The sequence below is a fragment of the Platalea leucorodia genome, assembly GCF_965183815.1.
Source record: "Platalea leucorodia genome assembly, chromosome: 1".
Taxonomy (NCBI): Eukaryota; Metazoa; Chordata; class Aves; order Pelecaniformes; family Threskiornithidae; genus Platalea; species Platalea leucorodia.
The window spans coordinates 28,331,723-28,475,901 of record NC_138823.1 but is presented as its reverse complement, the minus strand read 5'-3'; the positions used below and the strand labels follow the sequence as shown (position 1 = coordinate 28,475,901).

The window sequence follows — 144,179 nt, the reverse complement described above, 5'->3', positions numbered from 1 at the left end:
CAGGTGAAACTAAGCAACTACTGTGCACCAGGAAGAACGAGCATGTACAAGCTGCAAAGGACAGAAGTGCCCAGTTATCACGGAGGGAACATTTCTTAGAAAATAATCACTGCATTTTGGACAGGCTGGATCATTGGGCCGGGGCCAACTGTATGAGGTTCAACAAGGCTCAGTGCCAGGTCCTGCACTTGGGTCACAACAACCCCATGCAACACTACAGGCTTGGGGAGGAGTGGCTGGAGAGCTGCCTGGCTGAAAAGGACCTGGGGGTGTTGGTTGACAGCCGCCTGAACATGAGCCAGCAGTGTGCTCAGGTGGCCAACAAGGCCAATGGCATCCTGGCTTGTATCAGGAATAGTGTGGCCAGCAGGACCAGGGAGGTGATCGTGCCCCTGTACTCAGCACTGGTGAGGCCGCACCTCGAATACTGTGTTCAGCTTTGGGCCCCTCACCACAAGAAGGACATCGAGGTGCTGGAGCGTGTCCAAAGAAGGGCAACGAAGCTGGCGAAGGGTCTAGAGCACAAGTCTTATGAGGAGCAGCTGAGGGAGCTGGGGTTGTTTAGCCCAGAGAAGAGGAGGCTGAGGGGAGACCTGATTGCTCTCTACAACTACCTGAAAGGAGGTTGTAGCGAGGTGGGGGTCGGTCTCTTCTCCCTAGTAACAAGCGATAGGATGAGAGGAAACGGCCTCAAGCTGTGCCAGGGGAAGTTGAGGTTGGATATTAGAAAAAACTTCTTCACGAAAAGGGCAGTCAGGCATTGGAACAGGGAAGTGGTTGAGTCTCCATCCCTGGAGGTATTTAAAAGAAGGGTAAACGTGGTGCTCGAGGACATGGTATAGTGATGGACTTGGCAGTGCTAGGTTAACGGTTGGACTTGATGATCTCAAGGGTCTTTTCCAACCTTAACGATTCTATGATTCTATGATTTTATGATTCTATGAATGTCTTAGTCCTGAGCCTCAAGGAATCCTACAGCATTTTCCAAAGAAAAGCCACGAACTCACAGACAGTGCTTTTGTGAGATTAAAATCTCCCAAAACCACCCTGATGTCTCTCTTCCTCAGACTCCTCTTCCTCCCTCTGCTCCTTCCCCCAACATCTTCTTTCCTTGAAAAACATCGGCTGCTTTCTCTTTGAGATTGTCTGAGACACAACTAATGTAATAACTATAAGACAACGCTCTCAACTTGTACTTAGCTTTGAAGTCTGCTGCTTCTATTTCAGACCTGAAGAAGGACTCACATGCCCAAAAACTTGTCTAATTTTGCCAGTGATACAAGCTGGTCTAATAAAAGATATTGCTTCCACCAACAAAATCTGTCTTGATTATGTCTTTAGGCTGTCATAACAACAGCACCACCACCATTATTCTTCATGTGACACAGTCAATCAGTAGATATTTTATTTTTTGTCTTTCCATAAGTGATGCATAAAGCTAAAATAAACCAGGCGCTGGTTTTTTTTTTAGACTGATGGCTCAGAGGGAGAAGGAGAGAGCACTCCAAATAGTACTCCAACCAGCAGAGCCATAATTCAGACAGAAAATGTGTGTGGGCAGTGAAGGGGCAGGGGTGAGGGAACTTGTGGTTTCAAAAGACATATACAAACACCTGAATTAAAAAATTAAATTCAGAACCAGAGTAAGGTGAGAACTGAGAGATGCGTTCAACCAATGACACTAAATGTCAAATAAACTCATGAATTGAATTGGAATTATTTGTGGGAAACTCCTTATAATGTTGAATTAAACTGAATATTATGCTTAACCAAACACAGAGGATATAAGGTTGAATACTTTTCCTTCCAGGTTTCTTTTTGCTTCTTTTAAAGGCTGACATTTGTCAGCAGTGTCTTTTTGAGGAGAAACAGAAGAGAAAACTCAGCTGTAACAAGAGGGAGAGATCATTTGCCAAACAAACACAGGGGAGAATACAAACATACAGTGAAAAAAGACAAAAGCAAAAAAAGGCTGCCAAGAGAGGGAGCCTGGCAGGAATGTTTGAATAAGTACACACTGGGGGAAGGGAAAAGGGAGGAAATAAAAGACATGGAAATTTTTTTACTAGATGTCCATAAAGACAAAAAACTAGTGACTCTTAGTCACTTAGTGACTACATGATGTAGATCAGAAGGACCCGGTGAAGGAGATTGAGGGGATTGACACATGGCTTGATCAGCAAGAGAGGAAGATGATTTCTGTGGCAGCACTGTAACCTCCACCCAAGACCATACAGCAAAAAGAAATAGAAAAAACTTTACTAATTATGCAGCAGAAACAGAAATTTAAGAAAGCTGATTTTTAACCACTGTTTTCACATAATTTCTCTTATAAAATGTTAAAATTTAATCTCAAGGTTCAGCAGATATTATAAACCACAGTTGTTTCTGGACCTGATAACTGTTTCATATATCCAGATCAGTTTACTTTATTAAATGCCTGATCTGCTAAAGGCAAAGCAAACACTATCACATCAAACTTCTTTCATTGACCTACTGTATTGCTTTTAAGGAGTAAGAGACCTGTTCCCCAAGTATCTATTTCCTTGAATAAGACGCCTATTTAAAGAGAGGTGTGGGATGATCTTCACACATATTTTCAAACATCCAGCTTGGATCCATCAGAGTTTTATTCATACATTCATTCTTCAGCCTTCTTTAAAGGACAGTCATAAGAACCAGACATCTGAATTTCAACATAAGCATGTATCTGTACTGAGCATCATCTTCTGCCCAGGTGCAGCTGTACTTGATAGGGAACAGAGAAGCAATTTCACAGCGTTGTCAGACCAAGAATTCCTGTTTCAGTGCTCCACTCCAAAAAGGCACAGAGCTCAAAACAAAAGCTTTGAGATGTGCATTACCTATTGTATTTGAAAGAGTATTTTGCGCTCTTCCTCGGGGTATTTGAGGCATTAGTCTTGAGCTCCCCAATACCATCTGAGCAGCAGGGAGGGAGCATGTCCTGAAAAAGGCACCGAACTGAGCAGTGAGAACACACTATCATCACAACATTTTCTGCATTAGTTTTCCTCCACAAAATAATTCCCTTCAACTGCCCTGTAGAGCTTTCTTTTCTCTGTTTCAGGTACAGTAACCCTTGTCTTTGATCTTGTTCCTTCTCAAATATTGCTTTGAACTACCAGGAGCTCATTTTAATTTCTCATTTATATTTCAAAGTTTTTATACTCTCTACCACACCCATGCTTGCTCACTCTCTAGCATCCCAAATACTTTATTAAAGTTTACAGTTCTTCTGTAAAAAAAAAAAAAACACATTAAAAACATACAGAATACCTCAGCCTTGATGTCACAAGTCTAATTCCTTTTCTTTCATCTCTCCATTTTTCACACCAGCTACAAGCAACCGCAATGTCTACCTCACTCTAAAACCATACACTGAAAGTCCCCCAAAACCTAAACTTTGTGGATTTGAAATTTTTAAGTATTGTTGTTAACATAAAATGATGAACTTTAATCAGAGTCTCGCCTTACGAAGCCTCAGCAGACTCTGTGACTAATGAGCCTGTGTTTTATTCCCTCAGGGCATGGATTAGCGTCAAGAGAGGGCCTGCTGAAACCCTACTGCATTTACAGTCATTCTTTCTCTGCTTATTAGTAAGTCTCACACATCCCACGGAGTACTGAGCTAACTACAACAGCGGGTTAATATAAACTGCTCAGCTTTTTCTCAAGAGGCTCAACAACTGCTAAAGATACTAGCATGTTACTGAAAAACATCTAATTTCCTAAAATAATGCTGCTATTTCTTGCTTTGTATCTTATTTCTCTACTGACATATCTTATGTGAATTTCAGATTGCAGTAATTTTAAAACTGCTTCAATAAGACTGTTTTGGAATGGTGTACTACGTGAATATACATATCCATAGGTCATTTACACACCACTCTCAAAACCACATGATGCCACAACAAAGCACATCATAAAAAACTATAGTCTACATGTGGTGTCCTCAGACATGTCTAAGCAAATAAAGGGCCCAGAGCAAAAGAGAAGTCCTTTAAGTGTCTCTGAAAACTCCATCCTAAGCCTTTTCCCTTTTTATATTGAACAACCTTTGTGCTGTACATTTCTGATACTTCCAAAGAAACCAAAGAAATCTCATCTCTTGAAACATCTTATGCTTCCCCAAACTCTAGGAAGTTAAAGCATTAAAAAAATCTATATTGCCATGGAAATGTATCAAAAAACCTTTGCTAAAGGCAAGCTCCTGCTTTAAACCTCTCTGGACTAGGTAGCCATAATTGGTGTCCCCAGACAGCCTGTGCTGGACAAGACTACCACAGGCTTCAGAAGGACCTCTGCTGGCCTAAGGAATCCAGCGTCAAATCAGACAGGTAGAAGTCATGATTTTATTGCACCACATTTAAGAATGCAAAACAGCCAGAGTCATTTTCTGGAGGTTTGGGAAAAAAAAAAAAAATTACATTTAGCCAATCCATTGGCCAGTCTGTGGGGAGCAAGTGTGGCCTCCGGAAAACTCAAAAGGGTTTTTCATAAGAATTCCTGTTGGATTTTCTGCTTATGTTTTTCATTCTCTGTTCATGCAATCATATTAATGAATTAGTCAGGTAGCAGCTTTCCTTCTCAAGAATGAAGTGTCAACTGAGTTCATTTGTAATCTGAAATATGTTCACTTAGCAACTGTCGCAAAATGAGTGGTTAGGTGGCTGAAAGAATCACTGTCAAAGATATTTGCAAATAGTGATTTTAATAGAAATTTATAAAAGGGTGATTTAACAAAGGTTGATGGCAAGGTTCACTCTATTACTTATTAAATGAATGGAAGAGAGAGAGAGAGAGAGAGAAACGGGAATATTGAGATAGAAGAAAATACGAGGGGGGTAAAGGAGGCTCTCCTGTTAAGTCACAAGCTTCGGAATGGACGCCCTTGCTTTCTAAACTCCTTCTCAGAGAGAAGCCTAGGTATGCCTGGACCCAGACCTAGTCTCAGACTTGGTCAATGGTTTATGTCTAAGGATTATATATGTTTAACAGCAGTTTAAGGTTTGTTCACAGTAAAGAGAGAATCACAGGAAATTAACAGTAATTAATCATTGCTTAATTTAGCATTTACAAAGTGATTAAATAAGGTTTGCTACAATATTTGTATCGATACACACACACAGAGAGTAGGCCTAATAAAGGTACCTAGTAATTTATCGCAATTTAGTGAAATACTCACAATATGCATAAATAAAGGTACCTGGTAAAAATTCCCCCAGGTTCAGTGAAATACAGTATGCATATATAAAGATACCTGGTAAAAACTCCCCTCGAGTTCAGTGAAATACTCACTTCAAATGATTGTCTCAACAGGTGAAGGTCGAGGCTCAAGGAGTGAAAAGCGCTGGAGATCAGCCCAGGTCCTGTTACCAGGCCTCTGTACGCAAACTTAAAGTTCGCAACTCTGAGAGGCGTCCCACTCAGAGGGAGACACCAGCGCAGCCCGCCACGGTCCAGGAGAGCTCAAAGGGTCTCCCTTGGTACTGCTGTTTATAGGGTTGTGAGATGATTGACTTTAGGCATCAGTGAATTTCCATTCTGGCCACAATTCTGGTCGGTAATTGCTGAGTTCGCATCAATCTCAGCAAGACAGGTATGATCCTCCCATACTGATCCGCGTGAGTTACGATCCGCTCATTGCTCAAAGGCCAAGCCTTGACCGGAGTCCCTGTGATCGTAAAACAGTCCAGAGGAGGAGCGGGGATGCACCACCACAGCAATCAAGCTTAAAAAATGCTGTAATAAAATTCCAAAATCTTGTATTCAGAATGACTTCTGGAATTCAGGAATCGTATCAGCTTATTACAGTAATAGAAAGTCTGATTGCAAATGTATGATGTCCATTTAAAACAAAACTATTTTGGCAAATTTTGTATTCAAATTCAGACAATTTTTAACAAAGATTTCACTATAGGTGCTCTCAAAAAGGAAAAAGAAGCAAACAAAATAGCAATATTTTCATTTGTTAGTATTTCAAAGATGTTCTTAATGCTGAACGTCCACAAGTTGAACAGTCTTATAATTTAATATTTATAGAAATAAAATTAAAATCTTAATAGTTCTGCAAATATAACAAACTTTTTACTGTGTAACATTTAGTTTTATGATCATTTATATTTTTAAACTGTGACATACAATGTAGTTGGTTCAGGTGAGACAACATGACAAAATTTAGCTCTCCTTTATTAGCTAAAATCTGTTTATGTATGAGCTCTATCTTGATTGACATGCATTAAAGCAATTCATGTACAAGAGAATTTCTCCTTGCTCATTGAAATGCATGTCTGTAGTAAGACAACTGTGCTGCTCTCTCTTAGGTAACCGAGCCACAATAATGAATTCCCTCTGGGTTTTACCAAAAAACAGATGAAGGTTTTTGCTTTTTTGCAAGTAGGGTCTGTTGAAACAGTCATGTCATAACGTGGCACCTGATGAAAGGAACATTAAACCAGTTCTGAGATTTCCAGTGGAAACTACTGCAAATAGAGTAAAAAAGTGGCCTGCACTGGAATATGGCCCCAACCTCAAAATCCATCATTTTCTGTTCTAAAATGAATTATTAGTAATACTTACAGAACAGACTTCTAAGTTACACCTTTTGCTACCTTCATTTTGATAAATCTGTTGGTATGAACAGGAGTCTTACATAAATAAAACTTGTGGACTAAAATCTGAAAACATTTGCACCACCAGCAGATTTAGGTACTGAAATTTGCACAGTTGTCATCTCATTCCTGTTTCTGACCCTGAGCAGACTATGCAACGATGCATCCACCAATTAGATTATATTTCCTATTTAAAATATAACTTATGATTAGGCTCTGTTGATGGGTACAGTCAGTTCATTGCTAGCTTCTTCCTACCTGGATGTGTGTAACTTTTTCATTAAAGGAGTGTTGTACTCCTGCTAATAATGTCTTCTGGAGAGCAGTGCTTAGACACAGCATTTCATTTATACAGCTGTCCTGCTTTCAGATCAGAGCAGAATTAAAATCTGGCCACCATGCACTATAAGCAGAGCAAACACACACCAGTTTCCACCTGCCTATCTGAATACACCATTTTATTTTTCTACAGTGACAGAAGATGTCTTATGTCACATGCATGCTCTCCCCCCCCCCCCCCCCCCAGGTATTTGGCAAAGCATTAAAACTGAGAATCAGTAAAGTAATACTGTAGTAACTTCAATAAGGACACCTTTTGCAAGCATAATAAAAAGTAAGACTCAGAGGCTGATAAGGCTGAGAAGAGTGAGAATCCTTGCAAGAACGTAGTTGCTTCGACCAGCAAATCTGACATTGACACAGTTTTTATAACATCCCTCAGTTTTACTCAAATAAATGAAGTTTTGGCAATATTGTTCACTTCATCTGTCTAGCCACGGTGACTTTTATCACCTTAAGCACATACTTTGTATCATGTACACTTGTCATCTGATTGAATTAAACAGATTAATTTATGTCCTAGTAGTAGTTAGTTTTGTTATGAAGCAATAATTTACCACTAAGCTGCACTTGCATGTCATATTTTTCCCGTTGCCCTCTGCTCCAGTTTGATAGCTCTTGTCAGCAGATGGCATTTCTAGAAAACAACCAGATTCCAACTGTTTCTACCAAAAGAAGGTCTGGATTCAAGGAAAAAAAGTGTTTGCTAAACATCAGTTACTACCAACTGCAGATTTGGTAATTTAAGCTCAAATCAGCTGACTTGTATGAAACAACAAATTGATTTACAGGCAAGAAAGACTTCTCACAACTCCCGGCTCCCCAGCTGCCTGGTTAGCAACCTAAGTAGGGTCAATGGTTTGGTTTGTTTCTTTTAAGGAGGGAGAGGGAAGGAATAGGAGAAGGAATGTTAGTAGTTTTTTAGCATAAGCCTCCAAAAAGAAAACAGAGATTTAACATACAGAGGAGTAGTAGTTGGAGCAAAGTATGCTACTATTTATTTCTAAATCACTACAGACAATACGTAATGTAAACCTAGGTTTAGTAACAATGACTACACACTGGAAACAAAGGTATGCCCACCAACATCAGGGAACTGAAGGACTTACTCATGTAATAAAGAGTACACAAAACACAGTCAAGGATGTATGTTCTGTAGTAGCACCTCCATAGCAAGTAAGATGCTTCAGTATGTCCCGAGAAACTTGGAAATGAAAGAAGTCTCCTCTGCTTAAAAATGATCTATTAGTTTTGCAATAAGTGTCTTTTTTCTTTTGCTAAAGAAACTAATTGAGCATTTAATCAAGTATGGGAAGTGTTAAAATGCTATATCGAGAATACCCCTTTTATTACCAACTTGAACAGTATGTTTTACTTTACTTTTTGTCTTTCTGGGCTAAACACCACCTTACTTGCGAGGTGAATGAGTGGTACTCGTGGACCTGTCAGTTGAAAAGCCCTGTGATCATAAGACTATGAGATTTTCCAGTTATTTGAGTCACATTAGTAACAGCTCAGCTAATTAGCAATTTTAAAAGGGTCAACCCACTAACAAATTAAAAGAAGTATCTCTATACAAAGAGAGATTGTTCGGTTTGGCTCCAGTCTTGATAGTAATAAATAAAAGCATCTATTGTGTGCAAGCGGGGAAATGTCTCATCTGTAGTGATAGGGATTCATTTTGGAATGACACAGTCGCAGTTTCTATTTTCTCAGTGTTTTGTGGGGTATGTTTTGGTTTCTGCTCATTGAGAGTGAAATTTAAGGTCAGAGGCTAAATGATGCCAAAATGCCTTCCAATCATTTGATGTGACAAGGCAGCTGAGCTGTTCAGGATGTGTCCCAAACACCACAAATAGGTGGTGTTTAAGGGAATACTGTTGGTTTGTCTGCAGTTCCTTTTTCAAAAATAAAGTGACCAATAAGGACGTTTTTGAAAATATTGCCATATGCTTCTAGAAGTGGAAATGCTGTTACTCTAACACAAAGAGACTGCCATAGAAAAAGTGATTCTAGAGGTCCTGGCTGGATGCCCCCCCACCGTCCCAAGCACTGTGATGTCTTTCATGGATGCTATGAAACATTTCAGTTTGCCTTGGATTAGCACACTGGCAGTACAGAGCATGTGATCCCAGCCTCAGCAAAGCATTCTTTCTCTTCGGGATACAGCTATGGAGTGATTTTTCCTAGGAGATTAGATGAATCTAGCCTGGGCATCTGCAATACTTTTTCCTCTCACATAATGGAAAGCTTTTCATCAGAAATAAAACACAAGCTAGTAACAGAAGCCCTCTCGGTTTTCTCAGAGCAAAAATAAAGAAATCAAACCAAATAAAAAACTCTAAAGACCCTAAACTAGTTCCCTAAACATGCAGCAGAGAATTCATATAACTCAGAGAAAAAAGAGCCACATGTTCCAAAGAGAGATTGTTACCACATGTTCAAAAATTATTCTAAAGGCAACCATGCAAACTACTTGCTGGCATAACATTACCCCAGTATCACAACTGAAAGCTTGTTAAAATAACTTCGGAATTGCTAGTCTGAAAATATCAGGAGTACTATGAGCAGAGCTCTCTGACTTCCAGGGGGCTGGTATCAGGCACTGTGGAAATAATAGATGGCCAGACCCACAGGGCCTTAGTCCGTAAGCGATGCCAAGAAATTATGAAGTCAGTAGATTTTGTAAGCGAGTGCCAGAACAAGATACATAGACTATAGCTCAGCAATTTCCGAGGGAAAGATTATGGAAACACATTGCTTTTCCTGTATTAAAAGCTATGGTGATCTTTCATTCAAAAAGCTCAGTCATTATGTGCCAACGTTTGTGATGAGACCTTTCTATCGTTGTTTCATACTGAGCATGATAACCCATTGCTGCTGCTGGTAACAGCACAGCAGAAGAGGCAAAATTTTGGCTGGTGGATCTCCAAGGATTGATTTTAAAGTTCCCAGGAAGAGTCTAAGAATGAATGAAAAGAGTCCTGTAGGTTTTGATTGTAGTTGAAATTATGTGCACAGTTATATTCTGCTAAGATAATGAGAGAATTTCCTAATGTGATGAAGTTTTGTTGTTCCCAGTTGAAGTATTTCTAAACTGTATGTTAGATAAATCACGATGAATGAAAGCAAATAAAGGAAAGGTATTAGCAAAAAGAAGAGGGAAAAAGAAGTCCTGTAGGAAAAGTAAGAGTTTAATAAAAGTGACCTGAACACAGATGTTAATATGCTTGTGGTCTGAGGGAAGAAGGGTCAGAGAAAGGGACTGGAGAGATAAAAACAGTTTTAAAGCAGAGAGGAGGAGGAGGGTATATCTGACATCTAAAATTAAAACAGCGTCATAAGTATCTTCAAGTATTTAAACCAAAGTCATGAATAGCTGAGGCTGAGTGGAAACTATTTTTTATAAAGAACATAGCTTAAGAGTGAAAATAAATTAGTCCATATCAGATAAAGCAACTTTTGGAAAATAAAAATACAAGTACCATATAATCATATAATAACCATACAACCAAGCAACTAAATGCAATAAAAAAATCTGCTTTTCACACTAAGAATTATCAAGATGAATAATTTTAATTGTAACTAGTGATTCAAACTCAGGAAAAAAAATCACAAAGATTAAATTCAAAACAGATAAAGCATTGCTTTTCTCCTTCTCCCGTCTCTGATTTATTTTACACCAGCTTTTAAAGGTAGAATTTACAAGCATGAGGAGGTCAGGGATCCAAAATGACTACAAATGCAAATAAAGAGCCTCCACATTATTTACATCACAACTTGCTAAAAATCCCTTGCTCATTTACCAATGTCTTTGCTCCACAGAAGAGCTTCATAAGGCAACACTTGATAGGAAAGATGAAGCTTTTCATTAAACCAGCTGATACAGCTGTGGCAAGCAAACCCAACTGGCCCCAGCTCCATTGATGCAGGCTGCACCTAACTGGGCTCTGCAGGCAGCAGCTGGAAAGCATTCCTCATTCCGGTCCCAGGTGGGTTATACGAGCTGCAGGGAGTCTCATACCTTCCTTACTCTGTCAGGTCAGTGCAAAACGAGCAAGTCTAAATTCTGTGTAAGAGTTCCTGGAGTTTCAGAAAATTTGAAACAATATCTCTTCAGTTTCATCTGAATGTGTGAAAGCAAAATTGAAATTAATGTAACATGTAGTTTTCCAAAGATGAAGTTACCAATATTGATTACAACAATGTGTATTTCTGCTGTTCCACAGTGTGTATGCATGAGGGGTATGTATTCACACCCTACATTCCCAAGGAGTTCTGTTTTATATGTACTGAAATGCTAAATGCTTGCAATTGTTTGCTGTAATACGCAAAGGCCAGTTGGCTGGCATGTAGAACAGTTAAGCCTTTATTGTTACTAGACTTAACATTTTCAACAAGGTTGAATAAAGCTATTATCAGTGAGTCTTTAATCTGTTGTTGCAGTAATATAACATGGGGCTTTTTAAGCAAATGCAGAGACCTATGTGTATTACTGAGGCTGAGCCCAAAACAAAGTTGTACCAGAAACACTAAGCCACTTAAGAACATGCAAAATTAAGAACCTTGTCTGCTTCTGTGCCAATTGTTCCCATTAACTTGTCCCAACAGATTTTCATGCAATCCCACTGAGTAGCTAGATGACTTTATTTCCATCATGAATTCATCCAAAAATATTCTTTGAAAATGCAAATCAGTACATCAGTACACCAGCAAACTATATTTGACTACTGAGATAAATACAGTCTGGGGGATATAACAGCATCTGCTTTTACCTGGTACTGAATGCTGCTTATTCATTTGAAATAAAATTATAAATAGGTCCTTGTATTCCCCAGCATTACAATCCAGACTGAGGTGTAATGGTACTAGATACTGTAGAAACAAAGAACAAAACACAACCCCTCCCTCAAGGTCTGTAGAATTCAGCACTTGAGTGACAAAATGAGGAAGGACACAGTGATGAAGATCATCCCATAAGCACTAGAAAAATACATAACATTTCTCCTAAGTATTTTTAAAGCATTATTATTAAATATCAATTAGATTTGAATTTCCTACTTTTTCCATCAAACTAATTCTTATTTTTTGCCTTCAAACATAGCTGCTAAGGTAAAGCAAATTTTACTGTTGGGTGCAGGTAATTTTTCATGATTCATTTTGCCAGTTTTGATTTTCTTACCTAATTTCACCATCACTGTGTTACTCATGCAGATTTTATGCAAAAATCAGATAGCCCATTCGGAGTGGGGCTTCTTATCTCTCTTCCATTTCTTCCAAAGTTGTTTGCACTTCCATAGTTGAAGACTCCCTAAAGCCATAAAAACTACACCATTGAAATCACAGGTTTCAGTCCCAAAACATGAGTAGGAGGTGGCCAAATGTTTAACTCTGCTCTACAGCCTGCTAAAAAAAAAAAAAAAAAAAAGATTGTCAGTGGTGAAACTGCTAATTTTGACATACTGAAATGCTCTTCAAGGAATGAATGTCCTTATATAATACTGACCTTGAAGTTTCTAACAAGCAGCTTTTTCCAGGCTTTCTTTTTCAAATTTATCAATCATCACAGCTATTGCAGGTGGTCTGTGTTGTGGTCAGTCTTCTGCTTCAAAAACATGTGAGCTTAGCAAATATTTCCTACTATTCTATTTTTCCTTTGTCTTACGGATTCTCTAGCGAGGCCGCATTTGCCACTCCTCACCTTTGATATTAAATGCCCTTTAGTAAAAGAACATATAATAACAATATGGGGTCAGGTAATTTGCTTGGTTTTAACAGGCTATATAATTCTGCTTTGAAATGTGAAGGCTTTAATGCAAATAAAAAAAAATAAATAAAAAACATGTCTATACGAAAACACATCAGATATACTCATGACTTTTAAAAAAATATGTAGGAGTCCTCTTTTAGAAATTGTGATGGAAAATTTTACTATATAAATCTAAGGAGGGAATCTGACAATATTTGGATCCAAATTTTGCTTTAAATTATAGCTCCTAAGGAGCAAAACTGCATTAAAGAAATTATGGCCCTTCGCATTTCACACTGAGGTTTGTGTTTACCCTCAAAATGGGTCCTTGAAGTTGTAATCCATTCTGCGTTTTCTCTAATGTGAGAAACAACTCAAGAGGAACAACTGCATTGGAATCCACTAAATACAACACATATTACACAAACTGCCATTGTGTTTACAGCAATGAAAGAGGAATAATCACGCATTCAGACAAATAATCCTTTAGCCCATGTACAAGGAAATCAAACAGAGAGAGAGAGACTTTAAAAAAAGAAAAAAAGATAAACTGTACCTCAGTGGATTGTGGAATAATCCATTTATTCTCGGATAGGAAAACATATAGTCAGTACTTATTTATTTATGTGCCTTTAGCTACATGTTTTCTCAAATTGGTCCTTAAAAATGCCCATCTAGAGCACTACATACTTTCTTTAGAAAAACAAACAAGCTATGAGTACAGTTATTACTGGCAAATGCTTCCAAAAATTTTTCCAAGTCACCACCCAAGTCATGTTCCATTCTATCCTCAAACACATGTAAAACCAAGTGCAAGCTGCAGACCATTCCTGTGGTCTGAAAAACAAGACAGGACACAAAACAAAAGACTGAGTTATAAAAGAGTGAGGAAAGTTATGATTAGGCAGGCTTACGACAGGCTTGATAATGTAGTTGGTACATAACAGAAAATCCTGTTGTTGTTTCTAAAGCTTTCTGGAATACTTGTTAATTGGCTGGTTTGCTTTTTGGACTGGATTTTGTCTTTTTTTTAGGATACCTATGTGTAATTAAAGCACACACACATGCACATAGACAATGTGAACTCCCTTTTGGTTCCCTCTCCTGTAACCTGCAGCCTCTGCTTTCCACCCACTTACCCCATTACGGACTGGTCACACCTCTTATTTCACTATTTAAATTCCAAGATCCTTGCAGTCTTATGCCTTTTACAGACATGAAGCAGTTAACAGATGTGACAATCAAAATAGCGTGACTTAAAATAACAAGGCACTTTCATATGCAACTGCAAAGTGTGGTCGAAGTGTTGTTGCTACGGAGGTGCAGCTATAACCAAACTGTCAGTGTGTACCGTGCTCTTAAAATTTAGAAATCTATCATTTAAAAGGATAAAACCTTTTGTACAGCTCTTCTTTTGGTCTCCTTTGGTGCCGAATGGAAGGAAAGGCAGAAGGTTTGAAATAAGATATGGTGGGTGTTGGGTACTGTGAAAAGTGACTTCCCTTAATTTTCAGCAATTGTGTCTCCCATTCTGTGACAAAGCTGCAAGTCACTGGCAACAGAGCAAAAAAAAAACCCTACATTTGTCACTTCTAATTATTATCGGTCAGCTTTAGGAAATAGAGTGTCAGAATAAAAACAGACTAACATTTTGATCAACTTGCAACAGAATCAAAAAAGCATTGATGATCTCAGCTACACTAAAAGTGAGACTGACTGCTACGTAAGTGGTTACAAGGATTAGTGAAATGCCAAATTGGCAGTAACTGTACTTTTCACCAAAATATTTTGATCATCAAGTCTTTTTTTTTTTTTTTTTCTCACTTACTGAATTTGGTTTACAGCACAAGCTGAAAGGCCTAATCAGAAGCAAGGCTCCAGGATGGCAGAGCCCACTCAAACACACAAGCACGCATCGCTCTCCTAAGAATGTAATCAGAAATAAAATGCTACGAATACTGTGGCAGATAATAGAAAAACAGGAAATAAAAACAACTGTGATTCTGAGACCCTACAAGTAATTACATTGCCCAGTTCAATGGCTGAAAGCTTTTATTTTCCTTTTTAATTAAATACCTTGAAGAGCTATTTCCGAATGCTCCATCTTTCACTACGTGACACCCTTGTTTTGATGTTTCTCTCCCACTCTCTCCTTCACTTCCCACTTGGGCAACACAACAAAAGTGTGATTCAAAGAAATGTGTGAAGCAGCAAAAGCAATAGGATGCTTATGACAGCTGGATTTTGAATAGATTAAAGGAGGGAGGAATGCAGAAGCCACAGCAAAAAAAGTAGGTTGGAGTACAATACGCTGCAACGTATTGTAACTGAAGAATTTCAGCTGTTTCAGCTCCTGGGGTTTTGTCCTTGTTTTGCAAACCATTGTTATCGTTCTTTATATTATTTGTCAAATCCCTTGTGCCTTCATCTACGTCAGCCTTGACCAGTTTGCTTCACACACAATCCTGTCCTTTCCCTTTTCAAACATCGGCGCAAGTACTCAAAGCTTCCCCATGGATTTGTCATTGTCCCTAAGAGACGCAACCTGACTTTCATAGAAGGCAGGTTCGGGATTAACTGGGAATAATCTCTGTTTCATAACAGAAGAATTGAGAGACATGAAGTTCATGATGAATTCAGTTGCAATTTTGACATCTTTAGAATCATGTTATTCGTATGTTATATGTAGTCCTCTACACAGCATGCACTGCTGACTCTGAGAAGGCAGCATGAAGAAGGCACTGGATACTGTCAGGCACAAGCAGTACATTCTTATATTTATATAAAAAACACTGTTTGCATCACAGCATTATATCTAAAAGCAATTAAAGCAACACAATAGAGCTAGCTACTACTACTTACTTTTTTACTACTTAAAAAGTATTTAAGAAATTATGAATCAGATTTACAAAATCTATGGAGTTGCAATTCATTTATATTTAAGGAGTTAGTTACTTTTGACAATGTTTTTGTGCAATCACAAGTATGGCTGAGTCACATCTTCCAGGGTTTGGGGGATAGAGGATTAGATGCAGTTTATATAGTAATTTGTCTCCAGGAGCTGGACTTCAGTAAAATAACAAGCATGGAGAAAGACCTGGAATTACTGGGGAGGGTGGGGGGAGTTCTACTCTTTTAAAAAAATACGTATTTATAAATAAAAACTCATGTCTTAAATGTCTTTATATAGGAAGAACTCTGAGGTAACAGGAAGCCTTTCCTAATTAAAAATTGCAGAATTTCTTCCCCAAAAATGAGTGTACATCTGGATAGTTATATATGATATAAAGTAGCATTGCTAGTTTTTAACATTAATATTATCATTATCATTAAGCTTAGATGGGATTATTTACAGACTAAGACTTTTTAGATAAACTAGATAAGAACTATGAGTTGTATGTGGAGGATATCTTTATGAGAATTTTGCCACAGGCTGGAAGTATGCTTCCATTTTGTTCAGGTCGGGTACTGAGCTCCATCCATCCCAGTGCCTCCACAGATCAGCATAAAGACATTACCCCAGCATGGCGCTTCAGTTGGTTCAGCGAGGGCAGTTTACAATGCTGAGGGTCAAGTCTAGTAAATATTTATCTAGTTCTAACAGAACAGCCATTCCAAAGTAAAACATACTGTGCAAAAATAAAAGAGATGAAGAGCAACTACCAAATGAAGAGCAAGTATATATTCTCTATAATACCTATTTGAAGAACACTGTTGCAAATTTATCAGTGGGATGATGCCCTAAGAGCCCTGCTTCACCACGCTTCAGTGGCCTAGAAACACGGTGGCATGGTTTGCAATTTTGGCAATGTTATAAACATGTTTTAAAGATTGTTTGATAGCATATTGATTAAAAGCAAATCACTGGCTCAAGTTTCAAATAACAGGAATCCACAACCACTTTCACTCTGCTCTGTTGTTTTTGAATCTGCTCCTGCACTGCAGCGTTTTGTATTTCGGATCAGATACAGAATGTTTTTGAATTATTCATGTCCCTGTGCAGAATGTTTTGTCATTGTTATTTTTCCTTAACATAATACTAAAATAACCTCGAATTGGAAGGGCAGATGTTCATCTGTGTGTGTAAGCACTGGCACGGCTCTAATTTTTTTCTTGCAAACAGTTAAGTATCTTGTGCTTATTACCAAGGGCGATTAAAGTTCCAGCTACATCCAAGAAAGATTCAGAGCTGTCTGACTGCCTACCAGAAATAGTGTGCTTGTATTAGTAGAATAATCCATATATCGAATATTTTCTACAAATTCTTTTTTAGACAACTATGCCTAGTTTTATGTTCGAACTATTAAAAACATAAAGTATATCTATGCACAATAACTCACATTAAAAATGCAGAGGACAAACAAGGGTGATGCTTATAAGAACAAAGGTAGATTTGCTGGAACTGACAATTTATTATAGATTTAGGCTTAGAACATACATTTGGTCCTGGTCAAATAAATAAGAGATGCAACATTATGCAACAAACAGACAGTGTCTTTTGATAGAGCAATTTAAAATAATTTTCACATATTTTCCAAGTATATTTTTCACAAATGCTTGTTATTTTTACAGAGGCAGATAGAGCTAACGGCTGCTTCAGCGGTCACACTAGAGAACTGTAGAACTGCAAAAGGAAACAGAACTTCCAGACTAATTATATTTCCAAAATACCATTTGCATATTTTATCTACAGTCTATTTATTATTATAATTAGAGAACAGGTAACAATTTTGCTCAGAAAGAAAATTCCCTAAATAAAACCTCATATTCATTAAAGGTTGTAGCTTGTTAAATGTATGCATCCATTAAAGACACAGCAGAACAGAGTCTTTACTTCCCTGGACACTTTCTCTTACTCGTATTACTTTACTGTGGGTATTTTGTGCACTAACGCCAGAGCAGTTCACAAATCCAAAGTTAAATACAAACCGTCCAAAAGATTCACTTGTTCTACTGCTGAAACAGTTGCCTCAGGGATTAAATTGATTACGTTTACAGAACAGGTCTAGTACATGTCATAGGATATATCCTCACCCAGATCTTCCTAAACAGGCATACTTATTCTTGCAAACAAATCTATGGCAATTTTGAATATATGCCTTTTGCCTCACTCAGGGATATGTCATAAAGGTTGTTTCATGCCTTGCGATATGCTTACTTCCACGCATTTGTTAGAGCTACCAAATTCTCCGGTTCCCAGCGTCTGTAACTTCTGGCCCTATCACTTCTCACAAGTCTTTTAAGCGCTGGAAGCTGCTTGCTCCTTTACATCCTCTTTGCTGGCACCTAGCCCCTTCCCAGTCTCTTAATGGTAACTAGATCCCAGTTAGCTATTCTCTCTCCCAGCAATATCATCTTTCAAACATACTGGGGGTATACTTCACATTGTAGAAAAACAATTAACAAAAACCTTCAAATGCTCAAAGATGATAAAGAATATCCATCTTTTCGCGATAATTAGTGCAAAGTCTGATTGCGGGTGATTTGACAGGCTGGAGTGGTCCCACTCCTCCCCACCCCACTCAGTGCAACTGCAGCCAGCTCCCCCAGCGCATTTCAGCAGTGGCCATGAGAAGGAAGCAATAGCTGCCATTTGGTTAAGCGCAAAAGCAGACTGACAAAGTTGTACTGCCTGTAATTGGAAAATCTGGAGTTTATCATCTCCACAATAAAGTGCTCTCTCTGCATTTTGGCACGTCCTTCTCTCTAGGTATTTGTAATCTGCATGTTTTTTACAATTTAACAGATTTTTACAAGAGTCTGTATTAGCAGGTTTTTATGCCAGTATTCATACCTTTAAATGCCTCAGGAAACCAATGTCTTGACACTCCCTGACAGTCAAGCAACTCAAAGAAGGTTCTCCATCACTTTTTCTATTTCTTCTAAAGTCAAGTAGCACAAAACCCCCAATTACCTTGCCACCATCTAATGCCTATTTCGAATTCTCTTCCTCTACCTTGCAGAAGACAATCATGATTGACTTGTTTCCACTAATACACAGAAGAACACATTAACTGCTCCCATGGAGGGTTGGATCTATAAACTCTTATCCTAAATGTCTGGAAGACTGACACCACCAGCAGACTCCAGGTGGTTAATCCCTTCCATGTGCACTGGTTTCCAGATACCGTTTATGCCTCTACCCATCTGTCACATCATGATCTTTCAGGCTTTCTCCAATCTGATTTTATCCATCTGTTGAAACAGTCCAGCACGGTGTTAAGAAACATCGGTTCCTTCGCTGTGCTAACGATGTTATCACAGCTATGCAGTTTACCACTGGCTGGGAGTTTTGACCTTGCATCGGCAGAATTCTTCTCGTATCCTATCATGACAGAATACTACATAGACCCCTTTTGAGGTATTCAGGCAAGTCTCTCTGAAGTGCAGAAAGCCAGTAAAGACCCTCCTGTCAATCCTCCTATACTATTAAGATAATTCTTTGACACAGAAATTGCCGCATCTTTATTCTCCAAGCAAGTATTTTTTCATTAGCATTTTGAAACTTCTGAAGCGAACCATTTAAAAGACACTTATTCAACAGGCAATGAAAAGATCCCAGGAACCTGACAGACCTGCTCCTTTAAGCTTGTTCCATAAGCATCTTTTTTTTGTCTCTCTTGGCAAGTATATTAACTTTTTGGCAGGATCTGTTATATCTGCAACAGAACTTCTTGACTGAGATTCCTCCATCTTTATCATTCATTTTCCTTGGCCAGGCAGAAAGTTGTTTTACAGCTAGATTTTCTAGTTGCCATCTTGCTTAACAGCATTAAGACTAAATAACCTCAAGCCTTCCTAATTTCTCCTGGTCTTTCTTCAGCACCTCATACTTCAGGCTGAGTGCCACGGGCTTGTGGCAAACTCTGTGTTTGCTCATCTCAGAAAAACTTCCACTACACTGTCACTTACTGGGCCTTGCGGTTCATACATCTTTCAGAGTTGTTTAATGTTACAGGGAACAAGTTTGTTATTGATGAGACATCTGTCCTGGGTAAGCTCCAGTACTGAGATACTGCATTATTTATCCAGACAGAGTCGATCATAGTCCTGTAGTGACGTTTGAAGCCTTGCAGGTCTGTTTTATACTTATTTTGTAATTTAATCTCATATTGCAGTGGGTGGAGGCACGGGACTCTTACCAAAATGTTGCAGTCATTTTCCTTTTTTCCCATGCTGTATTACAACGTGCAGGTTGTATTCAGCATGCATTTGTTGTCGTTCTCCAGTTGCTCACTGACCATGCTGCTTCTACGGAAGAGGATGAAGCCTTTTTTTTCCATGCTGTGTATCATGGCTTGAGACAACAGTCCCCTGCTCTGATGCTCCCACCTTATGTGTCCACAGGATTTTTAGGAATTCTGCAGTGTTGAGCTGGTACTAAACATCCTTAGTTATCAGTCAGTTGATCAGGAGAAAGATTATGCTACAAATGTTGTTAAAAAAGACCTTTGTGGTTCACAAAAACTATTTTCCAAAATCATTGGCTGAGATAATGATTTACTGAATATTTGGGAAAGAAAAATTTTTAAAAGTCAACAGAGTTTTAAAAAACTATTTCTTGAACAAATCCACGATTTTATTACCTAAAATAGTATAATGAGCGTTAGTGAAGTAGAGGAAATTTAAATTGGCTGATTGGTTAGCATGATTTAAAATGCAAAGATTTGGAATATACCTAGCAGCCAATAACTGCCTGAATCTGCTAACGGAAAAGAACAGAACAGGAAATATATATCCCTTTAAAATGTGATTAGTGTTTGCGTATGGGAGGAAACATTTGCTATGGCTTGGTGTGTTTTATTTCCCTCTCACTTGTGGCCTCCCTTTTCAGTATGACAAAGGTACATCTGAAGATGATATGTTTTATCCTGACACATGGATTTGAAATAAATCCCCAACAAAAAACTGACATTTGAAAACTCAGACTAACATGTAGAATTTGAAGGGAATGTAAAATTTTATTTCCGGGAGAAGGACGTAATTAGTTATAATTTAGGCTGTCTACACAGAATACTATTTCCAGAGAAGCCTTATGAGTATTTATTTGTTAGGTTTGTAAAATGCCATTTTTCTAACTACCTCCTTTGTATTACAAACTCAAGGTCCGGTATAACTTTTTCAATTTTAAATGTAAAAGTGTGCTGGGGAAAGACATGTCCTGATCATAGGTGTGGACACGTGTGGTTGTTTTTCTCTTCTACTCAAGGTTATGTCCACAAAGATAAGGGCACAAACTAATAATAGTAGCAGTATAGCTGAGGTTCTGTTGTATTCTAGGCAACTGGATATGCTGATGGGGGGAAATAAAGAGGCGGCTGTGACCAAAGACTGCATGGTACTTAAAGCTGAATGTCCTTAATATGTTGATTTTGAAGTCATTGTTACCTGACTCTGCCATCGGATAGCTCGTGAAGTCTGGAAAACTTTTCCTTGGCCATAGCTAGTTGCCTTGAAGCATGAGGTCCCGCAGACCTCGCGTTTTGTATCTATCTGGGAAGAGGCCGAGCCCTGACTATGAGCAAAATATTCTGTGAAAAAATAACATTGCTTTCAGTTTCCGTTGTACTTTTCTGTAACTCATTTTGAAGGAGAACACAATTTTAATAAAACAGTATGAATATCCAAGTAGGATGGTCAACATATCTGGTCAACATACGTGTACTTTCCTGAACGGAAGGCAATATTTTTGGGGATAGTCTCCATTTAAAATCTTGTGAGGTAATAAAAGAGCAAACTAAAAGCAGTTTCAGGCTGTTGATTCTGGTCTAAAGACACATTATAGCCAGTGTTGGGTATACTTGAAGAACAATGTGTTTAACTTGTGTTTCGTCCTTTTTAAATAGAGATTTTATAGCAATATTCTGTATTTCCTCAGTGGTACAACTCAGCTCCTGTGTTCTTTTGCCTTAAGTTTTTATAGTGCACATATCTAACAAATATAAAGCCATCCTTTCTAGTGGGAACCAGACCGATGCTATTAAACAGTAATTATTTGCTGACTACACTCACGACAGTCTGTTGAACGAACAACCTAGAGGTAAACTGGACTGTCAGCTACCACCAGCCGCTTCAGACACAGTAACTTGACAGCCTTGTAGGGTCTTGGTATTGCAGATTTATGGAACAGGTTCACAGAGAAGACATTTTAAATTGCCAAGTTTAAGTCAGTATGAAAGGCTATAATTGTTTAATAAATAGTCATCTTTTATTGGCATTTTCCCTTACTGCTTCTTAATAGACTTGGAGAGAGAAAACCAGCGTAAGACATGGGTGTCTCAGATAGCAGACTGACTACTATGAGCAGAGGCTGAGACTACTGACTACTATGAGCTGGGACTGTTCAGCCCGTGGAAGAGACAGGTCGGGGGAATCTTATCCATATGTATAAATACCTGATGGGAGGGAACGAAGAAGGCAGAGCCAGGCTCTTCTCGGTGGTGCCCTGGGACAGGACAAGAGGCAATGGGCACAAACTGAAATACAGAAGTTCCACTCGAACATAAGGAAACACGTTGTCACTGTGAGGGCGGTCAAACACCCGAGCAGGTTGCCTTGGGAGGTCGTGGAGGCTCCATCCTTGGAGATACTCAAAACGCAAGTGGCCGTGTTCCTGGACAGCCTGCTCTAGCCGGCCCTGCTTCAGCAGGGGGCTGGACCAGATGGCATCCAGAGGTCCTGCCGACCTCAACCACTCTGTGACTAGGGAAAGACTAGGTAAGAAATTATTTCTCCCAAATAAGCACACCTGCAAAATATTTATGATAAAACACAATTTAAAGTACCTAACATAACATGTATGAAGTATTATTTCTAAATAGGTGGGCATTAGTCAAACAGTGCCTTGAAACTGTTTAATCTAGTCGGATTTCTGTTAATTTCCTCCTGCGCATCTCACACGTGAAAGACGCCAGGGCAGGGCAGGCGGCTCCGGGCGGGGTGGAAGGCCCGGCGATCGCCGCCGCTGCCCCTGGCACGGCAGCCGGCCGCAGTTCACCTCGGGAACCGGAGCCCCCTCCCCGCGCCGCCGGGCGAGGCGAGGCGAGGCCGCAGGTGCGCCTCTGCCGGCGGCGGGGGGCGGCGCGGCCTGTGCGGGAGGCCCCGCGCCGGCGGGGCGGCGGGAGGCCCTCGCTTTTCTCGGGGGGGGCCGCGGCAGGCTCGGGCGGCCCCTCCTGCTGCCGCCCCCGGCCCGAGGAGGTGTCTCCCCGCCGCTGCTCCGCCTTCCCCGTTCATCCTTCCCCCGCGCCGGTGCCAGGCCGGGGCTCCCCTCCCCGCCTTCCCCGGGGGGGAGGCGGCGCATCCCGCATCCTCCCGAGGAGAGCGGGCGCGGGAGGAGGCAGCGGCGCCCTACCCCGCCCGCCCCTCCTTGCCCCGCCCGCCCCTCCCGGTGCTGGCGGCGGCTCCTCCTCCCGCGTGTGACCCGCTGCCGCATGTGAGCGGGGCGGAGGGACGGCACCGCGCGGGGCCCAGTGTGGCGGCGGCGGCGACAGGAGGAGGAGCGGGAGCCGGGGCCGCGGCGCGGCGTCCCCCCGCAGCCTCATCGCTGGGCCCCGCTGGCGCCCCGAGCCCGCCGGCGCCCCCCATGCCCGTGTGGTGCTGCCGATGCTCCTTGGCCGGTCACTTCAGGTGAGGCGGCGGGGGAGAGCGGCCGGTGGGTCAGGGCGGCTGCCCGCCGCCCCCTCCCCGGCGCGGGAGCCGGGCCGCCGGGGGAGTGGGGTGAGGGGGCCCGGCGGGGGGGGGGGGCCGGTGCCGGGGAAGACGGGGACACCGGCGGGCGGGGAGCGCAGCCGCGGCCGCCGCCCCGGTGCTGCGGCCTCCGCGGGGCCGCTGCGTGGCGCCGGGCGGCCGCCGCGCTCCCCGGCCCCGCGCGTCCCCTCGGCTGCGGCGCTGCCGGGATGCGGCGGCGGGCAGCGGCGCTGGGCGGGCGAAGCGCGGGGCCGGCGGTGAGGGGAGGGCGCGCCGTGACCTTGGGCAGCGCCGAGGCGCAGCCCGGGCTGGGAGGAGGTCGGCGCCCGCTGATGCTCGCTCTCGCTTCAGGGTTCGTAGCGCTGCGCCCTCGGGGATCCCGGCCCGGGCGGGCGTCGCTCTTCTCGGTTGCTTAAAAAAAACCCAGCAATCTGACGGTGTTAAATTTGCTTCCCGACGTGAGGACTTGAGACCAAATTTAAATTCCTTTTATATAACGAGTTTTCTGTTAACCGCCCACTACAGTCAGTTTACTTAATTTTTTGCTATAAGTACAGAGGGAATTCTAGGATCTTGCAAAACTGCTACCTGAAAAAGGCACCTCTTACTTTAATAACTTGCAGTAAATTAAGACAGTTATTATGAAAGAATTATTCTTTTTTTTTAAAGGGAGAAAAATATTTACATATATGCTGTGTTTTTTCTTTTAATGGGTTTTCACATCAAATAAAAGTAATTGACTAAAGCGCACTAAAAAGCAAAAAAACCCGTGAATAGTTGTAGAGTCTAAGTGTTTGACAGAATGTGATTCTCAAGGTTATTTGCTATGACCAGCATAAGGTAAACTAAGCACTAGCTTTGGAACTGACTCATCCTTTGGCCCACTTGCATCTCTGCAGGACTAGAGCCATACGTATCTTTACCAAATCCCCACTGGTGCAAAGCTGTCTACCGTGAGTTTTTATCAATATAAAAACTTCTGGTATTTGGTGGCTTTCAGTGTTGTTCAAAGGTTAGGAAGATGGTGGCATTAGCGGCCCCTAACTTAAGGTCTTCCTGAGTTCTGGGATGATGTTCTTGCGAAGGAATTGCATGTTCCTGACAACAGTCCTTCATCTGCTTCACGTGCACAGTAGCTGAGAAACTGCGCGTTGTATGTGGACGTTTCTATGCAAAACTAGATTCTGCGCTATACCAATTGGGTAGTTTGACATACACTATCTAAGATGCACAGAAGAAACATTTTTATTGTTAAAGATTCTTTTGTAGCCTACAGCACTGTGCATATATCCTGTAAAAGAGGTTTTGAAATGTTTCTTTTGGTTTTTATCTTCCATCTAGCACAGCAAGTACATTAAAACCACACTAGAATATGCATGCTGTCTTTAAGCCTGTCCTTTGCAAAGCATAGTGTAGTATTGCTTTAGTTAACTTCAAGCAAAGGCTGGAAAATAATATAGTCTACCTGTGCCTATCTAAAAGTGGAGGTGAAAAAAGCAGTATGCTAATTAGATATCCTCCCTCTGCCTTCTGCTCATCTGCATCTAACTCAGGCTGTTTGCATGTTATGCGTCTCCGAGATCAGGAGGAGCTAACGTGCAGCTGTAATCAAACAGTAAGCACGTAAGTCGCGAACTTTTTTTGTTGCAGTGCGGGAAATACAGCTATAAAGTACTTGCTTTCTGAAATAAATACAATCTTAGAATAGCTCCCTACCCTATTTAACAAGGAGATAACCATCAGAGAGCTATATTACACCGTGTGCCAGTGCTGTTATTACTCTATAGCTCTGTCTCTAGTCTTACTTCGGACTTCCCCATCAAGGAAAGGCTTTTGAAATACTTAGCAGAACCTTCAGTCTTGTGGGCGTTCAGGCGGCACATAACGTACGTGGCTTCTTGAAGGCCGTGGGAATAGCATCCATGTCTTACACTTTTGGTCCCACCTAGAAAATAATTCCTGAAATACTAGAATTGCTTTAAGATATGCAGATTCTTAGGAAATAAATAAGACTACTTTTATTTATTAAGTTAATTATTAAAACTGTGTTTGTAAAGAGAAAAATGTTTATTTTTAATTAAAAAGTTGTTAAGTCTTTATTTTGAAGACTTAATAAAATAACTGCCAATAACAGACTGTTTAATTTGCCTCTGCCTTTCCAGCTAAACAGATAGTGCGTGCTTCTTCAATGACCTGGAAGGGCTTCAGAAAGGGCTCCTAAATAGTTAAGCAGCAAACAACATAAAAGAAGTGGTCGTAGTCTAGAAGCACGTTTAGACGATGAAGAGTTATAAGAGGAACCTAAGTGGCTGTTGCAGAGAAAGAACTGAGAAATCTAGGAAAATGACTAGGGGTGAAAGCAGTCTGCTGCGCAGTAGCTGACGTGACTGCCTGGCAATTCCTTTTATAAAAAGTTTTCTTTTAACAGTGGTAAAACGGGCTGTGTCTAGGGCTTATGGGGATCACACTTTATTCCATCTTTACACCATTGCCAGCTTTAACCAGCCTTCCTTCTACTGGAACAGAAATTTGTTGAGGCAAAGTCCTCTGTGCTGCTCAGTAGGTAGGAAGGGATACGAACGGCTGCTGTTGTACCTTAGCTACTCCTTCAGCCTTTGGCTGGCCTTAATGTCGTTAATTGGCTACGCAGTGTGTATCTCCCTCTTTTGATAAGGATAATGAGGAATGAGTTCTGCTGAGTGTGGGATCAAAATAATGCTCGCTGGTTATACTTTGGCTTTGTATAAACTGAAATTAGAAATCTGCATCTCTGCAGAGCCATCTGTGCCTTTTTGTTAGCCTTCTGTAGACTTTCTAGGAGAAAGCGGACTTTTTAAAAATCTTCTGTTAGAAAAGCTGTGCTGAAGAGTAAAATTTTGTAGACTCGATGAAGCATATCTGTTTTGATCTTGGTTTTGCCAATTCCATAGCTCTTAAAGTAAAGCATCAAAAGCAACTTTATTTTTTAAGAGACTGTTCGGACAACAGTTCAGCTGTTTAATTTTAGTTTTCTCCTATCTGTCCTTTTTAATTAGAAGTTACAGCGGCCCTGAAACTGAAGGACAGCTTTTGAATTCCTTTGTGCAGTATTTTGGTGACAGCCTTGGGAGGAAGGTTAAAAGAATGCCTTTAATTGAAGAAACTGTTCTTCCTGGGGACTCCCTCCTTACTCTGCCTGTAGTAATAATAGGTGAGTTTTTTCACTTTTTTTAAGATTATCTGTCGCTGTCATTGCCTTTATAGACCTGCTGCATGACGTCATTTATCATTAAATAACTAATGCTTAGCATCCTTAGAGTGAAGATGTTTATTAGAGTAATGCAGTTGTTATGATTAATAACAGTGCCATAAAATTATGTTAAGGGCCTTGCTGTTGAAGTATATTTGAATTCAAATTGTGCTTTGACAAAATGAGATGCATTATTTGGCAGCAGACACGTGAGTCTTAATAACTGTTTTGATTCTAGTGTTGATCATGTAGGGTTTGACTAATGTCATACATTTACTTCAGGTTGCATGGCGGTTGTTGTTGGTGCACCGGTAGAAATTTGTGAGGTCAGATGGGACATTGAAAAGCATAATGTAACGTGTGCTGTACGTTGGTTAGATGCTAACCTCTCTCATTAATTGCCTTTTTCTTTGTTGCATTCATCACTGATGTCTGAATATTGTCCCGTCTTTTCCAAAATGTATCCAAGTCAATTCAACCAGTTTAAAACAATAAATTGTAGTTTTGCTTAAATAGTTGAAGGCTTGTATTTGTAAAATCTTGCTGAATGACAGGAGAGCAGAGGGAGCAGGCTCCTTAGGTACACAGCTTAATTGAGAATGCCAGGATGATTTGTATTGGGCCAAGGTTTTTCAGCAACAGCTGGTCACCAGCTCCTTACTGCCATGACTTGATGAGGGGATAAAGAAAAGATCTGGGGTAAAGGGGGTTTTCAGTAATCTACTCCAAAGCTGTTGGGACCACAGCAAACCACTAGCTTTAATTGTACCTGCAAACAAGCAGAGATTCCAGAGAATGGTGTTTCAGTGTAAGGTGCTCACAGTAAATCTACACAGCTTTGAAAGACTGGTGTTTGTACAGTGCCTTTTCTCAAAGCTCTCTTCATGATAGCTTAAAATAGTGCTCATGTAATACACTTACGTGGATGTGACAGACGTGAATCACTTGCTGAGTTCTGCATCATAGTTGAAGAGCAACAGTTTGCTGGCATTTTGTCAACCTTAGTATAGGTTTGCCATATGGTTAATGACTCAGTTTTCACTGTTTAGTTTTGCAAATATGCATTATGCAAATACCTGTGCTCAATACTTATTTTGTCTAGAACGCCTTTCTATGTGCTGACAACAAACACAGCTGCTTTGACTACTTCTTTTTGAAAAATAAATGTGTGTCCCAAATGCTTTTTCACAGATACATTTGAGACACTTCACAAGCTGATCTTCTCCATTGGCAGCCTGTTACCACTAATTCATTGGCTGTCTGAAGAGCCTTAAAAGGAATCTAAAATGATTTAATAATGTAGTAGAGGAATACAAATATAATTCTCATCCCCCCCATATATGCACACACGCACACTGCCTACTGGTTTAATCTTCTCTTTGTGATACCTGTATAGCTGGAGTTAAACATTCTTTTAGCTTCTTAGGGCCATCTTCTTCTCATTGCACTATTTTATTAATCAGAAAGAAAAAGATGGCACATGTGTAAGCAGTTAACTTAATGATGAAACAATCACTTCGTTGCCCTTTCTTTAATATCACCATCTGCTCTTTCCCCTGTATGATGCCCAGTTTAAGATTTGATTCTAAGCTTGTGCTGCATATTGTACTGCAGTTCTGCACAGAGTACTAAGCAACTGTGGTGGTATTCTTACACAGTTACACAGTAACTTCTGTGCTGTACCTGTCTTCTTCAATAAATTGGGAAGAAATGGGTACATTCCATTTGAATGAGTTGGGATTGAAGAATTTCATGCTAGAGCTCTAAGTCTAGAGGATGTTCTGTGCTAAACACTTTAATCTTCTGCACTAGTTTTGAATATTGCTGTATAAACACAATGTTTTAAATTCTCATTCAAAGGCTGTTGTGATGTTTGAAGTTAATTATTTGCTTTAAATTTAGACCAATAATGTAAAGATGATTGTACTGTAGTTTACTGTTGATCAAGAGAAGCTTCTGCCGCTATTCAATCAAAATATTAACTGCTGCTTAAATGAACAGGGCCATGGGATTTTGGGATATATTGATTGTATATCAGAAGTTTGTATAATAGTAATATCTCCCAGTTGCTATCAGAGCCATTATTGGAAGCATTGTGTGTAAATAAAGAGCAAACTCCTCAGGTATAAATTTTTCATTTCAAAAAGATCCCCCCCCAAGGATTTTTTTAGAAAATCATAGCAAGTCTAATTGCAGACCTTGCATCTGAAACTTAATCTTGTGTGTTCTTGAGAGCATATTCATGAGGGAATTTCCTTCCCTAGGACTCAGTCTGCTCAAAGAATAGGAACTGGGTTTGGATCAGCTCCTGGATGGTCCCAGGGAGGGGCTAGGGAGCTCGGTGGCAGTAATTCACCTTAACATAATCCCGTCCTCAGTAATTTCCTTGGCCCTTTCCAGCCTTTGTTTTGGCAACTTTTGTTATCCATTTGGTTCTTTTTAGTCTTACGCAGCAGAAATAATCTTTAGCACGGCATCCTTGGATATGGCACACATTTTTCTCTTTCCATCATGGAGTAGCTTCCTTTACACCCCAGTAGGAAAAATAAATCTAGCTATGTACTTGTAAAAAGAAACAATTTTTTTTTTTTTTTTTACTATGCACAAGATACAATTCTAAAAATAGTTAAGAATTTACTCAGTCATGGGAATACTTCTGAACTATAGGTATGATTAGAGTGTTTTCACAACTTCATGCAACTTTGTTATGGATGGTTTCAATGTATTGCTAAGGTTATCTCTCGCATCTGTCTCCCATGTGGCCAGTGGGTGACTGGAAGGGCTTGCACCCAGGTTAAGCTTTAAATTAATTCCTGGACTGAAGCGTACCCGGCTATGTCATGCTGGTGTGTTTGTGGGAGGGTAGAACAGTGTGAGAGTAAGGAAGAGCATTTTCACTGTCTGAAAGATTCCTTACGGTCTTTTTTGTAAATGGAAGTGGTTTGGGAAAGAGTATAGGTAGGATCACCAATACTTAAACTTTTTGTTACAGATTTTTGATTTAACTGTCTTGGGAGATCCCAGTGATGGAAATCCATGGCTTTCCCAGACAGTCTTTTTCCAGTGCTTTATGGTCCTAAAGGAACACAGGCACTCTAAAGCCTTTATTTTTGCCTCTATGTTCTGGTGCAAAACCCAGATTGTTTGGTAAAAGCCTTTAAGGGACTCATTGTGCAGTCTCACATACTTGTTCAGGTTCTAGGCCTTTAGAGAAAGCATGCTGATTGAAGATTTTTTTACAGCTTAGCAGTCTTAGCCTTTGAAGAGCTTATCTGTAGTGAGCCCAAATTATTTTCTTGTAGCCCATGACTGATCAGTCTACACACAGCATTGTAATAAAGTGTGGGATATAATGCTAGTGGGGAGCAGAGTGATGAGTGTAGCTTGATGGAAGAGAAAAAAGAGATCTGATGTATGAAGAGACTGGGAATGAACAGGGTCTCAGCAAACTGATGGGGGATTTAGAGACTGCAAAATCAGAAAAAGGAGAAGACAGAGGCATTGGAGAAGTGGGACTGGAAACAGGTGATGGAAACATTGTGTGCAAAGGTGATGGGGAACAGGAAACAATGGGTGAACTCCTGAGATCAAGAGCTGAAATGGTAGGAAGTACGAGCTAACAGCCTAACAATGAGTGCTATATAAAAACGTGAACAAATTCGTAACTTCATCTTTAGCCCAGAATTTGAATAGTGTATGGTAAATACCACGTGTGGCACTCTAGATGGAAAACAAAGACAAAATACTGAATAGTGCCTCATTAGGAGAACACTGTGCTCTTCATTCAGTTAATGAGGAAAAGGAACTATAGAAATCACAGTACATAGTCACATGTTTAAATTCTGTATCATGGCACGTACTTTTCTGACTTCAGCTTTGCCTAGCTTTTGGTATTGCAACATGAGCATTACTTCTGTATTTGTATGTTATAAATATGGTTCCCTACTTTGTTCAGTCCTAGTCAAACAAATAGAAATAAATACCTTATGTTAATGTATTGGTCCTATCCATTTCACACCTTTAATAACAATTTGAAAATACATTAGTCTATTAAAATTGCAATAATGCACATAAATGAATTATAAAATGTTACAAAAAATATATAGGATGTTTGAATTGATACTGTTGCTGAACGATGAATGTGGTCTTCCATGACTTTCTTGTACTTTACAACTTACCTACTGTATCTGTCTTCACTCAGCTTTTACATTGCTGTTGTGCTGTGTCTGTAGCTTCTCATCTGACTTGCACAGTCTTCAGCTTTCTGCTTGTCTCTTTTTCTTCCTCCTTATTTCATGCTCAGATCTGAAGAGCATATACTCTAGGTTGTCTTTCTGTTCTGTGTTTTACAGTGCCCAGCGTAAGTGGGAACACAAAGTTGTAAGATGGCAGTAATATTCAGATATCACTGTGATTGACAGGCAGACTAGATCTTATCCATTGGATCATTTTCACACAAGAATAGTGAATTTGACATAGTCCATTATGAAGTTCCTTCATATGCATTTTATTTCATGGTGTAAACAGTCATTCATTTCTTGTTACCTGAAAAACGTTTTGCTCAGTTTATTTGGAGGAAGTTCCTATGGCAGGTTTTATTTTAACTGTGAAGTTTGTAAGCTGCTTTGAATCAGGACAGTGTCACATTATACTACTTTAGGATGATTTTGTTGCTGCTTATTTAGTGACTTACAAACTTTAGGTTTTGACATTTTTACTAAAGCAGTAACTTCTTTCTTTAATAGGAAATGGACCTTCAGGAATTTGTCTTTCTTACCTGCTCTCTGGATACAGGCCATATTTATCTCCTGAAGCTATACACCCGAACCCCATTCTACATACAAAATTAGAAGAAGCTCGACATCTTTCCATTGTTGATCAAGTAAGCTTTGAATTACAGAATCATAGAATGGTTTGGGTTGGAAGGGACCTTAAAGATCATTTAGTTCCAACCCCCTGCCATGGGCAGGGACACCTTCCACTAGACCAGGTTGCTCAAAGCCCCATCCAACTTGGCCTTGGTTGCCATCTTGTCTCGCTTTTTTCCTCCTGCAAACTGGATTATGAAACAGCAGGCTTTCTTTAATGATCCTGTTTAAAATGCTTTTGCAACTTACATAAGTAGTGCCATAGACAAAAAAAGACTTAATATTCTCACTCCACAAAGAATCAGACCGCAGTAAAGCTCAGTAACTGTGTGGCCTTGAACAACTAGCTTTATTTTTTGGCCTCTGTTTTTCATACCTGTGAAATAAAGAGCAGTATATATCTTCTTTAGTGGCTTGTAACAAATTATATATAGGGCACTTCAGATGAAAAGCAATGCATTTTAAGAACTGCTTATAAAAAAAAATTGAGATTGCATTGTGAAGAGCCAGCCCACTTACTTAATCGTATTTCTAATGCATTAATAAGTTATTTTGTTATTCTGTTAATTTCAATAAAATCAACTCATGACCATTAGATCCAATCCTGGGGCATGTGGTTTTTGTGGTTCTTGAGGGCTTTTTTTTTTTGTGATGTTTTTTGGTTTTACAGTCTGCCCTTTGTCATGTTCTTACTACTTGCTAAAAGTGTCTAAAGCACCACTTGGTCAGAGAGTAGCTGATGCAAGAATTCCAGCTTTCACGTCCTAGGATGTTTGGACACTATCATAAAAGTAAACATGCCGCTAACATACTTCAAGTACATATACTTAAAGTTAGAATCTTCCTAAATAGCACAAGTCTCATTAAGACTTCATTTTTTAGTAATATTAGGGATGTATATCCTCTATAAACACAACCCATTTTTCTTTTCTGAACAGTATTCATCCTTCAGTGTTTGTGTTGCACTCACGATTGGTTTTGTGCTGAATTTTTTATCCACATATATATCCACTTTTTCTGTCTCATTTGATAAGTTAAATCTTCTCCGTTGTTTTTCTCCCCACTTGTCCATTTGTTTGTCACATTATCATTGTTTTCTACTCACTTCAGTATGCTCCTGATGGATTACTCACAATACCATCGCTAACTGTATTGCCTGTGTGACTAATTTATTTGAAATACAAACATGCATATGTGTTTGTAGTGGGCAAGTAGGGGTTGTTTGACTTTGGGGGGGGGGTGTGTGTGTTTGTTTGTTTTAGTGCTGTGCTGTTTGCATGTAATGTTGACCTCAAGTCTCAAGGTTTGTTTTTTTTGGCAGGAGCGTAAGTTGCCTAAGCTTTTGGCTACAGATGTTTCATGTACTTTATCTTCCCCTGACCCCCTGAGATTTTCCCAATTTAGGAAGCTAAACTGTCCTGTCTTTGTCAGCAAAAATTGGCCTTGTGGCCATTTCTTTCTTTGGATCTCTATTCTGTCTTCAGATATTTGCCATTGCATCACGAAGTTTTTAGAACGCACTGGTTAATAGGTGCTGAAATGTGAACATTTTAAAAAGTTCTAGAAATTAGAAATTCTTAGAAATTCTCAACATTAACTGCTTTGTAAAATAAGCCTAGTTTTAATTCATTTTTAAAAATAATACTTATAATACCTCCATTATTTCAAAATATAATAAAGTTAGTGTTAGAACTACCTAAGAGCTGTCAAAGGAGCTTTTTCTACTCAATCTTTAAAACTTAATGTTTTTAGATTCCCATTTTGCTTTATCAAAATGTGGCTCCTAGAAATACTAGCAATTCTTCGTTAAAAGAGGTGATCTCATTACCATGTACCAGTACTTAAAGCAGAGCTACAAAGAAGATGGAGACTCCCTTTTTGCAAGGAGGCACATGGTGAGGGCAAGGGGTAACGGGTACAAGTTAATCCCAGGGAGATTCCTATTGGACACGAGAGGTAAATTTTTCACAATGAGAACAGTCAATCATTGGAATAATCTCCCCAGGGAAGTGGTTGACTCTGCTACACTGAACACGTTTAAGACTCAGCTGGACATGGTGCTGGGCCATCTCGTCTAGATTGTGCTAGAAAGGTTGGACCAGATGATCCCTGAGGTCCCTTCCAACCTGGTGTTCTATGATTCTATGAAAAGCTGTCCGCTATCTCTAAATATAAATGTTACTAAGTTGCCCCGATCTCTGAACATTTGTCCCTCTATTTCTTTTTCTACAATGAATTTCAAATACTGACCTGCCCTGGTATTATTGTGTTATTAACTTGTAATTTTTAAAGGAGTAAAATGTATTATTCAGAGTTATAGAAGAACTTAATCATGGCAGTTATTTCTGAAAAGTGTTGTGATTGAATCTCTACATTAAATACTTCTCTCTACTTAAAATGCAACTTGAACTAATTGTCTTTTCTTTTGAAATTCAACTTCTGTGTATCAGAACAGCATGATGAACAGTAAAAGTTGCATGAACAGATAAAACTTTCTTTCATACTTCAGGATCTGGAGTACCTGTCTGAAGGCCTCGAAGGACGCTCTTCAAACCCAGTTGCAGTGCTTTTTGATACACTGCTTCATCCTGATGCTGACTTCGGGTATGACTACCCACCAGTTTTGCACTGGAAGCTAGAACAACATAATTATATCCCCCATATAGTGCTTGGTAAAGGACCACCTGGTGGGGCTTGGCATGTGAGTAAAAACTTCATATTGCTTCCAGGGTAACTTGATAATTTTGTGGTTTGGGGGGTTTCTTGCTATCTAAGGCTGTTTTAGATAGTAATGGCAATTGCAGTTTCAACTGGTCAATTACCAAAGCCCAAATATGTTAGAGAGATGCGAAAGGAAGGAAAAAGTTGTCCTTAATTTGGGGATCTGTGACCATGACCACTATCTTATATGGGTTTTTTATTAGTTTTGATTTAATGAATTATAGTGAAGAGTATTTTCTATTACTTTTTTCTCCTGTCTTTGCATTGTTTCCAGGTGCTGTTTGTACAAAATCTTAAATCTTAATGTTCATATCCTGTTGGTTTCAGACTTTTTTTTTCTTGTTTTGTATTTTAAATAACTTCCTTTTAGTTTCCCTTTCACTTGTTCTCTCTTCACCTTCTGCTTTATTAGATCATGTAGTTGCTCCTTAAAATAGTGTCTAACTGTAACACGAAAAGTAGTTCATCAGCACTTCATGTAATGTCCTGGTATTATGCTATGGTATTTTATTGCTCTAAATGAGTACAATGAGAAGAACTTCACTGTGTTCTACATAAATGTATCCATTTGAAATGTATCTGGTCATGCATCTTGTTTTTTTTCTCCATAGTCCATGGAAGGCTCCATGCTAACAATCAGTTTTGGAGACTGGATGGAATTGCCTGGCCTCACCTTTAAGGAGTGGGCAGCTAGCAAACGCAGGTAAAGATATTGCACAATGTATTTGGGAAATGCAGTTGCTGTAAGAATCCAGATAACATTAGTTTAAGAACTGGAAAACATTCAGACTTCATTGTTCACAGGAGGGCTTCTTGTTTTGTTTATTAAATTGCCTGATGGCACTGGAAATGATTCTGCTCGGTGTACTGTGATGGAAAAAAATGGACAATGTAATTGCTTTGAGTGTATCGAAAGCGCACACATTAGCAGTGGTGTGTTTTAGCAGCATTTCACAAAGAAGCACTGTTACTGTAAGCAGTTTTGATCAGAGTTGAGGGAAGATTGAGGGAGGAATTTAAAATCTACTGAAGTATTGGAAGTTCCTCTTTCAACATCGATGCAGCTTAAGTTGCTGTGCACACTAGCTTTCTTGTAATTCAGGAAGTTGTATATTTTAGTATTTGCTTTTACAGGCAAAGCTGCAGCATCTGAAATGTTGCTATCTATGAATTTTTATTTTAAGAGCATAATTCAGTATTTCCCTATGTTATTTTCTAGTAGTAAATTTCTTGGAAAAATTTTAGAGAAGAAAAATCACTGTCTTGTACAAGCTCATTTTTTTTACTTCATTATACAATTAGTTCACAAAGGTCTGTGTCAGCAGATGAACATGGGAATGCTCTACATAAGCTTTTTCTAAAATTTTAATTTCCCTGACTTTGTTCTAGAAAAATTAAAGGAAGTTGTTCTTCTACCATGTATGGCAAAAGAAGAAGTAGAATTATTGAGCATATGTCTTTAAGGGCAGACTGTTACTCATTTCAGGACAAGACTTCTAGTGAAGAAACAGTACCTTTGTTCTTTAATCGCTTTCTTAGATAACCACAGTAATCTTGCCTCCTTATTAACTGAAATCCCATAAGCTGCTTATTATCTGAAGCTAATTTGTTTATATTATAGTTTCCAACAATACTAGAAACAGAAATGCTAATCTGTTACACTACAATTAAACAAACATATTTAAAAGTATTGATGATAATGGAAACTTGTAGTCATGTAAAATAGTTTCCTAGGTTTCCTTGTAACCGGTGTCACACCGTCTCATTATCCTTTCCAATAAGTATCTCATCAGGATTTTCAGACTAGTAACCTGAACATTTAAAATTACATATGCTATTATCATCTTGTTAATCTATGAGAATGAGTAGCCTGATTTCTTGTAAATACGCTTTTAAGCATAATTCAGTGGCAATCCTGATGTTTGCTACTGTTTCTTTTGCCTTCTTCCTAGAGTTTACTTCTAAAAAAGCAGCAAAATTCATGCACCTGCTCAAAATAATTGCATTTTCAGCTTATTTTTTTATTAAAGAGAATGCAATAAACATGAGAAAAGCATAGATGTAATATCAGGATTGCAGTGCAGAAATGTTTTTTATCGGACACTCGGACATCATTTACATAGTTGCATTAAGGTTCTGTGTCATACTTGCTTTGTTTGTTCCTGTGATATGGAACTACTTAATTTGATACTTACTGAACTTACCTGTAGCCAAGGGAGAGATCTTTTGCAAAGTATAACGAAGAATACTTGACTGAAGTAATATATCGAACCTAGAGTTTCAAAACAAGCACTTAACAATTACTGTGATATTTAATTACTTATATCCTAAGCAAGTGTATTCTCACTGAGTACTACTTTAGCCAGTATGGTATTGTTGACAGTCGTGATGCTAAACTGGCTTTGTAAAACACTTCCATACAGACCTACTGTGATGCTGCACAGTTTTGTCATGCTTAATTTGTTAATCACCGTAGCACTTTACATTGTAAAGATTTACAACTATTAAAAAAAAAAAAAAAGTTACCTTGTCTTGTGTATCAGGAATCAAGAGAACAAATAAAACAAATTGACTGCATTTAAGGATATTGAACCCAGTGTCAGTTACACCGAGCAGATTCAATCCTCTTAAATTTGACTGTCGTGTGGTATGTCATATATGATACTCAGATTACCGGTAAGGTCTAAATATTAACTGGAACTGTTCAATTTTGTTTCAGAAATACAAAGAGTGATCGAGTAATGCCAGAGGAAATAGCTTGTTATTATAAACACTATGTTAAAGTCATGGGCCTCCAAAAGAATTTCAGAGACAACGTTTACATAACATCAGTATCCAGGCTTTACCGAGGAAAGGATGATGAAGACAGAAGTCAACTGAATGAAAATATTTCAACACAGCATTTGGAAATGGAAGACGGACAGAAATCACTGATTAAGAGAAACTGGGAAGTCAGAGGTTATCAGCGAGCAACAGATGGTTCTCATGTGCCCTTCTGCCTCTTTGCTGAGAATGTGGCTCTTGCCACAGGAACCTTTGATTCTCCTGGACGACTACAAGTTGAAGGAGAAGACTTTCCTTTTGTGCTTCATTCCATGTCTGACTTCGGAGCTGCTATCAGCAAAGGAAAGTTGCGTGGGAAGGCAGACCCTGTGTTAATTGTGGGTGCTGGACTTACAGCAGCTGATGCAGTACTGTGTGCCTACAACAACAACATCCCAGTAATCCATGTGTTTCGTAGAAGAGTTACCGATACAAGTCTAATTTTCAAACAGTTACCTAAAAAGCTTTACCCTGAATACCATAAGGTCTATCATATGATGTGTACTCAGTCACATACTGTGGACTCTAATCTACATTCTGCTTACACTAGTTTCCCTGAACACAATGTACTTTCCTTCAAGCCTGAAATGAAATGTGTTCTTCAGAGTGCCTCCGGACTGAAGAAAATTTTGAAGTTTTCTGTAGCCTTAGTTCTGATAGGTTCTCACCCAAACCTTTTCTTTCTAAAGGACCAAGGACATAGCATAGGTCATCACTCTAATCAGCCCATCACATGCAAGGGGAATCCTATAGAGATTGATCCATATACTTATGAATGCACTAAAGAAGCTAACCTCTTTGCTTTAGGTCCTCTGGTGGGAGACAACTTTGTACGGTTTTTAAAAGGAGGTGCATTGGGCATTGCACGATGCTTGGCAATAAGACAAAAGAAGAAACAAGAATTGATTGAAAGTGGGGATGGAGGAGGTGATGGGGTACCATAAATGAGGCGTTAGAAACTTACACATACAGGATTACAGCTGTAGTCTAACAGAACGCTCACTGACAGCGAAAGTTGATAGCAGTCACATTTCTGTTGTATACAAGTAACCTGCGCTTGTATTGCTTGGTAAAGGATGCTGATACTACAATACTTCACCTTTTCAAAATACAAAAAATTGATCTGCTATTACAACTGATCTCTACTCAGCTGGATTTACTTCCAGATAGACAGAAAATGAGACTAACTTACATTGACCTGCCTGTCATCTCTTGCTCGGCTAAAAGAGCAGACTTCCTTTGGGAAAATCAATGCCTACCAGAGGGGCTTTACATTTTAGTGTCAAATGTGACAAAATATTTTTACCATGAAATCAAAGTTCTAAAAGCAGAAAGCTTGCTTAGTACAAAGTGATTCTTGGTCCCAAAGCAAATTTGGAGCCTTCTGCTTAAAACGAGGATTTTATTTAATTGCCATAGTAATACAGGAATACTTGGAACGACCACTTAGTAAAATGGTTTTTACTATAAGAAGGGTTTCTGTAAGCAAGAAGTATTCCTCAGCAGTTATAAATTATCCTATTTGATAATTGCAATAAAAGAATAAGCATTCCCATTTAATCTTTAATACATGATTTGACACAATCCATTAATGTTTTTTCACACTATGCCTAGAGTTGGGTGAGTGCAGAAAGACTAACATGAGATGTTCCCCTACAGTGATATGTACATTCTGAGAATACTCATTAACATAAACAATAAAGTACTGATATAAGTGCTCTTATTACAGTGTCAATATAATGAATATCTAGTGTACTACTGAAAAATTAAGTACATGAGAAAAAACTTAAGGTTTTTTTGCTTCCTAGCTCAGGAAGACTGAATGGGATTACTTGACTGATGAAGGTGGGTCATAGATATTCTCATCTCCCATTTGACCAAGTATTGGTTATTTCTTTTTTTTTCTAGAGTAGCACATAACACTAAAACTGTTTTAGCCTGCGGTTTTTGAAACTTGAAAAAGGCTTGTATCTCACAGCCAGCTAAAAAATAAACAAACCAAACCCAAAACAAACATGCTGTAGTTCCTGTAAATCTTAAAGCTTGTTATGAAAGACAAAGACTTAACTTGTACCTACCTCTGAATTGAAGTTTCACTTTTCTACTCCATAACATAAGACCTAGATTTCATTTGCTGGGTTTTAGAGTAGTTGTTAGTTTACCTAAGCACAGTCATGGGTTATTCACCATAGTGAGGTAAGCAACAGCTCAGTAGAAAACTTAAGTTATCTTCCAGAACTCTCCATAGACCGAGTGCTTGGTTTTAACTGATTTATTACCAAACATTTTAATTCAGGTCCAGTGTGATGGAATAGATGTTATTTAATTTAGTTTTTTGTTTGGGGCTTTTTTGTGTTTAAGAACATGTTAGTTTAAGATACTGTATTTGCATGATTAAAATCTCCGTATTAGAACTCAAACAGATTTTTAGAAGGAAATTTGGCTTAGACTTTGTGAAACTGCTAGTGCTTGCTGGTTTCCCAGCTGTCTAACTTTCATAAGTTGTAGATACCTATATGCAATAAATGCCTGTTTTCTGTGCCTACTGAATTATGGGGTTCTGTGGCTACTGCAGGCCTTGATGCATCTGAGTAAGTTACTCAGACTTCGGACATAGAAGTTGAAAAGGTAAAGTATGCAAGGATTAAAATGACAGTATTTTCAATGAAAGTCCAAAGTAATTTATGAAATGATTCTACTACTACTACTAAATTTTAGTTTAGAGCCAACTTAATTGCATAAAAATAAACACAAATGAGGCAAAGTTTATATTAATTTCTGCCTTGCCTACATGGTTGGGTTTAACCAGGCATTGTCAATACTAGTCAAGATACCTTTTTATACTTATATTGAGCTGGTTTTAGTTATGCTAAATTCTAGGCTTATTTTCTTCATAATTGAATTGAGATTCTATAATTTGCCTTCTTTGGCAAAAACTGTGTATGATGTATAGATCTATCCTAAATGTGTGATACCTAATAATTTTAACTGAGAATCAGTGTTACAAATGCTAAATACTTGATTGTAGAACTTTACTGCAGTTAATATATTGCGAATACATCTGTGCTGTGATTACATTCCTTCAGTTTTGTGTCAATATAAATGTCCAAATACAACGTATCATGGCATGTTGCTGCATTTTCATTTGTCACATGAAACGTTTAAAATGCCAACAAAAGAAAGGAAGCACCTTACTTACTTAAACAGTTATTTTGCAAAAAGGGGAGAAAAGCTTCAAACAGCCAAATCTCTCGCCTCAGCTGCTGCAGCTGCGTACAGGCTGTGTGTGTTGTAGTGACAAACTGGTAGCAGATTTTTGTCCTGTTATTACACAGGTATCTTTCACTGCCATATTGCAGCACCTTGAGGTTTAACTGCTTTTTTCTTTTATCAGTCTTGCCAGTATTTTTGAGATAAAAAATCGCATGTGAGACCCCTTAGTTGGGCAGAGTATTTTTCTCACTGGTCATGTTTATGAAGCCAGTATGAAAATACTTTTTTCGACCGAAGCTTTACTAAAAAATCATCCTGTTTCTTCTAGGAATTGCTAGTTTTAAAATTGTAGCTGGACTTTCTCACTTTTGGGTTTCTGATTTTGAGAGAAATTTCTGTTTCTCTCCTTTCTGGTATTTTGAAAGAATAAGATGTAAAAATTCAAGCTTTGCCTTAGGATAGTTTTACCTAAAGCATTATATCATACTTACTGCATTTATTGTGGATTAGATGTTGGCACTGAATAGTTGTCTTTTGGGGGAAATAATACTTTGTTTCTCAGATTTAAAACAAAAAAATAATTTGAATTTCCTGTATGTTATAATAGTTCCCAGAAGGGAGACTGCTTCTTTTAGCTCTTCTTTCAGTGAGAAAGATAAGTTTTTAAACATTATGGATTTAAAAAGAATGCTTACTCCTTAAGCTTTATTACTAAAATACAGGCAGGAAGAATATAATTTTCAGCTAAAGGAATTTAATTTGGATTTATAGACTTTGTAAAGGTATGTTAACCTGTACCGTGTATTTTCTAATAGGCTAGTGGGGAAAATGGCTCTTACATTTGGGTTTGGTTCTTAATGCTGAATGTGTCTCCTAGTTAAATTATTGCTAGGATTATTTTAAGTAGAATCCAGCTGTTGAACTGGGACTAAGATTTGTCATAGTAGATTTCCCTAACAATCTGCCTTGTATGATGTGATTATTTAACAATAGGTGGTTGTTAACGAAGGTGCCTGACAGGGTGGTGGGAAACAGCACCACCTTTCTTTTGGTTTCCAGTAGATGATGGACTTCTGCTTAAAACATTTTCCACAAAAGAGTAAGGCTAAGTTTTACCCTGGTGAGTAAACGCAGGAATCCTTTCTGTAGGTAATCCAGAGAGTGGTGACAGTAACGTTGGCTGCTTCTGCCTCAGGAAAATGCATTGCCTTGGGCTAGCAACCCGGGCTTGCCAGTGAATGCCTGGAAAGAGTACAGGTCCCAGAAACAGCGCCTATACACTGGGTAAGGGACAGCAAAGTGCATCCCACAGCCATAGGTCCCTAGTCCTCAGCACTTAAAGAATTGTTGGGGTATACTGTATTTTCCTTCTGGCCTGGTAAGTGTAGGCACCTTCTTTTTATTTGTAATGATTAATTTCATAGTGATGGTTGCATAATGAAAAATACTAATTTTGTAGAGGGAAGCAGCTGTAGCTTCTTTCTCTCACAGCTCAAGACCTGTGAAAAGAAGGCTAGAGCCAGAAATCCAGAGTACTTACTCCAAGCTGCAGGAAATTAAATGAATACCCAAACTTTGAGGCAGGCCTCACCTGCATACCCAGCTGAAAGGAAGAAAAGGCCATTTTTAGGCCAGCTGCTCTTGAGAGAGAAAGAAAGGGGGTAAAATTTGCAAACTTCGAGTGAGTCCTCACTGATAACAAGCGATGACCAGTGAGGAACGATGGGAGGAAAGCAGCAAACAATTTGAGCAGTGTGAACTGCAGACCCGTAGGTGCTGACGCGAATCCATGCAGCGTTGACAGGCTGGTGGTCTCCCATCCTCTTGTGTCAAGATCTGCATGCCGTAACTTCAGAGCTCTGTGCTGGAGCTGTTGGTCTAACATGTTGCCACGTATTTTTAATTGGCTATTGACTGAAGTTACACTGAAGTGCAACACAGACGTATGAGCTAGAAGCAATTCTATTGCTCCAGAAGCTGTAGGACTGGATCAGTAAGGTGGTGTGCCAAGAGACGAGACTTGGTTGCGCTGGTACCATATTTTCTACTTCTGAGAAAGCAAGCAGGTATTTTCATGTAATAGCAGAATCTGTGCTGTAACAGTGGTAGCTCCCAAACATTTCTGAACAGCAAGAGGTAGCACACGTATGCCTTAAAGGCAGCGGATTATTCGATTTTTATTATCATCTGTATAGTAATGATTTCATTTTGAAGAAGTTATGGAACAAAAAATGCTAAAAGGTTTATGCTGTTACATTTTAATTTAGATAATATTTTAGCACCTTACAATAACAATGTTCTGTCATGATTTTGGATTATTTTTTGAGGTGAGAGCAAGATGGGAGCACAGTACCTCAACTGGTATGAGAGGAGAGCTTTTTGGACATTTACTTCCCCCTTTTCCCCTTGCCCAACCTGAAAGAAAAGTCATGCTGTGTTTGAAATAACCATAATACCTGATTCTGTTTAGCAGAATTAATGGAAATGGAAACATTCTTTGACAGAGAGGGGAAGGCTTTGGTACATTAGGGGTACAAATTTGAAGCTAAGATATTGAATTATAAACGGCTCTTTTTTTCTAAAAAACACTGTATTTTGGGGAATGTGGTACACTTCAGGTGTTTGCGTTTAGTTGCTTTTTGAAGCTTGAGTTACACAAGGAAGTGTGACGTCAAGTATGAATTTGGGGTAAGGAACACAGATTATGGGGAAAAAAGTGATAGCTGAGCACTGTTGTAAGGATGGTTTTGTCTCTGCAGACACTATGCAACATTTCAGCTTAAACAGACGCTGAAGTTGAGTTCACATTACACCTGTCTGCATGCCAGCTGATTTTCTAACAATGATAATTTTGTACTTATAGGGCATATTAAGCCAACTTTTATAACCTAATGGTCATCAGTAGTCATCAAAAACAGGGAAAAAATATACTTCATATTCTTAGCTCTCCTATCCTTTTGAAAGGACTTGTTCTGGAGACTAAGTTAACCTCATTTGCACTTTCCTCCTCCATCTCTTTATTCTGAGAACACTGGCAATGTGCAAGTATCAGCCTACATTGCCTACAGTGGATGCTTCAATAAACTAAAATTCCGCTTCGTATTCCTGGACACCCTCTGTAGACTTACATACCAGCATAAAGAAAATTAACAACTAGGTTTGTTATGTATTCACAAAATATTATGGAATCCTGGCATTTCTAGGTTCTTTTTTAACTAGGTATATAAATAAAAAAATAGTTGTCCACAAATCTAAAGCTAGAGACAAGACGATGAGAGATTTGATACAGTTCCAGGGGATACTCCGCAGAGAGGGAAATGGTTCATTTTTCATTAGTTTGGATTCTCAGCCCAGCTTCTATGCAAACAGGGAGCTACTGCTGTTCAAGAACTGATCCTGCTGCGTTATATCTACCTGGCAAAATTCAGAAAGTCAATACTCTGATCTTGCCCATTTCTCTGTTAGGTCTGGTATGCTAGTTGTGGAATTCCAGTTCTAAATGAGATAAAGGCTTATATTCATCTACCTATATTTTTGTTCACACACACGATACAGCCAGACTTGGAGATAATATGTAAATGTCATTTCGTGTGCCATGCCTCAGTATTTCTGCTTTTGCTGGAGTATGCTTGGGTCATACCCTTTTTTTTTTTTTTTTTTTTCATTTTAGATGAGCAATGTAAACATGTACAGAACATCTGCTGTCAGCTGAAATACATTCTCCTTCTGAGCTGCAAGCAACTTGTGAGCAAAACCTCAGCTTTGATTAGATGATAAACCTACCTGAGGCTTGCATGCTAAGCTCGTTCTGTCTTCATGTGTGAAAACTGATGACAGATGGAAGGCTAAAGGAGTAATATTAAAACAGTTTCACCTAGAGGCCAATTACTTTGGTTTGGAGAAGTGGGGAACTCTGAAGTCAGACTCAAAATTCGGAGAGGAAGAGGCATTCGGAGAGCTGTAGTGCTCAGAAAGAGGGAAAAGGCATTGGTTTGCGTGGATCTGGTACTGTAGCCAATGCTTGAGAGAGATTCTGGTAGCCAAAGCTGGGGCAGAGTGCTAAAGCAAATGGCAGGGAAAGCTGTTAGTTAGGGGGATCTGATTTTTGTCTAGCATTTTTATATCTCACTGGAGTGTGGTGATGGTGGTTATCAAAATATTGCAAGAGGAAGAAAGACAATTCAGGTTTTGCCACCTTTGGCTTAAATTCTAAGGAGAAACCAGAACACAATCGGAAGGAGCAAATTTGTGAATCAAACACCAGATGTGGCCATGGATAGATTCAAGAAATGGACCAGAGCAAGAGAAGGGGCAGGTGCATGGGAGGGGGGGAAGAGGATAAGAATCAGGACTGAGAAAACACCTGTACAAAACAAACTGGTAATAGGAGTGGGTTAGAGGTAGGTCTATAGCAGAGACTTCAGCTGGTGTATCAGTTACAAACTGATGTTTGATGGTAAACACGTGCAATAGAGCCTCTCAGCCACATCAGGAATGGGCATAAGGAAGGGGGCTTCGCACTCTCGAGGAAGGTGGTGGGGAGGTCGGTGGAGGGACGAAACCAAAGCTGACTGCAAACACGCTTTCAGAACATAGGAACTGGTGCAATGACACAGGAGAGGCCAGCCCTGCTGCACCAGCCCTCCCTTGCTGGGAGAAAATGGGGAGCGAGGGTAGGAGAAAAAGGGGCAGATGGTCACAGATGTGAATGGACAGAAATAGAAAGCAAACTTCAACAGTGAGAATATCACGATAGTCTTGCCAAAAAAGGCAGTGGCTTTCCCAACTGATGGAGGAGAGATGGGAAGTCAGCTGAAACTGGTGTGAGTTAAACTGAAAATTAAGCATGTTGTTCCTGCAAGGATACAGCACCAATCTTCTATTTTAGTGGTGCATGAAGTAATCCAATCTGCTTTAAACTGTTCAGTGAAGCTGCTGAATGCAAGACTGTATTTTAAAAGCCTTGCTAATAAAAAGTATATTTAGTTTATGTACTGAGTGCATCTCGTTCCTGTGAGCTGTGTGAACAAAGATAATGCATGCTATAAAAAAAGCAATCCTAACAAACCCTCAAACTTTGTTACACAGGAAAATGCAAGAAACAAGATCTGAAGATAAGTTTCTGCTTAGATTTATTTTTGTGAAGAGCAGCATTTTGTCAAAAAGGTGGGTATGCTTGCAGATTGTGGTTTGAGGCAGATGAGAGAAACCTTAGATGTCATGTCTGAGTTACTGAACTTTTTTTTAACCTTCTAAAGAAAGTCACCACCACACAAATTCTCTCAGGAAACTGGTGAACTGGATGTTGAAACTGCAGGGCACAAGACCCACAGAATGAAAATGGAGCATGCAGCAATAGTTCTGAACTGCTGAATGCAAAGTTAATATCCCTTGCTTGTGCTCACAGCTTTTGCTCTACCTGTAAGACTGTCTTTATCTCAACTTGGAAGTTTTTCTGCTTTTACCCTTCTGATTCTCTTCCCCCCCCCCTGTTGTGGGGGAAGCAAGTGAGCAGCTGCATGGGGCTTAGCTGCCTACTGGGTTTAGGGTAATAAGGAATAAAAAATAATTCTTAAACACCTTCCTCCTGCCCCTCCCTCCTTCTTGGGCTTAACAACTCCTGATTTCTGTGCTTCCTCCCCCCCAAGTGGCTCAGGGCAACGGGGAATGGGGGTTGCAATCAGTTCATCACACATTGCCTCTGCCACTCCCTCCTCAGGGGAGGACTCCTCACACCCTTCCCCTGCTCCAGCGTGGGGTCCCTCCCACAGGAGACAGTCCTCCACCAACTTCTCAAATATGGGTCCTTCTGGCAGGTTGCAATTCTTCAAGAACTGCTCCAGTGTGGGTCCCTTCCATGGGATGCAGTCCTTCAGGAACAGACTGCTCCAGCGTGGGTCCCCCACGGGGTCACAAGTCCTGCCAGCAAACCTGCTCCAGCCTGGGCTCCTCTCTCCAGGGGTCCACAGGTCCTGCCAGGAGCCTGCTCCAGTGCAGGCTTCCCATGAGGTCACAGCCTCCTTTGGGCATCCACCTGCTCTGGTGTGGGGTCCTCCAGGGGCTGCAGGTGGATATCTGCTCCACCATTAACCTCCATGGGCTGCAGGGGGACAGCCTGCCTCACCATGGTCTTCACCACAGACTGCAGGGGAATCTCTGCTCCAGCACCTGGAGCACCTCCTCCCTCTCCTTCTTCACTGACCATGGTGTCTGCAGGGTTGTTCCTCTCACATATTCTCACTCCTCTCTTCCAACTGCTGGTGGTGTTGTGCACTCCCCTCCACCCCCCGCTTCTTAAATCTCTTATCCCAGAGGTGCTACCACAATCACTGATGGGCTCAGCCTTGACCAGCGGCGGGTCTGTCTTGGAGCCGGCTGGCACTGGCTCTGTCAGACACAGGGGAAGCTTCTTGCAGCTTCTCACAGAAGCCACCCTGCTACAAAAACCTTGCCATGCAAACCCAATGCATCATGTAATCATGTCCTTTATCCTCTACCTCAGAAACTTCAGTAACAGAAGGCCCAAACCAGTAAGCCAACAAGCACCTTTCCTCTAATGTCTGGAGCTGAAAATCATGACAAAATTATGCTAAAATGAAAGAAAAGTTTCAGTATTATGAATAGATTTGTTCCATGAATTTGGAATTACAATTCAAGCCATGGGTAAGTGTTAGAGGTTTAGATGTCTAAGCTTCTTTTTTAATGCAATCATAACTTTGTGTTTAATAGCAAAAGGCTCAGGTTCACTAATAGACAGGCTTCTCATCACCCAGATAGCAGATGCAACCGAATTAGAAACCGAACTATCGCCTATCAGGCATCCTCAAGTTGGACCCAAAACAGGAACACACACTGGGTATACCTGTAGTCAAGTGCTGATCCTAACTTTTTTTCTCAGCACTACTGTGGAAATCCCTACACTGCCCTCCTCTCGTGAGAGCACACAAGTGCCTGTGAAAGACTGCAAAGAAATCTGAAGATGATGTTCGAAGTGTTGATACAGAGAAGACATCTCAAACAAGACCTATATAGAAATCTCCAAGTGGTTGTGGGTGCTCCCCCAGTCACATGGTGGGTGAGTCTATCAGTCCTAGGACACTTAAAAAAAAAAAAAAAAAAAATGTATCAAAGCTGCTCAATTCAACTGTCTGGATAATTGGATTTGAAGAGTCCCAAGTCATATAATGTGAATAGAATAGTGGTCTCAGATGTGCCACCAGAGTTGCTTGAATCCTAGCAGACTGCAGGCTGAGCAGCAAAGGACTTAGCCTTTACTTTCTTGTAAAGGCTCCCTGTATATTAATATCTTTTGAGAATTTCTAAAGTGAAATGACAAGTTCTGTTTTTTGCAACTGTAAACACAACCTTTCTCTAGGATCTCGTCCATTGATATTCTGCTATCCAAGCTATTTGCCTGAATTTAGTAACAACAATCAAAAAGGCCACCCTCAACAGTGTACAAAAGAGGTGCCCTGCGGGACCAGTGGGTCTTCAACAGGAAAGCCTGGAGATTCTCATTGTGACCATAGAAAAATTCACCTCAGGGTGCAACAAAGAGCAGTCAGTACATCTGCTCCAAGAAATATTTCAACTGCTGAAGAACATTCATAGAAATCATCATAGAATGTCCCAAGTTGGAAGGGACCCACAAGGATCATCAAGTCCAACTCCTGAGTCTTTTTAAAGGTGTTTGGTGGACAAGACTCAATGTGCCCTGACGCAAGTTACAATACTGCAAGACTCTCATGCTAATTGCTGAACTCGGAGGTACTGGTCTTGCACTTTGGGCATCACTCTGGCCAGTCCTGACCAAGTGAGGAAAGACTGGTTTTTGAAGACCAAATATTTTCTGAGACCATACAACCATGTTGACTTCAGCACGTGTGCTATCTTGATATACACAGAACTCGGGACGCTGTTCTTCAAATCTGATACACAAGAGTGGCTTGAAACAGCTCAGCTCATCTTGCTTGCATGTTCTGAGCTCTCGCCAGAGGAAGTAGCTTTCCTTACTAAGTACTTAAATTCAATTACATCAACCAAATTACTTCCTCACATAAGGAAGGAGATCCTACCATCCTGCCTCTTGAAACAGGATGCAATGGAGCTACTGTCCATCTTCATCTGTGTGTGATGGCTTCATATAGCTGAGCAGAAAAGCTGGAAGGCTTTCCTCACTGTACTTCCAGGGAAATCCTTCAAATTCCAGATTCTCAGATGAGCTCTCCTAACCCAAAAATGAGTAGCTGTTTCGCAGCTGTCACTGTCAATACAGATGATGGAATTATTTTGAAGGGCAGATTTTTTACACGGTGATTGAAAAAAGTAAAGGCACAGATAACAGACATTATTTCCAATAGCAAGGGGATCCATTTGGCTTCTCTGCCACTCCCTGATCTGGAGCTTTCAAGTTTTTCTTTTTTTTTATTTTCCAGGGAAACTCCCCCCACACCCCAACCAGTTTTTATTTTTAGGTCTTATTTTTGGAGCGTTCTCCAACCCCCTCTCTTGACTCCTGGAAACTATCAAATTCAGCCTTCCCCTCTAACTTGAGTCTCATTAAAAATTAAAACAAATTACAGAATATACTTGCCTCTCTCTCCCTTTCAAAAAAAAAAAAAACCCAAATAAAACTGCTTGTTGCTGCTGCAAAATTTTTTGGTATCTTTTTCTGAGTTTATAAGAGTATTTCTAGTCTGTAGGCTGTTGAAACAAATACTGAAGATTTGAAGACATAATAGGGCAAAAAGCACTGAATTTTAGAATTTAAACATTTGTTTCAAACCTGTCATCACACAAAATTGGGGTCTGGCTACAAATAATTTGATGTCACTAACTTCAAAAATAAGAAAAAGCTTGACCTTATCAGTATTAAACACTTTTTTTTTTTTTACTCAGATACAAATTAAAAGTTTGGTCTAACTTACTTATGAAGTCTTCAAAAACCTCCACTTCAAGACTAAATTGACAATATACAAAAAATCTAATTAACAAATCTAATTAACAAAGCCTTTCTAAAAAGAAAAAAGCCTGATGTTAACTTTCTTTTTTTTTTCCCAAAATAGTACTGACAAGCAAACATTAAACAGCCTAAAATGAAATCCTAAGTATCTATGGCATTTTACTGAGCATTATTCTGAAGCAAATAACGTTAAGGTCTTGAAAAATGTGCAATCCCTAAGTACCAAGCAATGAAAGATACTTTTCTTTTTCTTTAATAAAAGCAAGACTTAAAGACAAGTGTTACAACAACAGATAGCTCAAATGGTCATATGTAGGTATATATGTAGACAGAAAACCTAAGGAATAGCAAGCAGATTTTGCCAGAGAATCACTGTAGATTCAGGTCACAATTTATCTTCTCCTTTTTACATTAGGATCGTATCTGCAACAAAAAAGAAAATTTGTCACAAATAAGTAAAACTTAATGATATTTAAAGGTAACAATGTGATGTAAATAGCTTTATTATATATTCATAACAAGGGATTGGTCAGTGTTCAGTCCTTTCCCTGACTGCACTTCCGTAACTACAGTTGCTACAGTCTGACTGAAGGATGCATAAGCTAGAACCTGCGCATGAACTAGAGAAAACTTTTACTAAAATTTTCCCCGACTTCCTAGCTACTTAAATATCTTTAAATCTGATGCATGATGAAGCTTCTCAAAGCCCAACGTTAAGTTCCTCACTTAAAAAAAAAAGAAAAAAAAAAAAGGGAGGGAGGGGAAGGGGCTACTGCATATTCACAGAAACGTGCAACATGTGGCCACAACTCATTCAGACAAAACCCTTCTGCTGCTTCCTACTCCCACATGCAGCAGTTCCTTGCCCTACCTTCCTCTTTACATAGCTTCCGATTGATTATCAGTAATTTATATCTACTTTTGATATACTAAATAGTTACCTCATTTACTGCAATATGCTTATAGTTTGCCTCTGCTTGACACTGCTATCCCTTGGCCTTCTCTTTCTCTCCATTTGTGCTTCATCTCCCAAAATCCTGTGTCACTTCTTTGAAATTCTGATGTGTTTTGTATTCATGCATGAATAACTTATGGACGCAACGGAATGATCAGGCAGTTTTACTTCCACTAATTCTGTTCTCATTCATTTTGCTTAGACAGGAAAATGTGACAACTTGTGAGCCAAATTACATCACCACATAACCAGAAAGGTATTAGAAGTCACTGCTGTTGCTACACAACTCAGACTTCTGGCAAAAATGAACTGTGTACCCTTTCAAAGAAATGCTCTATTTAATAATAACAGTGCAAGCTGTTAACGCAGTAAGATTTTCTGAATGGCTCTTACACATGTTGATAATGCGGTATCATGTTTCTTTGATAGTGATTGGGACAAAAACATCCTCTTTCACCATACACTTTTCTACCTAAATGCACAACTTTTTACTGCTAGTCAAACGCATGGCAGGTGAGAAGTCAAACAGTGGTTGCTTGTTTCTTCACATAAAAACTAAGAAAATGAAATCTTTGCTAAACAAGGGGAGATCCTTATATTAAATCTCAAAGCATGTCTTTGAGTTTACTGCTATACCATTGTAACACATCAGTTCTAACATTTAAATATGTCCTGGACACATGGCGGGGGGGTGGTGGAGGGGAAGATACCTGCCATCAGGACACCAACAGCTTCAAACCCTGTCTATGACTGCCTGTGGAGATGCTGACACTGACAGTCATGAACATCTTTTTATGTAATCTCCCCCACCTCACCTCCAGCCATTTTCTATGTTAAATGAAGCCTGGATGAGGTTTTCCAGACAGAAAGAAATCAAACAACATTATCGGAGAAAGGAAACTGTACAGTGCCTGCGGCCTGAAATGGAAAAAGGACTACAGAGATTCCACTAATGTGAGTGAATGCACAAAGAAACAAAAGACCTTGCTGGGAACAAGGAGTGAAGGATACAAAGGGCTATTACTGAACCTAATCCATTTATCTGTAGTCTTAGCAGACAGGACGATATGCCTTCCCTTCCTCCTCTGTCTCGGTACGTACTCAGCGGCAGTTGAGGGTACAGATTTTCTTTCTAGCTCATCTTTACCTTGGAGTACTGCGTGACTTTTTCTATGGCATCTTCAAAAGCAATTTTCATGGGAAATGGCAGCTGTTAACATTAGCATTATGCCAAGTAGTTTTACTCAGGATCAAGGAGAAAATTAGAAGTAAGTTACAAACTGCTGAACATTACATTCCGCGTTTTAATATTTCTGCCTGTGGAAACTTCTGTAAGTACAACTATCCTAAATAAACTGGAGTCGAGGTAAAAACTTTTCTAAGCATGAATACATGCGAATTATCTAAGTTTCCACTGCTGTGTTCTGAAAGGCTAAAATTAATCAAGATATTTTGGACCAGTTAATATTCCAGCACAGCAATCAAGCTGCACCATGTTTTTATAAATGTCTTCGTAATTGACATATATTTAAGGGCTGTACTGCCGATGTGAAAACTGGATAAAACAGCAAATTTGGCTTAGAACTTTTTTTAATTAGAAAGTGTTTATAAATCATTAAATTAGGATTACAGTTGAAAGTAGCTGGACAGGAAATCAACTGAACAGGATGATTCTCTCTTTCAAAAGAGAGATTAGGGAAAGTATTAGATAACTGAAGTGTGGGTTATTGAAGAAAACTGCTGAAACAGACTGTATTTTGGAGGCAAATGATACGAGTTATGGCAAAAAGCAATGGCAAACAGCCAAGGTGAACCTGGACATACCAAAGAAATCTCTCAAACTCCTCTGACATAAGCACTGATTAAGACAGAGTTAATGACTCTATTACCCTGTCAGAAGCATAGAATGATTGGTCTAAAAATGCCTCCTCTCCTCAGTTTGAAAACTGGAAAGATGGTGAGGGATTCAGGGAGATTCTGAGAAGGGAAAAAAAGGTAGGAGCTCTTTCATTGTGAATGGGTTTGAAAGCAGCTTAAGGTCTCAAAGATCAGAGGGGGCCACACTAAAGGATTTACTTAGGGGTTTTTTTAACATTTGTTTAAAATTCTGGGAATTATTACTTCAAAGATAAAAAAAAGAAAGAAAGCAGTCCTGCCCATCACTTTTTCACAGAATTAGTACTCTGTTGCTTTATCTCCCTCAAGTGACTCAGGGACACAAAATGCCATAGCCAGAATGAAAAACTGGAAGACCCCATCACTTTTTCTTGGAAGTTCAGATGACTGACTGAATTGTAAGATCAAAACACTTCATTAGGCTCTAGCAACCACTAATGGCAGAAAGCCTGACCCCAGAATCTCTTCCAGCCTTAGTGAACCATGAAGCTTGTGCATATGAGACAGGAAGTAAGAACATTCTCAAACAAAAATGTTGCTATTAAAAGATTGTAGCAAGTCTGAATTAAATTGAAAGTTTAAGACATAAAAAAAATTGAGAGAAGTTGATGAGTCATTTGGGGTATATTCCATACATGGGCATACATGGAATTTTCAAAGAATAGTCAAAGTAGTCTTTTACAAAATTGGAACCTGTCCAAAAAAAAGATGTGAATCAAATTATACACATTTTTTAAGTACAAACACAAAACTCTTACCTAAAGAGATCATCAGCAAGCGATTCTTCTCTTGCATGTCGGTTTTGTTCCTGAGAAAATAAGTTTATTCAATATTTGACATTAAGGGTGAAGCTAATGAACAATACAGAGGAACAATATATCCCAGCATTAACACAGTTTTTCCTGAAGAAATAAATTTTCCTTAAGAACTCCATTCAGTGCATATTCACATTAGGTAACATATCGCACTACTCAAGTTTGGCTACTGCTACCAACTAATGGAATGGATTAGTTTGTGCAAGATATCAATTTTGGTCAGAAATAAGTTTTTTGTTTTTTAAGCATCATTATAGAAATAGGGACATTTTAATCTGATTATTGGTGTGTAAAGGGAATTTTAATTTGCATTATCTATACCCGGGGGGGGGGCGGGGGGGAGATACATCAACATTTTCTCGTTAACAGGACCTCGATCAGGCTGTGGAAACAGAATATTGCTCATTAGCAGGTATTTTTAAAGACACTACTGGAAAATGAAAGTGCTAGAGAACAGCTATGATAAAACATAGTATTTTTTAGAACTTCTATATACAAAGGTAAAGATTTTTGTAATAGAAAAAATATTGAATTTATTCTTACTATATCTCTTCAGTCTACTGCAACAGAATTTTACTCAGGTATTTTCTGTTCAAGAGCAGAATATCAATTGTACTGTATAACAACTTGAACACAGATTACCATATAGAAGTTCTCCTTAGTTCTCTGTCATATTTTTAAGAGCCACAAGTGTCCATGATGCTTTTTTTGCTTATAAAAAAAAAAAACAAAAAAAAAACCCCATTCTCTTTCAGGTTATTGATTTTTTTTGAACCAGTTTTTCCGATTATATGAATGTTGAATGTAAAATGAATTCAAATAATCAGGAAAAAAATGAGCCTTACCACTGACCCCTGAATTCCAGTAACTTCTCTAATGTGTATGTTCCTATGAGCATGTGTGGACAGCTAATTGGCTGAGGTTTTATTTCAAAACTAAAATTCCGAAGTATTTCAGTAACAACCACAGCTTGGTATGACCACTTGCATGAGTCAAGTTTTTGTTTGCTCATCTTTGAGCAAGAATTCCTTACCTCCATTTCTTGTTTTAACCAGTCTTCTAGCTCTGAATTCTTTTTCGCATGGTGAGCAATCAAATCTGACCCTCCAATAATGTATGGAAGTTGTCCTGCCCCTGGATAAGCTACCTGTCAGACAATAAATTCTTACAATTACAATACAAGGCAAGCACACTGCAAGTAAACGGTCTGTTTTAACAAATTCAGAAAGTCTACTCAGATATCACAGAAGAAAGTCAGTCGGTCTTTCTTTGAATAACATTTATCAGAGATAATATTTAAAAGAGATTGAAGTGAAAAAATCATTTACAGAAAGCTATTAACTCCCTTCTTTCACCAAAGGAAACAAAAAAAAAGTGGACAAGTTATATATGCTAAATAAATCCGACAGTACATTAAACGGAGTTTGAAAACATTATAAACTGATTTTTACTGATTCTATTTTATCATCAGAATGCATAAGAATCTATTACAAAACGGTGGAAAAGAAAATACTACCAAAATTTAAAATGTTATCTAAAAATGAGAGCACACTCCCAGAAAGCTGCAAGTGACTCACATTCTCTACATAATATTTTACTGAAATGTATTTCTAGTAATCTTATACCATATATACATTTTTATTTTTAATATGAGCTGAAGTAGTATTTTTACATTGAACACTAAGAACCTTCTTGAAATTATCCTCAGGACCCAAGCAAGCAATCATCATACTTTTTTAAGATACTAGATTTAGTTCTATTTAGAAACCCAAGATTTATTAGATAAAATGCAAGATTCTGATCAGCATATACTTTATAAGTAGGTCTTTGGAGAAGTCAAATGGCTAGCTTTTGGAGGTACAACCAGCAGTTACGGTGGGCATCACTGAATGACTTACTCCAAATAACAGCTTGGAATAGAGAGTACAAGTATCTAATCTGGCATGAGGTAAGCCTTTGTCAGCCTGGTACTTATTTAGTCAATTAGAAAAATATGTTAACAGTATAATACGGTATTTAAATTGTTTCTTTCTGTAGTTACTATCAATTTAAAAAAAAAAATCTTTCATAACACACATTTCTATAATTTTAAGGCAATATTTTTTAGTATTTTTAAACAGTGCCATCTTGTGACCATTTCAAATACACACTAACCTTTTTGAACATTTTGAAATTTTTCTTTCCCCCATAACTGGTATTTCCAGTAAGCTGACTGTTCTGTCTTGGATGGCTGACAACCAATGATCTAAACTCTGTCAACAGAAGTCTGCTAGGAAGATTGTTGGCGTCATCTTCAAGTTTGTTGTGGTTCTTATGTGGGAAGAGAAAGGAAGGAGTACTTCAAGTGTATAAACAGACATACAGCATATCTAACAGTATAAACTTTAGAGAAAGAAATTCTCATGAGCACAACCGAGGCAAAAATTAAGATTACAAAAGGGTGAGGGGAAACAGCAGCAGTGCTAGAAGCCAAGAAGACAGATGTACTTCTCTGCCTCCTTATATACTACTAATAGAGCTGCGAGCTAAGTAAATTTATTTCTCTCATATTTACATCTATTGAAAAGACAGGATCACTAAGAACGGCAGTAAAAATAATGAAGTCAGTATACCTCATTTCACTAGGATTTTACTTCAAGATAAAACTTCAAGTAAAAAAAAAATTTATTTTTTTTTTTTTTTTCAATTTAGCTAATATCTAAGAATTACTTCTCTCCTCCCCTCCACCCTGCCCCTTACCTGAACTAATTCAATCAAGCATGCTTACTCTAATAGCAACTCCAACTAACTCCAAGGAAGACAAAACTGATCTTCAGCTCAATTCTAGGCTACGGATTTACCATTTAGGCCAACTTTAGGGCTGTAAGCTGGATCTGATCCATGAAAGAACTTTTTCTTGTACATGAGAATGCTCATATGTCAGTAAGTTTGCACGCACACTTTGCTTCTTGGGGCTAGACCTATGTGGATTAAAAAGGAAGTCTGGGTGCAGGACAAGTTCACAAGAAACATTAAACTGTCTTCATGGACAGCTCCAGTCCAGATGCAGTACAGCTGTTTCATAGCAAAGTATAAACTGAAAGTCCCTTAATCTGAGCTGACCCTGCACTTTGGTATACCTGCAGAGCATTCCCTCTTCCTGGACTGTTTTCTGTACATATGTGAAAAGGTTTTATCCTGCCCCTTGTTGAATGGCTACACTCTCCTTTATCTCTACAGAATCTTTCCATTTCACTTTCATTTAGCCTCATCTCCTTTTCCTCTGCCTCACTGCCATTCCCAGCAATTCTCCCCTCCTTCCTTCATTCATCTCACCTATAACAAACTTAGCATGCTATTTACTGTTAATCAGTGTACGTTACATCTGTTTTCTCAATGGTCCATCTCTTCCATTCTAGTTGTGACCTCCTTAGAGCAGACAAGGAGATTACGTTCCCGTCTGGTCTTTAAGCAGTAACCTAACAAAAATATCAGTACAAGGTACTAACCGCATTGAAGGGTTAATGCAATTACATTAGGTTTCAGTAGTTCAAGTATCTCAAGTAGCCATCCAAATGCCATTACAAAACCATGCAGATGAACTACAGTTCTCTCTGTCTTTTCACAGTCAATAAGTTGGACTGTACTATTCAAATTTACACAGAGTTATTTTAAGGAGTACAATCTTCAGAACCTCCTTTATTCTGAGAAGCATTAAGAAAATGAATCAAAATTCTGCTTTTAAGAACACAGCATTGGTGGGTCCTATTTCAAAGTTTGCTCTTAAAACCTAGGATTAATTGGTTTCTTACCAAGACTGGTGACTCTTGCGTGATCTTACTTTTCATTTCTGAAGTTAGAACTGATCCAAGTTCTTCTTCTTTCTATTTGATTAAAAATTATTTAAAATGTAACACTGAAATTAAATACAAATTTAATTACATAAAATTGTTTCCTGCTCTCTGCAGTGGAATAAGCGTTTTCAAATCAATATAAATATTTAGACAGAAAAGAAACTGCACTGTACTTTCAAATTTAGATATTTTATATACACTACAACAATTGCTGGGTTTGTTCTATTAAAAAAATCACTATTATTTTCTCTTTTTTTTTCTTATACCAGTAGCAAGTGTTGTCCATCTGTACAATCTTTAAAGTCCTGCCAGGTTCTGGAAAATACTGTAAAAGCTTTTAAATATAAAAAAGTAGCATTTTCAATTTCATATGTTAAGTGTACATGTGTGCAGAATGGACATTTTGTTACTATAATAGAAAAGTATTCTGCAGGTTGCTTTCCTTCTATAGTTTAAAACCAGATTTGCCTTTCATAAATTATTTTCAGTGGCTGAAAAAAAAATCAGATCAGCTTTATGCACCCTGTAGATTTTGAGTCAATTACTCACATTTTCTGTCTTGCCAGATACACAAGGTGCATCTGTACTTTAAGAAAATAGGTAACAAACATACCTGCGGAGCTTTATCACAAAAACTCCTTCCTATTCCACTGGAAATATAATTTACGTAAATAAAATAAGTCATTATTAATTAAACTATTAGAAGACTTCGTCAGCAAAAATCTTGAAGTGCTCATCTGATAAAACAGCAGTTTAGTTTTATGTAAGAATTTGTTTTCCTTCATGATCCTGACAAGAAGTTAGACTAGCAATAGGCCATAACAAAATTTGAAAGACTATTCCAAGCAGCCATTTTAGTCTCTCACTACTGTTAGACCTGATAGAAAGTACCTCCTCTCTGACAGTATAAAGAGCAAGAAACAAAGATTCTCTACAATTATAAGACTTACTTGTCTTTTAAAACTTGCCTGTTACTAACACAAAAAAAACCCCACATTATAACAAAGTTCAAAATTCATACTTTGCTGGAAGCAAGCTCCAGTAAAATATCAAGAGAAGAGTGTTAAGCTGGTCTGAGCTAAGGATGCGCAGACAATTACTAATTCTCATCTGATCCAAGGCATCTTGCAAATTCCAGTTACTCAATCATACATTGAAACTTTATTACTACAGCATTTAGACACTGCCTACACTGTGTAAGAATTGACTGGACAGTAAGCTTTCATATATATATATTTTAAATTAAAAAAAAAAAAAAAAAAAAGAAATCTGTTCCTTCTCTCTTATTCCCCTCTGTGTTGTTAACAGTCTACTTTGCTAGAGCTCTCAACATTGTTTTCCTCTACAAACCTGGGTTTGTTTTTTATTTTTCAATGAAGTGGCTACCATTAACTCAAAATCCACTGTTTTATTCATTTCTTAGAAAATTGCCTTATTCTCAAAAACAAAACGGGGGGGGCGGGAGGGGGGGCGTGTCAAGAAAACTAATCACAAGCTGTGTGGTTTTGGTTTTTTTTTTTTGTTGGTTGGTTGGTTTTTTCAAGAGGACATTAGTGATTTGAATTGCTTCATACAGGAATTTTAATAATCTTTCACGTGACATCTAGAGATTCTGACTTGAGAGACACTGGACACTACTGTGGTATTCAACAGAAGACGTCAACTAAAGGTTTCTTCAGAAAATTCATTACATAAAGATAATGTAATTATTATTTTAGTATAAATATCAACATTATAATTAACACAACATGCAATACGAGAAGTTTTTCTTGGACCAGGGGTATATTCTGCTGTTCTGCCTACAGTACTTCAAGCAAACAAGAGAGAAAAACTTTCAGAATACAAGCAGCTTTCAATTCACAAAGTAACCTGAAGAATGAAAAACATTTAGGTAGGTGTAACACTGCAACGTTCACATGTAATAGATACATCATTTCAATTTTTAGTTTGGAGTGATTTGAGAGGTTTAAGCAAACAAACTTTACAGAGCCACTTTCTGTATAAAGGTAGCCTCATCCTTAAAGAGGCTATCTGCATCCTTCTAACACAGTTGTAAATTTCAAGATTAGGCTGAAGAGAAGAATATAACTTACCAGTATTTTATTCTCCTCTCTCTGCTTTACATTTACTTCTTGAATTGGGCCTCCTTTGGCTTCCAAACATCTTTTTTTTCGTATATTTCCTTGAGCTTCCTGGTCATGATCTGCCATTTGATCTTTCCAGTCTAGGTCTCTGCTTCCAAACACAATTTCTAGAGTCTCTGTATCTTCAGATAAATCATGTAACTCCTTTCTCTTCTCTGGTGCATGCTTTTCATTAGAAGTAATTTTAGTGTCTGTTTTATCACTTGCTAGTTTGCCGCTTTCCCTCACAAGCTTTATACCCGTGTCTTCTAATGCAAAATTAGGGTTTGAGTCCAGGATGTTGTTTTCCTTTTGATGCTGTTCTGCCTCACTGTTCCGCACTGATGAAGCTGTGGGTTCAGTGCACTTGGAAACAGGTGATGACCTTTCCTCCAGTTTTGCTAGTTTGGGTGCAGATGTTTCTTCTTCTTCTTCTTCAGCTCTTTCCCTTAGCGAGAAAGGAATTACAAAAGAAGTAAATTACAAAAGCATTTTTTAATATGACTAGCTGCATCTGCAACACAACAGCTTCCTGGGTTTTAGTGACTGCATTGTGAAATTTGAACGTTAAGTACCCTTGAGGAAAAGCCTGCCATTCTAGGAAGCTGATCTAAAAATTACCTTTTTAAGTGTGTTTTGAATTAAATGTACATCCCTTGAGTTAAAACTATTTTCTAGAAACAGCACCAACATAACAATAACAGAAGTAATGTCAAGAACATTTCAACATACCTTTTTCTAGCTACCTGGAAGTAATTTGTAATTGAGTTAGACTGGTGACGTGAAGCGCGCTCACTAGGTTTACTAGCTTCTAAAATTTTAGATGGCGAGACAGGATGACTTTTTTGACTAAACCCAGATGTTCTGTTCATTCTAGGTGTCGATGTTCCTGCATCTACATTGCCACTTGTACTAGGGTTTTTCTTTACAGTGGTTATATCCTGGAATGCCATTTTCCCTCTTCTGTCCATCTGGGCAGTATTCTCTGTCTCCATACTATATTAGAGAGAAAAAATATGAAGTGAACACACAAGAAGTTACCACAGAGATACACTGTAGAATATAACTTTTTTAAAAAGCTGTACCTGTACTTTGAACATACTTATGAACAATGTAGGTGTGCTAAAAACAAACTGTACAATCAGCTACAACAAATGTATTTTTATAACTGTGAAATGGCTTGAAAATTTTTAATAGTTAAGACAGTCAAGTCAGATATACAGTACCTACAGTTGCATCTGAGAAGAGTCATAAGTCCTATGTGATGTTTTCAGCTACCTACCACTCAAAAGCAGAAATCATCTCACTGCAGACAAGTGACAACAATTCAGTAAGTGCCATTTCAAACACTGTCTATCTTTGTCCATGGCAATGATACAGTTCCTCTGCCACAAAAGGTTGCTTTATTTGCAAATATTAGCTTAGAAACTACTTCCATGAATACTTTACCATGTCTGCTCTTCTATTTCTGTATCAGCTACATATACTGTGCTGTTATCTGCAGCAGTTGGCATTACGGTTTCATCCACAGCCAAACTCTGAGAAATGGCTCGCCCTACAACAGCTGATGCAGGAGTACTTTTAGTTACAGCTGCAAGATCAACGGAAGGAAAGAATTAAAAGGTTAATGTCAAATCTGTGTATCTTTGCATGTGTTATGACACATTGGTAACTGATCAGGTGAGATTTTTGTAAAACAGTCTTAATGCTATTTTAATCAAAAAATTAAGCAGATTTATTAATTAAAAAAACTGAAAGAAGCAGTTCTAAAAGATCATATTCTGGGATTCAGTTTTAGTTAAATATTCCACTAAATTAAGTCATGGAATTTTGCTTAAATAAAAATGAAGCATAATGGGAAATCACACATTAATATAGACATAATGTAATTAATAAATCATGCAATATGTATTTTATGCGAAACTGTCAGAGCACAAAATTCCTTACATTTACTGCTTTATGATGATCTCTAACATGTGATTATTGTATTTGGGATTATTTCTATTAATACAGAACCAGTATTTGCTATCAAAAAAAACTTAGAATAAATGTCTTCTACACCAAGTTTCTCACAGTCCCCATAGCCAGGCAACTGCCTTAAAACATCGTTTGCTTCTCCCTATTTAGTTACTTACATCTTTTCTCTGTAAAGCAGAAAGAAGAGCATATACATCTTTTATGTTGTCTGCCCTTTCACTTGTCCTTTTCTTCATATACTTATGTCTTCTCCAAGTCAAAGGATACTAATATTTACTATTTTAACATATTTCTCATCCTGCTTCTAGATACATTTTTTTTAATTACTACTCATCTCTCAGCCCTTTACATTCTTCCTGCATCTCATTCAGATTGAGAATATGATGACAGTATTATCCTTTCAGATAACCCCTTCATTATACATTCATTCATTACTTTTTTCCTACCACTGTAACCTATAGAAGAATAACCTATAGGGACACCTAGGTCTCCTCCTTGAGCAACTACACATCATATATGTTGCCATTCATTGTTCTGAGACAGGATCAGAAGAATTAGTCTTTTTTAAAATCCCTTTGATTTGCAACAAATACACGGAAGTTTTTTATAACTCCCAAACAATAGCATTTGTTCCCTCTTAGCAAATAAACTGCCAACATAGCTACCTTTAAAAGCTTGATATACAGTCTTTTCATGCAATTCAATGAGATGATTTAATTTTTATCCAATTGAATCATTCAGACCGGAAACAAGAATCAGCATTTTTGATCTATCCAGATGCCTGCAGGGTCAATATCTTTAAATTTAATCTGAGAATCAATTTATCTTGTATTGTTTTCTAAACTAACTGAATAGACCACAGATCACATACAAGTTATTCATATAAGAATACCAGTCAACCAAAATATTTTTCAGAGCTCTACCAGTACTGAATGTACATCTTTCTCTCTTCAAAACACAATTTTGAATAAGTAATGATCCTATATGTAAAGACAAACTTATGGTGTTTTTGTTTGATTTTTTTAAAACTTGTAGGATTTGCTATCCGATACAACACTTTGTAGAACAGAACAGAATCTAAAATTACAGACATAACTGACAATTTTATAGAAGGAAAATATAGACTAATAATTTTGGAAGAAGCATGAAAAGAGAATTAGACAAACAAAAACTCCTTCTGTCTCTCAAAGATTTTTATTACTACTGTATGAGCAAATACAAGTTAAGTTTCAAGTTGAGACTTGGAACGTCCACCCCCAAACTATTACTTTAGCAAATGTGGCAATCGTGTCTCATTGGTTTTACTTGCTATATCAAGATTATGTTTGATTTTGAACTGGGGGGGGGGGGGGGGGGGGGCAGTTGAATTTCCCTAAAGCAAATACTTTTTTGTGCATAAAAAAAGCAAGCCTTTACAAATTAATTCCGTTCTTATTCTCTGAATTTCTAACATTCACCTCTTACCTCCTTATTACCCCTCTTTTCATAAAAGACAGAACAGCACGGAACTCAAACTACCACATACATACCAATTCCGTGGCCACTAAAAATGTGACCTTCAGAACACTGTTTTAAAGTACCTTTCCTTTAAAGATCAATATACTATGTGTCTGCTTTTTACACTAATTTTAGATCTGCTACATTTTTATTTACATCTAGGAGTCATGTAATTCTCATTGCAAGACCACTAAAAAGCAATTACCTCTTCAGACTTGTACACATTTTTCATAGAGTGTCACTCTATTTTAGTGGTCTTGCAAAACAAAACAAAATAACTTGAACATTAGCCACTGATGCCCCTGTACCAAAAGAAATACTGCCTCTTTAATGCTGTTAACTTATTACTACCCTTTTTCCAATTACCTCTGTTACCAGGCTGCTTTTGAGGATTGCAGTATTTTTCCGTAGACATGAAGATAACTGCCAATCCAATTTCTGCCTCAGGAATAGCTCTGAGATCCTTGCTGTTAATATACAAATAAAATAAAGAAAAAAAAAAAAAAAGTTTCTCAACACAGATTCAAAGATGAATAGGTGAATGGGCACAGATATGACAAAGTACAAAACGTTCAATTCCTCCTTTCAAAAAACATCAGTCTACACTACAATTTTCCACAACACAGTAAGTCAGCATAATTATCCATCATTATACCCATGTCCCATATGTTATGAACTTCCATGTTTCCTGCTGCTGCAGCCACTGTCTAGTCCCAGTAATCTGGGCAATGCATCTCTCCCTATCTGATTTCTGGGCATTTAACCAACTGTGCTCTACCTCCCACTCAAAAATGCGTGTGAATAGGAAAGTGACTTAAAAGATTTGAGCACTTCTTACAAGTCAGTTAGGCACAGACACACCTCTTCCGTGCTACACCCATGAGAAGAGCTTGAGTACAGTTCTCCCTATTCAGCAGGAAAATTCAGAGGAACTAGGTTTAAGTGTTAGGTTAAAGGTTGGGATTTTGTTTTCATTCATTGTTTTAATGAGATAGCATCATGAAAATCCTAACAGCTATAAAAATATGCAGTTTGCCCTCTCAAACAGAAAAAACACCATCAAAACAAAAACTGATTTTTATTAAACAGAAGCTGCTCTTCACAAACATTGTATGCAAATAATTAGACAGCAATGGACCGCATGACCTCAAGGTGCCATCTCACCTGTTTTCCATTAAATACATACATATATTTATTGAAAAATCATAGATGATCTGTTCTCCATTCTTAGAATACATTCATTTTTAACTTCTTTTAAATAATATAAGAAAAAACACTTGCCGTCTGTAATTTCAAATACAGCTTCAACACAATGATTTTGTACAGAACTGGATCCGGGGGTGGGGAGAAAAACCCCACCAAATCCTCACAGAACTGCCAAGTCCTTCCTTTCCTGCTTCAACAAATTTTAGTTACTATGCTAAATACTTAAAACAATGAAGAAAATACCCTCTTTATAACCATCCTACTGCTTAAATATATATGCAAACACTATGACTAATTCTCTGCAGAAATTCTGAAATTACCATATCACTGTACAAGAGAACAATGCTGCACCTTTGCAAGACAGTCAGAATGGAATCAGTCCAGTTTCTCATGGAGTCAGATCCTGGGATCTGAGAGTCCGTCAACCCCACATCAACAACACAAACTTCAGGAGAAACCAGTAAAGATGTTTCTTTTCTTCCCTCCATCATTAATTTTGCTTCGCCTCCTCCAAGAATAACTGCTGGACCCAGTTTCTTGTGCTAAAAAGAGGATACATATACCAAAAAAAAAAAAAAAAAAAAAAAAAAAAATCTTAAAATAGTCAGTTTGGAACTACCAGCAAAATGAACTACGAGCATAATGCTTATCACTGATGCACTAATGTAGATGTGATGTGTTCTGTTTCTCCTCCTGTATTTCATCTTGCTTAGGCCATCGTATTGTAAGATAAATACACAGAAATCCTTCTTTCCTGATGAATCCACAATGAATGTGAATTCACAGAGAACAGAATCCATGCTTAGCTACCCCTGCAACATTTTTGCAATGTAAAGCCCAATTACCTGCTTGGCAGTTAGAAACACAAAAGTTTTTCCACTGAATATTTTTTTCCTTTCATGATGCTCAGATAAATCCAGTTTTTCAGTGCCAATGGAAGGCTCATCAACTGGAGGATAAAAGCTGCAAGAACAGAAAATTAAAGTTACAAAATTTGGATTTACCTCTCAGTACTGACTCATAGTCCTTTCTGTTTTAGAGTAAAACTCTGAAATCAAAATACTGTATTCCTCTCAAAACTATTTACGTAAGCATTTTTTCAAGAGATTGTTAAGAAGAAACAAAGCTGCTAATTTCTCAACATCTAAGATAAGATTAAACTTTCTACTTCAGTAACTAAGAGGACAACACTTTTAGGAATGTATTCAACCTATCCGCTTTAAGCATCTGCTGTACACATATCTACATTCTCCACTAACAATACTGACAAATGAGACTGCAATCTCATTCTGCACTTACTCTAGCTAATAGTAAAGCTCCGCACAAAATTAGCCATCTTGCTTCCTTTGCCCTTCAGATGGGCACAGCCACCCCTCCTTCTCTTCTATCAGATCAAGAAATTGTGTACTACCACACTAGGTGACAGCAAATAAGTACACTTTTCTTGCTGGTGGGCTAAAGAACTGAACTGATTCACCTTGCAGATTCGCAATTGTTTTGTCCAATACAAGAAAAGTAACCAGGAGTTCAGCTGGGGAACAAATCAGGCAGAAGTGAAATTCTACGCTGAAGCTCTAATGTTTGTCATGGGCTGCGATATCAGCTCCAGTTAACGAGAGCATGCCCACATCATAAAAAGCCTCTAAAGTTAAGAGAAGCATTTAACTGACAATTTCAGGATAGTATTTACAGGATCTTTGAGCCACATATTCACTACTACAGCAGTTCTGACAGAGTAAGGTGAAGGCACATGCTAGAAAGGATAGAAACTATAGGTTGATTTCAACCGTGCTATACTATGTCTGTACCTAAACAGCAGTTTATATATGTACTCTGGCTGAACAAAGAACTACTTATTTTTATTTTAACTGCTGATTATGCATCCTTCTCATACTACTATGCAGGAAAAAAAAAAGATGCTGAAACACACTCCCAAAATCTGGTTTAACAGCCCAATAAATTACGTATATACATGTATACATACACACACAGATATGTTTTTAGATTTTTTTTCCTCATTTATGCAAAGCAAGATTCTAAGCAAGAAACATACTCCATGAAATACTGAAATATTTAAGTTTCTGAATAAAATGCATTTGTTACATAGGTAATTTCACCATCTGTAAACATATATTCTTCAGACACTGTGAATATTCACATACTTACAGCTGAACAAAAATAAGCATGTACATTTTCTACCGCATCCAAATATGTGATTTAATTATAATAGGCTAAAATGTACTATATAGTTACAGTTAATTTTAAATAATCTTTGTTCTTTTGTGTTCTTCATAATGAGTTCCTGAAGCTTTATGTACACAACGGAAATTAACCAGCATAAAACCATCAGGTTTCGAAAAATGAGTATTTGATAAGTTTCAGCAACCTGTTCAAGTCTGTTTACAAAAATATTGTTCCATCGAAGTTGAAATAGATATGATAAATTCTACTGATTTTAAGAAATACAGCAACTCAAATGTTAGTTACCAAGCCAGAAGACTTCTGATACTGAGCCCCATAGAGACAGTTATTAAACCTAAGATAAATACAGGGGGCAAAGTTATTTTTAAAAACCAAAGGATGAGTAAAAAAAAGGAGAAACAGTAGTTTTCATTACTTCAGAACTGGACTAGTTTCTCTAGAAATACATTTCAAATCTCTGGTTTTTAATTTCACCAGGAACCTTCAACTGATCATTTCCTTCTCAAAGAAACCTTTGCTTTTCCTTGGAAATTCTTACCCAATCCTGATGTAAGCTCAATGGCAATATAGTCTTTTTCCATCTTATGATTCTGAAGTACTTGTACTCTCTCCCCATAAGCTTTGAACAGTAACACCATTATCCAAAAAAGACCCTCTACAGTCTTGAATCTTTCAATAAATAGATTTTGATTCTTGATGAGTTTCTGTTAAATGTTCAGTTACTTTCCTAGTTTTTCAAAGCTCTGCACTATTTACACTGGACAGCTGTAATAAAAGACGTTATTTCATATAGAGCTGCACTTTGCAGCTGTTACTGAAATCCAAGTTATTTTTCTGCCTTGCATAGGTTATCAGAGAATATCAGCAGACTGAGGTAATATATTTCACCATAAAAAGCCTCAATTAAGAAGCCACGTTCATTATGTGAACTGCAGGTTCGCCATTCTATGAAGTCTTAGCATAAACAAAAAACCTTTCATTTTTTTGAACTTTAAGATTTTATTTCCCTAAGATTTTTTTTTTATTAGATCTACAGTAGTAATCAAGATTTAATTAACAGTGTCCTCCTGTATTACCACATCAATATGCCTTTCTTATTTCAAATCCAAAACTTATTTCATATCCAAGTTGTTCTTGCAGATGTACCAGCTCAGGTCAGCTCTAGCTACAATGCATAACGTAGAGATTCCCTGCGGAAGTTAAAAGCATTTTTGGAAATTGAATGCAAACAGTTGCTAAGTAAATTTGCAGTATCTTCCCACAAGCTTCATCTTAAAAATATCACCTATTTAAGATACTGTAATTATTTTAAATATAGATCCGTGTATTACACCAGCTGTCTCATTTAGCTTGATGCAGAAAACTCTGTGAAAGCTAAATAATGGATATACTGCTGGTGTCAAGCACGTTTAGTGAACACAATTCCTCTGAGGGTCTGAAAAGTTCTGAAAAATGTTAAAAAAAAGGGAAACATATCCATCTGATTCTATTTTAGGAAGCACTTAACAGCTCAATTATACTGTCACTTCTCTAAATAGAGGAATGGACAACATGCACCTCCGTTTCAAGAGCTCAAACCACTGTCAGCTTGTTAGCGTAAGAGACAGTAACAGCAGCCTTACAGCTAGGTAACATTAGACCAAGCAAATTTCAGATTGAACAACCAATTGCTAGCTTTTGATGGCTTATACTACCTGTACTAAAAAAAAAAAAAGTCAGCCAGAAAAAAATATATCCAATATTTCAGAGAGTACTCTAAATAGTTTGTTTAGTTTTCTCATGTCCTTACAAAACAATGTAGAAGTATAAGTAGAAGGAAAAGTTGCAATTCATGAAGTTTTCCCCTTTCCTCTGAAACTGGAGACCAAATGAGCTTTAAACCACTCACAGATGACTGATTTGACGTATTACATAACCATACCAATGTAAAACAGCATCTAGAAACTGAAGAGTACTTGCTACCAATTGCTCCAGATTGGCACCTGTGTTGTTCTACAAAGGTACTGTCACATTCCGTCAAACATATTTTAACACGTAGCAAGTGCAGCATATTGTGAATCCTCTGCAGCTTCGCTTCCCTTATCATATGTGCACCACTGACATTTGTTTAGCTGCCCTTTTTTCCATCCTGTTCTTCAAACTGTTCTACCAATGGCTATCATCAGAACCGCTAAAGAAAATAAAACAAATTGCCATGTCTAAAACATAATGTATGTATGGATATACATACATATGTAAAGGCAACAAAGTGACTTCTCTTCTTCACCCCTTATTTCCCCCAACTCAAATGTCTGGTGTCCAGCAACCACCTGGTTAAAACAATACATCCAGAAAAATCATAATGTCTTGAATGCATTTCAAGTAATTTCACAAATGTTTCTCCCTGTTAACTGACATTAAACGTTGAACATGTTATTTTTCAAATGCCAAGTATTCTCGCAATTTCCATTCGTTACATATTTCATTTCCCAGTATCTTCCAAAGCATACAAAGAGTAGAAGAGATAAAAACACAAGTGCCCATGCAGTTCACCTTTTAAAAATACTCGATCGAAGTTTCTCACCTGCATAAATCATGTGTTCATAAAAAAAACCCCAAACAAAACACAACTGTCTCCCTTTTCAAGGTAAAAACAGTAGCAATACAGGCTCAGATTAAATTCTCTCATACAATAACTGGATTATTTTTACAGTTTTCTACATGTAGAAAATAACTGAAAGGGCTATTCTACAGTAGTTATTTATTCCAAAGTAAGAATTCCCTTTTCAAGTTAATTTAACCATGAAAACAATGAGTATTTTATTCTCATATAGTGAAGACCAATGCACATTAGTCTCACTTCATCTCTTAACAGATAATTAAAAACCCCTGCTATTTCACAGAATTCACTGGTCAGGCTAACTCTGTTTTGATCAAAGTTTACAGTAAACTCGGTAACTAACTGAGTACTTGGAAAATATGTCTACATAACGAAGTATGTTTGATATAATTTCTTTTCTAAAAATATAATTTTCTGTAATTATCAACTCCCAATAGAGTTTAAACATTGCTTCAAACATATCACCAAAACAAGTTCCTATTTAGAGCCAGTAACATCTCTAAGCATATAATCCATTCCAAGAGCTCATTTTATAACTCTAAGGATGACAGCAAGCCTGAATATTAAAATGTGTGTCATGTTAAGCATTCTTCCACAAATAAAGTTACTGTAATTCACATATTCTGTCAAATATAATCAGATAAATGTGTAATCATTTGATAATCTAACTCCCATAAATTTAATTCTGTGGCGCTGAAAACATGATACTTACCTTTCATGATTTGGCAACTGTTGCCTGGACTGAATAGCTTTGATTAATTCAACAAAAAATTCTGGTTTTATAATTGGTCGACCACAAATCAAAGCACATATAGTCTGAAAAGACAGAAAAATATATACTTACTGTATGGAAAAAGTTCAGCTAGAATATGGTTCAACGGACATTAATTTTCTTAATATCTTAGATGTGGAAAAAGTCACATGAACTAATAGAACAATACCAAATTTTGCTACTGAAAAACAAGATAGTTTTGCTTCTAACAGCCTAGCTTTTAATTGCTGTCTTGATCAAAGTTATGAAAATGTACAAAGCAACTGATAAAAATCAGTAACAGTCGTCAAAATTGGCTTTTTTCATTTTCTTTCCCTCCAATCTCCCATCAACATACATCTCTTTCTAAACTTGGAAGAGTTGATTTCATTGCTTTGTAGAGGAAAATCTTGAGCAGGTCTAGAATTTCATTCACATTTGTGGGAAAACTGCAAAGCAATGCCATCAATATGAAAAAGCTCAACATACCTTAACAGTAACTTTTACTGATACCATTACAAGGTGAGTACACTCTTTTGTCCATTCATTCACTACAAGGCCTCCAAGCTGCTGGATGGCTTGATTTAAAGCAGTTTTCTGAGCAACATCTAAACATGAGGAGCAGACAACCAAAGGTTCATACTCTACTCTGAAAAGAACAAGTAAAAGAGAATTGCTTTAGTTATTTCAGCCAATCATTATGATGAACAGAGCTGACTTAACTACTTTGTTTGTGTCTCAGGGAAATCTGAGGAGAGAAAAGAAAAAAAAAAAAAAAACACAAAAAAACCCCCAACCTCAAACAAAACCTAAAAAAACAACAAACAAAAAAACAAAAAAAAAGACCCATGACTCTTACCTAGATCCAAGACCGTGCTTTAAAATCTCCTGAAGAAAGTAAATACTGATTTTTATTCAGAAAAATTAACAACATTTTGACGTGATGTCTGAAATATTTCTAAGGACTTTTGGATCCTTCAGAGACATCACATAGAATTAGTGCTTCAAGAATACTGCAATGTCAGGGAATATCAGAAGAAACCGAGCATGTGCTTTCAAAGGCAAAAAGTATGCTCAACAGAACAGTCCACAAACAGATTAGTATTTAAAAAAACACGTGTCATAGAATGCAAGTTCAAGTAACTGTTTTTCCTAACACTGCCGTTACCCTTGACCATAAGCCCATTCATATTTGTAGATCTTCCATACGGAGTTACAGCGTATCAAATTCCATGATTTGATTTGGTTTAGTCTACAAAGCAGAAAGAAATTTCAATAATCTTTCTGGCACAACAGTCACGATGTATCTGGTCTCATGGTATGATGCCTGTATCAAGTTCAGGTATGTTTATCTAAAATATCAAAAATAATTTATTGTAATAAGAGAAGGATAATGCCATTTTTTCTACCAAGTATCAGCAGCAGTGAAAAAACAGAGTCAAATTTTAAGGAACAAAGCCAACTTCTGGTTGCTTTGATGTTAACGGCCATTAGAATTTGTTCTATTTACCTGCGACTTCACCTCAAGGAGTGCTTCATCTATTCAAACAGATAGCACTGACTACCATGTTAAATTTGAAAGATTAGCAAGTTGGGTTCACTGAAGAGTATGCAGGCATACATCACAGCAACAATCATTCAACGGCTAGTGCTGCACAAAGCATCCCCCAGCTATCTCAGTTCTTTTCTCATTACATTATCAACAGCTAACAATAGCTCAGGCAAGCTCCCTCCCTACCCTAAACTTTCCTCCCTTCTTTAGAAGCATTTATGTTTTAGGATTTTGTTCTTTGCTAAAGATAGCCTGAAAACACTCACTGTACACGACATCTTCTAAAACGCCAATGCTTTACTATGAACAACTTTAATCTCTTAGTGTCAAAATAAATTATATTATAAAAATATGTAATGGAAACTATTGCAAAAGCAGGTATGGAACATAGGCAAAAATATTACTCACCTCCTTTGCTTTCTAGAAACTCATCATTGCTGTATCACTTGCCAAGTTGCACGATGTGAAAAAAATGCTCTTTTCAAAAACTGCAATTTTCTACTTGGTATTTTATAAATCAAAGCACTTACCTAAACTTGCTCTCAAAGACTCCAAAGTTGATTCTGTCACCAGACTGCAAAGACACTGAAGCGCCATTGAGTTTTGATCCATTAACAAAGGTACCGTACTTAGATGTATCTGTTACTGTTAATATAGGGACTGAGAAACATTGGCTCTGAAAATAAACACAAATAAGCCATTATAGTTTATCAGAATTAGATAGTTTTATCAGAAATGGATTACTATCGTTATGGATCAAAGCAGTACATAAATAAGAAAAAGTCCACAAAATACCATCCTAAATAAAGATTTCGAACAATGAGGCTGGCTTCTGGTTTTCCCTGTGAAGGAATGAGAGAAAACACACATATTTTTAGCTTCGGAGCTTTTGTGCTTCTTACACTCAGTCTTTTTGAAGGCTGTGCAAGGCAATCATTCGCTGGCCCAAAGCCTCTGCTATTTAGCAAGGCTCTGAGATTTGTTATCAATGCTTTTACCTACCATTCAGCCCTGCACAGGTGCTCAAGTTACTCTCCCTCACTTCCTTCCACGAGCACTGCTAGTCTTCCACAAACTTGCAGAGCATGGTGGCACCAGCATGTCTTGAGAAGAGGTTAGACACTGTCATATTTCCCAAATGGCTGACAGGCCAACGAGAACACTGTCAGCCTGTTTTTATGAAATTTTGCCACATAATTATATACTATTTGCAGTATTAAAAGGAGAAATAAATTTTATGTATTTCACGTCAAACTCTATATACGGTTACTTAAATGAAATTCCTGCTGACTGGCTTCAAAATGTCTGTAATCATTGCAACACATAAGTGATAGTAAATTGCTGCTTGCTAATTCTCCTTGGGACATTTTTATTTTTGGCCCCCTAAGCAAATACAGAATCAATGATGTGGAATGAAACAGAAACTAAGACTGCAGCAAGACACTGAAGCACTTTCCAGAACAAAGACCTAAAACTTGTCTATGTAATGAAATTTAATTGCATAATTTTCCTGCTATGATTATTTTAATACAAATTCCTAGTGAATCTTCACTCTGGGATAAAAGGAGCGCTCAAATGGGAGCTTGGCCCAGTAGAATTATGCCACTAAATTTCTCAACACGGGCAAGCAACCCAGAGCAAAAAAAAATAAGTCAAGATTAAGAAAAGACAGGTAATCAATGGTTCTACTCCAAGTATAAACACCAGTGAGAGCAAAATCAGAGTATGTATGATCATGTGAATTATCCACATAGCGTACTGATAAGGCAGTAAAATGCCGGCTACTTACAGGGGTTGTTTCAGGACGACTTACTGTCAGAACCGCGTGACTTCGACTGATGGACTGATCATCCTGAATTAAAATTGTGCAGTTTTTGCGTCCAACAACATATTCTGTACCACTTAAAAGCCGATATGGCTCTCCTGAAAATAAACAAGAGACACAAAAATATCAATTTACAAAAAACTCCAAAAGATTCAAAGCACTTACGAAACATTCAGAAGTTCCTAGTATATCTGAAACTCAACTTTGTCATGCATCATGTTATTAGGCTGACTAGAATCACACATTTAGTTCATAGACAAAATCTTTCTTCCCCTCTTCCTTGCTTTGTCCACTATAAAAGGACACGTTGTGATAAACAAAGCAGTTTCAAAAGTGGCAGCACACTTTTTTCAAGGACAATGTATTTTTACTAATACTTTGCTTCTTAACTTTCCTCTTGTATTACTTCTTGAAGATTGTGTTACATATAGAAGGAAAAAAAAAAAAAAAAAAGAGATTACGCTCTAAGATAGCTTTTCCAAAACACAAGTTTTAAGGGTACATCATTTTTTGAGGGTACGTAATTTGTTTAAATAACTTATTAAGGTGCTCAGAAGAAAATGTCCTCCTAATGAATGTGGGAAGATCTGCAATGTAAATCAAACTGATACTAAGTAAGTTCAGTCTCTGACCTATGCTTTAACTCATTTTTGGTATCTGTCATCTAGACCACATGGTGGCTTTTCAGTGAATGGCTTGGCTACATCCAAAAGTTGTGTGTTACCTACTGGTCAACAAAACCAGAAATGTTTCTTGATGAAAATGAATGAATAATTACAAATTAAATTCTAGTTATCAACCCTAGGCAAGTAACTTTCCAAACACGAACCGCACAGAAGTGATCATCCTGAATACAATGTCAATATCAGTGTTTTGGCTCTTGCTCAAGAGTTTTCCAGGCAGCAAGGGGTAACTCAGTTCATTCCAATAGGATTAGGTACTGTTGCCACTAGGAGATAAACCAAACATCCAGAATCCATTCCCAATGAATTAGGAAATAAAGATGCAGTTGTGATACGACCGCTCGTTACACAGAAGAGAAAACATTTAAGTCGGGAAGAAATCTGTATATTATATGAAAACTACCATCAAAGTTATCAATGCATCAAAGCTCCTATGGATAAGGAAGCTGATTTAAGAAAGGTACACTGGCAATTCAGTCTCAAAACTCTGCATCCAAGAGACAACGTGATGTCTTAAATCCAACACTTGGTCCTTGAAACATCAACATAGTATTTAGACATCTTTTCTGAAAGGAAGGACTCCTCAGGTTGATTTCTGCATCCGAGCTCAATTCTTCAAGTATTTTAAAGCAGCACTCTGCAACCTTCTTCATTGGCTGCAGCAGCGCCTGAAAACATCCCAGACGTATAAAACAGCAAGGCAAAAAGCCCTGTGAAATTTAACAGGAGCTGTGGTCTGCAGGGCTCAAGGGAAAAACGGAGGCTCAGCCGTGGGCGAGCGCCCAGCGCAACGAGGACTTCGGCCACCACTTGCCGGGAGCACGGACAAGCAAGCCCGCCTGGAGACCCCCGCGGAAGCCCAAGCGCCGGCTGCCGGCGCCGGCACACCTCGGCGTCGGCAGGTACCGGCCGGGCCGGCGGGCTCCCGCCTCACCCGCCGCAGGCGGTCCCGGGCCGCCGCGGGACGCGAGCCCCAGGCCCGGCCAGGCCAGGCGCCGTCCCCCGCCCCGGGGGCTCGGCGCAGGCGCAGCCTGGGGCTCGGCGAGGCCCGGGGCCCGCGGTGCCCGGGCCCACCCGCCCGAGCGGCGGCGGCGTCTGTCGCTCCCTCACCTCTTCCTGCGGCGGGCACCAGCTTCCACATGCTGGAAGGCGGCGAGGGGCGCCTCAGCGCAGGGGGCCGGCTCCGCCCAGCGCCCCCCCGGCGAGCCGGGGGCAAGGCTGGGAAGGAAGGAGAAGAGAAACCCCCCTGCTCGCTGCTGGTGCCGGGACCGCCGCCCCCCGGCGAGCCCCGGGCCGGGGCTGCTGCCGCTGGAGGGAGGGGAAGGGAGTGGGAGCCACTGCCGCCGCGGCGCGGCGCGCATGCGCGGCGGGAGCGACGGGGCCCCGCGCCTGCCCGGCCCTGGGGAGGTCCCTGGTCTCTCACCAGCCCCAGGTGGGGCCTGCCCTTCCCATGCCCCCCGCCCAGGGCCTGTGTCAGCCCCCCCCCGCCCCCTGCCCCCCGCCCAGGGCCTGTGTCAGCCCCCCCCCGCCCCCTGCCCCCCGCCCAGGGCCTGTGTCAGCCCCCCCGGCCCCCTGCCCCCCGCCCAGGGCCTGTGTCAGCCCCCCGGCCCCCTGCCCCGTGACAGCTTTGGCCGGGACTGACAGCCCCCGGCTGAGCTGAGGCGGGGCTGCGGGGCCCGGGGGCAGACGGGGCCCCCAGGTGAGGCTGGGCAGGGCCGGCCAGGCCTGAGGAGCCCCCCCCCCCCCCCCAACAGATGTGTCCCTCTGTCCTGCCCTTCACAGGGCGCTTCTGTCCCTAACAAAATGCATTGCATGACGGAACAGGAAATACTACAGAGATTCATCTCTTAGCTGAAAGCAACTTTTGGATAAAAAGAAGAAATAAGCTTACTAGAATTTTAAGTAAAAAAAAAAATGCCTGGGAAGTTTGAAGGCCATTTGGCAGGTTACTAAAGACTTGCTACTTTGTTACACCGAATTTTCTGGAAAGGAACAGCAGAGGACAGGTATGGAGAAGCCATACGTGTCTGACTCCAGTCACACACCTTTGAGGTATGGCTCAAAATACCCATTTCTCCTTGTGCTGTGCAGCTCACAAGGAGCAGGGTGTCAAATTCCCGATGTCCATAATCATACCGGCCAGCAGCTGGAGAGCAAATGTCTTCCTACTGGGCAACCACCTTGCTTCTCAGGTAATGAATATTGGAAACTGTTTCTCCTTTATCTTTGCAAAACAGCGAAAACTTTTGGAGGTATGTCCGCAGTTAGTTAAGTTTTAGCATCAGAAACCCCATGAAGCTGAAATGGAGTGGGGGAACTCAGGATAACATTTTTCTAATAGGAAAAGATTAACTTAAAACATACAGAAATGTGAATACAAGCTGTCAGTCAGAAATGTTGTTTCTGTAGAATCATCATCTGTTTAATCTCCATGTGTTATGACTAAGTATCCTTTATCCAATGGTCACTTAGATACCTTTTTATATTTTCCCTCCTATGCTTCTCCTGAGATAAATGATCCCAGTCTCCTTAGTCTGTTTTCTTGCAAGTTGTCTTCATCTTCTCTGCTTGTTTTTTTATTCCCTCATAATTTTGCAATTTCAGTTTTGAGCTAGGTGACCAGAAATACAGAGCGTATCCTAAATGAGACTATTTCTCAGCTTTATATAACTGTACTTAAATATTCTCTGTATTGTTGTCATTATTCTATGTCTTATTTATCCTGTTGGCTTGACTTTTGTGATCACATCCTCATATGACAAATCATCATCATAAGAAACTATGAATCCTGTAAACCCCATTATAACATTTATAGTTTCCATTTCCCTGCATTTATCCAAGTTTATTTTATTTTCTGGTACCATGTTTTCCTATTCATTTACCTTCTAGACTTCTTGAGTTCATAGAATCGTTAAGGTTGGAAAAGACCCTTAAGATCATCGAGTCCCACCGTTAACCTATCACTGCCAAGTCCACCACTAAACCATGTCCCTAAGCACCACATCTATCCATTCTTTAAATACCTCCAGGGATGGAGACTCAACCACTTCCCTGGGCAGCCTGTTCCAGTGCCTGACTGCCCTTTTGGGGAAGAAGTTTTTCCTAATATCCAACCTAAACTTCCCCTGGCGCAGCTTGAGGCCGTTTCTTCTCGTCCTATCGCTTGTTACCAGGGAGAAGAGACCAACCACCACCTCGCTACAACCTCCTTTTAGGCAGTTGTAGAGAGCAATCAGGTCTCCCCTCAGCCTCCTCTTCTCCAGACTAAACAACCTCAGCTCCCTCAGCCACTCCTCATAAGACTTGTGCTCCAGACCCTTCACCAGCTTCGTTGCCCTTCTCTGGACACGATCCAGCACCTCGATGTCCTTCCTGTAGTGAGGGGCCCAAAACTGAACACAGTACTCGAGGTGCAGCCTCACCAGGGCCAAGTACAGGGGCACTATCACTTCCCAAGTTATGCCACTTAGCCAAACCCTTTAAAGTCAAAATTATGCCTGCCAGCTCTAATATATTCATTACCTCTTAGGCATTTCTGTAAGACATTTTTGAGACATAATTGTCTTTGCAGAAGACTAGTGCTGGTTAGATGCCTTCAGATCATGCTTTTCTAGGTGTTACAGTTTTTAATTACTTTTTCCCCTAGAGATATACAGTCTTACAATTTCTCATGTTACCCTACAAGATTTTTTAAAAAACAGATATTTTCTACACTGTAAACCTCCTGACTTACTTTAAACCGGAGATCGGATGCTTTAATATTTCAGTTAAGCTATTCTTAAACTTTTCCTAAACTTGTAAATAAGCATAACCCAAACTGAAGTAGGACTTCATAAAGTGGAATACTAGCCTATTAGGCCAATTTATTTTCCTTGTAAAATGCAGGCAGTCTGCCTTCAATTATATTTTTAGATCATGAGACATGAAAGTGTTATTGCAGTTTTTTAAATTAGTCTGCTTCCTAGTCTTGGAGACCACTTTCTTCTTATTACCAAAAAATAACAGATCTGGTATAGCAATTGCACCTCATTGATGAACATTGCTGAAAAACATTTTCTGAAATTTAGTTTGGTCATATCTTCTTGTTCACTTTTATCACAACAATACAATGATTCTTTCAGAGGTAGCTGTTTGGCACACTTCTATCTTCCAACGTGCAAAAGGTTTGCTTTTGTAGTTTGTTTCCTCTTACTTGTTAGCTTCATTCCAGTGAAGCTTTCTAAATTCTGTAGTATCTGTTCATTTTAAATCATCTCTTAAACTATATTCAAGAGAGACTCCCTTTCTCCAACTTTGCCTTTTTTTGTTCAGTGATTACATATCTTGAGACTCCGTGTGTTTTGAATTAACTGATTTGAATGAAATATTACTACCTAAACCTTACAGTGACTCTTTAACACCTTCCAGATACTTGACATATCGCTTTAATGATAACGTTGCAAATACTGCTTAGTGGTGTGGCACTATTGCTTCAGTGGCTGCCGGATGGTATGCAGGACCCATTATTATCTTACGAGTTCTAGAACTTACTGTACCAACAAACAAGAGCATCAACAATATTTTTCTCTAAAATTTGAACATTGAGCTGTTTGACCATTTTTATATAGGATGCTGATGACTACGCCTTAGAATTTTAATTTTGATGCCTCTGAACTCCCATAGCAGTGTGTGTGCAGTTGCCCTAAATTCTTAATTCAAATGTTGATAGCATAGACCCACCAATAGGTTTTTTGTCTTTCATGCCAAGTTTTTTAACTGCGTAGATTCGTCAGTGTGGTCTCTTATCCTCCAAATTTGCAGTTTTTGCGAATCCGTAGGTTCTTACAGCTACTGTGCTACCCTCTACCCCCTTACTCTGACATTCCTTATGGCCAGATACAACTCTGCAGGCTTCTCTGCCCTATTACCCAAGCTATGCAAAAGGGCGGGTATCAGTCACTCATTACCTATCCAATCAGCCAGTCTATATGCTCAACACAAATAAATCAAATGTCTTTTTGTCTCGATATCATCCCCTGTAAATTAACATGGTTTAATGTTCACAGACGGCTCAGGCTGTTCCTGAACCCCAGTGAAGTGCTGAATTTGAAATGAGGAATTTTGGTCTTTCTGGTAAGTGATCTTCTGGCAGTGATTTGTGACTGTGCTCGTTACTCTATCACCCCAAATCAGGCTGTGTGTTACCCGCCCCATTTGAGAATCCCAATTAGCAGACTCCTGTGCCACCACTTTTCTCATATTTCTTAAATGAACAACCCCACTCCCCCAAAAACGCATGCCAAGAACTGGCAAGACCGCTTGTGAGGAGCCGTGCGAAGGGTACAGAGGGCACATCAATTCCTGGTTTTAGATCCCACCAAAAAACGTTATTTAGTGTCCTTCGAATAGCATTGAGTAAATTATTTGCAATAAAAAAAAAGAACCCAGTGATGCATCTAAACCGAACCAAGCCCAATCTGTCCCTCGCAGCTGGAACTCGGGCGCCGTGGCCGGGCCAGGCGCCTCTGGGGCGGGGGCGGCCGGAGCCCCTGAGGCTGGCGGGCTCCGATGTTGGGCTGCGGCGGCGGCCTCGCTGCTCTCCCGACTTCGCTGGCTCAAGCAGGAGTGGGGCGGCGCACCCCTGCCTGCCCCGGGACGGCGGGGAGAGGAGGCCCGGCGGCCGCACCGCCCCCCGCCCCGGGGCGGGCGCTGGCCCTGGCCCCGGCCCCGGAGCAGGCGCACAGCCCGGCGCCCGCCATCGACGACCGCTCGGCAGGCAAAGATGGCGGTGGCGCTGCGGCTGTGGCGGCGCCGTGTCCGTGGCGGTGCCGCGGCTTGCTTCCCTGGCACCGGGCGGGTAAGGCGCTCCCTGCTGTGGTGCGGCCGAGGGCACTCGGCCGGCGCCTCGGGGGTGCTCCGCGACGTCCCCCCCCGCTCCCCCGGGGCTGCCCGGCCGCCCTCGTCCCGTCAGAGGGCACGGCGGGTCTCCGCGGACGGGCCGTCCCCGAGCCCTCGCAGGGGTGCGGCCTCTGCTCCCCTGGCCGTGGCCCCCTGCCCCACCGCAGGGCAGTTCCCGTTCCTCTCCCGTTCCGGTGCCGGCTGTGGAGGCATTCGTGTCGCCCTTTGATCCCGATAGCAAAGTTACTCAGGGCGATTTAGGTGAAGTGGTTTGAGCGCAAGCGGTGACACGGCTGATGTATGTGGGTGGTGCTGGAGACCCTTGCTAGGGAGTTCTGCCCGGGCACAGCGCTTCTTACCAGTGCTTCCGAGAGGGCCTTCTGCAGTGGTTTCATGATCCACTTCCACCCCCTGGGTGAGGGTTGTTTTTTGGTTTGTTCATGTTTTGAGTGGGGCGGTTTAATGCTGTTTCCTGGCTTCTTTATATCTCTCTTTACACCTGAGGTTTAATTTAAAACCTTGACCTTAAATGGTGGAATGATTAAATTGAGTGAATCCTGTCATGGAAGCCCCTTGTGCAAGCTAGCAATGAGACAGCAGCAGTCCCACAAGAAGATTGCTGAATGATACCAACTTTACTGGCTGCTTGCATTACAGTACTTTTTTTAGTCTTAGTGCAATCTTCCTACCTGCGCCTGCTGTGGCCTGCTCCTTCATCTTCCTCCCCCGAGCAGGTGGAAAGCTGCTTGCCCGGTTTCTGTGGCGGTGAGCAAGAGGAGCAGGCTGTGTCGGTCAGTAACAGAGCACCTGGTCAGGGAGGCTCAGTACGGCGTGGGGCTTACCTCTCCTTATACTGGAGGGAGTACAAACGCCGTCTTGATTTGCAGTCTCCGCCATGAGCTGAAGTTCTCCGGAGGGAGTCCTTCTCTCTCCCTGCATACCTGGAGAGAGATGATATGAGTAGGGGACTATTAAGAAAGACCTGAAAGAGAATCTTCACACTCCCCTTCCCTGCAGGCTTAATAGCATTCTGGTACTCCGTGAAAATACGCAGGTTTTATTTTCATTGTGAGAATTAAAAAAAAAGAAAAAAATATTTTACAGACATTTGGTGGCAGATCTGATCTGTAGAATTTTGTTATTTCAGAAAAATGTTGTGACATTCTTTGTATTTTCCGTTTGGTCTGCTTGTGTTCCTTAGAACCACCTTTGCTTTATTTTTTTCTTTGTGAGAAGCCATTGCACATAGCTGAAGAGTCCAAGTTCCAGAAAGGATCCCTAAAGTACATCTTTAATACAATAGCTATAGGACTGGCTGCACTGTGATAATTCTAGCTTTAGTTTGAGCTTTACTTTCTTAATTTTGTTCTACGTAGTGCCCACAATGCTCCCTCAGTCTTAGTTTTTGTTTCATCATTTCTTTGAAACGTGAGCTCCGTTAAATTGGCAGTGTAATTCCGTGATTATTCGCTGTTTTCACCCGTGTTACTAATATGCAAATGTTACACAGAAAGATTCACGTGCACGCTTTCTCAGGCCAACGTTAAGCTCTGTGAAACTCCCATCCCTGGGCGTTGTAGCTGTGGCATGCACAGATTATTCAGCTACCACTAAAAATGTTGTCTCTTAATTTTAGTGTTGAAAACGTGAGTGAGTAAATAGAACAGTAAGTTGTAATATTTTTACTATTTTAAAATAACCTTTCTTCTTCATGTCAACCTGTTGAACAATTGCATGTCTTTTATTAACACCACCATACAAGAGTAACCATTCAGTCTTCTTTCCTAAAATGATGGTAGAATTTTTTGTATTCAAATAAACACATTAAACGCTCAAGTACAAATTAGTAGTAGAGAAAACAAATATAACTTATATTCTTCTAATTTTTTGCACGTCAAAAATAAAAATAGTCCAGTTTTGTCATAGTTAGAAGTGTTTGCAGCTTCGGATGAAGGTAACTTTTGTATTCTAAATAATTTGGGAATTTCTGAATTATTACTGTAATGCTGCTATCCCAAAGCATTTAACTCAGTATTTATTTTAGGGCTTGAGTTAGTTTAATATTTTAGGATGCTAGAAATATCCTCTTGGCTATTTTTGCTGTGACTTTCTTGGTGACATCACAAATTTTCATTGCAAGAATGAGATATTTTCTTATTAACATGGATCACTAGATGTAATACTGAATTTTCTTCTCTTTTCCTGTATGTTTTTAAACATGTACCAACTGTGCATCTTTTTGCAAGGACCAGTTCATCGAGGGCTAATTTGCTGTAAATGGTATTTCTGCTGGGACAGAGTATAATGCTGATAACCAAACCTTGCACAATTTTGTCTGGGAGATGGCATCGGTTTGCTTAGCAGCTCCAGTAACAATTGGGACAGGTCTCATGGAGTTGGATTCTGCCCCATTCTCCAGTAAACAAGAATGTTTTGTTGACTACAGTAGTAAAGGATCAAAGCCTTGAAGCTACTATTGAAGCCTTTGAGTTTGTAAATACATACACATGTAATCTCAAAATCACATGGATTTATTAAGGCTAAACTCCTTATGCATAAAGTACAGTTCATCTGTGAATCTGAAACCCAAATCCTGCTGGTAGTCTGTAATTGGCTGGTAATGGTTTTCCACACACTTTAGTAAAAGTAACAGACATCAGAATAACTAACTTGCAAAATAACAAAAATCATTATTAAAATATTTTTTCAATAGTTCTCTAGTTGGACTGGAACGTCTAAAAATAGCTCAGACGCTTTCCTAGTCTAGTATTAGCATTTATGCGAAGGTCCATGTGTTTTAGTATAATACAATCTAATCATTCTTACATTCAGTTTATAATAAGCCAGTTATGGTTGTTACTTCCACTGTCATAAGAAAATCCAATCTTGCATAACAGTCCTGTATACGGAAATGAGAAAAAAATAACTTTCCTCTTTTTTTTCTTTTAGTTTTTCAGCCGTGGGCCAAATGTGCTGCATCAAGACAGCAAAGCACCGCAGGCTGCATTCTTTCCACCTCTTCAAAAAGTGATGTTGCCACCAAATACCTTTCAAGGGAAAGTGGCCTTTATAACTGGTGGAGGTACTGGGATTGGCAAAGGGATGACAACAACTTTGTCCAGTTTAGGTGCCAAGTGTGTTATAGCAAGCCGGTAAATATTAATGAAGACATTTTAGAGATTTCATTTAGTACTGAATGCTGAATGGATCTGTTTTGTTCTTCATAATGGATCTTGCTTTCTTCTCCATAAACTGGATACATTTATTCTATTTACTCTAGTTCAGTACACTTTTAAATTATAATGTCATGTTGTAAATACCAGAAACTTGCAAATCCATCTACAAATGTCTCATTGTGTAATCAGCAATAGGAAGAAATAAACTAAATGCATTTCCATGAAATACGGCAGCAAAATAAACAACCCAGAATATTAGACATAAATTCAACGAAAGCCTAAAAGAGAACAAAAAATTGAAATAGCCATTACTGAACATTTTGAATGTATTATTGCAGGTGTTCTTGATACAGAATTGAATTGTAATAAAGGATTAAAGCCATTCCTGTTAATGCTTATGACTTGAAAAACAGCCCTGATTTTCCCTTAATGAAGATGATCTTTCTACAGTTCTCTGAAGTAGCACTACAGTAAAGACTAGAAAAACAATCTCATTTTTAATCAAAATAAGCAAAAGTGTTGTGACATTTGTCCAAACAGTAGTTTAGGTATTTAGTTTTAAATCTGAATATGCATGTCCCTTCTAAAATACTAGTAGAGTAGTAGCTAAAACTGTTTGTTATGATTATGTACTCAGAATGAAAATATTTTTTCTAGCTTATCACGTTTGATTAGCTTAAGATAGTCTCTTACTGTAGTCACTTCTGAGTTGCTTTGAAGTAGCACTAACCAGAAATTACTTAGATTTAAGGTTTTCTTTCCGAAAGTTAGTGACTAAACATAGTTTTTATGTTAAAGCTCAATTTTCATGAAAATCAGCAACACGCACATATGCACACACGTTTTAAGTTTTAGCTCATATTTGCTCAGAAAAAATAATCAGATTTTATTAACCTGAATTGTAATTGCATTTAATTGAAATTTAGTGACGTATACTTATTTCTAGGAAGCTTGATGTTTTGAAAGGAGCAGCAGAAGAAATTTCTTCTAAAACAGGGAATAAGGTAAATTTTTACAGAATTGTGAATATGTCAGTTATTATACTTCAGATGGCTATAGGATTTTTGTTCATTTATGTGGTTCTGTGGGCATGTTTAATTTGAGTGATACAATTTTAAGTCTTACAGCTGCCTTTTCATTATTATATAGGTTCATGCCATCCAGTGTGATGTGAGAGATCCAGTTTCAGTTAAGAACGCTGTTGCCGAAATAATCCAAGTGGCAGGACATCCTGATGTAAGTGTTCTAGTGAAAGGAAAGAACTTCAGTCTTCATTACTGAAAATACTCTGCAAAGTAGGTATGAAGAAAATGACTATGATAGAAAGTTAATGGAATCTAAAGAGATACCAGACAAAAAGTGGCAGTACTTCAAAATAAAGTTCACAGTTAGGCTGTTTACTCTATTCCTATGGTTCTTAAAATGCTTAGTGGCCAAATAGACAAAAAGTTGTTGTCCTTACTCTAAGAACTAACATTTTCTTTGTAAACAGTGGGACAATTATGATGGGATTCTTTGAATTAATTAAGTGAACAGAATATTGCCCTTAAATCCTCTTGAATTCTCGGTGACTTAGCTGTGTTAGTACCAAATTACACCTGTTGCTTATTAATAGAATGTGTCACAAGAAGTAGAAGTAATCATAAACTACTTCTTTGGTCCTTGCTTAGCTTATTAAAATACACTAAGAAGGTTCCAACTTGAAAACTAAGTTCTCATAAAATCAAGAAAAAAAATCTTCGGTCAAGCTAAGCATATGGTTTTTAATAGTTTGGCACAAAACGCAGAGGTCTTTACATCAGACTGTTTCTTTGAGACGGGTGGTCTGATGGGGTCTGAACAATGATAGGCACCAAATTCCAATTTGATCGTGGGAGAAACAACTCAGATTCTGCTAGCTGATAGAAAGTGTGATGAGGATGTAAACGATAATCAGTGAGATTTAAAATTGTCCTATGTGTATTGTAGGCACTTTGCATTCACCAAAAGCTTGCTATAGACAGGGAAGAGAACCTACTGAATACTAAATGTGGTAAGAAGTGGAGAAACTATTTCTCATAGCTATATGCTATAACAGTGCTATAAAATAAGGCAGCTCACTGTCCTGATTTGTAGACAAAGATACTCTGGATATTATTTTGACTACTAGCTACTGCAGTTTTTGGCCAAAGCACATCACGATCTCCAGGTTTTAAGTGTGTTCAGAGAGGGAGGAGATTTCTTCCTATATATTACATTTTTAGTACACCAGTAATTTTCTGAATAAATACTTCCCATGACTTGTTCTTTACAAGCATGTCCTTTCTCTTTAATTTCACATATTTTGTGTGTTTAAGAGAGACTGCAGAGTAAATTGAATATTCAGTTCTTTTTGTCTAGTTTTTCTCTTAGTGACAGACATGACATGTATGTTATGAATACTGAAAGCCTGGGTATCACTGCCACTGTGCATGTGAGGGGAGATCTCAAAGATAGACATTAATGGTGGTATCATATTCCTTCTAGCTTTGTTTTGTTCCTTCGATCCCCAGAACCGTTACTTGCAATTAGAAAGCAATCGTTCTTTTGTCATATGCATTGTTTTGGCAGTCATATATATCTACCTACCTCAAAGATCGTATCATACGGTCCTTAGTTCACTGGTTTTATTATTGTGTCTTCGCTATATTTATTCAGTGATTCAAGTAACCTCTTCAGTATCTTGAGGTGTTTGGATTTTTTTTTTCTTCAAACTGTAGGGAGGTCTTCAAATTGTATTTACCATCTATACATATAGTTTAGGGCTGTTGTATTTTATTTGTTTTATATTTGTGCAATATGTGCTGTGCTCTGTTTTTTTACTGAAAATTTTAATGTCTTAATTTAGCCCCGTTGTTCTTCAGGACAAAGACTTTGTTTTATGTGCAAACCTACAGGAATCTAGGTGCCATTTCATGAGTAGTACACCATTTTATTGCTTCAGCACATTATATTATTATTAAATACACAAGATCTGGCCACATAAGTTTCAGTTTAAAAACTGCTTATGTGATGCTTAGTCCCCTTAAAAAAATATATCTGACTTGCTAGCTTGAATGGCTAAGCAGATGGTATATTGAAAGTGTCCTCTGCCTAATTATTGTTTGTAGAAAGGTGACAAGTGGTGGATATGCATCTATTCAAAAAAAGTGTTGTAGTAGTTGCTTGCAGTTCATTAAATCATAATATTCTCATTGTCACAACTGATTAGACTTCCTGTTGGGCAACAGTCAGCTAATCCAGACTTTAGTCATCAGGTCACCTGAACATCTTTTCCTTTTATTCCCATGCATCCATTATGTTAAATACGATATGTAACCTTGGAATTTGGTGGGGACAAACTTTTCTGTTAGGATGCACTTGAGACGGTATGAAAAATAGTGACTTAAGTCACCCTCTACGCTTACAGTTCTTTAGGACTAGACTAGTAACTACAGCAGTTTGGAAATACAGCTCATTTTCTGTTACTGATACGTATCTATGCTGCAGATGTTAAAATTTCTGATGGATTATTCCCCCCCCTGTTTTCCCTGCCTGCTCCCCCCCATTTGATGAGGATATTTTTTACTTTTCTACCTGGAAACACTAAGAAGTTCCTTGTATATTCTTTGCTTTTCTCTCAGGAAGAGTTATTTTTAGTTAACTCTTTGGTTTTCCTTCATGTGTTTCAGGTTGTGATAAACAATGCAGCTGGAAACTTTATTTCCCCTTCTGAACGACTTTCTGCTAATGCATGGAAAACAATAACTGATATTGTGCTTAATGGTACTGCATTTGTAACTCTAGAAATCGGAAAGGAGCTCATTAAAGTGCAAAAAGGTATCCTAAACTTAAAATGATAGCTAAGCATAGTGACATAATATTATTACTTGCCCTCCTTGCCTTACTATTATTATAGCCAGTTTTGAGAGTTGGAAACAAAACACAATTTTTAATATCTGTTTTAGAAAGAAATTTCATTTTGAGTAAAGCTGTACTTGAATAGCACACAGTTGAACTGGCTAGCAATAACTTCATTGTAGAATCTGCCTTTAAAATTGGACCCAGAGGTTGAATATGAAAATCTCATTACAGAGTTTGTACTAGTTGTAAAACGTTTTTAAAATTTAAAAAATAAGGCTTTGTTTAAAACATGCACTGTTCTTTCTTTTGAGTCTTCTATATCTATGTTGGTTTCATTGAGCAATCGAACACGTGGCATTTATTTAAATGAACAGCAAGTCAGGATGTCACTTTGAATTTTCCTCCTACGCTTAAATAAATAAAATTCACAGCTGTGGTATTTGACTAATAGCACTAGAGAACCTTTGAGATAATTTGAAAAAGAAATTAAAAGTTGAAATCAGTATTAGATTTTATTTTCCCAGGTATAATTCTTAGTTCTAGACTAACTCGGAGTTTAATCCAATATTTTGGCTTTACCTTAAAAATGTGATAGTTCTTTGATATACTATTTAACCAAAGATTTACTTAACCAGATTATTGTCTTTAAGGGAAAGATAATGTGTGCCATTCTATTTTATATCATAGATTATATACAAAGAATTGCTTTCATTTTACATTATATTGTAGTTATGAATTCAAAAACATTGAGCTTATTTTTTGATCAGAATGATATAATCTCAAATAGCATTTAAAAGCAGTGAGGTATATTATTGTGATGCCCTCACTTCTGAATCCTGTTTTCTAGGTACAGCCACTGTGTTGAAATAATCCTTTTTGTATTTGCACTGTATTTCTCTAACTTCTGAATTAGTTGAATTTCTTCAAAACTCCTCTCCAAAAAGTACTCGGTGGGTTCATACTATTTAATGATAACAATATAAAGTTAATGTTGTTTCAGTAAGTCTGTAACAGTTTTGGTCAGTTGACAAGGTATGTCCCACATATATTTTAGCAACACATGAAAAAATAATTTCCACCATTCTAGTGCTAATATCCCCACATTAAAAACCCATCCCCAGCTCTGACTTACTATATCACTATAGCAAACTATTGTAATAGTTTGCTTTATGGTTGTCCAGTTGCATGCAGTGACTCTCTATAGTAATGTGAAATATGGCTTTAAAATGCCTTTGTCTCTGCTGCTGTTGAATGAAAAACTACTTTCCTTGCTTCCCCCTTCAAATTCGGCAAAATCTAGAAGTCATTCACCTTCATGTTGTCTCTCTTCCTTTCACTTCTAAGCTTCCAAAACGTGAATTTCTTTTGCTATTATATGCATGGCTTCTTTCTAGGGGATGCCGTCTGTATGTAAGACTTTTTATTTAACGCTTTCTTTAAGACATGTTTTTGTAAGTAAATCAAGTGTACCTGTTTGTCCTCTCATTCTCCACCTTCATTTTCTTTTTACTTGCTTGTTTTTTTAAGTTTGAGCAGAGACCTTAGTTTCTGAAGTAATGTAGATGCTACCCAATGCAAATATTTTAGAACAGTCTGTGAGGATACTATACATCTGACCGTTACTAGAACACCGGCACATCCTTTAGGTCTGCAGCGTGACCTACATCAAACCTAATTTAGTAAATAATAAAAGTGCTCTGCTTTTAGACTCTTAAGTTTGCGCTGGTATTTAAAAGGGATTTGTAATCTGCTAGTGCGTTATTTATTTATGCACTGAAGTTTTATAAAATGAGAGGAGCTAACTGGTTAGATATTGTCCATTTTATGAATATAGAATTTAGAAATAAAAATTGTGTATGAACTGGAGCGTACTTTAAACTTCAGAGCTGTAAATTTATCAGTTATTCCTGCTTCTGTGTTAGGCTCGCCCAACTCACCTCTATTTAACCTGTATTTTAAAAATCCTATTGTTTAGTTTTGCAAAATGTATAATTAGCAGTCGACTCTAGATAACTTCAAAGTTGCTCTGTGTTTTTTTGCTTCTGTTGATTTTTCTTTCCGAAGTCTCTCACTGTAGACTACTTCTGTATAAATAGGGTCCATGTTTTCTGGATATCTGCGGGCATTTCTATCAGTGCTTGTTTATGGTTCTCTTTAGTTTCTCTTGTGTAACATTACTGTAATTTTTTAACTGAATCTCTACTTCATCGTCACATACATTCTATCAGTAACGTATATTGTTTTAGAAATATCCCTTGGGTAGCTATTCTAATTAATTTTTTTTTAAATACAGTAAGTAGAACAGTTATTTTAGTTACTGTGGCGTAAGTAGTGAACTGTCATCCCTTGTCCTCTATTTCCCAGTTACAGTAAGTTCATGCTAGTCATGGATCAGACAATTAGAATTTGCAGGCTTCTATAAAAGAAAGATTAAATGAACATTTGCAGTTTCCATTATTTTCCATAATGTTTTTGCGAAATCTGTTGTAAAATATAACATATTAAAAAAAGTGGTCTTTTTATAATACAGTTTGTTGTGATAATAATGGGGAAAAAGTTTGCAGGTTAACTTTGTCATAAGCTCTACTGCAGAAAAAGCTCTGAAAATTTCTTAAAAAAACTTTTTTTTTTTTTTCCCCCCCCCTGCATGAACTTTCACTCAAGTCCTAAACTGTCATTTTAAGATTATACCAAACCTAATTATTAATGCTGTTGGTTTTGGTTTGATTCCCCCCTGCCCCTCCAGCCGGGAACTGATGAAATTAGGGCAAATTAACTGGTTAGTGACTACTAGGCTAGGGCAGCTTCTAAAAAGACACTGTAAGATCTTAGGCCTTCGCTCCAGGTAGACTGATTGGCACATGTAAATTCATTATCAGTAGAAGTCTGAGGGTTTAGACCTTTGGAGCCTAATCAATAGCTATGTACGCTTACATGGAGCAACTCTTAACATTTGTGGAAAAGAGGGAACTGAAATGAAAAGGCTTGAAAGCCAAGCTTCCTAGACTAGATTTTTTAAAATACCTTTTGACAACTCAGAGTGAAATGGCATCCCTTACACTTGAGCTGCAAACTTCTGTACCACTGAGGTTGCTTTTTACCTTAAGTTCAGAGTTTGATCTTCATGCATTTTTTGTTTGTTTGGTGTGTTTTGTTTTGTTTTGTTTTAAATGTTTTTGCAACTTCCAGGAGCAGCATTCCTGGCTATTACAACAATTTATGCAGAGAGTGGTTCAGGATTTGTGTTGCCGAGTGCCTCTGCCAAAGCTGGTGTAGAAGCAATGAGCAAGTGAGTAATATAGCAAAATGTGTGTTCTGCTTTTCACATCCTTGAGATAGGGTAATTGGTCTATAAAAATGAAGCGAGTTGGTATAGTCCTCCTATTGCATTGTATTATAAGAGAACCTTCCAGCCTCCAGTATCCTAGCAAGAAAATAGTATCCTGTCAGCTTCTTAAAGAAGGAAGTATTAACTGCTAGTAATGTGGTGATTTTTATCACAAGGATGAGATAAGGACAAGTGGAACTACTTCTTTTGGCAATAGCAAGTTCTAAAGTTTCAATTACAGAGTTTCAATAATCAGATTCTCTTGCGTTGTCATAGGTGAACCAGCACTTAAAGACAGTAATTAGGGGAACTGTTCGTGGTCTATAGTGCTTTCCACTTTCTTTTGTCTCAGGAAAAGATGTGCTTGTATTTGGGTGGAGTATACTGTTGCTTCACCTATCTAGTTTCATAAAGAAATGTGTTTTCTATCATTATTTTAAATTAAGGTCTGCAGTTATACTTAATTCAGAACAGTATCATGTGACATATCCATGTTACTCGGCAAACAAAGGGATTTTTATCATTATTAACTGTAGGGCAGTCCTTCATAGCAAATGAAGTAGTAGTGTGTACTTTTCAGAGACTTTATGACCCAGCTAATTCATTCACTGTAATAGATGATCTATCTGAAGTACCGCTTATGCAGAGAAAATGTTGCCATAAAGCAAAATTATTCTGCTGGTCTCATTTTAGAATGTAACCTCTGTTTTGTGTTATTTCAAAACATCTGAGAGCTGTTTTGAAAAACGTTAGAAATGTGTACTTGTGGGATAGTCTAAATTACCAGAGGAAGGTGGTGGCCTCACAGTTGTTTGTCGAGGAGTTTAGGTGCCAAAATCATCTGTATGATTTGCAAGGGAGAAAGAATTGCTCCTTAATGTTGTTTTATCTATGATGCATCTATTAAATCAATATTCCTCTGTTTGTGAATGTGATTTTTTTTTTTCCTTCTCCAAAATGTTTTTGATAAGAACAAAAAAAACCCTTAAGTAAAAATGCCTGTTTCAAGATAATTCTAGTATTTACACATTTGATTCAGTTGTATTTTTTTTTCTGAATAGCAATATTAAAATATTGTGTTTAAAATATTGATGCGTTCTGTTAATGAATTTTTAGGTCTCTTGCGGCTGAATGGGGTAGATATGGCATGAGATTCAATGTGATTCAACCAGGTCCAATAAAAACAAAGGTACATAGCATGAAGTGAAACACAGCCTTGAATATGCTTTGTATTGCAGGCTTAACTTCAAGATAGTCTACCCTTTTCTGTAAGTGTTAAATTCAAGTATGAAAGATACTCTAACCTTTTCTGTAACTGTTAAATTCAAGTATGATTTCCTTGGTAGTCAGGACTGTGCTGGAATATTGAACACACTACTTCTCAATAATTCTTTGGTAAAATAGAATTTCTTAAGCTTCTGAAACCTGCCACTGCCCCTTCTACTACACTAATATAAATGAAACCTTTTTTTTAGTGTTTCAAAGAAATGATATATCAAAATATTTTATGTTGATTCTTATCAACTGTGTACGTACATAGTTTGTCAAGTGGATTCTTACACTTGTTGGAGTAAAAGTGCCTATTTCTGCCTGAACTCCTAATTTTTAAACAAAACATCTCATCAATTCAAAAATTTCAGAATCTTGTAGGTATATGAGAACAGAATCTCAGTAGTTTTGTTGAAAATCACAAAACTAGAAAGAGAAAAACTAAGTCAGGAAGGAAATGCGAAGCTTCGATATGAGTGAAAAGGAGGACTGGAGTGTTTGAAGGAAGTGATCCAGACCAGCTGGAACAGGAGGAAAAAAGAAAGCAGTCCTGCAGGAGGAGAGAGGAAGATCTGTTTCACATTGAATCAAAATATTACAGTTATGAGCAGTAACAGCTAATAATTGTATTACTACTACCTGTAAAATATTTCACAGTTGGTTTTGCTGTTGTTCTGGGCGTAGGGGTGCAGGGTTGCTTCTTTTTTCTTTCTTTCTTTTTTTTTTTTTTCCCCCCTTTTTGCCTTTTGTCAGTATTAGATGCTACACTGGCCAACTGCGTTTTACCTTTTTTGACTGTAAAGAAGGATAAGTGGCACTATCAGCAGGGTTACAAGAATGTTGAGACAACATTACAGGATCAGGCCAGAAGTCCTCCAGGCCTTGTATCTGGTGGATTTTTAGGCAAGAGTAGAAGAAAAACATTTAATGACATTTCTTCTTTACATCTCCAGCCTCTGGCAGTCTATGGCCCACGGAGTTTGATACAGTTGATATGTCTTCATGTTGTAATCATCTTGATGGATTTTTTTTCTTCCATTAGTTTGTCCTGTTCCTTTTTTAATCCATATAAACTTTTGGCATCCACTATATCACGTGGCAAGATCACTTTGATTTATAGATTTTCATAATTTTTGGCAAGTTATCTACTTTGAATGTCAATATGGCTATCTCCTGTTAATGTTTCTAATTTAAACTAATAGCGTATATCCCACTTGAGATACTGTGTGTTCTTAATAAAGAACATAGTTGTCATACTGGTTCCAAGTTAAAACTTCTCTGAAAGCATAAAAAGGCAGACCAGCTTTACTTAAAACAGCATGTTGCAAAATTGAGGCTTTCTGCCTTAGGGGCTACATCCATGCCTTTAAAAACCATGTAAGTCATGATAGGAAAAGGAAAAAGCATACAAGCACAATACCATTAAGCTTATAAACTGGCATTTAAAAACATGGCAATAAGACTTAAATGGCACGAGTACACCCATGATTACCTAAATTACAGTGTGCTTTAACTCTCGTAACTTCAGTAACTTAACGTAAACATTACTAATACATTTCTGATTTTGCCTGAGGAGGTTGTTTCCTTGTGGAGGAGCCAGGAAGAACAGAAAATCTCTTCTGTTTCCCATGCTATTCTAAGCTATTCAAATGCTAAAATTTCCGGTGACTTAGTTGAGTTCTGGCCATTGGTGCGATTTAACCGAACTTGATTTTTTCTTTCTCTTTTTCAGGTTTAGGTACTCTGTGTCATGTATCATTTTTCTGTCACTTTCCTGCTCATCTTCTCTCTTTGTTCCTCTCCTGTGTCAGTGCAGCAATTTTGAGTCTTGCTTATTTCCTCAAATGTTTATCAAGGGTGTTTGAGAAACAAAGATTATTAACCTCTTCTGTTTCTCATAGATAAATAGTGAGTGACTATCCCGAACATGTTAAATTCCAGCTTATCACCCTCAGTAGATGCATATCAGTGCAACAGGGATAAATTCTGTTTTCTGTTCCCTACTTCTTTTTCATCCTACTGATAAAGATGGTGTAGACAGTTTACTCACAAATGTTAACTTCCATATTGTTTATGTGGAGTCAAATCTCTGTTGGATTTTAATTTCTGATACAGTTATAACTGCCCCCCCTCCCCCAATGTTTCTCTTAATTCTCAGGGTGCTTTTAGCCGCCTTGACCCAACAGGCACGTTTGAGAAGAAATTTTATGAGAGGATTCCTTGTGGCCGTCTGGGAACTGTAGAAGAAATTGCAAATCTTGCTGCCTATTTCTGCAGTGACTATGCAAGCTGGGTTAATGGAGCAGTAAGTTTTAGTTTATCTTGTTTATACAATTAACTTGATGATGGTCTGAGTTTTGCTGACATTTGTTAAAGCCCTGGTTTCAGAAATGAAACAAAACCTGTTACTTTGAAATTCTTTGCAAGCATTATTACACTTCTAATTGTAATGCATGGTGGTTAGTACCTTTAAAAAGGGCTTTTAAAAATGATTGAATTAAGTTATTTTGAACATGGGTTTTTCTGATCCAAATCAATAAAAATTACTTTCACAGTTCATAACAAGGGAATGCTACATAAAACTCACTATTATTAAATACACTTCTTATGCTTTTTCTAGGTTATTAGAATGGACGGTGGAGAATATGTTTCTATGGCAGGAGAATTCAATGATTTGAGGAAGGTATTAAATTCCTTGCTTGCTATTTCACATTCAGACAAATACTTAGATGTGTAATTATTATATGGAATTCCAATAAAACGCTCTTTTCTTTTATTAGGTTTCCAAAGAGCAGTGGGATATGATGGAAGCAATGATTAGGAAAACGAAAGGGTCTTAAAGTACGTAACTGTATGGTGGAGATTTTTGGAAATGAACCACTACTTTTTCATGAATATTTAGAAATAACCAATTGAGAAATAGCCTTCAAAATCTTTTGTATGCTGATTTCAACAAAACATTTTGAAATTGTCATCTTTTGAATATAGCATGTGTATATTTCCCATCTACAGTCTAATCTGTTACCAGTAGTGAACAACAGTTGTTCACTGAAATTTTTATTTTTTGTTTAGATGATGTATTACATAGCCATGCCGTAGTCTACAATTGCTTTTTTTTTTAATATTTCAGAGGATTTATTTTTTTTCTCAGATACCTGTCTCTTAATATTGTAATTCCAATAGCATTTCAGGACTATCATAACTGAATATAATTGTTAAAGCTGAGGAAAAACTAAGAAATTAAGTCCTAATCTTCACACTTCAGTACTAAGTCCTAAACTTGTGAATAACAAAGTTTCAGGTTATCAGCAGGACTACATACACTGAGATAGGATGTAACTCCTGTGGTTACTTATAAAATCTTGAAATATATAACCATCTTGGTCTCATCTTTTGCTGACATTTTCAGTCTGTTAATTGTCTTATGCTGAACTTTAAAAATGGCATTTAAAGACTAGCAGTGCCTTTCTAAGGAGCTTGCTCTTTGTCATGATTAAGTTAATGTTCTTGAAAATGAGAAACTAAAAATCATTTGCTATTAATGTGTGACTAGGGGAGTCTCCATAAAAAATGGTTTACTTAAGACTAGTAAAGGACATCAGTAAATCAGGACTGAAAGCACTGAAACCTCATTGGATGAGATCTACAGAAAACCCTAGGTTTCATTCCCGTTCAGAGACTGGTACTAAAGAAGCCTTAATATGGCACTACCTCTGAATCTAGTCAGTTTATCCATCCCAAATAAGCAGGGGATTAAAAAAAAAAAAAAAAAACCAAAACAAATAAACCAAAACAAACAAACAGTGTTTATTGCTGTCTCTCTTTTAGTATTAAATTTTCCAGATTAGGGGGTTGCCATTTGTTTATCCCTCCTGCTTCAAACAATGGATGGAATTCTTCAAAGAAATTAACAGGCTGTATTGGGTTTGCCTGGCAAGGTTTTTGTAGCAGGGGGCTACAGGGGTGGCTTCTGTGAGAAGCTGCAAGAAGCTTCCCCTGTGTCTGACAGAGCCAGTGCCAGCCGGCTCCAAGACAGACCCGCCGCTGGTCAAGGCTGAGCCCATCAGTGATTGTGGTAGCACCTCTGGGATAAGAGATTTAAGAAGCGGGGGGTGGAGGGGAGTGCACAACACCACCAGCAGTTGGAAGAGAGGAGTGAGAATATGTGAGAGGAACAACCCTGCAGACACCATGGTCAGTGAAGAAGGAGAGGGAGGAGGTGCTCCAGGTGCTGGAGCAGAGATTCCCCTGCAGCCTGTGATGAAGACCATGGTGAGGCAGGCTGTCCCCCTGCAGCCCATGGAGGTTAACAGTGGAGCAGATATCCACCTGCAGCCTATGGAGGGCCCCACACCAGAGCAGGTGGATGCCCAAAGGAGGCTGTGACCTCATGGGAAGCCTGCGCTGGAGCAGGCTCCTGGCAGGACCTGTGGACCCCTGGAGAGAGGAGCCCAGGCTGGAGCAGGTTTGCTGGCAGGACTTGTGACCCTGTGGGGGACCCATGCTGGAGCAGTCTGTTCCTGAAGGACTGAACCCTGTGGGAAGGATCCATGGTGTTCGTGAAGAACTGCAGCCCATGGGAAGGACTCACGATGGAGAAGTTCATGGAGGACTTTCTCCCGTGGGAGGGACCCCACGCTGGAGCAGGGGAAGGGTGTGAGGAGTCCTCCCCTGAGGAGGAAGGAGCGGCAGAAACAGCCTGTGATGAACTGACCACAACCCCCATTCCCCGTCCCCCTGCGCTGCTTGGGGGGAGGAGGCAGAGAAATCAGGAGTAAAGTTAAGCCTGGGAAGAAGGGAGGGGTAGGGGGAAGGTATTTTAAAATTTAGTTTTTATTTCTCATTATTCTACTCTGGTTTGATTTAATTTCCCCAATTTGAGTCTGTTTTGCCCGTGACAGTACTTAGTGAATGATCTCTCTCTGTCCTTATCCCAGCCCACGAGCCTTTTTCTGTATTGTCTCTCCCCTGTCCAGCTGAGGAGGCGGGCGATAGAGCAGCTTTGGTGGGCACCTGGTGTCCAGCTGGGGTCAACCCACCACACAGGCTCTGGCCTTTACAGCCTGAAATCCATGCCTTTTTAATTGTTTAACCAGAGCTTCAGACTGTGCACACATACAAGCGTGGACAGAGCTGTATGTGCTTTGAAATTGGTACAGTGATTTAAGAGTCGGGAATCTCAAAGCAGTTCAAGGATGTATTCCTTCAAGTGCTGACAGCAGTCTTGTCACTTTACCCACACTTCAGGCCATACTTACATATGCCAGCATCTGACTTTGAAATCATTTGATTGCCTTAATACAAAGCTGAAGCAAGCTGATATATGTTCTGCTGAAAGGGTGGACTATATCAGTGCCAGCTTTCTCCTGAGCGATGGTCCCAGGGGGGATCGAGTAGCATCTGTGCCACTGATAAACACGTTTGCTTTGTTTTATTATCATAGCAGTCTTCAAGGTGTCTCTTGAACGTAATGTAAAGCTTTTTTATAGCATCTTGGGTTTTGGTAGGTTTACTGTCAAAATCAAATTCTGACATGATATCATGTCTTTTCCCCAAAAAGTGATTTAATTGAGAAGCTAGGCCCATATATACTGTTCTTTGCTCATTGTCCTTTGCAAATACTTACAGTTTCTCTTCATATGGGACACAGTTGCAGATCAGGCTTTGACACTTGGAAAAAAAAATGTTTCAGAAAAAAAAAAAGGTATGGTTTGTGAGCTGTGGTACGATCAAGTATTTCTATGCAGTATTTAGTAGTGTATCCTCTGGAGGCTGTCAATAAAATAAGTTCCCACAAGTCTCCTGCATCTGTGGGTGTGTATGACTTTTATTATAGGAAGATTTGTCATGTGGTTGAAGTACTGGACTGAAATTGAAGATAACCATGTTCAGTGTCCAACATTGTCACAGACTTTGTGGGACCTTAAGTTATTTCTCTTGCATCTGAATAGCAGGGCAGGTATGCTTTGCAGCATTCCTTCAAGAACTGGTCACCTGAAGCAGGGAGATTGGCACATTCCCATTAGTTCACAAAACATGGGTCCTGGGTGGGGCACAGGTGGAAAAGATCAAGAAACAAGGCATGTTCCCAGTCTCAACATTAAGTTAGGATCAAGCCTGTACTTGGCTTTGGGGGCTAGGAGGCGCTGCTGGCTGCCACATATTCGTAATCCATCTCTCTTCCCTGCATATAAATTAATAGTAACAATGCTTTTATTTTTTAATATTGCATACTTGTTTTATAAACCTATGTACTGTTTAATGTATTTTTTAGATATTGAAAGCAGAGGCATTTTTTTTGGTGGGGGTAGGGTGAAATGGGAAAGAAAGGAAGGGCAGAGGAGAAAAGGGGGATAAGTCTAGCCCTGCTACCATTATTTTTTTCCAAATATTTCAGCAATAGGTACCACGGTGCTTAGATGTAATGCCTGCTGGCATAGTAAATGCCAGAAAGCCATTACATGGCTTTAAACACACAGACTCGCTATTCTTTGGCTCAGCCACCACTATAATATTGCTTTGCCTGCATATGTCCTTTGTTTAGAAAGTAAACTTCTCAGAGCTCAGTTCAGAAATGTTTCTCTTCCATAACAAAAGGCAGTGGGTTCCTATGCAAAAGTACTTAAAATAATTTCAAGTGCTTTCCAGTTTAAAATGAATACTGCTTCTTGACCTAAAAACATGAAAAGATCATCGTCTTTCCTTCATTGCTTTACTCATCAGGTTCAGGCCAACTTTGCATCTATGAGAAACTCACTTTAATTCATAGTGAACCTTGCAGGGACTGAAGCTCTTTTCTGAACCATCAGAGTTACTGGAACGTGTCCTTTAAGGGTGGGGTTTTTAGCTCCGTTTGATAAGGTCAGAATATTGAAGGGAGGCCTCTTAAAGCCTGTCTTGTAAATAGATACTGGGTATTTATTCAGTTACACAACCTTTATCACTTGCAGAAACGGGTATTGCTTCTGAAGTATCTTCTTCTACCTGTTTACTGTCTGTAGCTAAATGAATTATTAATTGCAAAGTGATAACAAAATATTTTTAAAGCATATATTATGCAGTGATAGAACCAGAAAGTACATTTTAAATTTTAATGAGCATCTATAATAAGAATATAATAATAAGAATATAATAAAAATAGTCTATATAGTCTATAATAAGAATAGTCTGTTTTATCTTACCTATACCGATATTTCAAGCTATGTGAGTTAGTTGCTTTTAGATTCTGAACATTCTGTGTTGACAAGATGTATACAATGTGTTGATGCAAGTTTTAGAAATGGCATATAAAGTTTTAGAGTGTTACATGTTACTGGATAGTTTAGGAAATATTTCCTAATATATAGGATTAGTTAAGTGAAAAAACTTAACTCTGATCTAGCCGTCCACTTCTGCAGGAGAATGGAATAGTCTGGCTTGGATTCATTTCCGTCATTAAAAGAGTTGTTAGACTTGTTAGGGACAGGAGAGGAACATTACTATGAAGAGATGAATCTTGAACATCTCAAGTTTATGTTTTACCTGAATACAATTTAATTGTTTGTTACTAAAGTAGCAACACATGACATCTGAACTCTCAGGAAAAGGACAAGAGAAAGTAGCTTTATAGTGACTACCTAACCCAGGCAGTGGCTGGCTTGGCTTGGAAATTCCAACAGAACATGTTCCTAAATGCCCATGAGGATGAGACTGTCCTGAAAGAGGCATAAAATATCCCTAAATCCCAAGAGATGCCCAATCCAGGAACATGCTCTGCAGTTTTATATTGTGCAGACTATCACAATTCCATATCGCAGACTGACATGAAGCATAGTCGTTACCGTTACTTTATTCAAAACATAGCAAAAATGGTAGGACATAACATCCCCATTCTACACGCTGTCTTATGCTGACGTATTTGCCCTGTTACATTCCTGACCCTACCTCAGCTGGGCAGTGAGCCACAAGGTAAAGGGGAGTATGAACAAAGTATTGCTTTGTGGCATAATAATTTTATGGAGATGAAGTTGGAGGAACAAGAAAGTAGAGGGATGAGTCAGAAAAAAGGTGATGGTGTACACTGGAGACCACGAAAGGAGTCAGTGGGGTTGCAGAGGCAGTTTAATTTTCATGGAACACAAGGAAAACTTTCCTGGAATCCAAATACCTTTTTTTAAAAATTACTTTTATATGACCCATCAGTCCAAGGTGTTAACACTTCCATGAACTCAGATGTCAGACACTCACAAACGAGGATTCATTGTCTGGGTTCAGCTGAAAAGTACATCTTGTCTGCTTGATTAAATCTTGAAATTAGCCTTTTTATTTCAGTTGATGATTTACTGTCTTTGAACATGTCTGTTACAATTACTTAGATTAATTCTGTGCTGTAAAAGTGGTATTGTATTATAGTAGAAGCTTATAAACAAGTTATGAAAATCATTTGAGGTTGCAAATGAGAGAGATTAATTGTATTACCTCTTCGCTATGATACTAGAAGTGCTGTCAATCTTCAGTTCTCCTGTTCCTGGGAATTCCCTCCTCTTGAATATTTCATTACTGTTGAGAATATTGCTATTATTTACCAATTCAAGAATCTGCTTTACAAGCACAAAATGACAGTATTTGAGGGAACTATAGGTTCCTACCTGTCTGTACTGGCTTCCAAGTTCATTGGCACATGAACTGCTTATTTATCTTTCCTTTTTTTCACATGCTGGTAACACTTGAGTAAAGACACTGGAGAGCAAGGAAATTTGTAACTTTATCTAACTCCATGGAGCTTCTTGTGTTGTAGCTGCTGAACATGTAACGCCACTTTAACCAAGGTAAGAGCTTCTATCTTTCATCTGATAATTTAATATGCAGTAAAATAAAATGATCTTTGGGATTTTGGTGCATTGGCCTGCTTTTAATTAGTGCAGAACAACTTCAGTTGATTTCAGAGGGATTTGGAGGTGCTCAGCACTTCAGAAAATCAGGCCACATGTATTTGGGTCCTGAAATACGGATTCTGAGCCTCCTCGTAGACACAGCAAGTAGGTGTGCATTTCGATGTGCCTCCACAATCGGTGATTATAACCATGATTATAATGAAGGCTTAGTGTAAATGCACAAGATGCCAAATGGAAATTCATCAGAAAAAGCTAACGTTGTCTAATGTAACAAAGACTTAATCCTAGTTTAAGTGGAGTTTAGCAGCAGCATGTGCGTATTTTGTGAAACGAGGTTCATTTTACATAAGAGTGCTGCCAGTTCTCGGCATTCTGATCTGTATTTGACATTTGCACATGGAGTATGCTGTCTAGAAATTTCTTAAGCTTGCTGGGGTAATCTTTTCAAAGATAAATAACTAAGTTGTAAACGGGGGAGATTAGACCAGTGCTATGATACCATGCATAAAATGTTCGGGGTAGAGCAGTGCAGCAGTGAAGGAAGGCCGAATGGCTTGCTGCAAGGCCCGTGTTCAATCCTGATGAAGCTGTCGGTGAAAATTAGCATGATATTCTCCATAACGGGCAGTGGTTTGTATCAGAGCTGCCAGTCGGGCAGTGCTAGTGACTTCGGATCAGGTGAGGCCCCCGAGGTGTGCTGACGGACTACGTTGTGGGCACAGCTGGGAGCAGGCACTCACTATGCCTGACCCGATACTGCTAAGGGTTACGTCTGTCAGCAGAGACTGCATTTATAATGCCAAAGGTTTTTAAAGGGCCTAATAGTTACTGGAATTTTTTTTTCTTTGAGCATTAGTAAAAGTTTGGTGTTTTGTACTTTAAAATTAATAGAAAATCACCTTCTTACTTAATTTGAATAGGAAACATCGTGTTAGGTTTTCATCTGTACACATTTACACTAGAAGGGGCTAAAGTTTTGCACAGCATAATTGTCTGCAATTTGTAGGACTGTATTTATTAGCTTGAATGCTTATTAGTTTGAGTATTTATTTAAATAAAATACATAGTTTTAGACGGTAAAACGGTTAACAACTTCAGTAAAGTAGATCCCATGTAGCTACCTGTCAGCCAGGTTCTATGTTTAGCAGGAATGTGGCGTACCTGCACTACCTCATGTAATGAATTTTTGTGCATGCTACTATTTTACTTTCAATCTTTCTTTTAGTCACCAAATGTCTACCAGAAGAAAGAAGCTTGCAGTCTTCCCTGTCATCCCCTTTCTTATTATTCCAAGCCTCATTCTGCCCCAACCCTGACATTTTTAAGAGCTCTGCTCAGGAGTGTGTTAGAGATTTTAAAAGCTGGAGTTTTTACAGCAATTTTGACTTACCCGTATTTGCTACACTTTGCTTTGCACTGACATAGTAGACACCTTTGCTAGAACTGGGCTTTTAAATTGTTGTCTTTTAATCCAAGTTTTACTTATGAGAAATAACTGCAGGAAACATTCTGCGAGTGGGTGACTGAGACCTGCTTTCTGTGCCGTGATCCGCAGCGGAGCCAGCTGGTAGGCGGCAGCAGCAGTGGACGGGTGACTTCAGAACAGATCTGTGACAGGTACCTACTCGTGTTCAGGAAGACAGATGCAGATTTCTGTGGTGACTTTTTGTCAAAACACTTTAAACACTGTAATGATTTTGGCAAACAGTCACATCATGTTTTTACATAGAAGTTTTTGTGTTTTTTCTTTACCTTTACACTTGTAAAATGTTAAAATAAGGCAAAATCCAACATTTCAAGTGCACAGTATGAACAATATAAATCATTTATTGTACTGATAGGCAGATTCACCGTTCCTTCACTTAACATACACAACTGTATTTCACATTGCATAGAGAAGCGAGGAGAACAAGCCGGTGAGAAGTTAAATCGCTGTGTGTGGAGTGGGAGTAAAGCAGTGAGAGAATGAGCTAGCTTAATCTTACTTTAACTTTTTGTGGCTTTTTTCAGCAAGACCCCATCCTGCACCACCTACTCCTTAACTTTCCAAGGCTCAGCCTGGGGAGAGCCCAAGGCCATTAGGCCATTCCTGAAATGGTATTTAGTTGCCTGAGTTCACCTGAGGAATTCAAGGATTCATTTCAGTGGGAGTTCAGTGACTGTAATCTTGAAGGATCTGAGCCTCATTGTTTGAGACACTTTTCAAATAAAATGCATTTGCTTCTGCTTGTTAAATAAGACACAGAGATGCATCTGAGAAGTTGAATATAGTTAATCTGCTAACCTGGAATTGCTTCTGAAACAGTTGTACATGGAGGAAACGTAGGTTTATTGGCTTTAAGACACAGCCCAGTTTCCTTCCTACGCCAGTACATACCGGGAGCAACAGCCTGCATGGAGTTGTCTAGCATAAAACCAGTGTAAAGTAAAAAGGGAGCCAGGCCAAAAAAACAAAGATGGAAGAAGACAGGGCTGTTTCCGTATTATAGTTCCCATTTAGAAAATACCTCTCTAGCATAATAAAAAGCAGATCCCACCATGTAAACTAAATTACTAAATTGGTATAAAATCTGTACTAGATCTTTTGCTTCTTTTAGTGTTAAATTTTAATACTATTATTATAGATTAGTAATTCAGTGTAAGATCCAAGGAGGCACATTTTTTTTAAATAGTTGTTTTGTCCTTTATATGGTACAGAAAAAAGAATCCAGGAGATGATAGACAAACTAGACACCAACAATCTTAGGATATTAAATTTAATTATAGATTACACAGAATATGATGTAAAAACAGCAATTTACTAGAATAATTATAACCTGCAAAATGTGAAAATAGTTTAGAAAATGGATTGTCATATTCTCTGACACAGCAATAGTCATGAAAGGTACACTTATAATATCATATGTTAATCTGTGTATTAACTATACTACCTGTCATTTAGCCAGGATTCCAAGACAGATTAAAGGCATTTATTTCTGAAGTGCCTATGTTTAAATTCAGTAAAGTTAAACAGCTAGATTGAAAACACTATATTTTTGTCAACTACTGCGTGGAGTTCTATCCCGGATAAATGTTTTGCCTATATGTTATGAGTTCGTAATGACAAGAGTAATTAATTGAAAAACTTCAGAGAGCACAGACCTGTAAGTGGGTGGTTTGACAACTGAAAATATTTCTTAGTGCCTTGGTAAATTTTGGAAATCAGATATGCCAACAGCTCTTTCCTATTTCAAATGTAAATAATATGTCATCTGAATTCATATTTTGCATTAAAAAGCATTTAGTTGTAATTGGGAAAGAGATCTGTAGACCTTTTTGTTATGTAGATCAACAAGGAGAAATGTTGCAAGTGTCAAAGGATATGATGACCACAGCAATGTCAGCAGGTTTAGTTTTTTTCCAGACATGTTTATGAAAGCAAAAAAAAAACAAAACCAAAACGAAAACCAACCCCAACATATTTTAGTTTCTTTTTGAATATACAGACTGGCCCAAACATAGACATTCTCTTTATCAATCTTATTGTTACAAAAACTGTACATTACAAACAGTATAGAAACAAACTGAAAGGAATGTGCCACACATCCTGGCTAATTTTCTATATGCAGTTTAAAAATACAGCCTACTCCCTTATAGTGCACAGTTATTGTGTAGATAGAGTACATCACTAGTTAAGTGGACATGATAGAAGAGTTCTAGTTTTCCTCAGCACAGAGAATAAGAGCCAGTTCTGCTCGGTAAAGCTTTCCTCCATCAGACAAGGCCATGATGCTTTTCTTGTATGTCGCAAGGTTGTTAATGTCTAATTCCTATTTAAAGAACAGATAATGCTTTATAATCCTGTTTAGTTACCAGCATGAACAAGTTTGCTTCCAATGGCAGAAAATGAGAAAAAAAAAGGGTATTCTCAGCCTATTCTCAGCCTGTCCAACACATTGCAAATGTTGTTTATGTATTTGTATGTTATCCATATTATAGCCGTATGTTAGATTGCTGATAGCTGATGCCTCAGAAGCAAGCTTTTGACAGTGTCGCTATGTAATCGCAACATCCCTAGTTCAGGATTTACACTGCTATGACTTCTGCCAAGATTTTTAGTTGTACTTTGACTTCAGGAATTATGACTTAGAAGCTCTATGTGTATATTAATTGGGTGGATTAAAGTGTCTTTAAAATCCAAATTAAATCTAATCTCTAAAGGGAAAAAAAACCCTCTAGGATTACCTTTTTGTTCTTTTCACAGAGATCCTTCAGTAGTGCATCAAGTTCATTTTCATCTATATAGCCATTGCCATCCTGAAAAATAACATTAAAGATAATTTTAAACATTTATTTTTCATTTCAGAGGTTATGGCTAGTTTCCCACAAATTCAGAAAATAAGTGCCATCAAATTACGCAATTAATAAAAAGGTTTTCTGAAAACTTACTTGATCATACATCTCAAAGGCTTTATTGAATTCTTTTGCACACATTTTGACACCCTAAATGCCGAAAGGAAAAAAATCCATTAATGACACCAGTTATGTGTGATGGTAACAGGTTACCTTAAGAATGTGAATATTCATACCTGAAATTTAATAAGAAAATTTTCCTGCACGGGGAGTAGTCTTTGGAGAGAAAAAACAAAGGTCAAAATATTCAACTGTTTCCATAACAGCGATTGGTACACAATATTTGTTGTGAAAAGAGACAGAAGACATACCTGGCCAGTTCAGTAAGCTCCAACTTTCCATCATTATTTGCATCAAACATCCTGAGCTGAAAGAATATATAATTTTACATTACTAATCAAAATTAATCAACATAATGAAGAAACCACTTCTTTGGAAAACTTAAATTCAATGAAATTTAACCTCTATTTCATGCTGAAATGATGGCTCCAGGTTTTAATCTGTCACATTTGCTGTGTAATACATTTATTTAAAGTACTGAAGAAGTAATTTATAGTAATTAATTCTACTGCAAAAACCTGATAAGAAACCAGATGAACAATTCTGATTAACCTACTGTAAGGTAGGTCTTTAACCTGCCTACAGTGATGAATGTCCCATATGAGAAACGCGCATGTAATTATTTATAAGTGATAGGAGTGTTGACATGATAACATTTTACTTTTGACTTCATGTCATGATCTGATAATAGCATCATTATTCTGTATGCATAAAGGAAACAACAGTCGGGTAAAGTTCAACAGAATCCAAGGCATTCAGTTCCTTAGACAGAAAATAACAGACATTTCATTCAATTGGCTGCTGGGTCTAAATATTTAAGTAAAGATCATGTTCTGTTTCTGTGATATAGTTCAAGAAAAGAGTGAACAGATGCTGTAGATGATCACATTTTGTTGATGGTATGAAAATGGGAAATTAAATGTCTCCAAATAATTATAATTAAATTATAAATATATTAATGTAATTTGACAAAACATATGAATACTATTTATAATAATTTTTCGTCATCCTATTGTATCAAAGTGTTTTCCTCTGGGCCCTTGAAAGCATGAGCTCCTGCTGCTTGAGTGGCACAAACAGCTTATATTCGTTATTAGAAATAGATGGAGATATTACACCTGCGTGGGACTTCCTCTCCCAGTTTTTATATCTGTATAATTCCATTTTTCTACTTGCAAGTATTGTTTTGCCTTTGCTGTATAAAAGAGTCACAAAAGCAGCAAACCGTACAAAACATTGTTAGACATTGTACTGAAAACACCACCACCCACACTCCATCCCATCACTTTCAATCACAGTAATTTTAGATGTAATTTTTAGATAAGAGGAAAAGCAGCATCCTGTACAGAGATAAGTGTATGTCCTTTTAAAGGCAGAATTAATGCCATGAAAAAAGACCTAATTTCACTTGGCTAATACACAATAAATGTCAAAGGAAACCAGAAAAGAGACCAATTCTATAAACATTTATTTCTACATAACAGCCAGATTCCTTTTAATACATTCTTTCCTTGTATAAAAGCATCTGCCTTGCATGCATTTCCCATGCAAGGAGATTTGCTTTTGTGGGAGGTAAGCAGTGGCAGCTATGAAGTGAACATATTTTCTATTTTGATGGGTTGTTAGTGGCTGGCTGTGCCTGCCTGCAGCTGCTCAGGATCATATGTTTTCTATTAGTCTTCTTTTCTAGTTTCTGAGGAGATTATGGGAGACCTGGCCTTATATTTTTTTTCTTATTGCTGTTAATTCTTTGTCATTGTGTCTCTCTGCAGAGGCCAGAACTTAGAGCGCACTTTAAGATGAAGGTCAAAAACCTCCCTGAATGAAAAGGATATGTGTTATCTTCACCAGTGAATAAACAGTGACAGTTCTAGGTAAATGGTTTATACTGGTACAACAAATGAGCAGACTTTTTCCAGGAGAAACACAAGTTTTGATCAGCTGTTCTCAGGCCAGTTTGAGGGCTAGTATGTTTACCTAGCATGTTTTTGATTGCTAAACATATTTTAGGATGAAACCAAGCTGGTAAAAAAAAAATGTCTTGTTATGCATTTTCTTAAGACAAGAATTCTGAGTCTTTTTTTTCTTGAAATGTCCACTCAGAAGCCAATACTGGTCCCTACCATGGAGCACCATAGCTGTGGGATGGAAGGAGTGCCCCAAGGACAGGCTGATTTAAGGCCAGGGAAGGGACAGTTTTGTTCTGGTGTTTATCTAAAACATCAGTTTCTCCTTCTTGAAGGGGGGAAGAAGGAGAGAGTGAGATGTTTGTAAATGTGATAAGCAGCCACCATGCAGCAATGGCTTTTAAGACAAGAAAGAGACTCTACAGCACTGTAAGAAGGCAAAACATAGAAAGTTACCCCAAATTAATTTGATCTAAACATAATAATGTGATTATGACAGGTACAATTTTTCTCCTATGCACTGCGAAGACTTCAGTTTTCCAACTAATGGCACAGGGAAGCATAACAGGGGAAAATAGTATGGCATGGTCTGGTAATATATAAATACCATGAAGACTCAAAATTCCTGAGCTTTTTTTTTTTTAAACAGCACAGAAAACTGCCCATCAAAACTCTATAGCTGCAGAAGTACTTGCAGTGCTAGATGCCACGGTCGTCTCTCTGTTGCAATGACATAGTTAGCCTGATTAGGACCTGGTGGGGCTCCAAGTTGTTTGGAGCCTTCCAGGGGCTAAAGATAAACAGAGTTTGGATTAATCCAATCTTGATGAAATATGCCTTTAAATAATCTTACCATTATTTCTGTGTATTCTGTTAGCTTTGAGTCTTCAATCTGCTTATTTGCTTTCTGTAATAAATCTTTCAAGAAGCTCTGTTAAAATAAATAGAAGAGTAATAGGTGAATTTTTATCTACAGTATAAAACGCTTGACTTGCTAACTTCAGATTAAGGGAAATACTATTTTGTCCCACTTTAGTATTTACTGCTGAAGTTCCAAATAAGTATGAAAAGAAGTAGTAATTAACAGCTAAGAATATAACTGTTTCTTTTGATCAATTCAAGTATACTGCACATTTTTATTTGGAAAAAGTGACTCATAAAACTTTCTGCATTTGTTGCATTGTATGCCATTTGTTGTATTGTGAATTTGGAAAAAATAGTTTGACTTTCAAGTATACTGCTTCCTAATCAGCTCTATCAGTAAACTGAACTAATTAACCTTGAGTCTCCTTGAAAACTTGGATGCCTAATCACTTCTTGCAACGTAGGAACAATTTTACAGAAAAGATCAATGATTAATCAAGTTTTCTCCTTGCCTATGGCAGTACCCAGTGCTAAAAGTGAACGTTAACCTATGTTGCTCCTTCTTACCTTGTATTTTAAATGTGTGCAGCCAGTTTCATTGGATTTTTTTTGAATGAGAATTTGATATTGTGCAGCCAGTTTCATTGGATTTTGTTTGAATGAGAATTTGATATAATATCACATGATTTTAAACACCAGCCATTTTTACTTTAAAAAATAAGATTGTTTCCACCCATTCAGTGGTTTAAATTTCTGTACTAGATCTGTGACATTAAAAAAGAAAGATATCAATTTAACAAGAGCATTACAAGACCTGAGATGTCTGTATGCCTGTCAATGCTCAATGAAGTACCTAATTACTGTCATCAGTTGGAGTGTCATTATCTTTGTGTAATTTTGGGCCACATTTCAAGATAGTAAATGGGGTAGCTCATAAGAAAATCTATTTGTACATAGAGGACATTCTTGAACTTAAATCCAACCATGTCAATAGTCATATGACTAATACCTGCTATAGTTCTTCCAGTCTGGCCCCCTCCTTGCTGGAAGGCCTTCCTGGTAGCTTGTATACAAAGAACGTGATTGAAATGTTGTAAATGGATGTTACAGAGACATGTTTAATCTTGTATGCTTTGATGGAAAATAGAACTGGAAAGGGCATTGAAAGGCTGTCCAGTCCATCTCCATGTCTCAAGACAGGATCATCTATATCTAAACTTCCTGAGTTACTGTCTGATCTGAGCTATTGCCAAACCTTGCCTAAATACAGGCAGTGATGGAGAGTCTGCTTCCCCCTTAGACAACATATTCCACTACCATTACTATTGTTAGAAAGTTTTCCTGATTTCCAGCTTAAATTTCTCCTACAAACTTGTAAGTGGGTGTACTCTTCACATAGCAAATAGTTAAAATGTTTGCGTTTGTCAAGAAATACTGATCTAAAAATAAAACTGGACATTTATGTCTTATTTTCAATATGTTAAAATGGCCTGTTTCTCTGAGGCAGACAAAACCTCGCAGCATAAGACAGATGGGACCATTAGGGATCCAGTTAAAATGTCTTTATTCTTCAGCTGGTCCTCAATCAGCCCTGCCTTTTTAAGTCTATTCTAAATTATAGCAGCTGGTAACAGTCCTTAAGGCATTGCCTAACAGCTGAAGAGTTCTCAAGTGCTACATGCATGGCCTCTTCCTGATCCTACCAACTTTAGATACACCAACCTGCTGTGACCAGCCACCAGAAGAATGGGCTCATCTGCCTGAGGGTTACCTTGACGTAGGATCCTCGGCAAACGTCACACAGATACCAAACTCAAAGAGGAAGGGAAAAGGAAAAAAGGTGTGAATTGTCTGATGTGGATTCCTCTTCTGAACAGAAGAGCTGTAAGGATTTCAGACTATTCTCCTGGTGCTTTATTTAATAAAGCTTATGTAGTTCTTCTTTAGAATACCACATATGGGCAAAATACTCCGAATTAGATAGATAAACACTACTAGGTCTTTCTCTTGCTATGAACTGTTTTGACTCCTCTGAATTTAAAGCTACTGTAATGCATGAAGTGCAATTGAACTGTGGAAAATGGCACCTTTCTACTCAGAGTCTGCTGTATGTGAGCATCTCTCCTATGAGGAAGGGCTGAGAGAGCTGGGACTGTTTAGCCTGGAGAAGAGAAGGCTTGGGGGGAACTCATCAATGTATATAAATACTTCAAGGGAGGGTGCAAAGACGACGGAGCCAGGCTGGTGCCCAGTGACAGGACAAGAGGCTTCAGTTGTGGCACAAACTGAAACACAGGAGGTTCCCTCTGAACATCAGCAAACACTTTTTCACTGTGAGAGTGACCAAGCACTGGCACAGGTTGCCCAGAGGGGTTGTGGAGTCTTCATCCTTTATCCTTCATTCAGAAGATGTCTGGACATAGTCCTGGGCAACTGGCTCTAGGTGGCCCTGCTTGAGCAGGGGGGTTGGACCAGATGACCTCCAGAGGTCCCTTTCAACCACTTTGTGATTCTGTGATGCTGTGATTCAGCATCTAAAACTTTCTGTTAGTTTTATGATTCTAGTTTTAAGGTTTATTAACTCTGCAAGGCTGAGATGGCTAATGGAATAATCTTGATTCTGGTCTTATTTCTGCATAATAAAGCTGATACTAAAATCCCACCAAGTTAACCAAGCAGGGGCAACACAATTCCAGTTGTGTTAGCCTAATAGTATTATTAGTATATTAGTATAACAGTATTACAATGGAAACTGTAGGGTTACATGATACTTGAGAGAGCATGATCCATCCAGCAGCATAGTGATTAATGGTAGTGATGCCCTTAGGAAGAAAAAAAACAAAACAGCCCTCCTCCCTAATATACCAAAAAAAGAACAACATAGCTTTCAGAGGCCTATCTATCTTTCTTAATCTTTCTTACTTCTAAGCTAGAGTACCCGCTACCTTGAGTCACTTGAGACAAACATTGATCTGAACTAAAACACACTTTAAAAAACATTGATTAGATTAGAGTTTCACTTTAAATAATTCACTGGCGATAAAAACATCAGCTATTCATATTGCTTTTTGGTCATGTTTGCAATGCAAAAATGTGCATCAGTGGGTATCTGAAGAAACAGATAGCAGCACAGGCTGTAATCCAACGCCCGTTCTCATGTCATGCATACTCATAGGTTTACCTTAAGTTCCTCAGAATCAATGAAACCACTGTGGTCGCTGTCATATTTTCTCCATGTCTGCAATCAGAATGCGAATGCCTTAATGACATATTTATGGCAAGCGGGTCTTCGATGATTTACAAAAGGCAGCTTCTCATACTGTACCTGCATGAAGTCTTCACTTGACTTCAGCTGCTGGCACCTGAAGAACAACAGGAAATTCTCTTCCGTCGGTAATATCTGAGCAAGCTGTAACAGAATTTAAGAAAGATTAAATTTTGATTCTTCATTAGGCCAGCTGAGCCTGTAAAAGAGCATGAAACTTTTTTAAAGAGTATGAAATTCTTTGTGCTCATACCGCCCTATTGTGTCCCCAAAGGAAGCTTCATCCTGTTAGCTGAAATGTTTGGAAGAAGCCTCTGAAAGGCTTCTGGCTTGCAGCTTTGCCGTATTCATCAATTCAAACAAAACTGAGGTCTGAGAGAAGGGAGTGAGATGATGGCACTTTACCGAAGGGGTAGCTGGGGAAAGAGGGGAAAAAATTCACCCATGCAGAGTTAGGCTCTGTGGTGAAAACCTTGGAATCGGCACAAAGGGAAAGCATAACACAAAGAGGTTTAGGGGATAAGCGTGAAGGACCATGAATTAAGAAAGTGAGGAAAATAGACTACTCACAGGTACCGAAGAAGAGGAGAGAGGAACACTGATGTGAAGAACACATGTGTAAGGTAAACAGAAAAATATACGGAAAAGACAGGAGAAAAAAGGAAAGCAGGGAGGGTAAGGGGATGGCAACCGGTGATCGTTTGTCAGGCAGAGAGATGTGTTCAAGAAGAGCTATAAATACCACAAAGAAATCAAAAGGGCTTTTAGCCCTGCGAAATCAGGGGTGGTTCTTCCAATGCCTCTGCTCTACAAAAGGCTTTTTTAAAATCAGACATTATTGTACTGATTATTGAAAATGTTCATTTGCTATAACTCGATTTTGGCAAGTGACAAATGTAGAAGATGGAGGGTATGCTGTATAATTTAATGTAAAATCATGATTTGTTTTTAACAAAAGCCCAATATTTTTTTCTGTCCTCAAAATGTATGAAATGTGTTTTGATTAAAGAAAACTTTTTACTTGAAGAATAGACCAGCTGTGCTTACTAGGAAGAGAAAATGGAGAAAGACAGATTTCTTAGCTGCATTCTTTTATAAAAAACGACATCTGCAGACTTCCTGGAGCTCCATCTTAAAATTTTCATTCAAATTTTTGTTTTTCTGCATTCATTTCACACCCTCACATCCCTCGTTCTGTCTGTTTCAGTGCTATTGCCTAATTGCTCAGGCTTGTTTATTGGGTTCCAGCGGCGCCGTAGGTGAGTTCAGCTCTCCCTCCACCCTACAGGCACAACAAGGGTACGGAGACAGATCTCGTGTTTCTCTAAAATTACTTGTGCAAGGAATCAGTTGTATTCTTTAAGTGTTGGTACAATTGAAATGATACATCAGAGCGCTCTCCTTACAGAAATGGAGCAGCTGGTGACAGACTGTCAGGCCCATCAGAGCGTTATGAGTGCTTTTGTTACGTGGCTGAACACCAAACCCGAACACCAAACCCAAACACATTAAACAATGTGGTTTTGTCAGCAGCTTTTGAAACCTACTCTGTTATAAATAGGATATACACGTGTGGGTAAGTACATGTTCATATGTACACAATAGCTAAATGTGTGTAACTTAGTACTGATTTATGGAAAAATTTCTTTATTTCTCCTATGACAGAGGAGCTTTGATTTTTAGAATAAATCAACATTCCTACTCAACAACAAACGTTGAATGGAAGAACTGATTATAATAATAAGCAGAGTTTGGGGGAAGGGACTGATTATGACAATGGGGAAAGGTTTACATGTGTGGAAATTATAAATAAGACGTCATTCGTGGGACCTCTGTAGCTAACTGGTGAATTTTGCAAGGGCACTGTAAAATAGTACAAGGTGCACAGGTAAATGTAAAATAGTAACTTTCCAAAGAATCATTAACATCTTATTAGCAGTACCAAACTGTATTTGAGGTACAGAATATACTACCTCTGGAAGAAAATTACCTTATTTTAAGCTATACCTCTCATCCTTTGTAAATCTCAGGGGAAAGCAGAGGCTTTTACATTACAAAGATGTAGTAACTCAATATCCAGCATTAGCTCAGGCTTCTGCCAAAAAAAACCCTCTTTCGTATTTTCATGATAGAAACAATATAGCTAAAGAGAAGTCCAGTTCTCCAGGCTTATGCATCAAACAGCATTAAATTGCTTTTTGTGGAAAACTCTGCATTACTAAGGGATGAGGAGATCGTGTGGAAACTGGCTCGATTTCCCAGTCTCAGTTATACCACTAAAGAGAGGAAAGATGGAAACCTGGTGCTATTTCTAATGACAACTTCTTTGTGAGGATAAGCATCGGAGGACTCCGTGAGCATGTTTGAATAAGAGTGCAGACCACCGCAAGTTCATGTATGGCAGCAATAGCAGTTTAGTGAGCATTTCTGTGAGCTCTGATGCTTTTATGGAGAATGTCAGCTTTTTCTGCATTGTGAGTAATAGAGGACAACCACAAAGCCTGAGACTGGCTTGACTCCTCTCTGCTCAGCTGCAGGCTGAGGTACGTCTTTGTAGGTTACCTAGCAGAAAAAATGCTCTCAGTACTTATCTCAGTACTTATCGGAACTATTTTCTAGAAATCATTCTCTAAGTAAATTCTGTTGATATTTAATGCTATTTAAAATTCCCTTCACCTAATATAGTGAATTTGCTTTTTTAAATCCTATAATAGAGAATAGAATTACAAAGAATATTTTAGGCTAATAAGTAGTTATTTTTATGGCAGCAGTAAGCTTCAAATAATTTGAATGTGGAACTACCGCAGTCCTGAGTTTTGAAACCTTGGGTTTCACATCCACATTTTAGTGAAAGCGTTGGTCTGAATGAGTAAAAAAGGTGAAAGAAAGGTCCCTTACTCAAGACAAGCAAGTGGACAGGTCAGACTGCCTTTAGCTGGAGGGCACTGGATAAAAGCTAGTGAACTAACTGCAGTGTGCTTGCAAAGACAGAACCGACACTCAATCTGAGCTGAAAATCCACTCCTTCCTCTGTGAAGCCACCCAGGCCTCCTCTTTATCTTAGTCAACAGACCTTTCCCGAACACTCATTATTCGCTAGGACATTTTCTGTCAGATGCTGGGGTATTTGTTATGATGGCTGGGAGTCTGAATGGCTTTACGTAATTTCTTTTTAAACAACATTCATATACACTCTTTCAGAAGAACTATTTGATATACTATGCAAATGGGAGCAATCTGGCATTACTGGACATTTTTATTTATAAGGAAGGAGAATCAAGTCCAAATACCAACTTTAATATCATACTGCTCTGCACGTACCACACATTTCATCTGAGTCCCATCAGCACTTTCCAAATCAAGCTTCATGCTGATGTAAGTGAAACAAAATATAGCTATTGGGTTAGGAAACTGCTATATTAAGGGAGAAAGTCCCTTCAGTCACTGAACTGAGTACTGTCACTATTTAATGGCTTCCGTGGATGCTGAGCATGCTTGGCACTTCATTGGGGGTGGTGAGCACCGCACCATATCAGGCTATATTGGATTTGCTCACCTTTACCGATTAAGTCAAGAGCAGAATAAGAAACAGAATTTGAAAGGTAAAACTTTCAGTTATCTCTCCTAAGCAAAGAAACAGTCTTTTTCAGGCACTCTCTACACATTCTTCTTGCATCCAATGCTTGCTATTACACATATTCAAAAATACTAAATTAAATAGGATTCTTCAATACCAAATGAATAAGCATGTTAGTCCAAAGCCAAACAATTCCTTAGTCCAAATAAATACTAGTTCTTTTTAGATGCAGAACTATTTGATCAATGCTAAGTATTGTCAAAATATGCATTTTTAAAAATCAATTATAACTGCAAGTGAAACGAACTGTTCATATTTCCAAGGTGGTTGTCATAATTAAATCTATTGTATCAGCAGTGATACTTCCTATTGACTTTTACAGATTCAGTTCAGTCCTCTATTTTAAAATTAGCTACTGACCCAAAGTTGGTCTCTGTAGAAATTTTGGCTTGTTTCCAGCTGTTTCTTAATTAGCTCTCTAGGTCAGATTTCTTATTATCAGAAAAAAAATACATAAGAGCATTTAATAATAAAACCGCAGTCTCACTGCACTCAGTGTGACATACACGAGTCACAGATTTAGGCTTGAAAAAGTGACTTCTCAAGCTGTAACCCAGTGAACTCTCCTTTTTGACTTGCAGTACTGAACAGCGAAAGCCAGAGAAAACACAATGCTTCCCCCCTTCCTAGCAAGCTGTCTAAATCATGCAATTGTGGAGCTGCTCTATGTGTAGAAGGGGTTGGTTATCTTTGCCCTCTTTAGAAAGTGGTAGTAAGGAACAGGGGAATTTTCTGCCCAAAGTTCTGTTAAAGTTCAAGAAAGGAATTAAGAAGAAATCCTGATCTTTCACAAGCTGCATCACAACTACTATTAAAATGTTGTTTAAATTTAACGTGATTAACGTGCTCTCTTACCGTATATATATATTTTTTAGAATAGACTACACACAGTGATTGCCCAATTGCGTTCACTTGTGTGTTATCCTTACTATAGGAGTGGTGACAGAGCATTAGTTTAAAATCATAGGTAGAAATAAATCACGTTACCTGTCACAATTTAAATTTCTAAAATAGAGCTCTTATTTGCTTTGCAGGAAAACTAAATTGCTGTTGATGCTTATTTGTACTGAATAAAGTGTGCAAAGTTAAATGAAGTGTAGTGAAATGTCTGGAGAGGTGTAAGGAATACCTTACTTTTTGTTAATGAAAAAATTGCATTAGTGAAAAAGATACTAAAAATCTTGAGACAGAGGAAGAAAATTTCTGTGTAACTAAAAATCCAAAATATTTACATATTATGCTCACATCGTTCTGCGCTAAATGTATTTTCTACAAGTAAATGTGTCAGTCTTTTTTTATAAAGTAACCGTCTTACCTCAACGATTCCTATTTTTCCATCAGCAGTCTTCCCATATTGGTCCACAAAAGCTTTCATTTCAGGTGTTAAATCCTATGAATTTACAATGAGAGAATCATTACTTTAAGATACAGAGAAACATATGTAAGCTTATTTGAATATTCTACTAGTTGCCAAATAATATAGTACATTTAATGAAGCGCTCGCACATACTGCAGCTAGATTCCTCAAGTTTAAATGAAACTCAGTATTTTTTTATCATGAATAATGTCATTGTGATAAATTTTACTTCCTAAGGAATTATATTATAGTCAGAGTGAATGATTGGCATCTAAATACTCAGGACTCCTATTTTAGTTTACAGAATGAAACAATTATCAAGGCAGATGTGTTGGAAGATGTGTATAACAGCTCCTTTGTTTAAGAGGATGACAGTGAAGTTCATAGGCAATTATTAGTCAATTTTCTCAGTTTTCATTTTTAAATTAGTAACTTGAAGGCAGTGCAAAATCTTTCAAAATAAGGAGCATTTCAGTATAATACATCTGAACACCAAAATAGCCTTTCCATGTCTTTGAGTTGATTTTTCCTGAACAATGGATGCTATTTTAGCTCTAAAAGAACTCATCACGATATCATATTTTTCACTGTTTAGTATTTGGTTATCATAAAAATGGAGTCAAAATGTCACTCCTGAAATGTAGAGAGGCAGATTTAGGAGGGAGAAAACTTTGAGCAGTACCTTAAAATCCAACAGAGTAAAGCCAGCATAATTGTTCTTCATATAAATTCTGGTCCCTGCTATACATCTGTTCTCTAAAGGCTATCCTCACTCTAGGCTACAGCAAAGGTGCCAGCCTTGGGGTGAATATTTAAATGTCTGATTTCACACTTCAACTTGACTTGCCTTGCTTTGATATGAGCTGCCGTCAACCTTCAATACTGATTAAACTTCTAACTTTCTTTGTATTTCTTATAGGTGTGAGCTAGTAAAACCATGCAGCAAGAATCAGGACTACAGTTATATTAAAATAATGGACAATTCTATTATAGATGACGATACAGCAGTCTTTGGAAATTAAAGGCTGAGTTGCTGTAATAGATCTGATTATATAGGACCTAAGTGATTCTCTCACTGGAGACACGGGGAATCAGCTGTACAAAGGCCGTTGTAGTTTGTCCCAAATTTCAATCACCAAAGCTAACTAAAATGTCAGTTCCTTGTAGCTGATACAATCATGGCCTAGTATCCTATTTCTGTCAAAGTCATCCATGGCAGGTTAGTAATTTGCCATGGCTTTAATTAGAGATGTGGTTATTAATACAATGCACTTCAATGTCACCTTTCATCTAATGATCCCAAAGCAGGGACAAATTTGCTTAGCAGATAGAACGGAGAATTTAGGCACCTGGATTTTAATTAGTCCTGGTTAAATATTTTACTAATCTTTCTAGTAGCAGCTCCGCCGTGCCAGACAGTGTCCAGCCATTGAAGGATGCACAGCCGATTACAGGTTAAACAAAACAAGATGCTCGTCCTCTAGTACATTATTCAGAAAGGGTTGGGGTTTTTTTTGGTGTTCACTTCACCTGCTCTTGAGCTGCCTGATGAGTTATTTGAGTTATGTTAATCAAATGAATGTTTTCAGTCGAAAAGAAACTAGCCCTTCACACCTCAGTCTCCCCTTTTAAAACTTAAGAGACTCTTATCCAAGCAAGTGGAGCTGTAGAAAAAAATAGCTTTTTTTGATATGATTTGAAAATGTAAGGATAGATGGCATTACAGAAACACACGACTCTATTAATAAACATCTATTAAATCACATACTTCTCTGGAGAAATATTGTCATTGCTTATATATACAGAGAAAGTGAGAAACAGATGTGGAATAGCTCGGCCGAGATCCACCTATTGACCCTTTATCAGCCTCTGTGTTAGTCACTTATACCCCACAGTGTCTTTTGGCAATTGGCACACCTAAATAGAGAAGCTATTGCATAAATGTGGGGCACAATAAATGGAATCTATGCTTATATACTTACATAGCTTTTATCTTTAAAAAAGAGGCAGTTCTTTCAGCATGTCTGAAAGTGTATCATCAGATCAATTCACTATCTACCATAATGGATGAAGTGAAAAGACATAGTGTTATCAAAGAAAAGCCCAAGCCCTAAAACCTCCAAGGACACATCCACCCTTTGGGGCTAGCATGAATCAGGCTGCATGCTACTGCTCCGTCTGAGAAAAAGCAACTGTGAAAGTACAGGCTTACTGAGTGGATTAATAAAAGGATTAGAATTAGAACATAATTAGAACAGTTCTGTAGTTGGGAAGAATACTGGGAAATTTTAAACCATCCTATGCAATGACAGAATCAATGTGATTCTTTAATGCATATGGCATGACTGATGTAAAATCCAGCTATGAAGAATGCATAATTGAATATTTCAAAAATAGTGAGCAGGAGAGTGACCTGAAATGCAGAAGTTAATGATGACAAAGAAGCTTTGGGGTGTTAAAAGAAGGACAGCCGAGGAAATGACATATAACCTACACCAGTTTCTCAATGTGTCCCTCCTGGCAAAAGAATAGAAATTCAAAGCTACTGATTTAGTATCCCGTGAGACAAGACATGAACTAATGAGATGCTTGTTTGGTAAATGAGCCTTCAAATCCAAGAATCAGCTTAGATTTGAAATCTAAGATGACATATATCCATACTCCAGAAAAAGACTTCAGGGATGAAGGTAACATCTACAAAAGCAGAGCCAATGGATCAAGTACTGAATTTGATATTGCTAGTGTAGATTGCTCTTTTCAGCAGAACACTCCAAAGATAGGTTTGAATCAGAGAAATGGGGAAGGAAAACTTAATTAAACACCTGAGCATATTTAAAATATAGTGTGAGATACGGGCAGAGATTATTTTAAAAAAAAGCATGAGAAAGCATGAATTATGAAATTTGTGGCAGATAAGAGTAATCCTGCAAGGCTTTTCTGTGTTACTTTGAGCAGGCTCTGTTTTTAAAAAGAGATGCACACTTGCTTTGAGAGAGAAAAGTATCTGATGTTAAAATGATAAGTATTTTTTTTCCTTGAGCTTCTAATTAATTTTTAACTACTGAATAATATCAGCATTTCTACTAAGAATGCCATTCATACTAAATATACACAGGCTTTAATATCTTCTTTCTAATGGATGTATTTAAGTTTCCTGCACTTCAATATAGAAGAGAGATTTGTTCTGTTGCAATACTTGAAAGGTATTGAAGTGGTGTTTAATATTTTCTGTGAAAAAAAAAAAAAAATACTTTTTCCCTCTAAAGAAACACATTCCTTTCCCAATATTCTGTTTTGTTTTTTTTTTAGTTGATTGGGTTTTTAATTTTAGTTTAAACTTACTTACACTCATGAAAATGAGTGCCTACATCGACAGCTATAAGAAGAATTAACTGGTACCAAGACCGCAGTAACATTAGAGGCATTGCTGGCAGACAGATTTTCAGATGCACAAAGTTTGCGCTCACAGGATTAATAAGAAGATACTTTTTTCCACAAAATGAATTAAGATGCATATTAATTTTTTTTATTTACTTCTAAATTATACAGCAACTTTTAAGGAAAGTTAATTATTGAAAAGCTATTGCTCAATTTGGAGGTATTCTTATATGAAGTAGTAATCTATATCACCCCATGCACACATGCCATCCAGTTAAATTATAATTTTATTTTCTGTTACTTCAGAAGTCTTTCAGCATAGATTGATTTAAATAGATGTAATTAGCTTATATATTTGAGTTTGATGCTAAGTGGCCTGTTTTAGAAACTAATTATTTTAAAGGCAGTTTATTTGTTAAAAAAGTTCACTTCTATTTTAATTCAAATCCTGATGTGGAATCTTTCATTTTTTTGTTTTTTCCTTTCTTTCTTTCTTCCTCCCTCCCTCTGTTTTTTCCCCACGTGGGCATAGTTTGGAGGAAATTTATAATTAGTGCTTTAATAACTCATGCACAGAATTGTTTTGACAATATTGTCAAAAACTTCACTGTCTCTCTGAACAATTTAAACTACCAAGATTTGGTACTCATACTCCTGGTGTACAACACTGGTGAAGGGCAAAAAGTGGCTAGCAGTCATCTGCAGATCTATTTACTGACCACCAAGGGGCAGAAATGCATTTCAGCCCATACTGCCCATTAGGTATGAAATTAAAACAGAGTCCAACTAGCTTGAAGTGTTGTTTTTTTTTTCTTTTTTTTTTTTTTTTTTCTTTTTAGTATCAGTACCTATCTGGATCAGGTAAGATTAACTGCAGTGGGACAAGGTCCCACAAAAGGATAGCGTCCATGCATTTCTTGACTGTTCTTTTTAAGCACTGTAAGAAGTATCAGCTCGTAGCCTGGCAAGAGGTGAGTGGGACCTGCTCTCCAAGGAGATGGACCCAGGCCTCACCTTTCCAAAGCAGACGATTTATTTCATTTGCAACCTGCTGATTTCTAACCGAGCTACTTCCCTTTGCCTGGTGAGGCAAGTGCGCGAACCGTGGGACGGCAACAGAGAACAGAAGGAACCGAGGCTCTGGAGTTTGCTCAAGAAAACTCTTCTTTCCCGGAGAAGGCGGAAAAGTGGGGTGAAGCGTTAACCTACCAAGCCTGCCTTCTTCCGTGCCTGCTGCAGCTCCTGGATGAAGTTTTGTAGCTCCTTCCCATCCATGTACCCATTGCCTACAACAGAAAGAGTTACGGTTGCGGTCACCGCTCCCTCCAAACTCTCTCCGCTCTTCAGCGCTGGCAGGGGCGCCTCCGACCCGTGTGCTCCCTCCCGGCGGAGCGGCTCCCTGCACGCCCCTCCCGGCACCGACCCCAGCCCCTGACGGCTCCGGGGCTGCGCCCCGAGGCTGCGGGGCGGCGGGCGCGGAGCGGGGCCGGGGCCGGGGCCGCTTTCGGGCGGGGAGCGGTGGGGTTCCCCCCCAGCCTCCCGCGGGCCTGCCCCCCTCCGCCCCCCGCGCCCCCGCCGCCCCGGGGGGAAAGGAGTCACCGTCGGAGTCGTAGTGGTGCCAGATCTCGAAGAACTGGGAGGCCGAGATCTCCACGCCCTGCAGGTGGGTCTCCGCCGTCATGGTGGGGCGCGGGGGCGCGGAGGGACGCGGAGAGGGGCGCGGGGGGCGCGGCGGGGCGCTGTCCGCGGTGCTGACTCTGCCCGCGGCCGGCGCGGCGACGGCGGCGGCGGCGGCGGCGACTGCGGCGACGGCTCCGACGGCTCCTCCCGCCGCCGCCCCGCCGAGGGCTATTTATGGGGCCGTCCCGGCCGGGCCACTCCCCCCGGCGCTGCCCTCCCTCTCCGCGGGCCCCGGAGCGGCCTCCCCGCCCTGCGCGGGGGGGCCGGGGTCTCCCGCCGGCGGCAGCGAGGCTGGGGCCAGCCCGGCGGCACCCTCCCCCGTCCCCCGGGCAGAGCCCTCCGGTGACAGTCGCTCCTAAGCGTGGGTCGGAGTGAGGGGTCTGCTGGTGCCGGGTGGAGGCCCCCGAGCAGAGGGAGCAGCACTGGGTGACCCAGGAGTTATTGCGGGTCCCTCGCTGTGGAAGAGTGTACCCATGAGATGTGGGGGACAGAGGGCGAGCACACTCTCCCAGTTTAGCCATCGGGTTTCCATCTGGGAAGGGGTCCTGGATGTCAGAGCATGGCTAATAGCGCTGCAGGATGTCCCGGTACAAAAAAGCCATATGGGACACCACGTGGATTTATCAGCTTTGGTTGCACCATTTTTCTCTGCTCCATCCCCAAAGCAGACCTGCAGATAGCTCCACCCTGACTTAATGTTTGAAGTGCTGCAACCTTTTAAACTGATATTCCCACTGAGATATCATGGGATATTGAAATATCCATATGGAGATAGCATGGGAACAGGCATGGTAAATTTAAAGATACTGCCCTAGCAGGTAATTTCATCCCAACAGGTAAGTATGGAAGACTTCATTAGTAATTCTTTCTTTCCCAGTGCAGAGGTGTGAGGGAGACTACTGCAGTCACTTCTGACTGGGCAAGAATGTTTTTTGGTAGATCAGCTTTGGAGACTTGCCCTCCTATAGCAATGGGGTGGTGGGAGGGGACAGAGCAGCTTACCAAAGCTTCCTTTTGTCATGGGGCAACATGGTATTGCACTAGTAATAATGATTAAGCCCCTTTTGGGATGACTCATTTTAGTCATTAGGGTTACCTGGGTACTCTGAAGCACTGAAACTGCCTTTCTCCTTCTGGCAATATCCCTCAGATGCTACACTGAGTTAGCACGGTTTGATGGCCAAGATGATCAGTTGACAGGACATTGCCAAATACAGTAGGTGATATAGTAAGGATGGGGGACGAGAACAGCTAGGAAATCCGGGAATCTCCATGTGTTAAGTGATCGACATGAGCAACAGTAGGACAATAGTACGTTAAGACCCACATATAGCGTGAGGATAAAAAAACGATGGGATAATGCAGAACAGAAGACAGCAAAATGCCAAGGGGGACGGCTAACCCAGCAGGATGAGAGGTGGATGCTTAGTTAAAGGCTGACATGTCCTGAGAGGGATTTCAGTAGATTGGGTGGCTGAAATCTTGTATGCATTATGGAACAAGATGTGGGCATAGCGATTAAGTAATCATGAGACCTTATACTTGATTCCCTCCATCTTTCCATTCTCCTGTTTCTCCACCTGTTACGTGCAGCTTTCTCTCATTCTGTTGCTGCTGTTTGGCTGTGAGTTCTTCAAGAGATACATCATGTCGGTCTGTGTTTTGTGAGCTGCTGAACAAAGCAGCAGCTAAGATGAAAGACACAAGAATCTGATCATTAATCCCTTCAGTTCTAAATATTTGTAAGTATTAGTGAAAAATGTTCAGAATAGTTTTACAGCTACAAATGCCATTATACACTTGAAAAAGGACTGAAGAAATTTTAAGTATTTCCTTACAATCAGGCTTTGTGTTTCACCATGTAAAAAAGAAATAAAAGAAAAAATCATGGCTGGGTCAATTTCCCATCCGGGAACTGTTTTCAGGCATGGCTTTCTCAGAGTAGTAGACTTCAGTGGTATCCAGATCCTGAAACTTCTGTAATCTGCCTACATCTTGTTTTGAAAATAAAAATCTGAAACCAATGCATTTCCATAAAGTAGGAAAGATGACAAGAAAAGAGAGGATTCATGAGGGTTTTTTTACCAGGAGCAAGGACACGGCAGAGCTCTGGCCTTGACAAGCAGAAGCACAGTGACTCGAGCCTCGGATTATCCTTTGTACTTGGAAAAGACAACGGGGTGCCAGTGACGCAAGGGCACTGGAAGGAGACAAAGGTGGAACGGGCATTTCCATCACTTCTAGATAGAAGAGGTCTGTGCCAGTGAGGCAACTTCTTATATTTGCCAAGCGTATTGAATTACTCCATTCAGTGCAGAATTTCAGCTTCCAGCAAGCCTGCACGAATGGAAACTGAACACTGTACCTGTTTCAGCAGTCCTCTGACTTGCATCTTATGTTGATTTGCTCCTTGCTGCGTACCATTTTCTAATGGCACATCAAATCTTGTGCTTGCTACTCTTCCCTGATCCAGAAGTCTGTAGCTGAATGGGAGAGAAGAATTCAGCACTGTTTGGGGCCAGCCCAAACTTGCTCATCTGGCTTCTCAGACTTTTAAATGAAGAGGAGCTGTAATGTTTACAATTTCAAAAGTTCTCAGAATAAAATATTTTACATAGGTCATATGTGGCCAGGAGGGTTTGAAGGAAGTCTCACAGGAACTTTCAAAATATGCTGCTTCTCCCCACCAGGAACATGTATAATCGTGTGCAAGTAGGATACTTGGACAAGCTGACCTCTCATTATGCTAACATCTACAAAATCAGTATTGTCTACAGAGCATTTATGTGTCTTTGTGCATTCTTTGAAAAACAGTGTATCGAGGTGAATGGGTTCGTACGTTCTCGCTGCTGAACTCGAAGTGATCCTGCACGGGCATAAAAGTAGCAGACATTTCCATGCAAAAATAATCACTTATATAACTAACTGCACACCATATTTTCATGATTAATGAATTACCAAGCCACGATTCATATTTAATCTCACTGGACTCTGCTTCTTATGCAAAACTAAATCGGAAACTGGTCATTTCAATTCCAAGAAGCTATTAATTTCCGTTGAAAGAGGAAGCACTAGAAAAGATTAAAAAATGCAGATATATACATGATGTGATCCATAACCCAATGAAGTCCATGCAAATTTTTCCAGTGACTCTAGAGGGCTTTATACAAGGACAAAGTTCTTCATATTTTCAGAAATTATATGTATGGTGATATGCATATATACACATTGATTAATGAATTACTTCACTGAGAAGCCTAAGCCTTGTCATTCATTTTAGCTAGAGCTACTTGAAGTTCTCCTTACAAAAAATGAGCCAGATCCATATCTGGCAGAAGTCTGAAATGCTACGCTGAAGCCAGATGGGAACTTGACCCAGAATCTAAGTGACTATGATTTTCTTTGAAAACATTTGTTGTTCATAGCTGTTCTTCAAATGCTTTTCATGAACACTTTTTTGTATGTGGGTTTTCTGAGACTTCCTAGTTCTGACTACCAGACTTCTGTCTTCACTCTCTGAAGACCATCTAGCTGTAATATCCCAATGGTTTCTCAAGATGTGTGGAAATCAAATATGCCAATTACAATAGCAATCCAACCTAAAATATCCCCCAAACAAAAGCAAGAAATAGCAAGATAAGTAATTCTAATCCAGAAAGCACCAATATTTCAGCATCATGTGAAGCATCACAAACTTGGATTTTGATGAGCAGAGACCAAAGGAGACCCAAATGTTAGAACTTTCAAATGAGAAACATGAATAGCACAAATGGTCCGCACAGACAATGGAAGTTATTTACTCATTCTTGGTCCACCATCAGAAGATACATCAAAGGCAGGGACTGTTGTGTCACCTCTCTTCCAAAAGGACAAATTCATGTGTGATCTTGAGGTGTGGCTAGACTTCCTTGTCAACTTCTTCTTTCCCATTCGACGCTTAGTGATGATTAGCAGCACAGTCAGTCTTGAAAGATGTAGAAGGAAATTCTGATCCTTGGCTGTTGTTCCTCGCTACAGTCCTGCCTTCCTGTAGAGAGCCATCACAGTAAGAAGCATTTTGAAAGAAGTGATTCCCTAGATTTTAATTATAACCTTTTCATGATTATATGATATGGAAAAAGTATCTTTTACACTTTTATGCACTCCCACATTAAAACTTGTATCTGAGAAACATCATAACTGGAAGGGGGATAAGGTTTTAAAAACTGGAACAGTGGTGGTACCTGGTTTGGGCTGTGGCAGAATTTGCAGAGGTAGCACTGGGCTCTAGAAGGCAGGTTCAAGTTGTGTACAACTGCCAGCAAGCGTGGCTGGCCGTGGTGAAGGAATGTGTCTTTTCAAAATGTTTGGATAATGCTGCAGAATAATTTATTGCTTATTTTTTCCTTATCTGCATTTCATACAGTATTTGTATTCTTTAAAAATGAGAAAGAAAATGCAACATTAAAGTGCACACTCTATCTTAAGGTGTCCTAGGCTTATACACTCATTATGGTAAACCACTATTTGCACAGGAAATGCATTATTTAAATAGTGATTTACATGAGCCTGCACTGTTTTTCAAAGACAGCATTATATAGAAATATATTTTTCATGCGCCAGACAGAATTGTCCAAAAGAATTTTAACGGCATAAAATGTAGCTTAATATAAACTACAAATTGGTGAGCCACTTGTAAATTCAGATTACAGCACATCTCAAGCCTTAACCTTCTGACAGGTGAAACTAGGGCCTAATTCATCCCATTTTTACCTATTTTATAACCCTACAGTCCCATCCATAGCTTTCCAAGGAGCAGCATGCTGATGACAAGGCAGTGCTCAACAACAGATTCCTCAGTATTAGAAAGCCCAAAGTCCATGCAACCATGCTTTGCCATGTCTTCCTACCCTGTAAGATCCTTGGAGCCATCAGAGCATTTCATTCTTCACATTGCAGCTCCTTTCCTTCAAGGACCACATGGATTCCCAGCACACGCCTCGTGGGTGGTGCTGGCCTTGCACCAACCTCTGGCCCAGCAATTCCCGAGGGCAGGGAGCATGAGAGCCTGTGGCTACAGGCATGGGGGAACAGCTTTTTTGTTTGAAGGAATCCAACGTTAGTGCTACAGATGCATGAAAGGTTGTACTGGGGTGTTGATGTATCAGTGCCACCAGAAAAAGCACCTGAGGTCGATGGGATCTGTTTGAGGTTCTACAATAGTATAGACCAACTAGGAAACCAAGGAGAGAGTGAAAACATGCAGCATTCTTGTATTTACCTTCATCTTTTCCAAGATAATGCTTAACAGTGGTTTTTCTTGTATTTTGCAGGCAAATACCTGCCTAAGTATGAGATTTAGAAAATCCTCAGGGATGACCTAACTCATACCAGGAGAAAGCAGCTTGGGGATGACCTAACTCATGCCAGGAGAAAGCATCTCCCCTCGTCCACCTGCCATAGTCCCATAATACCTTCACATTGGTGGGGTGTGAGGCACTGTGAAGTTACTGTTACTGCCAAAGCTACTCCTGGCATGAGGAAATCTTCATCTGTTGCCTTGAGCTCTTTGCATGGCACGGACTGAGTGGGGATGGGCTACAGCTGGCTGCACCCAGTGCTTTCTCTGAGAGTTTGATCCAATGTTTATCAAAATCAGTGTTTGTCCTTGATTTCCAGTGAGTTTCAGTGGGATTTTTAGTGGCTTATGTTGCTATATGCCAGACCTGGTTTTTATTATCTCTTTACTGTTTGGATAACATCTATTTGCCTGTAATTCCAAACAAATTCAGCACAGTATAATAGTCTAGCAAGTAGGCAACTGCAATGTTAGTGCTACTGGTGGTGTTGGTGGTTGGTTACCCAAGCTTTCAGAGACCCATCTTGTGAAACATCTTACTGAGAGATTGCTGGAAATTTAGGATCCTTATTTACGAGGATTGTCTGTCTCTTTGGAGGATTTTAGAGCTCCTTTTGAGTATTTAGGACACTTACGCTTCACCCTACCCACTCAGACTACCCACTCAGACTGTGTCTAGCTAATGCTTTGGCTGAGCATTAGCTCCACAATGGAAGGAGAGCTGGGTGTGTGTCAGTGGTCCTTGTTCCCAGAGTCCTCACTTCCTGAGCACTGACTTTTTTTTGGAAAGAAACTTGAGCTGAGAGCTGAAAGAAAACTCCCGAGTACGCCCACAGGTACCGCAGTCTGGGTGAGTGGGGGACCAGGGCTGCGGGGTGCACCTTGGGGCATGCCTGCTCTGCAGCCCAGGAACATCCATGGGGCATTATTCTACTTGGAGAAAAAGCTGACTGTGTGACCAAAACTTAGGGGTGCAGTTTAGGGGTATGGTACATGTGATGGGATCCAAGCAAAGTAGTGTTACAGGTCAATCTCCTGTGAACAGAACAGGAGCAAAATGCTCCCGTCTTCTCCATAATTCCCCTTAACTGAAGCTAATGATCTTTAAGAAGAGCATGAATCACGAGAAACACAACCTGTGTTCTTGAGGAATTACGCAGGATAAAAACATACTGTTAATTTGTAACTAGGAAATGCAGCGTTCTTCAGAAAGGTTGAAATAAAAATTTAAACTGGAGGTTTTTCTTGTTTGAGCTCACAGCACAGCCCTATGCTGTCCAATCTGTGTGCTGCAAGGGTCTACCACAACATAAAGGCTGCTTGAAAAAGTATTCATTTTAGCAAAGTTATGGAATATGAAGGTGTTTAATAAGTAGCCTCAACCTTTTGTAAATAATGGAAAAACTTGTGTTATCTCATTCCAAATTCTTTTATTACAGTTATAGGTCAACCCACACAACTTCAAAGCTGTAAAATTACCTGGTGAGAGTCTCAAAGTGTAATATGGAAAAAACAATAAATAAAGCAAACAATATTATAAGGTGAACAGGTTCATCTTTCAACTCTGCTGAACTCAAAACTAGCTCAGCAAAAATGACGTAAGTGCCGTTGTAATAAAGATCTCAGTCACTGCATGCTGCTGCACAGCAATGTGAGTTCTTGGTATGGACAGAAATCTGTGTGATCAATGATCACTGCGACTGGAAGTCTACAGAAGCAGGCATGTAACTCTATTTACTTTTTCTGTGCAAAATACCAACAACTGTGTTCAGCTGTAAGGTCCATTCTTATGCACGGCTCTCACTGAAGATCAATGGCTGGTAATCTTGCATATCAAAGGAAGAATAACTCTTCCAAATGCTATTTGTCTCCCAAATGATATGAGCTCTTTTTACATGGATTGTTGCGATCTTCTCTTTATTTTTTTTTACTTTTCATATTTCCACCAGCTTATCTCCTTTCTTATCCACAGATTAAAAGGTATATGTGATTTTATCAAGAAAATAGAACATAACATTGGGAAGGCAGACTTGCTAACAGTATTTTCCATCCCTCTGATCTATTTAAAAAAAAAAAAGTTTAATGTTCTTTAAAAATTTAAATAATTTACTTTGTAGATGAGTTCAAGATCAGAAAAGAGAAATTTAGTAAGGAATCTCTTTATTAATTCTCCAAGGCATATCACTTCTGAAGAGAATTGACAGCTACTTCTAAGTGGCTCCTGGAAATGATTTCAGCATCTGATAAGCACAGTGGCTTCTTGGAAGCTTGCAAATGATACATTAAAAAGCATTTATTTTGTTTTATTTCAAAATTCGATCCATTCTGCCTGCCTGCGCTAGTGTTCAAGATTAGAAGCTTCCCTTCCAACAATTCATAACATAACCACTATCAAAATTGTCCAAGGTTTGCAGTAAAATTATGATGAGCAGGTTTGATTTAAGAGCTGGGTCCTTTTCCGAGCAAAGATCAGGGCTTGGCCTTGTGATTGTGGAAAGAAGTGACATTTACAACAGCCAGAGAATGGAAAATGTGAGCAAGTTAAAGCAAACAGAAGCTAAATGTTAGGCTTTCACAACACAACAGTGCAGTGTGTCCAACTTGTTATCAGTTTACAGCTTTAGCCTCGGAGCCCTCTTTTCGAACTCATGAAGTTCTTTGTTGCTTCTTGATCGAGATCAACCTGGATTGCAAGGCTATTCCCACCGTGCCTCGTGCGATACCTGTGGCGTGGGAGCCAGCAGAAGTTTAAGGGCTGTGCAGTCCAACCTGCTGCATCATTTCTCATCAGTGAGAGAGAGTATTTAGTACCTGCCATGAAAAGATTCTGGGGGGCTTGCTTTCTGTTCTCAGCTAAGGACAAGGAGTGGCTATCAGTGGCACTGCCAGTTTGACCAATGGAAGCAATGTAAATCAGGAAAAGTTCATCCTATATTTAAATAGCTATAAACTAAGCAAAGCAATGTAATGAAAAAGTACATGGTGCGGACATACCGACTGATCAGGTTTTGCACTCAACCATACAGGAAAAATGTGTCATGAATACTTAAAATGACCGCTGTCCTGTCAGGGCACAAACTTACTTGTCCAGGTGTTTTTCTCTCAGTTTCACCGAGTTGCAACACAAGACTGACCTCAGCTCCAGGTTTCTAGTCCTCCGTCTGTTTGTGAGAGAAGCATAGGGACACTCCCAGAAAACCTCTTGTCTTCCACAGTCCCACCAGCAGGATTTTTTGCACAGGTTTTCCTTGTGATCCACCGTTAGCTGCAGTAGGGTTCTTCACCTGGAGCATGGAAATCCCACATATTCGGGTGCCTGGGCTGGCTCCAGAGTGCCAGTTTGTCTGCAGTGAACCTATCCCAGATTTGTGGGAATGAGAATAATAGCCAGAGGTTCCCCACAACTTTTGAGCAATGCCTTGCTGTCTATATTCCATTGCTCAGTTTCAGAATAACTATTTTGAAATGTCTGTCCCTTTGCTTCTCATCACATCTCTACTCTTCCCACAACCTGGAGGAGGCTAAGGAAGAACTTGGCTGTGTGCCAAGGAAAAGCATGGAAGGCAAAAGTGGCAGATAAAAGCTGTCCCCTCAAAATGAGGTCCTCTGCAGCCTGAAACAAAACATGAATCTGTGGCCAGAACATGCAGAGGAAAATCTCCTGGAAAGCTACAAAGAACTGAATAAATAAGCTGAGAAATAACAAAACGTGAGCTTAACACCAGCAATGCTGCAGTCTGACAGAGCCTGTGTTAGACCTGAAGGAGGCCCTGAGAAGAGATTAACCTTCTCCCTCCACCTGTGTGGGGATGACTTTCTCCAGCCATACATACGAAGACAAACTGCTCCCATTTTGGTGCGGCCAAAGCTTCCGTAACTGCTCTTGAAGTCATTCCGCAGACTGAAGGACAGACATGCCAGAAAGTAAATAACTGCATTGGCACTGAGACTAGCCCAGCTCCATTCATGTACTGCAGTTGCCCTATGGAGCTCATGCTTGTCTAACCAAAAGCTTGCTCTCTGCGTACCTCATGTACTATAGAGCAGTCTCATTCTGATTGTCTATTCAAAGTTGCACTGTTCGTTTTATTTCAGGGATATCCTGCATGCCTGATGGGCCGACTCTTCCCCTCTTCTCTGTGATATTATCTAGGGTATAGATAAGTGGAGGAATTGGGAGTGTTTTTGCATGGCTGCTCTAAAGATTTTGAAACACTTAGAGCCTTTACCTTTGAGAAAAGTTTGCTAACTTCAGCAAACCTTTCCGGCACTTTTCTAGAGACTTACAAGAACGTTTTTCACCATATCTTTTCCATTGGCAAGCCAAGTTCATAGAGCAGGATTAATCTTTAATCTTTGTAACTAATGTTTCAAGTAACCTGAAGATGTATTATTAAACATTGCAAGCCACATTTCTTCCCTGGATGCCAGGGTGTGGCTTCTTTTAACTCAGAATGAAAATGTACATATGTATGTCTGGCTTGTTGATGCTCTGCATGTTGGTAGAAAAGCCATAGTACAAAGGACTTCTCTAGTTTCTTACACAGGACTCATATTCTTCCCTTTTGCTACCCATAAATCTTCAAGGTCATCTGTTCCTAAAACTAATGTACAAAGCAGATACAATTCAAGAAAGTGGGAGGAGGCTTTGATTTCACAGGATGGTGTAGTGGGCAGGCTGGATTCTTTAGGCAACAAAGTCGGCGGAAGCTTTCTTAATGGTGACTTCTTTAAGGGGAGATCACCGTTAATGACAATTCACAATCTCCTCTCTCCATGTATTTGAACGACAGTAAGACACAAGCACACATCCTAAAATGTTGGCAGCCAGAAAATACCTGGGACTTGCATGTGGAAGACATGGCCCAGGAAACCCCACCAGAGGTGGCCCCCATGGGGGAGCAGATGGCCTAAGTTCAAGCAGGATTTTTGCACTTATCCTTAGTGCAGAGCATATGGAAGAGCTGCTTCAGTCTGGGAGGGGTCTGCAGACAGTCTCGAATGTTATATGAAGGTCTTTAAACTTAGAGAAAAGGCCTTTCTCATGAACTAATATGGTTGTAATGTACCTAGACCCATAGGATGTTATTCATCCTTCCCCTGTCAAGTGGTCACAAAGTATGTATGTAGAAAAGGAAAAACATGCTTTTGGGAGGCAGAATGATGGATTCATCTGATCAAATTGGTCTGCTTGCTGGTTTTACACACACAGGCAGCCTGTGTCACCTGGTGTGTACAGCAACCTATGCACATGGCCATTTGCGTCTTGTGCTAAGGAGGAGCAGGCTGGACTACTGGTGGCAGAAACTGAAAGGACCAAGTAATGTTCATTTTTTCCCATCCCATTGAGGAGGGTTGCTGCCAAGATCATGTCTTATATCACGAGAAAAAGTAAAGAGTGTGGAAATTAATTTTTTAAAGTTTATTTAAAGAAGAAAGGGGCCCAAACTTGTTTATATCATATGGAAATATCTTAAGACTGCTTCTGGACAAGCTACATTTTCTGCCTGAATTCCAGCAAACTAAAAACCTTATTTCTTTGATGTTTGAAACTTCTTAGAGAGGAAAAGTTTTGGGCTTCTGAGTCCTGATGTTGCGATACAGAAATCTTTGAAGGTCTCTTGAGGTTAAGTAAAGTTATTCATAATGTAAGCTAAATGAATGCCCAATGTGATTTTCTGTGCTTTGAACCAAAGTTGTTAACAAATGCTAGAAAACAAGTGAAAATGTAACACTTTGCAGCTTAGTTTTTCAAATGGGTCTTTCTTTCACCTAACAGTAGGAAAGTCTGGCAAAAGAATAATATGTTTTATCAAATTGCCTGATACATGCCAATTTAGAGATTTATATCAGGCTCTGAAGTCTATATCTAGGCACCTATGAACACACTGTATGACTTTCCAAAACTCAAGTGCACACAAATCCTATTAAAGCAATGGAAGCTGCAGATATTCACTATCACTTCATGATGACTTTTTTCTGCAGGCAGAAAAGGTTATCTTCATCATCTGTTTTAGGACCTTTTATGGTGTGTACTGTAGCTCAAGCTGGGAGATGGGAGACTTCTTCCTAAACCCCTTAAGTGGAATAAAACAATTTTTTGATCAGGACCATAGCTAATTTATGATTTCAACTGCAAGGGCCACCAAAACATGCACATAACTGGGTCTTGAAGGGTCTTCAAATTTAGGTGTCTGACGTTTCATTTAGCTCCACGGAGCTCAAGCTATTAGTTTGGAAAGTCTACAAATTCCCTCTCTCTGCAATTCAGTGCAGGCTACGTAATGATCAAGACATTATATCAAATTAGGGTCAAATATTTCCCAGCACCAAAAGAGAGGAGATGAAATGAATAGTCTAAGATAAAACTAGTCGGATCAGACATAGTTAACTTGAATTGCTCGTGAAGATCTATTTTAAACTTAAGATTAACAAGTTCGTATTGCTGTGGGCATCACACTATCAGACTGGTTAACACCAGTTGCTCTCCCGGACGTGCTCTCCAGATTAACCAGGCATGAAGTAACAGAACCTAAATATAGGTTTCTATTTTTGTTAGCAGGTGTTATCCTTACCAGGTAAAATTTCTCATTCCTTCCCTTGGTAGCATACAAGGTTTTTATACAGTCAATTGCTTTAAAGCAGAGACAAAGCATTTTGGGAGTGGTCACTTGTAAGTATATTACGTTGGCAAATAAAAATATTTGGAATCGTGAAAGGGAATTCGGTGCAATCATTTTAGTAGCTCTCCTTGACAACACTGAATTCTTTCTAATGCCTTTAAGTACGTGGCATTTATGAAAACGTGAGTTAAATCATTGCTCGTGCAACACTGTTAGCTGTCAGGGAGTGCTAGTTGACGAGATATACCTCTGCTTCAGTCTCCATTATCAGCTCTTCTGTTTTTTTCATCTCCCTTTGGACCCGGGTCCTTTTCTAAGCAAACATTTGTGTATAATTCAGAATATTCTGGGTTTGGAAGGAGACCTCTTTTTTTTTTTTTAGTTTATAAAAACAAAAAAGCCAACAAAAACCTTAAAATATATCAGTTTCCATGATTGTTAGAAAAGAAGAAAATTAATTATTCCCTGTATTTTTTTTGCTCAGGGTTTTAATTAAGAGAAGGGTAAGTAGAGAGGTCTTTTAAGCTTTTAGCAGGAAATACCCTTGTTTTATCAGCTCCTGCAGCCTTGCCTCAGTAAGGCATCTTGTTGCCTGTACCAGGTCGCCATGCCCAAGAAATCTCACACAACTGGAAGGAGTCCCAAATACCATTGCCCTAACACTCCCCCAGCTTGGCTCTGTATCATCCACACAAAGCAGCCTTAACACCAGCTTAACTGGCTGCCAGATGATCCCCAGCTCGGGAAGATCCACGGGCTGAGCAAAATCAGTTTGACAACTGCCATGGCACCTCTGTGGACCTAGGTGGCTGGGTTAGGTGAGCAAACGACTCTCCGTAATTAGAGAAATCCGTCAGCAGCTCTGATGCCTGCTAGGACAAGTAAGGGAGGCTAGGAAAATGGTGAACCCCCAGGTCAGGGGGGCACAAAAGCCACCCCTCATTAAAGTGACGAGCAGTGCTAGGAGGTCTCTGACTTAAAGCTATATATTTATGTTAATGGCTCAAAACCTGAATTTGTTTATTGCATGGTAGTCCGCATTTGCTGTTGGATTAGCGACACTTGTAAATGCATTGGCCAGTTTCTTGTTCTCACTTGTGCTAAAAAAGTGTGGATTTGGGAGGGAAGAACTGCTCCTGCAGAGCAAAGATAATAATCTAATAAAGGAAGGGAATTCAGAAAGAGAGGTAAGTGGGAATCACTTCTATGTTACCTGCTTTTATTTGTAATTTCCTGGCATTTACAGATTCAAGACTTGTAAGGTCAATAGTCAGGATTTTGGCACCTGTGGTAAATATGGCTCCAAAATTGGTGCGTGTACCCTGTTTCCCACAAACGCCGTGTTTTCCCATTTGTATGCAGACAAAGCTTAGAAAGACTTTGTTTTAAATGTCTCAGTACAAATGTTGCCTGCAGAGCAAGAGCCTGACCTGGAAGGAAAGAATCCTGTTTCCTCCAGAGGGTTTTGAGTAAAGCCTGAAAAGCATTTATAGGCAGGATGGTGGTGTGTACATTTGTCCCAGTGTTTCCAAAGGTGTCTCTTAAAGCTATCCAAGACACTATTTCATATTTAGTACATTTGGATAATATGAAATGCAAGAAAGGATTAATCAGCCTTCTATGATACACGACATAAAGTTCCTTATTTACATAGTAGATAGAAATAGTTCCAGTATATTTGCTTAATACAGGGTAGAATTAAATTGTTATTTTATAAGTGAGCTTCTTGCTAGTGATCTGCATCTGATGAAGGACACTAGAGCTCTTGCCATGCTGGTTCTGCCTGCTCATAACCCTGTTACCAGGGCTTGTGGGGTGACAGCCAGGTATGCCATAGATGTGACAAATTCTCATTATCCACAGGAAGCTCTTGTCTTTCATTTCTTCTGCATAACCAAAGAATCTAGAAGTCACTTGGGTCTATGACTCACATTTGAAAATGAGATTATAAAGAGCACAGGTAAATTTTTCAAGGAATATTTTCCCATTTTCATAGGTGATTCAGAGCTAAATAACCAAGGAAGAAAAGCAATGATTTTATTGATGTCTAGAGTGGACCATAAGGCAACCACCAAGCTGGGGCACACGGGTCCTCTGTCCCGAGTCCCTTTCTCCAGAGGCTGTCAGGCCTCCTGTTGGATGCCAGATCTCAGACTCTAGTGCTGCTTGTCCCCGACTCAGGAAATCTGCTAGTGCAGCCCTAGATGCCACTGTTCCTTATTTCTGTCTCCCTCAAATCCCTCTTTCTTTAGCAAGGGGTGTGTTGAGCTGGGGAGGGTAGAACGATTCCCAGAAGAACTCCAGTTGCTCTGGACTCCAGTGAACTCCAGTTGCTGTGGACCCTGGTAAAGCATCTGTCTTACTTCAGGATTTGTACCTCTCCCTGTGCTCTTCCTGCACCACCAAAAGTGGAAAGAGCAGGTTCGCCCTCTCCTTTCTGCCTGTGTACTCAGTTGCAGGGGTCAGTGCTCTAGCAGCAGGCAATGGGGTACCGCAGCCTGGGGGTCTTCTCCATCCTCCCCTTGCAGCTGTTTGACACTGCATTGTGCGGCTTCATGTTCCTACTGCGGGAGAGAAGGAGCATTGTCCTAGCGGCTGGGCACTCACCTGAGCAAGAAGAGAGAGCAGGAGAAGAGATACCTGCTTTCCTGTCCCTGCTCCACTGCTCTTCAGGTAGTAATGGGAGGCAGGACTGAAACACAGGCGTCCCCTTGCCCAAAGGAGCATCTAGAGAGTAATGCTTATTTTCTGGCCAATTAATATTTAATCATCCTATATAAAATGAGCAGCTCCAACAGGAAAAATTGCAAGTGGGCTTTCTTCCTCTCCCCTCGCCCCTGAGAATATGTGATAACCTGAAAGTGAGAGCTTTCCTCCCCTGCAAAGTGTGAGGCATCACGGATTCAGATCCTCGTGGGCAAAGCAGGAGGGTATAATCTCAGGTCCCACACCCCAGTGAATACTTCACACAAGCTGATGGGTAAAGATCAGGGTGTGAGGAGCTTCCCTTTCTCTGGAATCAGGTGCCTGGCTGGCCCTGTGCTACAACAATCTTTGACAAATATTTCAGGCTTATTTGAAAAACTCAGTTCTGTGGCTGCCCCATTCTTAAGTCTTCTTTATATTGTAAAAGGAGCCATACATATTCTGAGGAGAAATTCTTTAGTGCCCTGCTGTCATACCATACGGCCAGCCTTTAGGGACTGCATTGTAAAGGCCTTGGGACCAGGGTGGTCCCCACCAGACCAAGCACTTCTTTGAAAATTTCCACTTGGGTTGTAAGAACCTCATGTACGTGCCTTTTGGCCAGCTCCTAATTCTGGAAGCAAAGGTCAGAATACATGGCCAGAACATTTACTGATGCAATGGCTGGGTTTTACAAGGTCTGCACTGAGGACGGTTTTTAAGGAAAGTACTAGCCCATTAAAAATTTTATAATTATAGATTGGAAAACTTAGAAATTTACTGTCTCAAAGTATTTTGCTGCCGAAGTAGTAGAATGATAAGCCACATATTGTTTACTTTTATGGTCAATAAAGTAAAGTCTGTTCTCAGGTGCAGTGCTCTTAAGTGGCTGCCAATCGCTAACATGAGACTTTAGACTGATTTTTATCCTTCTGACGTTCAATGGAACAAATATCCCATAGTTTGCAGATAAGGATCACTCCAGGATCAGTTTCAGTTTGACACAGTTGTTTCAAAATTCACCTTGGGTATATTTTTTCCCTTTGGCTTTATCTAAAAAACTAATCTGCCTGGCTAATGAATTAAAGGGGTCAAAGGAATCAATGGTCCTTATTTGCATTCATTCAAATGAATACATACCTGTTTTATTGAATAAGGAGTTACAGCTCTGGTATTCATAAATACCTAATACAGAATGAACATAATTCAGTAAAAATATTCTAGTTTTCTTGTTATGAATTAACATACACTGAATATAAGTATTTTTACAATTAAAAAGATTTATCATATGAAAGTCATCTCCAGACAGGCAAAATGGTGCTATTGAAAGGAAGGATGATTGAATACCTGAGGTCCTGCTGTTCGACTTAGGAGGTCTGGGCTCAGTGCTCTCTGAACTGACTCCCTGAATGGCTCTGGGAGCTCTTCGGAGCGCTGGTGCTTCAGTTTCCCACTCATGAATTTTCTTTCTTAGAGTAGTTTGGTGAAAATGAATACGTTAAAAGCTAAGGATGTCAAATCTTTCAGTTGTGCAATATGGTAAGAATAGAAGACCAATAGGAAAGAAAAAAGGTCATTCTCTTTTAAATGGAATAAAGAAATGTAGTGGGAAAACTGGAAAGGCTGACAAGGCTTTTTTTGTTAAAGTCTGTCTTGTTTTTCCATGACGTGCTAAGCTAGGTCTGGTTGTAATATGGAAGCCTGGAGGGAACCTGATTTGAAAGCGCATTGGGCTGTTTTCAAAACTGTTCATCCCTAATCATTCTTGAGACTGCTGGAAAATTGCACTACATTCTTCTGGAAATTATTTTATGTATTTAAAGTAATGGAGTTACTTGCCTAACTGCAGGCTGCAGGGTTAAAAGACTCCTGACTATTCCTGTAATATTTGTTCAGAAGAAAAATACTCTGAATTTAGGTCCCACTCCTGCTGAAGCACACCTGCTTTTAATTGTAAGGGCACAGGATGTCAGCTGGCAGGACTTTATTAGTGTCAGTGAGATGGCTCAGGTGGGAAACAAAACTCTTCAGAGCAAGTCCCCTTTATGCAGAAGTAATGGATGTGTCAGGGCCACACAGTTCAATGCTGTATGGAGAAACCTGAACCATTTCTGCTGCTCCGGCTGGGACCACAGAAGCCAGGCAAGCTATGCCAGCCAGTGTGGAGTGCTGCACTGACATGGCCCTGCTGAGACAAAATGGTTTCATTTGAAGTAACTACTAAATGTGAAACCCTTTCAGCAAACCATTTAAACTCCTAAACAGTTACAAAAATGTGCTTCTCAGATTATCTGTGGTAGTCTTTTATTGAAAATTACTTGATATCAACCACATAGTCAGTAGCACTCGGGTGTCTGCTCTCTCAGAACCTCAACCACTAGCCAGAGAAAGTGTTTGTCCCCCTCTTCCATGCAGAAGTGAATGGCTTTTACAGCAGGGAGGAGGCTGCCTTGTTTGCAGCCCGCAAAGGAGCCTATAGATGCCTAGACAGGGTCTTCTCATGCTCAGAGTTCAACCCTGTTAAGACGGAAGCTGCAGCTAAATGCAGATCTCTGCATCTCAGATAGATGCAGACACCGACAGGGGAAGCAGATCACCATCAGAACTTTGAATGAAAGGGCTTTTTCATGATCAGTTCAGGAAAGAAACAAACTCGGAGCAAGATTCAGGATTATCATGGCACCAGCTCAACATTAACCAGCTCCCAGTCTAACATCTAGAGTCAGAAGAAGATTGCCTGGTACAACACTGATGCCTGAAAGGCCACCTCCATTTCACTGCAGACCTCAGTGTTTACCCATATGGGAAAATATTTTGAGCTAAGAGTTGCAAATAGGGAGAATCGTAAGACAACTTTTTCAGGGCTTTTCTGCTTTGAGACTTAGGTGGCTTTCCCTTGGAGTACCAGTTTTTGCATATCTCTTTCAGAAATGCTTCACTAATTCCAGCCTGTGTAAGCCAGGCAGTCTCCCTCCCTGGGGCTGTAGATCAGAGGGCTGGAGGGCAGCTGTCTAAGATCCCTTGTGTATTTAACCCCCTGCTAGTATTAATAACAGTAGTTCAAAACTGAAGATATTCAAATCTTGTCTGTCTATAGAGAAAGAACTGAAACAAATATTTAATTTGATTTAACAGCAAGACAGGAAGAAATGTTTTACAGAGCTCCAGGAGTTTTCTATTGGCTTTCTCCGTGCATCATGCCTTTAAATTTCTTCCTTCTTAATTGGTGAAGATTTAAGGGCAAGACTCCTCAAGCTCTTTTCATCTCTGTAACAAGTTGTGATTTTAACAGGAGTCATTTTGGGGGTGTTGGAGAAGGAAGAGGGAACATTGGACTCTGGGGACACATTTCCATAGGGTAATGCTATTGAGCTGCTTGATTTGTGCACATCGTTTTGCCTCGGGATGAAAGCCAGGGAGGTGTTTGGAAAGCTACCTACTCACTCAAGTTATTTGACTGAAGTTTGCCATTACCTGCATGTGGACACAAAGTACTCATTTGTGTTTATAACTGCTCTGTGCAGATTTTTGGCAGATGTTGTTCTGTTGCCCTGAAATAGGGCTCTTTGTTCTCTTTAACGAGCAAGAGCTCTTAATACCATGCTGTTTCTGATGTCTTTTTGCAGGTCAGTACTCACTGCCCTCTTTGCTCCAGCAGAAGCAGGAATAGAAGCAGTGGTAGCAGACCACTGCACCTCCCACTTATCTGATGTTACAGACTGACAAAGTGAGGAGATCTCTGGGAGGAAGAGCCATTTTCTTTTAATCAATTATTAACTAACTGGTAAGTCACCGCGGTCAATCTTTGCTCAGCAGTTGGGTGAAACTTGTGAGCAGGTTTTTGAGCAGACCAGGCTTAGCTGAAACCCAGTGAAAGGAAAATTATATTCTGTACAAACCTACTGAAAAATTAAGCTGGTGGCAAACTGTGGAGAAAATGAGAATGCGTCCACTTACATTTATAGAAGTGCTCTTGTCCTAAGTATCATAAAGCTCTTTAGAAACCTAGAAATACATACAGTGCACACAGACTCTTTCATTTTCCCCTTAGAAACAATAAGTGAATGAAAGAGGCCTTCTTATGACAATACATGGCAGCACTGTAGTGAAGAATACTCTGTCTAGTAGCAGCTTATCTTAGCCAAATATAACTACCTGTACCAGCTTGGCACAGTGTTGTTATTAGTGCAGCTATTTTTATTGTGAGTGATACAGCACATGTTGCTAGTATATGTAGTCAAAACACTGATGATGTCTTCATCACCACAATACCCCTTCAAGTGGAGGAGTGTACAGATGCAGGACAGAAAGAAGCATCTCATTTAAACTCTTTTTTCCCTGGGAAAAAATGCAAAGCTATGCAGTTGCTGCTTCTTTCCTTGCAGTAAACCCCATCTGTTAATCTGATAAAAACAAAGATGTCTCCAGTTTAGTAGTCAAATTAGCTAGGTATTCTGACAAACATCACCAAAAGATGTGTGCCATTAAAGGAAGTAGGGTCAAAGTTTTGGGTTTGCAATGACATTGGATGCTAAGCAAGCATGATCCAGATTAAGGTTCATCATAGTAAGTGTCCCAGTTGACCTGCTGGAAAAAGTAATTCCCGTAAGTTCTCTGCGGAAAAGCTGATATATGTTCTCTTGCTCTGATTCATGGGTGACACGACATACAACCCTGTCCACTTTTTCACAGCAGGAGGACTTTTTATGGCTCTGGCAATCATAGCTTTCCTCAGAGAAGCCCTCTGGGACCTCAGATATTGCCAGTCCTCCTGCAAGTGTGTGCTACAGAGTTGAAATGGGGACCTGATGTAAACAAATACTGAACATTTGTTAGAGGTAATTAAATGTTCCCAGAACATTAGATTCTCAAAAAATACAGCTGTGTATAATTTTTATGGTTGTCTTCAAAAGAGAATTTACTATACAGTCACCAAGGTGTACAGTTAATGAACAGCAAATTAATCAAAACATTCTTCTAATAATGTGCTTGTCTTCAACTTACATAAGCATTACTTTCAGCAAAGAATTTGCTAATGAGTTTCCTGCCACACTAGGACTTATTCAACAGAGAAAAATGAGAGATGCACAGAGAGAACTGTGAGGGTGTGATGCTTCTAATTCATCAGAGCTATTCAAATGCAGTCCTTCTCTGAGCAGCTCCAGTGTGAAACTGTCTCTTCTATACATAAAAAATCTGCTTTATACAGTTCTATCTACTTCAGTGCTTTGTTTTGGATCAGAAGTGTGTTTTGAAACACATATCCGTACTCACACTTACTGTGCTTTAGTTCCCATCATTGAACAGGTTTCCAAGACATGAACTGGATTCCTTTTGCATGAAACTAAAGTGCAAAATGCTCTCTACTAGCATAGCTAATGCACTGCAGCCACAAACAGGTCTTCACTCTGTAGGACTGGACCAGAGCTGTTCTGAAGAAAAAGGCAAAACCAAACCCTGGGATGGGTGCTGTGTGGATGTTGGGTTCTCAGACTCTTTCGCTTTATAGATCTATTCCTACTGATCCGTGCTATTAGATAACACAGATGTAGGCTGCATCATCAGGGCCATATTTACTAAAAGGAATGACAATCTGTCACTTCTACCCTTGCTGAACTAAGCTAGCAAAGCTGCTGTTTGTTCTTGTGTGTCACTTTACATGTTTTCTTCTAATTCAGTCATGTTCCAATCTTTTTCTGTATTTAATCAACAGACTTGCTTAATAAAATGCAAAGGATAGGTTTGGCAATCCCACTGAAGTAAAAAACGTTGCAAATTTGTCACTGCAGACTACTTGAAATGCTGTGGGCTTCTTACACAGCAACCTTGTTTGACCTTGGCTACCTTATTTATGCTGGTGATATGCAAGTAGGAACAAGATTTTTAGTCCTTATCCCATGCTGAGTTCTCCAGATTGTAAAGCATGTACCTTATTTGTGTAGATAAGATGGTATGGGTGAATCTTAGCAGTACTACTTTAGAGAGGAACAAATGGACTTGACATGAGGAAGAGGCCCAAACTAAGAGACTGGAGATGGGTATTAATGTGCAATTAATGGACTAAGAGACTCCATTCATTGTAATAAAAGAATAAGGCTATTTGGTTACTAAAGTTCTCTAATTATTTTCTGTGTTAGTCCCTAATGTGTGGGTCAAACCTTTTGTCTACTGAAGTTGATAAAAATATTCCATCTAGCATCAGAAGGACACAGCCAGGGCCCAATGGAAATGAACAGCTCCTCTGACATGCATATACTGTCGTGTGCATAAACTCTAATGCACTCACGACTGCCGTTGTGGAAATAATACACATCTCTATACAATATTTGTATATCTCTGTATATCTGTATATAACTGAAAGTGTAACTAATATAGATTTCAGTGGTAGTAGCACCATGATCATTTAGTAGAAAAATCTGAAGAGTGTATATGCCTTTTTGCAAGGAAAATTCTTCAGACTTTCTGTAGGATGGGCTCTGGCTAATACCACTCTGCAGTGCACTTCTATGCCTTAGAAAACAGATCAGGTTTTCAAACTGCATATGGAGCTGAAACAAGTGTCTCTTTTCAAGTTAATTTCACTTCCAAGCCATCTTGGTAATGTTACTAATGAATTTCTGTCTCTATGTATATGATATTTCTGAATGTCTATCACCAGGGTATCTAAATGTCATTATAAATTTAATGAACAGCTGCTGCCCATTAAAAGTAAGTGTAACTTCTATTGCTTAAATTAAACTAGTTTAAAGTAAAATGAGCATTTAGGTTAGGCAGGTGTTGCTGCTATTTATATCCAAAAGTCAAATTTCTCCTAGACTGAGGGCTAATTTCAAAATTGCACTTTTTTTGCCACTGTTATTTTGCCAGAGAAAGCTCCATAAATTGGCATCTAAACTGCAGAGATGGTAAAAGAGGTGCCTACATCACAGTTCTGGTCATCTCTAAAATGTGGATATTCATGCCAGAGGATTGAATGTTCTTCTTACTTGAGGAACTTGCAGCATTTGCCTTCTATATTGCCAATTGATGATACTACGCTGAGGTTAATTGGGCCATTCAATCGTGTTCTGCCACTCTGTCTTTCCTTAAAGGATTCAGTAAGATTGCCTGCTAAAATTCTTATTATCTCTGTAACAAATCTTAGTTTTATTACTGCTGGTCTAAGAGCAGAGGAAAAGGATTGGGGCAGCTCCACAGCAGAATCAATTAGTGTCTTCGATGCTTTTTTGAATACTCAATTACCAGAGCTCACAGGGGTGTCCAGAAACAAACTTGGTCAGGGTAAATATACTAGGACAATTGTAACCTCGGCCAGGCAATTAATAGCAGCAAAAAAGGCCAGGTTCAGTATATCTAGGACTGCTCTTCACAAGTGACTGAGCAAGGTCCAGCCCCCCCTTGCAGAGCAGTGCCCTGTGCAGGCAGATCATCCCCCTGCTAGCTCCCTCTAATTGTAGGAAATCTGTTTATTAAGGCATGGAAAACGGACATAATTGGAGGGAACTAGAGAAGCATATCACACATGCACAAATATTGATAGCATCTGTGAGTCAAGAGGAAATGATGTTGTAAATAAGCTATTTAGCATCCTTCCTCTTCACCGCTGAGTATCTTGCATCACTCCACTTTAGACATCCACCCCACTCTCTCCTCAGCTTAGCTCTGCAAAGAGCAGCTCTGTGAAGGTCTCTTTGCCTGTCTCGGGTCCGCAGGGAGCTTTCTGATGCGGCTGCGAGCTGCTGCTCCTTAGTGATTCAGCTGCATGAAGATGCTGAGAAAGCAGGACTTGATAGTAGAGTCCACCGAGCGATGCTTTCCGCCCCATCTCCTCTCATCCGAAGGATTTCCTGCAGTGTATCCTAACATGCAGCGTTTCCCAGCCTGGGGAACAGCAGTCAAGTCCAGGCCTGGCCATTTAGAAATAAATAGAGGGTAGGGGAAGGTGAAGGCTGAGCCCACAAACCCATTTGGTCTTGTGGTAACTTCCTGAATGTCACTGGAGGATGTGTCAGCCAGTGCCCATCCCCATCCCCAGGGAGGTGCCTGATGCCTGGGGCTGGGGCTGCCCCAGCTGCTCTGCTCCTCGTCTCCCTACCCTGCTGCTGCAATGGAGAAGCCACAACACCCTGAGCCCTGAGCAGCGCCTAGCCCACTGGAAACCGTGTGAAAGGCCCCGGTTTAACTGTGTCTATGAGCATTTCCAGGTTGTTTTCAGTGCATAACTTTAATTATCATAAACCTCAGAAGACTTTTAGACATTTGGCTGAGCAGATCTGCAAACAAATCTCCTCTGAAATTTGAATGGGGAGGTCTAAATTTCCATCATCACTTTTAGGTCCGGACTGGCTGGAGCTATCCCAGATGACAGCAGATCCAGCACAGCTGTCTTCCGCAGTTCCTCCAATGAGCAGATGCCCATTGAACTCACCATCTTATTCAGACAGGGAAATGTAATCCTCCTCTTCAACAGTGTCACCACCTCCCCTCGTTTTCGCCTGCTCTGGGTATCAGGCTATCACTGACCTCATTAATACACTTATTCCTTCCTGCAGATCCTCTTTATGTTTGACCTAATATTTGCCACTTTTATTTTTAGGAGAAATAAATGCACTGGGTTTCCTTGTCAGCCTGGCGAATTGCTGCTTTTGAGTAGCTTATATGTGATGCTCCTGTAATTTCTTAGTCTACTGGGAAATTGTCCTTCTGTCCTTATGAACTTTAGACTTGGCATTTACCATATTGCAAGGGAGAGATGGTGGCTCTGTGAGATGGTGCCTGATGCCTGACTATGGTCTAATAGAGCAGGTGCAGATCTCAGTAGGGCAGTAAAGAGTTCATGTGGTACGGTGCCTGAAATGGAAAAAGGAAGGACCCAGTGGCCACGAGATCTTTTCCAGCCCTGTATTATTTTTGCATTATTCTTTGCTGGATTAGGAGGATCATCTGAAAGGATGAGATACAAAAGACAGGTAAGAAGGCTTCAGTACACCGCAGCCCTTATGTCAGCTGTTGTGTCAATCAGTCTCTCACAGATTTTGTTTTTAATGGCAAGTAATTCAGTAACAGCTGGGTTTGGTTCCTCCTTTACATGTAACTTCAAGTGAACGAGGGAAATAATTCAATGATCAGCAACTGCAGTCAAACGTCAGCAGTGTATATCATATATTTTAACCCCAGGCCTTATCAGGCAACAGAAGACTAGAAACAGAAGTTAATTTACCATATCCAAACATCTTTCTGTGACATGAGAAAAAAAACCCAAATCTTTACACGTCCTGAAGCCATTATAATACATGACTGCCCTAGAGCAAAAATTTTGAGGCATATTGCTGATGAATGAGACACTGATACAAGACAAAGCCGTGCTGAGGGAAGCCCTTGAGGTGCTGTTGTATGATCTGGAATGTGGGAGTTGGAGGTTTTGCCCAAGTTGTTTGGAGAAACTGAGGGAGTTAGTCCAGAGTCTTAACACT

At 39.2% G+C, this 144,179-nt stretch overlaps 4 protein-coding genes across 4 annotated transcripts; 2 read left to right on the top strand and 2 right to left on the bottom strand.

Moving 5' to 3' along the window:
• Positions 1–23,302: 23,302 nt before the first annotated feature.
• On the top strand, positions 23,303–37,991 carry OSGIN2 (oxidative stress induced growth inhibitor family member 2; the record flags this gene model as incomplete). The annotated part of the gene is made up of 6 exons (XM_082309597.1): positions 23,303–23,346; positions 26,442–26,596; positions 31,381–31,517; positions 34,013–34,204; positions 34,836–34,927; positions 36,944–37,991. The coding sequence occupies 6 exons, from the start codon at positions 23,303–23,305 to the stop codon at positions 37,989–37,991; spliced, it is 1,668 nt and encodes a 555-aa protein (XP_082165723.1).
• Positions 37,992–49,518: 11,527 nt separating this feature from the next.
• On the bottom strand, positions 49,519–74,314 carry NBN (nibrin). Its single transcript, XM_082311218.1, has 16 exons — positions 74,247–74,314; positions 72,418–72,551; positions 71,159–71,304; positions 69,566–69,725; positions 69,038–69,141; positions 64,370–64,487; positions 63,876–64,066; positions 62,685–62,785; positions 60,294–60,435; positions 59,577–59,840; positions 58,815–59,292; positions 56,680–56,751; positions 55,043–55,198; positions 53,922–54,035; positions 52,832–52,881; positions 49,519–49,645 (listed from the first exon to the last, which is right to left on the bottom strand). Exons 1-16 carry the CDS (start codon positions 74,275–74,277, stop codon positions 49,615–49,617), a joined length of 2,292 nt encoding a protein of 763 aa, XP_082167344.1. The 5' UTR covers positions 74,278–74,314; the 3' UTR covers positions 49,519–49,614.
• A 4,583-nt stretch (positions 74,315–78,897) lies between these two features.
• Positions 78,898–95,406, top strand: DECR1 (2,4-dienoyl-CoA reductase 1; the record flags this gene model as incomplete). The annotated part of the gene is made up of 10 exons (XM_082310483.1): positions 78,898–78,972; positions 81,963–82,165; positions 83,136–83,193; positions 83,339–83,425; positions 85,879–86,026; positions 89,240–89,339; positions 90,495–90,567; positions 92,806–92,952; positions 93,268–93,330; positions 93,428–95,406. The coding sequence occupies 10 exons, from the start codon at positions 78,898–78,900 to the stop codon at positions 93,485–93,487; spliced, it is 1,014 nt and encodes a 337-aa protein (XP_082166609.1). The 3' UTR covers positions 93,488–95,406.
• Positions 95,407–103,215: 7,809 nt separating this feature from the next.
• Positions 103,216–120,061, bottom strand: CALB1 (calbindin 1; the record flags this gene model as incomplete). The annotated part of the gene is made up of 11 exons (XM_082328249.1): positions 103,216–103,329; positions 103,745–103,816; positions 103,949–104,002; positions 104,089–104,128; positions 104,224–104,279; positions 106,733–106,810; positions 109,925–109,981; positions 110,069–110,152; positions 114,961–115,035; positions 119,590–119,666; positions 119,980–120,061. The coding sequence occupies 11 exons, from the start codon at positions 120,059–120,061 to the stop codon at positions 103,216–103,218; spliced, it is 789 nt and encodes a 262-aa protein (XP_082184375.1).
• Positions 120,062–144,179: the final 24,118 nt, after the last annotated feature.

What these genes read in the sequence shown, in the direction of transcription:
- NBN (XM_082311218.1), bottom strand. Translation starts at nt 74,277, where the DNA reads ATGTGGAAGCTGGTGCCCGCCGCAGGAAGAG. An exon ending in CAGTTGCCAAATCATGAAAG is followed by an intron (nt 64,488 to 69,037) that starts GTAAGTATCATG and finishes CTGTTCTTGCAG; the next exon opens with CTTTTATCCTCCAGTTGATG. An exon ending in CTTGCTGATGATCTCTTTAG is followed by an intron (nt 49,646 to 52,831) that starts GTAAGAGTTTTG and finishes TTTTTGTTGCAG; the next exon opens with ATACGATCCTAATGTAAAAA.